Source organism: Oncorhynchus masou, chromosome 33 (genome assembly GCF_036934945.1).
Source record: "Oncorhynchus masou masou isolate Uvic2021 chromosome 33, UVic_Omas_1.1, whole genome shotgun sequence".
Classification (NCBI taxonomy): Eukaryota; Metazoa; Chordata; class Actinopteri; order Salmoniformes; family Salmonidae; genus Oncorhynchus; species Oncorhynchus masou.
This window is the reverse complement of record NC_088244.1, coordinates 2,261,988-2,406,166: the sequence shown is the minus strand read 5'-3', so window position 1 is coordinate 2,406,166 and position 144,179 is coordinate 2,261,988. Positions and strand designations below refer to the sequence as shown.

At 46.6% G+C, this 144,179-nt stretch overlaps 1 protein-coding gene across 1 annotated transcript; it reads left to right on the top strand.

The window, feature by feature from the left end:
- The first annotated feature begins 48,216 nt into the window (after positions 1 to 48,216).
- LOC135527629 (IQ motif and SEC7 domain-containing protein 1-like) lies at positions 48,217 to 135,573 on the top strand. The gene is made up of 14 exons (XM_064956118.1): positions 48,217 to 48,603; positions 86,663 to 86,954; positions 87,532 to 87,867; positions 95,370 to 96,529; positions 101,259 to 101,420; positions 104,489 to 104,611; positions 104,790 to 104,956; positions 105,234 to 105,373; positions 106,252 to 106,377; positions 107,030 to 107,129; positions 108,083 to 108,244; positions 109,466 to 109,654; positions 127,512 to 127,561; positions 130,158 to 135,573. Exons 1-14 carry the CDS (start codon positions 48,536 to 48,538, stop codon positions 131,457 to 131,459), a joined length of 4,377 nt encoding a protein of 1,458 aa, XP_064812190.1. The 5' UTR covers positions 48,217 to 48,535; the 3' UTR covers positions 131,460 to 135,573.
- Positions 135,574 to 144,179: the final 8,606 nt, after the last annotated feature.

Sequence of the window (144,179 nt, the reverse complement as noted above, 5' to 3'; positions counted from 1 at the left end):
GGTCCCCTATACCTGGTCTGGCTGGTCCCCTATACCTGGTCTGGCTGGTCCCCTATACCTGGTCTGGCTGGTCCCCTATACCTGGTCTGACTGGTCACTTATACCTGGTCTGACTGGTCTCCTATACCTGGTCTGACTGGTCTCCTATACCTGGTCTGACTGGTCCCTTTTACCTGGTCTGGCTGGTCCCCTATACCTGGTCCCCTATACCTGGTCTGACCGGTCCCTTATACCTGGTCCCCTATACCTGGTCTGGCTGCTCCCCTATACCTGGACTGGCTGGTCCCCTATACCTGGTCCCCTATACCTGGTCTGGCTGGTCCCCTATACCTGGTCCCCTATATCTGGTCTGACTGGTCCCCTATACCTTGTCCCCTATACCTGGTCTGGCTGGTCCCCTATACCTGGTCTGACTGGTCCCCTATACCTGGTCTGACTGGTCCCCTATACCTGGTCCCCTATACCTGGTCTGGCTGGTCCCCTATGCCTGGTCCCCTATACCTGGTCTGGCTGGTCCCCTATACCTTGTCCCCTATACCTGGTCTGCCTGGTCCCCTATACCTGGTCTTTCTGGTCCCCTATACCTTGTCCCCTATACCTGGTCTGCCTGGTCCCCTATACCTGGTCTGGCTGGTCCCCTATACCTTGTCCCCTATACCTGGTCTGCCTGGTCCCCTATACCTGGTCTGACTGGTCCCCTATACCTGGTCTGACTGGTCCCCTATACCTGTTCTGACTGGTCCCCTATACCTGGTCCCCTATACCTGGTCTGGCTGGTCCCCTATGCCTGGTCCCCTATACCTGGTCTGCCTGGTCCCCTATACCTGGTCTGACTGGTCACTTATACCTGGTCTGACTGGTCCCCTATACCTGGTCTGACTGGTCCCCTATACCTGGTCTGACTTGTCCCCTATACCTGGTCTGACTGGTCCCTTTTACCTGGTCTGACTGGTCCCCTATACCTGGTCTGACTGGTCCCCTATACCTGGTCCCTTTTACCTGGTCTGACTGGTCCCTTTTACATGGTCTGACTGGTCCCCTATACCTGGTCTGACTGGTCCCCTATACCTGGTCTGACTGGTCCCTTTTACCTGGTCTGACTGGTCCCCTATACCTGGTCCCCTATACCTGGTCTGACTGGTCCCTTTTACCTGGTCTGACTGGTCCCATATACCTGGTCCCCTATACCTGGTCTGACTGGTCCCCTATACCTGGTCTGACTGGTCCCATATACCTGGTCTGACTGGTCCCTTTTACCTGGTCTGATTGGTCCCCTATACCTGGTCTGACTGGTCCCCTATACCTGGTCTGGCTGGTCCCCTATACCTGGTCTGACTGGTCCCATATACCTGGTCTGACTGGTCCCCTATACCTGGTCTGACTTGTCCCTTTTACCTGGTCTGACTGGTCCCCTATACCTGGTCAGACTGGTCCCTTATACCTGGTCTGACTGGTCCCTTATACCTGGTCTGACTGGTCCCTTTTACCTGGTCTGGCTTGTCCCCTATACCTGGTCCCCTATAGCTGGTCTGACCGGTCCCCTATACCTGGTCTGGCTGGTCCCCTATACCTGGTCTGACTGGTCGCTTATACCTGGTCTGACTGGTCTCCTATACCTGGTCTGGCTGGTCCCCTATACCTGGTCCCCTATACCTGGACTGGCTGGTCCCCTATACCTGGTCCCCTATACCTGGTCTGGCTGGTCCCTTATACCTGGTCCCCTATACCTGGTCTGACTGGTCCCCTATACCTTGTCCCCTATACCTGGTCTGGCTGGTCCCCTATACCTGGTCCCCTATACCTGGTCTGGCTGGTCCCCTATGCCTGGTCCCCTATACCTGGTCTGGCTGGTCCCCTATACCTGGTCTGACTGGTCACTTATACCTGGTCTGGCTGGTCCCCTATACCTGGTCTGACTGGTCCCTTTTACCTGGTCTGGCTGGTCCCCTATACCTGGTCTGACCGGTCCCCTATACCTGGTCCCCTATACCTGGTCTGGCTGCTCCCCTATACCTGGTCTGGCTGGTCCCCTATACCTTGTCCCCTATACCTGGTCTGACTGGTCCCCTATACCTGGTCTGACTGGTCCCCTATACCTGGTCTGACTGGTCCCCTATACCTGGTCCCCTATACCTGGTCTGGCTGGTCCCCTATACCTGGTCCCCTATACCTGGTCTGGCTGGTCCCCTATACCTTGTCCCCTATACCTGGTCTGACTGGTCCCCTATACCTGGTCTGACTGGTCCCCTATACCTGGTCTGACTGGTCCCCTATACCTGTTCTGGCTTGTCCCATATAGCTGGTCCCCTATACCTGGTCTGGCTGGTCCCCTATTCCTGGTCTGACTGGTCCCCTATACCTGGTCTGACTGGTCCCCAATATCTGGTCTGGCTGGTCCCCTATACCTGGTCTGACTGGTCCCCTATACCTGGTCTGGCTGGTCCCCTATACCTGGTCTGACTAGTCCCCTATACCTGGTCCCCTATACCTGGTCTGGCTGGTCCCCTATACCTGGTCCCCTATACCTGGTCTGGCTTGTCCCCTATACCTGGTCTGGCTGGTCCCCTATACCTAGTCCCCTATACCTGGTCTGGCTGGTCCCCTATACCTGGTCCCATATACCTGGTCTGGCTGGTCCCCTATACCTGGTCTGGCAGGTCCCCTATACTTGGTCTGACTGGTCCCCTATACCTGGTCTGGCTGGTCCCCTATACCTGGTCTGGCTGGTCCCCTATACCTGGTCTGACTGGTCCCCTATTCCTGGTCTGGCTGGTCCCCTATACCTGGTCTTACTGGTCCACTGTACCTGGTCCCCTATACCTGGTCTGGCTGGTCCCATATACCTGGTCTGACTTGTCCCCTATACCTGGTCTGGCTGGTCCCCTATACCTGGTCTGACTGGTCCCCTGTACCTGGTCCCCTATACCTGGTCTGGCTGGTCCCATATACCTGGTCTGACTGGTCCCCTATACCTGGTCTGGCTGGTCCCATATACCTGGTCTGACTGGTCCCCTATACCTGGTCTGGCAGGTCCCCTATACCTGGTCCCCTATACCTGGTCTGGCAGGTCCCCTATACTTGGTCTGACTGGTCCCCTATATCTGGTCTGACTGGTCCCCTATACCTTGTCCCCTATACCTGGTCTGGCTGGTCCCCTATACCTGGTCTGACTGGTCCCCTATACCTGGTCTGACTGGTCCCCTATACCTGGTCTGACTGGTCCCCTATACCTGTTCTGACTGGTCCCCTATACCTGGTCCCCTATACCTGGTCTGGCTGGTCCCCTATGCCTGGTCCCCTATACCTGGTCTGGCTGGTCCCCTATACCTTGTCCCCTATACCTGGTCTGCCTGGTCCCCTATACCTGGTCTGACTGGTCCCCTATACCTTGTCCCCTATACCTGGTCTGCCTGGTCCCCTATAACTGGTCTGACTGGTCCCCTATACCTGGTCTGACTGGTCCCCTATACCTGTTCTGACTGGTCCCCTATACCTGGTCTGGCAGGTCCCCTATACCTGGTCCCCTATACCTGGTCTGGCAGGTCCCCTATACTTGGTCTGACTGGTCCCCTATATCTGGTCTGACTGGTCCCCTATACCTTGTCCCCTATACCTGGTCTGGCTGGTCCCCTATACCTGGTCTGACTGGTCCCCTATACCTGGTCTGACTGGTCCCCTATACCTGGTCTGACTGGTCCCCTATACCTGTTCTGACTGGTCCCCTATACCTGGTCCCCTATACCTGGTCTGGCTGGTCCCCTATGCCTGGTCCCCTATACCTGGTCTGGCTGGTCCCCTATACCTTGTCCCCTATACCTGGTCTGCCTGGTCCCCTATACCTGGTCTGACTGGTCCCCTATACCTTGTCCCCTATACCTGGTCTGCCTGGTCCCCTATAACTGGTCTGACTGGTCCCCTATACCTGGTCTGACTGGTCCCCTATACCTGTTCTGACTGGTCCCCTATACCTGGTCCCCTATACCTGGTCTGGCTGGTCCCCTATGCCTGGTCCCCTATACCTGGTCTGCCTGGTCCCCTATACCTGGTCTGACTGGTCACTTATACCTGGTCTGACTGGTCCCCTATACCTGGTCTGATTGGTCCCCTATACCTGGTCTGACTGGTCCCCTATACCTGGTCTGACTTGTCCCCTATACCTGGTCTGACTGGTCCCTTTTACCTGGTCTGACTGGTCCCCTATACCTGGTCTGACTGGTCCCCTATACCTGGTCCCTTTTACCTGGTCTGACTGGTCCCTTTTACATGGTCTGACTGGTCCCCTATACCTGGTCTGACTGGTCCCCTATACCTGGTCTGACTGGTCCCTTTTACCTGGTCTGACTGGTCCCCTATACCTGGTCCCCTATACCTGGTCTGACTGGTCCCTTTTACCTGGTCTGACTGGTCCCATATACCTGGTCCCCTATACCTGGTCTGACTGGTCCCCTATACCTGGTCTGACTGGTCCCATATACCTGGTCTGACTGGTCCCTTTTACCTGGTCTGACTGGTCCCCTATACCTGGTCTGACTGGTCCCCTATACCTGGTCTGGCTGGTCCCCTATACCTGGTCTGACTGGTCCCATATACCTGGTCTGACTGGTCCCCTATACCTGGTCTGACTTGTCCCTTTTACCTGGTCTGACTGGTCCCCTATACCTGGTCTGACTGGTCCCCTATACCTGGTCCCCTATACCTGGTCTGACTGGTCCCTTTTACCTGGTCTGACTGGTCCCATATACCTGGTCCCCTATACCTGGTCTGACTGGTCCCCTATACCTGGTCTGACTGGTCCCATATACCTGGTCTGACTGGTCCCTTTTACCTGGTCTGACTGGTCCCCTATACCTGGTCTGACTGGTCCCCTATACCTGGTCTGGCTGGTCCCCTATACCTGGTCTGACTGGTCCCATATACCTGGTCTGACTGGTCCCCTATACCTGGTCTGACTTGTCCCTTTTACCTGGTCTGACTGGTCCCCTATACCTGGTCTGACTGGTCCCTTATACCTGGTCTGACTGGTCCCTTATACCTGGTCTGACTGGTCCCTTTTACCTGGTCTGGCTTGTCCCCTATACCTGGTCCCCTATAGCTGGTCTGACCGGTCCCCTATACCTGGTCTGGCTGGTCCCCTATACCTGGTCTGACTGGTCCCATATACCTGGTCTGACTGGTCCCCTATACCTGGTCTGACTTGTCCCTTTTACCTGGTCTGACTGGTCCCCTATACCTGGTCTGACTGGTCCCTTATACCTGGTCTGACTGGTCCCTTATACCTGGTCTGACTGGTCCCTTTTACCTGGTCTGGCTTGTCCCCTATACCTGGTCCCCTATAGCTGGTCTGACCGGTCCCCTATACCTGGTCTGGCTGGTCCCCTATACCTGGTCTGACTGGTCACTTATACCTGGTCTGACTGGTCTCCTATACCTGGTCTGGCTGGTCCCCTATACCTGGACTGGCTGGTCCCCTATACCTGGTCCCCTATACCTGGTCTGGCTGGTCCCCTATACCTGGTCCCCTATACCTGGTCTGACTGGTCCCCTATACCTTGTCCCCTATACCTGGACTGGCTGGTCCCCTATACCTGGTCCCCTATACCTGGTCTGGCTGGTCCCCTATACCTGGTCCCCTATACCTGGTCCCCTATACCTGGTCTGGCTGGTCCCCTATACCTGGTCCCCTATACCTGGTCTGACTGGTCCCCTATACCTGGTCTGACTGGTCCCCTATACCTGTTCTGACTGGTCCCCTATACCTGGTCCCCTATACCTGGTCTGGCTGGTCCCCTATGCCTGGTCCCCTATACCTGGTCTGGCTGGTCCCCTATACCTGGTCTGACTGGTCACTTATACCTGGTCTGGCTGGTCCCCTATACCTGGTCTGACTGGTCCCTTTTACCTGGTCTGGCTGGTCCCCTATACCTGGTCTGACCGGTCCCCTATACCTGGTCCCCTATACCTGGTCTGGCTGCTCCCCTATACCTGGTCTGGCTGGTCCCCTATACCTTGTCCCCTATACCTGGTCTGACTGGTCCCCTATACCTGGTCTGACTGGTCCCCTATACCTGGTCCCCTATACCTGTTCTGACTGGTCCCCTATACCTTGTCCCCTATACCTGGTCTGGCTGGTCCCCTATACCTGGTCCCCTATACCTTGTCCCCTATACCTGGTCTGACTGGTCCCCTATACCTGGTCCCCTATACCTGTTCTGACTGGTCCCCTATACCTTGTCCCCTATACCTGGTCTGACTGGTCCCCTATAGCTGGTCTGACTGGTCCCCTATACCTGGTCTGGCTTGTCCCATATAGCTGGTCCCCTATACCTGGTCTGGCTGGTCCACTATACCTGGTCTGACTGGTCCCCTATACCTGGTCTGGCTGGTCCCCTATACCTGGTCTGACTAGTCCCCTATACCTGGTCCCCTATACCTGGTCTGGCTGGTCCCCTATACCTGGTCCCCTATACCTGGTCTGGCTGGTCCCCTATACCTGGTCCCCTATACCTGGTCTGGCTGGTCCCATATACCTGGTCTGACTGGTCCCCTATACCTGGTCTGACTGGTCCCCTATACCTAGTCTGGCTGGTCCCCTATACCTGGTCCCCTATACCTGGTCTGGCTGGTCCCCTATACCTGGTCCCCTATACCTGTTCCCCTATACCTGGTCTGGCTGGTCCCCTATACCTGTTCCCCTATACCTGGTCTGGCTGGTCCCCTATACCTGGTCCCCTATACCTGGTCTGGCTGGTCCCCTATACCTGTTCCCCTATACCTGGTCTGGCTGGTCCCCTATACCTGTTCCCCTATACCTGGTCTGGCTGGTCCCCTATACCTGGTCCCCTCTACCTGTTCCCCTATACCTGGTCTGACTGGTCCCCTATACCTGGTCCCCTATACCTGGTCCCCTATACCTGGTCTGGCTGGTCCCCTATACCTGGTCCCCTATACCTGGTCTGGTAGGAGAATGTAGATTAGGGGTGGACCACTCCCGTCCTCGGAGGCCTGATTGGTGTCACACTTTTGCCCCAGAACACCTGATTAAACTAATTTGCATTCCAAACTGAAGCCCATGATGAGTTGATTATTACAGTCAGGTGTGTTCGCTGGGGCTGGAGTGTGTCACCAATCTGAGGACTGGAGCTCCTGCTCCAGTGGAACATGAGTTTTGTGTTCTCTATTGACATGTCATTATATTGTACTTTTATTTAAGTCGGTCGTCAACATGGTCTCTTTCACAAGCCCTGCATCTACAATTTCATAGAAAATAAAAATATATATAATACAATATAAAACCAGTGAAATACAGCACAACACAAATACTCAAGAAAAACAATCAAATTCCTCAATAAAAAGGTGCCAGAATATCCAAGTGTAATGTATTGTGTAGTTGGGTCCAGCAACGAGGTGCTTTAAAACCCCAGGAACCTCCACGAACCTCCAAAAGTTAAGCAACCTTGTGAACGGGTTTGCTTTCAGGTTTTTAAAAATATTTTAACAGCAACGTTAGGTTACGTCAGAAGCTTGTGTAGTAGTGCTTTGCAAATAAAGGGGAGTAATGAGGTGATATTCTGGGCTTTAATGAGGACCAACCTTTTGATACAGGATGCAGTAGTGAGTATTAAAACTGTCCCCTGTGATAAAGCGATGGGCGTGATGGTCGACGGCATCCAAAGGTTAAAGAGTAGTGGCTGATGCATTCTGGTAAATGGTGTCACCGTAGCCAAGAACTGGCAGGAAAGTTGACTGTACAATCTGCTTCCTGAGGCAAGATCTATTTTTTTTTTTAAAGAAAAGCCCACTTTATATCTGAGCTCTTTAACCGGCTCATCTGTATGTTTTTAACCGGCTCATCTGTAAGTCTGTCAATCCAAATGCCCAGATATTTATAGGTGGGAACCCGATCGATACGAGAACCAGACAATTATTAAATATGTAGTCCAATTGATTTTTTTCTTATTGCGAGAATTAGAGAACAACGTAAATATAGTTTTGCTTTAAGTATGTTATGGTAACCATTGCATCATTCTTCTGTTGCCAAGGGGATGAATGTGATGTGAAGGGCATGTAAAAAAAAAAAAAAAAATCACTGCAGTTGCGGAAGTGAGACATCGGCAGATGTGTGGTGGATTGAGACGCACTTCTGGTTGCAGAGCTACAGCTGTGTTTGTAAATCGGTTGCAGAGCTACAGCTGTGTTTGTAAATCGGTTGCAGAGCTACAGCTGTGTTTGTAAATCGGTTGCAGAGCTACAGCTGTGTTTGTAAATCGGTTGCAGAGCTACAGCTGTGTTTGTAAATCGGTTGCAGAGCTACAGCTGTGTTTGTAAATCGGTTGCAGAGCTACAGCTGTGTTTGTAAATCGGTTGCAGAGCTACAGCTGTGTTTGTAAATCGGTCCCCAGTCTTTTCACGAAAATGCCGAACGGTTTGGCCTACAAAACTATTATGATCAGATTCTCACAAACACATTTGGTGTTCTCCGTTTTGCTCTACGGCCCCCAAAAGAGTCTTGGGACTCTGAAGTAGGTACATCTGATCTACCAACTTCTGTCTGTAGCGTCTGTGGGGCTGTGTTGACATGAGAGAGAGACGTTGTCTATCTAGCGCTGTAGTGGGGCTGTGTTGACGTGAGAGAAAGAGAGAGAGACGTTGTCTATCTAGCGCTGTAGTGGGGCTGTGTTGACATGAGAGAGAGACGTTGTCTATCTAGCGATGTAGTGGGGCTGTGTTGACGTGAGAGAAAGAGAGAGAGACGTTGTCTATCTAGCGCTGTAGTGGGGCTGTGTTGACATGAGAGAGACGTTGTCTATCTAGCGTTGTAGTGGGGCTGTGTTGACATGAGAGAGACGTTGTCTATCTAGCGCTGTAGTGGGGCTGTGTTGACGTGAGAGAAAGAGAGAGAGACGTTGTCTATCTAGCGCTGTAGTGGGGCTGTGTTGACGTGAGAGAAAGAGAGAGAGACGTTGTCTATCTAGCGCTGTAGTGGGGCTGTGTTGACGTGAGAGAAAGAGAGAGAGACGTTGTCTATCTAGCGCTGTAGTGGGGCTGTGTTGACATGAGAGAGAGACGTTGTCTATCTAGCGCTGTAGTGGGGCTGTGTTGACATGAGAGAGAGACGTTGTCTATCTAGCGCTGTAGTGGGGCTGTGTTGACATGAGAGAGACGTTGTCTATCTAGCGCTGTAGTGGGGCTGTGTTGACATGAGAGAGAGACGTTGTCTATCTAGCGCTGTAGTGGGGCTGTGTTGACATGAGAGAGACGTTGTCTATCTAGCGCTGTAGTGGGGCTGTGTTGACATGAGAGAGAGACGTTGTCTATCTAGCGCTGTAGTGGGGTTGTGTTGACATGAGAGAGAGACGTTGTCTATCTAGTGATGTAGTGGGGCTGTGTTGACATGAGAGAGAGACGTTGTCTATCTAGCGCTGTAGTGGGGCTGTGTTGACATGAGAGAGAGACGTTGTCTATCTAGCGCTGTAGTGGGGTTGTGTTGACATGAGAGAGAGACGTTGTCTATCTAGTGATGTAGTGGGGCTGTGTTGACATGAGAGAGAGACGTTGTCTATCTAGCGTTGTAGTGGGGCTGTGTTGACATGAGAGAGAGACGTTGTCTATCTAGCGCTGTAGTGGGGCTGTGTTGACGTGAGAGAAAGAGAGAGAGACGTTGTCTATCTAGCGCTGTAGTGGGGCTGTGTTGACATGAGAGAGAGACGTTGTCTATCTAGCGCTGTAGTGGGGCTGTGTTGACATGAGAGAGAGACGTTGTCTATCTAGCGTTGTAGTGGGGCTGTGTTGACATGAGAGAGAGACGTTGTCTATCTAGCGCTGTAGTGGGGCTGTGTTGACGTGAGAGAAAGAGAGAGACGTTGTCTATCTAGCGCTGTAGTGGGGCTGTGTTGACATGAGAGAGAGACGTTGTCTATCTAGCGCTGTAGTGGGGCTGTGTTGACGTGAGAGAAAGAGAGAGAGACGTTGTCTATCTAGCGCTGTAGTGGGGTTGTGTTGACATGAGAGAGAGACGTTGTCTATCTAGCGTTGTAGTGGGGCTGTGTTGACATGAGAGAGAGACGTTGTCTATCTAGCGCTGTAGTGGGGCTGTGTTGACGTGAGAGAAAGAGAGAGAGACGTTGTCTATCTAGCGCTGTAGTGGGGCTGTGTTGACATGAGAGAGAGACGTTGTCTATCTAGCGCTGTAGTGGGGCTGTGTTGACGTGAGAGAAAGAGAGAGAGACGTTGTCTATCTAGCGCTGTAGTGGGGCTGTGTTGACATGAGAGAGAGAGAGATGTTGTCTATCTAGCGCTGTAGTGGGGCTGTGTTGACGTGAGAGAGAAAGAGACGTTGTCTATCTAGCGTTGTAGTGGGGCTGTGTTGATGTGAGAGAGAGAGAAAGAGACGTTGTCTATCTAGCGATGTAGTGGGGCTGTGTTGACGTGAGAGAGTGACGTTGTCTATCTAGCGCTGTAGTGGGGCTGTGTTGTCATAGGATTAAAACTAGATCTAGGTGGCAGGTAGCCTAGTGGTTAGAGTGTAGAGGTGGCAGGTAGCCTAGTGGTTAGAGTGTAGAGGTGGCAGGTAACCTAGTGGTTAGAGTGTAGGGGCGGCAGTTAGCCTAGTGGTTAGAGTGTAGAGGTGGCAGGTGGCCTAGTGGTTAGAGTGTAGAGGTGGCAGGTGGCCTAGTGGTTAGAGTGTAGAGGTGGCAGTTAGCCTAGTGGTTAGAGTGTAGAGGTGGCAGGTGGCCTAGTGGTTAGAGTGTAGGGGCGGCAGGTAGCCTATTGGTTAGAGTGTAGAGGAGGCAGGTGGCCTAGTGTTTAGAGTGTAGAGGCGGCAGGTAGCCTAGTGGTTAGAGTGTAGAGGTGGCAGGTAACCTAGTGGTTAGAGTGTAGAGGCGGCAGGTAACCTAGTGGTTAGAGTGTGGAGGTGGCAGGTAGCCTAGTGGTTAGAGTGTAGAGGTGGCAGGTAACCTAGTGGTTAGAGTGTAGAGGTGGCAGGTAGCCTAGTGGTTAGGGTGTAGAGGCGGCAGGTAGCCTAGTGTTTAGAGTGTAGAGGCGGCAGGTAGCCTAGTGTTTAGAGTGTAGAGGTGGCAGGTAGCCTAGTGTTTAGAGTGTAGAGGCGGCAGGTAGCCTAGTGTTTAGAGTGTAGAGGTGGCAGGTAGCCTAGTGTTTAGAGTGTAGAGGTGGCAGGTAGCCTAGTGGTTAGAGTGTAGAGGCGGCAGGTAGCCTAGTGTTTAGAGTGTAGAGGTGGCAGGTAGCCTAGTGGTTAGAGCATTGGACTAGTAACTGGAAGGTTGCAAGATCAAACCCCCGAGCTGACAAGGTACAAATCTGTCGTTCTGCCCCTGAACAAGGCAGTTAACCCACTGTTTCCTGGTAGGCCGTCATTGTAAATAAGAATTTGTTCTCAACTGACTTGCCTCGTAAAATTAAAAAGCATTCGTCATACAATAGTTAGAACATGTTTCTATCTTTTCAACAACTGTCTTTCTTTACACACATTTCTGATGGCGGACTGAAGCAGGAGGTACAGCACACCCTGTCTTTTCAAACGTCCAGACGATGTGTTGTGTCGAAGCTGAGACAGAATCAGAACGCCAGCTGCTCTGACAGAGGGCCAGGCAGTCGTTTGGTGTTCAACATCAAACCGATCCTGTCAGGCCTGGTGTTCAACATCAAACCGATCCTGTCAGGCCTGGTGTTCAACATCAAACCGATCCTGTCAGGCCTGGTGTTCAACATCAAACCGATCCTGTCAGGCCTGGTGTTCAACATCAAACCGATCCTGTCAGGCCTGGTGTTCAACATCAAACCGATCCTGTCAGGCCAGGTGTTCAACATCAAACCGATCCTGTCAGGCCAGGTGTTCCTGTCAGGCCTGGTGTTCAACATCAAACCGATCCTGTCAGGCCTGGTGTTCAACATCAAACCGATCCTGTCAGGCCAGGTGTTCCTGTCAGGCCAGGTGTTCCTGTCAGGCCAGGTGTTCCTGTCAGGCCAGGTGTTCCTGTCAGGCCTGGTGTTCAACATCAAACCGATCCTGTCAGGCCTGGTGTTCAACATCAAACCGATCCTGTCAGGCCTGGTGTTCAACATCAAACCGATCCTGTCAGGCCAGGTGTTCCTGTCAGGCCAGGTGTTCCTGTCAGGCCAGGTGTTCCTGTCAGGCCAGGTGTTCCTGTCAGGCCTGGTGTTCAACATCAAACCGATCCTGTCAGGCCAGGTGTTCCTGTCAGGCCAGGTGTTCCTGTCAGGCCAGGTGTTCCTGTCAGGCCAGGTGTTCCTGTCAGGCCAGGTGTTCCTGTCAGGCCAGGTGTTCCTGTCAGGCCAGGTGTTCCTGTCAGGCCTGGTGTTCAACATCAAACCGATCCTGTCAGGCCAGGTGTTCCTGTCAGGCCAGGTGTTCCTGTCAGGCCAGGTGTTCCTGTCAGGCCAGGTGTTCAACATCAAACTGTTCCTGTCAGTGGGAATAAGGTGCTATTTGTACCACTACATACAGTTCAATGGGAATCTGACTACCCCGTGTTATATACGTGTGGGAATCTGACTACCCCCGTGGGAATCTGACTACCCCCGTATTGTCCGTGTGGGGAATCTTATGTGAAGCTCCCACCTGTAACATTAAAAAGAGGCTTTGTTACAACATGATAATTCAAGATGAAATGGCAATTCTTCTGATGCAGTTGGTGTTTTCATTCCCCAGGCTACTATTATGTCTGTCTCTCTGCATGCAGTACAATCCACCCAACCTGGAGAAGAACCAGCTTCCTGGGGTTTCGTTGTCTCTCTCAATATGCTTGTTTTCCAAAGCCACTTACAGTCATGTATGCATACATTTACGTAGGGGTGGTCCCGGGAATCAAACCCACTACCCTGCTGTTACACATGCCATGCTCTACCAACTGAGCTACAAAGTTCACTGCACTCTCGCTCTCCATCATCATCATCACCACCACCTCTCTCGCTCTCTCCATCATCATCATCATCACCACCTCTGTCGCTCTCTCCATCATCATCATCATCATCACCACCTCTCTCGCTCTCTCCATCATCATCATCATCACCACCTCTCTCGCTCTCTCCATCATCATCATCATCACCACCACCTCTCTCGCTCTCTCCATCATCATCATCATCACCACCTCTCTCGCTCTCTCCATCATCATCATCACCACCTCTCTCGCTCTCTCCATCATCATCATCATCATCATCACCACCTCTCTCGCTCTCTCCATCATCATCATCACCACCTCTCTCGCTTTCTCCATCATCATCATCATCACCACCTCTCTCGATCTCTCCATCATCATCATCATCATCACCTCTCTCGCTCTCTCCATCATCATCATCATCACCACCTCTCTCGCTCTCTCCATCATCATCATCATCACCACCTCTCTCGCTCTCTCCATCATCATCATCACCACCCTCTCGCTCTCTCCATTATCATCATCATCACCACCTCTCTCGCTCTCTCCATCATCATCATCATCACCACCTCTCTCGCTCTCTCCATCATCATCATCATCACCACCTCTCTCGCTCTCTCCATCATCATCATCATCACCACCTCTCTCGCTCTCTCCATCATCATCATCACCACCTCTCTCGCTTTCTCCATCATCATCATCATCACCACCTCTCTCGCTCTCTCCATCATCATCATCACCAACTCTCTCGCTCTCTCCATCATCATCATCATCACCACCTCTCTCGCTCTCTCCATCATCATCATCACCAGCTCTCTCGCTCTCTCCATCATCATCATCATCACCACCTCTCTCGCTCTCTCCATCATCATCATCACCAACTCTCTCGCTCTCTCCATCATCATCATCATCACCACCTCTCTCGCTCTCTCCATCATCATCATCATCACCACCTCTCTCGCTCTCTCCATCATCATCATCATCACCACCTCTCTCGCTCTCTCCATCATCATCATCACCAGCTCTCTCGCTCTCTCCATCATCATCATCATCACCACCTCTCTCGCTCTCTCCATCATCATCATCACCAACTCTCTCGCTCTCTCCATCATCATCATCATCACCACCTCTCTCGCTCTCTCCATCATCATCATCATCACCACCTCTCTCGCTCTCTCCATCATCATCATCACCACCTCTCTCGCTCTCTCCATCATCATCATCATCACCACCTCTCTCGCTCTCTCCATCATCATCATCACCAGCTCTCTCGCTCTCTCCATCCTCATCATCATCACCACCTCTCTCGCTCTCTCCATCATCATCATCACCACCTCTCTCACTCTCTCCATCATCATCATCACCACCACCTCTCTCGCTCTCTCCATCATCATCATCATCACCACCTCTCTCGCTCTCTCCATCATCATCATCATCACCACCTCTCTCGCTCTCTCCATCATCATCATCACCACCTCTCTCGCTCTCTCCATCATCATCATCACCACCTCTCTCGCTTTCTCCATCATCATCATCACCACCTCTCTCGCTTTCTCCATCATCATCATCATCACCACCTCTCTCGCTCTCTCCATCATCATCATCACCAACTCTCTCGCTCTCTCCATCATCATCATCATCACCACCTCTCTCGCTTTCTCCATCATCATCATCATCACCACCTCTCTCGCTCTCTCCATCATCATCATCACCAACTCTCTCGCTCTCTCCATCATCATCATCACCACCACCCTCTCGCTCTCTCCATCATCATCATCATCACCACCTCTCTCGCTCTCTCCATCATCATCATCATCACCACCTCTCTCGCTCTCTCCATCATCATCATCACCAGCTCTCTCGCTCTCTCCATCCTCATCATCATCACCACCTCTCTCGCTCTCTCCATCATCATCATCATCACCACCTCTCTCGCTCTCTCCATCATCATCATCACCACCACCTCTCTCGCTCTCTCCATCATCATCATCACCACCTCTCTCGCTCTCTCCATCATCATCATCATCATCATCACCACCTCTCTCGCTCTCTCCATCATCATCATCATCACCACCTCTCTCGCTCTCTCCATCATCATCATCACCACCTCTCTCGCTTTCTCCATCATCATCATCATCACCACCTCTCTCGCTCTCTCCATCATCATCATCACCAACTCTCTCGCTCTCTCCATCATCATCATCATCATCACCACCTCTCTCGCTCTCTCCATCATCATCATCACCACCTCTCTCGCTTTCTCCATCATCATCATCATCACCACCTCTCTCGCTCTCTCCATCATCATCATCATCACCACCTCTCTCGCTCTCTCCATCATCATCATCATCATCACCACCTCTCTCGCTCTCTCCATCATCATCATCATCACCACCTCTCTCGCTCTCTCCATCATCATCATCACCACCTCTCTCGCTCTCTCCATCATCATCATCATCACCACCTCTCTCGCTCTCTCCATCATCATCATCATCACCACCTCTCTCGCTCTCTCCATCATCATCATCACCAGCTCTCTCGCTCTCTCCATCATCATCATCATCACCACCTCTCTCGCTCTCTCCATCATCATCATCATCACCACCTCTCTCGCTCTCTCCATCATCATCATCATCACCACCTCTCTCGCTCTCTCCATCATCATCATCACCACCTCTCTCGCTTTCTCCATCATCATCATCATCACCACCTCTCTCGCTCTCTCCATCATCATCATCACCAACTCTCTCGCTCTCTCCATCATCATCATCATCACCACCTCTCTCGCTCTCTCCATCATCATCATCATCACCACCTCTCTCGCTCTCTCCATCATCTTCATCATCACCACCTCTCTCGCTCTCTCCATCATCATCATCATCACCACCTCTCTCGCTCGCTCCATCATCATCATCATCACCACCTCTCTCGCTCTCTCCATCATCATCATCATCATCACCACCTCTCTCGCTCTCTCCATCATCATCATCATCACCACCTCTCTCGCTCTCTCCATCATCATCATCATCACCACCTCTCTCGCTCTCTCCATCATCATCATCATCACCACCTCTCTCGCTCTCTCCATCATCATCATCATCACCACCTCCCTCGCTCTCTCCATCATCATCACCACCTCCCTCGCTCTCTCCATCATCATCATCATCACCACCTCTCTCACTCTCTCCATCATCATCATCATCACCACCTCTCTCGCTCTCCCCATCATCATCATCATCACCACCTCTCTCGCTCTCTCCATCATCATCATCATCACCACCTCTCTCGCTCTCTCCATCATCATCATCACCACCTCTCTCGCTCTCTCCATCATCATCATCATCACCACCTCTCTCGCTCTCTCCATCATCATCATCATCACCACCTCTCTCGCTCTCTCCATCATCATCATCACCACCTCTCTCGCTTTCTCTCCATCATCATCATCACCACCTCTCTCGCTTTCTCTCCATCATCATCATCACCACCTCTCTCGCTCTCTCCATCATCATCATCACCACCTCTCTCGCTTTCTCTCCATCATCATCATCATCATCACCACCTCTCTCGCTTTCTCTCCATCATCATCATCACCTCTCTCGCTCTCTCCATCATCATCATCATCACCACCTCTCTCCATCATCATCATCATCATCACCACCTCTTTCTTTCTGTCTCTCCCAGTCTGATGCTGTTAATTCTTCTTCTAAACTTTATTCTTTATTTATTCTAAACTTTATTCTTTATTTATTCTAAACTTTATTCTTATGTAAAAAACATTGAAATGGATGATACATGTTATAAAAAAAGAAAATAAATGCTATACAAGTATTTAATAAACAGAAACGATGAGAATGTAACTGATGATGATGAAGACTGTGATTGATATCGCTAATGATGAAGATGATGATGATTGTGATGAAGATGATGATGATTGTGATAATGATGAAGATGATGATGATGATTGTGATAATGATGAAGATGATGATTGTGATTATGATGAAGATGATGATGATTGTGATGATGATGAAGATGATGAAGATGATTGTGATGATGATGATGATGATGATAATGATGGTGATGAACATGATGATTGTGATGATGATGATATTGATGGTAATAATGAAGATTAAAACTCCTATGATTCTAATGAACCATCGTTGTATATTTGTTCTAACTGTATCCAAACATTCTTGTTTGTCTGATGTACCTTTCTACTCCAAGATCCGTTTGTTTACCTCAGTGCTATGAGAAACAGATTCGTTTGGAGCATCAGTAGAGAGAGAGAGAGGGAGAGGGGGAGAGAGAGAGACAGAGAGAGAGTGTAACGGCGTTCTTCGTTTGTTGGAAGAGAGTCGGACCGAAATGCAGCGTGGTGGTTACTCATGTCTTTAATGAATGAATCGCGGTACATGAAATAACTGATACAAAATACAAAAACAACAAAACGGAACGTGAAACCTAATTACAGCCTATCTGGTGAAACTACACAGAGACAGGAACAATCACCCACGAAATACACAGTGAAACCCAGGCTACCTAAATACGGTTCCCCATCAGAGACAACAAGAATCACCTGACTCTGATTGAGAACCGCCTCAGGCAGCCAAACCTAAACTAAACACACCCCTAATCAACCACAATCCCAATGCCTACAAAAACCCTAATACGACAACACAATAACATAAACCCGTGTCACACCCTGGCCTGAACAACTAATTAACTAAAAACACAAAATACTAAGACCAAGGCGTGACAGAGAGAGAGAGAGGGAGAGAGAGAGGGGGGGAGAGACAGAGAGAGAGAGGGAGAGGGGGAGAAAGAGAGACAGAGAGAGAGACAGAGAGAGAGAGGGAGAGAGAGAGGGGGAGAGAGAGAGACAGAGAGAGAGAGAGAGAGAGAGAGACAGAGAGAGAGAGAGAGAGAGAGACAGAGAGACAGGGGATGAGAGGGAGAGAGAGAGAGAGACGGGATGGGATAGAGAGAGAGAGAGAGAGAGAGAGAGAGACGGGATGGGATAGAGAGAGAGAGAGAGAGAGAGAGAGAGAGAGAGAGAGAGAGAGAGAGAGAGACAGGGGATGGGATAGAGAGAGAGTGAGAGACAGGGGATGGGATAGAGAGAGAGTTAACCACCTAGTTCTATAACCACCTAAAAGGAAGCGATTCCCAAACCTTCCATAACAAAGCCATCACCTACAGAGAGATGAACCTGGAGAAGAGTCCCCTAAGCAAGCTGGTCCTGGGGCTCTGTTCACAAACACACCCTACAGAGCCCCAGGACGGCAGCACAATTAGACCCAACCAAATCATGAGAAAACAAAAAGGTAATTACTTGACACATTGAAAAGAATTAACAAAAAAACAGAGCAAACTAGAATGCTATTTGGCCCTACACAGAGAGTACACAGCGGCAGAATACCTGACCACTGTGACTGACCCAAAATTAAGGAAAGCTTTGACTATGTACAGACTCAGTGAGCATAGCCTTGCTATTGAGAAAGGCCGCCATAGGCAGACATGGCTCTCAAGAGAAGACAGGCTATGTGCTCACTGCCCACAAAATGAGGTGGAAACTGAGCTGCACTTCCTAACCTCCTGCCCAATGTATGACCATATTAGAGAGACATATTTCCCTCAGATTACACAGATCCACAAAGAATTTGAAAACAAATCCAATTTTGAAGAACTCCCATATCTACTGGGTGAAATTCCACAGTGTGCATCACAGCAGCAAGATTTGTGACCTGTTGCCACAAGAAAAGGGCAACCAGTGAAGAACAAACACCATTGTAAATACAACCCATATTTATGCTTATTTATTTTTATCTTGTGTCCTTTAACCATTTGCACATTGTTAAAACACTGTATATATATAATATGACATTTGTAATGTCTTTACTGTTTTGAAACTTCTGTATGTGTAATGTTTACTGCTAATTTTGATTGTTTTTCACTTTATATATTCACTTTATATATTATCTACCTCACTTGCTTTGGCAATGTTAACACATGTTTCAATTCAAAGCCCTTGAATTGAATTGAATTGAATTGAGAGAGAGGAAGAGAGAGAGAGAGAGAGAGCGAGAGAGAGGGAGGGAGAGAGAGGGGGATGAGAGTTCAAAAGATGGACATGGGATGTGGAAAACAACGACAGAACTTCTGACCACGACTCCATTTTGCTCCTCCCATCCTATAGGCAGAAACTCAAACAGGTTGTACCTGTGACAAGGACATTTAAATGCTGGTATGACCAATCGAAATCCATGCTTCAAGATTGTTTGATCACGCAGACTGGGACATAGACTAGATAGAATTATAGAAATTTAGATGCTGATTCCAGGAGTGACTTTATCAGGAAGTGCTGATGTTGTAGGAGGAGATGTTGTATCCACTGTGACTATTAAATCCTAACCAGAAACTGTGGCTAGATGGCAGCATTCGCGCAAAACTGAAAGCGGGAACTACCGCATTTAACCATGGAAAGATGACTGGGAAGATGGCTGAATATCCCTCCGCAAAATGTAAGTAAAGACACAAAGTGGAGACACAATTCAACGGCTCAGACACAAGGCGTATGTAGCAGTATCTACAGACAATCACGGACTTCAAAAAGAAAACCAGCCACGTCACAGACACCGAGGTCTTGCTTCCAGACAAACTAAACACCTTCTTTTCCCGCTTTGAGGTGCTACCGATGCGGTCTGCGACCAAGGACTGTGAGCTCCCCTCCTCCGTGGCCGAGTAAGACATTTAAACGTGTTAACCCTCGCAAGGCTGCCGGCCCAGATGGCATCCCTAGCCGCGTCCTCAGAGCAGGCTAGGGCTGTGCCGGGTGGAGATTATAACAGAACATGGCCAAGATGTTCAAACGTTCATAGATGACCAGCAGGGTCAAATAATAATAATCACAGTGGTTGTAGAGGGTGCAACAAGTCAGCACCTCAGGAGTAAATGTCAGTTGGCTTTTCATAGCCGATCATTGAGAGTATCTCTACCGCTCCTGCGGTGAACAGGTCAGGATTCCATAGCTGCAGGCAGAACAGTTGAAACTGGAGCAGCAGCACGGCCAGGTGGACTGGGGACAGCAAGGAGTCATCAGGTCAGGTAGTCCTGAGGCATGATCCTAGGGCTCAGGTTCTCCGAGAGAGAGAGAGAATTAGACGGAGCATATTTAAATTCATACAGGACACCCGATAAGACAGAAGAAGTACTCCAGATATAACAGACTGACCCTAGCCTCCCGACACATAAATTATTGCAGCATAAATACTGGAGGCTGAGACAGGAGGGGTCAGGAGACACTGTGGCCCCATCTGAGGACACCCCCAGACAGGGCCAACCAGGCAGTATATAACCCCGCCCACTTTGCCAAAGCACAGCCCCCACACAACTAGAGGGATATCTTCAACCACCAATTTACTACCCTGAGACAAGGCCGAGTATAGCCCACGAAGATCTTCCCCACGGCACGAACCTGAGGGGGGCGCCAACCTGGAATGAAAATCACGTCAGAGACTCAACCCACTCAAGTGATGCACCCCTCATAAGGACGGCATGGAAGAGCACCTGTAAGCCAGTGACTCAGCACCCTATAATAGTGTTAAAGTTCCTCAGCATACACATCACTGACATCTGAAATGGTCCCCCCACACAGACAGTGTGGTGAAGAATGCGTAACAGCCCTACTTCAACCTCAGAAGGCTGAAGAAATTTGTTTTTGGCCCCTAAAACCCTCACAAACTTTTACAGATGTGCAATTGAGAACACCCTGTTGGGCTGTATCACCGCCTGGCACTCCAACTGCACCGCCCGGAACCGCAGGGCTCTCCAACGCATCACTGGGGGCACACTGCCTTCCCTCCAGGACACCTACAGCACCCGATGTCACAGGAAGGCCATAAAGATCATCAAGGACAACAACCACCCGAGCCACTGCCTGTTCACCCTGCTATCATCCAGAAGGTGAGGTCAGTACAGGTACATCAAAGCTGGGACCGTGCTGTGTCTTTGACCCTTTTTAGAGCCTTCCTCTGACACCGAGGCCATGGCTCCATCCATCACGAGGCCATGGCTCTATCCAGGATAACAGTGGGTTAACTGGGGGTAGGATAACAGTGGGTTAACTGAGGGTAGGATAACAGTGGGTTAACTGAGGGTAGGATAACAGTGGGTTAACTGAGGGTAGGATAACAGTGGGTTAACTGGGGGTAGGATAACAGTGGGTTAACTGAGGGGAGGATAACAGTGGGTTAACTGGGGGTAGGATAACAGTGGGTTAACTGGGGGTAGGATAACAGTGGGTTAACTGGGGGTAGGATAACAGTGGGTTAACTGGGGGTAGGATAACAGTGGGTTAACTGGGGGTAGGATAACAGTGGGTTAACTGGGGGTAGGATAACAGTGGGTTAACTGGGGGTAGGATAACAGTGGGTTAACTGGGGGTAGGATAACAGTGGGTTAACTGGAGGTAGGATAACAGTGGGTTAAATGGGGGTAGGATAACAGTGGGTTAACTGGGGGTAGGATAACAGTGGGTTAACTGGGGGTAGGATAACAGTGGGTTAACTGGGGGTAGGATAACAGTGGGTTAACTGGGGGTAGGATAACAGTGGGTTAACTGGAGGTAGGATAACAGTGGGTTAACTGAGGGTAGGATAACAAATCAAATTTTATTTGTCACATACACATGGTTAGCAGATGTTAATGCGAGTGTAGCGAAATGCTTGTGCTTCTAGTTCCGACAATGCATTAATAACCAACAAGTAATCTAACTAACAATTCCTAAACTACTGTCTTATACACAGTGTAAGGGGATAAAGAATATGTACATAAGGATATATGAATGATTGATGGTTCAGAGCAGCACACGCAAGATACAGTAGATGGTATCGAGTACAGTATATACATATGAGATGAGTATGTAAACAAAGTGGCATAATTAAAGTGGCTAGTGATACATGTATTACATAAGGATGCAGTCGATGATATAGAGTACAGTATATACGTATGCATATGAGATGAATAATGTAGGGTAAGTAACATTACATAAGGTAGCATTGTTTAAAGTGGCTAGTGATATATTTACATAATTTCCCATCAATTCCCATTATTAAAGTGGCTGGAGTTGAGTCAGTGTCAGTGTGTTGGCAGCAGCCACTCAATGTTAGTGGTGGCTGTTTAACAGTCTGATGGCCTTGAGATAGAAGCTGTTTTTCAGTCTCTCGGTCCCAGCTTTGATGCACCTGTACTGACCTCGCCTTCTGGGTGATAGCGGGGTGAACAGGCAGTGGCTCGGGTGGTTGATGTCCTTGATGATCTTTATGGCCTTCCTGTAACATCGGGTGGTGTAGGTGTCCTGGATGGCAGGTAGTTTGCCCCCGGTGATGCGTTGTGCAGACCTCACTACCCTCTGGAGAGCCTTACGGTTGAGGGCGGAGCAGTTGCCGTACCAGGCGGTGATACAGCCCGCCAGGATGCTCTCGATTGTGCATCTGTAGAGGTTTGTGAGTGCTTTTGGTGACAAGCTGAATTTCTTCAGCCTCCTGAGGTTGAAGAGGCGCTGCTGCTCCTTCTTCACGATGCTGTCTGTGTGAGTGGACCAATTCAGTTTGTCTGTGATGTGTATGCCGAGGAACTTAAAACTTGCTACTCTCTCCACTACTGTTCCATCGATGTGGATAGGGGGTGTTCCCTCTGCTGTTTCCTGAAGTCCACAATCATCTCCTTAGTTTTGTTGACGTTGAGTGTGAGGTTATTTTCCTGACACCACACTCCGAGGGCCCTCACCTCCTCCCTGTAGGCCGTCTCGTCGTTGTTGGTAATCAAGCCTACCACTGTTGTGTCGTCCGCAAACTTGATGATTGAGTTGGAGGCGTGCGTGGCCACGCAGTCGTGGGTGAACAGGGAGTACAGGAGAGGGCTCAGAACGCACCCTTGTGGGGCCCCAGTGTTGAGGATCAGCGGGGAGGAGATGTTGTTACCTACCCTCACCACCTGGGGCGGCCCGTCAGGAAGTCCAGTACCCAGTTGCACAGGGCGGGGTCGAGACCCAGGGTCTCGAGCTTGATGACGAGCTTGGAGGGCACTATGGTGTTGAATGCCGAGCTGTAGTCGATGAACAGCATTCTCACATAGGTATTCCTCTTGTCCAGATGGGTTAGGGCAGTGTGCAGTGTGGTTGAGATTGCATCGTCTGTGGACCTATTTGAGCGGTAAGCAAATTGGAGTGGGTCTAGGGTGTCAGGTAGGGTGGAGGTGATATGGTCCTTGACTAGTCTCTCAAAGCACTTCATGATGACGGAAGTGAGTGCTACGGGGCGGTAGTCGTTTAGCTCAGTTACCTTAGCTTTCTTGGGAACAGGAACAATGGTGGCCCTCTTGAAGCATGTGGGAACAGCAGACTGGTATAGGGATTGATTGAATATGTCCGTAAACACACCAGCCAGCTGGTCTGCGCATGCTCTGAGGGCGCGGCTGGGGATGCCGTCTGGGCCTGCAGCCTTGCGAGGGTTAACACGTTTAAATGTTTTACTCACCTCGGCTGCAGTGAAGGAGAGACCGCATTTTTCCGTTGCAGGCAGTGTCAGTGGCACTGTATTGTCCTCAAAGCGGGCAAAAAAGTTATTTAGTCTGCCTGGGAGCAAGACATCCTGGTCCGTGACTGGGCTGGATTTCTTCCTGTAGTCCGTGATTGACTGTAGACCCTGCCACATGCCTCTTGTGTCTGAGCCGTTGAATTGGGATTCTACTTTGTCTCTGTACTGACGCTTAGCTTGTTTGATAGCCTTACAGAGGGAATAGCTGCATTGTTTGTATTCAGTCATGTTACCAGACACCTTGCCTTGATTGAAAGCAGTGGTTCGCGCTTTCAGTTTCACGCGAATGCTGCCATCAATCCAAGGTTTCTGGTTAGGGAATGTTTTAATCGTTGCTACGGGAACGACATCTTCAACGCACGTTCTAATGAACTCGCACACCGAATCAGCATATTCGTCAATGTTGTTATTTGACGCAATACGAAACATGTCCCAGTCCACGTGATGGAAGCAGTCTTGGAGTGTGGAGTCAGCTTGGTCGGACCAGCGTTGGACAGACCTCAGCGTGGGAGCTTTTTTTTAGCTTTTGTCTGTAGGCAGGTATCAGCAAAATGGAGTCGTGGTCAGCTTTTCCGAAAGGGGGGCGGGGCAGGGCCTTATATGCGTCGCGGAAGTTAGAGTAACAGTGATCCAAGGTTTTTCCGCCCCTGGTTGCGCAATCGATATACTGATAAAATTTAGGGAGTCTTGTTTTCAGATTAGCCTTGTTAAAATCCCCAACAACAATGAGTGCAGCCTCCGGATAAATGGTTTCCAGTTTGCAAAGAGTTAAATAAAGTTTGTTCAGAGCCATCGATGTGTCTGCTTGGGGGGGGGATATATACGGCTGTGATTATAATCGAAGAGAATTCTCTTGGTAGATAATGCGGTCTACATTTGATTGTGAGGAATTCTAAATCAGGTGAACAGAAGGATTTGAGTTCCTGTATGTTTCTTTCATCGCACCATGCCTCGTTAGCCATAAGGCATACACTGGAGGTAGGATAACAGTGGGTTAACTGGGGGTAGGATAACAGTGGGTTAACTGGGGGTAGGATAACAGTGGGTTAACTGGGGGTAGGATAACAGTGGGTTAACTGGGTGTAGGATAACAGTGGGTTAACTGGGGGTAGGATAACAGTGGGTTAACTGGAGGTAGGATAACAGTGGGTTAACTGAGGGTAGGATAACAGTGGGTTAACTGGGGGTAGGATAACAGTGGGTTAACTGGGGGTAGGATAACAGTGGGTTAACTGAGGGTAGGATAACAGTGGGTTAACTGGAGGTAGGATAACAGTGGGTTAACTGAGGGTAGGATAACAGTGGGTTAACTGGGGGTAGGATAACAGTGGGTTAACTGGGGGTAGGATAACAGTGGGTTAACTGAGGGGAGGATAACAGTGGGTTAACTGGGGGTAGGATAACAGTGGGTTAACTGGGGGTAGGATAACAGTGGGTTAACTGGGGGTAGGATAACCGTGGGTTAACTTGGGTTAGGATAACCTTTCGGTTAATGCTTGGATTCCGACGTAGAGAGAGATATAGACAGAGAGACGTAGACATAGGGAGACATAGACAGAGAGACATAGACATAGGAAGACATAGACATAGGGAGACAGATATAAAGAGACATAGACAGAGAGACATAGACATAGACAGAGATATAGACATAGGGAGACATAGAGACATAGACATAGAGAGACAGAGATTTAGACAGAGATGCATAGACATAGAGAGAGACAGAGAAACATAGACATAGGGAGACATAGAGACATAGACCTAGAGAGACAGAGATACATAGACATAGAGAGTGATAGAGACAGAGAGACATAGAGACATAGACATAGAGATACAGAGATATAGACATAGAGAGAGTTAGAGACATACAGAGACAGAGAGACATAGAGATATAGACAGAGATACATAGAGAGACATAGAGAGAGACAGAGAGAGACAGAGACATAGAGAGAGACAGAGACATAGAGAGAGACAGAGACATAGAGAGAGACATAGAGAGAGACAGAGATATAGACAGAGATACATAGAGAGACATAGACATAGAGAGAGACATAGAGATATAGACAGAGACATGGACATAGGGAGACGTAGACAGAGATATAGACAGAGAGACATAGACATAGGGAGACATAGACATAGGGAGACATAGACATAGGGAGACATAGACATAGGAAGACATAGACATAGGGAGACATAGACATAGGAAGACATAGACATAGGGAGACATAGACATAGGAAGACATAGACATAGGGAGACATAGACATAGGGAGACATAGACATAGGAAGACATAGACATAGGGAGACATAGACATAGGAAGACATAGACATAGGGAGACATAGACATAGGGAGACATAGACATAGGGAGACATAGACATAGGGAGACATAGACATAGGGAGACATAGACATAGGAAGACATAGACATAGGGAGACATAGACATAGGAAGACATAGACATAGGGAGACATAGACATAGGAAGACATAGACATAGGGAGACATAGACATAGGGAGACATAGACATAGGAAGACATAGACATAGGGAGACATAGACATAGGAAGACATAGACATAGGGAGACATAGACATAGGAAGACATAGACATAGGAGACATAGACATAGGGAGACATAGACATAGGGAGACATAGACATAGGGAGACATAGACATAGGGAGACATAGACATAGGAAGACATAGACATAGGGAGACATAGACATAGGGAGACATAGACATAGGGAGACATAGACATAGGGAGACATAGACATAGGAAGACATAGACATAGGGAGACATAGACATAGGAAGACATAGACATAGGGAGACATAGACATAGGAAGACATAGACATAGGGAGACATAGACATAGGAAGACATAGACATAGGGAGACATAGACATAGGGAGACATAGAGACATAGACATAGAGACATAGACATAGGGAGACATAGACAGAGATATAGACAGAGATACATAGACATAGAGAGTGATAGAGACATACAGAGACAGAGAGACATAGAGATATAGACAGATATACATAGAGAGACATAGAGAGAGACAGAGAGAGACAGAGACATAGAGAGACAGAGATACATAGAGAGAGACAGAGACATAGAGAGAGACAGAGATATAGACAGAGATACATAGACATAGAGATATAGACAGAGACATGGACATAGGGAGACATAGACAGAGATATAGACAGAGAGACATAGACATAGGGAGACATAGACATAGGGAGACATAGACATAGGAAAACATAGACATAGGGAGACATAGACAAAAGGAGACATAGAGACATAGACATAGAGACATAGACATAGGGAGACGTAGACATAGAGAGACATAGACATAGGGAGACATAGCGACAGAGAGACATAGACATAGGGAGACATAGAGACATAGACATAGAGAGACAGAGATATAGACAGAGATACATAGACATTGAGAGAGATAGAGACAGAGAGACATAGACATAGGGAGACATAGACATAGAGAGACAGAGATACATAGACATAGAGAGTGATAGAGACAGAGAGACATAGGGAGACATAGAGACATAGACATAGAGAGACAGAGATATAGACAGAGATACATAGACATAGGGAGACGTAGACATAGAGAGACATAGAGACATAGACATAGAGAGACAGAGATACATAGACATAGAGAGTGATAGAGACAGAGAGACATAGGGAGACATAGAGACATAGACATAGAGAGACAGAGATATAGACAGAGATACATAGACATAGGGAGACGTAGACATAGAGAGACATAGAGACATAGACATAGAGAGACATAGAGACATAGACATAGAGAGACAGAGATACATAGACATAGAGAGTGATAGAGACATACAGAGACAGAGAGACATAGAGATATAGACAGATATACATAGAGAGAGACGGAGAGAGACAGAGACATAGAGAGACAGAGATACAGAGAGAGAGACAGAGACATAGAGAGAGACAGAGATATAGACAGAGATACATAGAGAGACATAGACATAGAGATATAGACAGAGACATGGACATAGGGAGACATAGACAGAGATATAGACAGAGAGACATAGACATAGGGAGACATAGACATAGAGAGACATAGACATAGGGAGACATAGACATAGGGAGACATAGACATAGGAAAACATAGACATAGGGAGACATAGATAAAAGGAGACATAGAGATAGAGACATAGACATAGGGAGACATAGACAGAGATACATAGACATAGGGAGACATAGCGACAGAGAGACATAGACATAGGGAGACATAGAGACATAGACATAGAGAGACAGAGATACATAGACATTGAGAGAGATAGAGACAGAGAGACATAGACATAGGGAGGCATAGACATAGAGAGACAGAGATACATAGACATAGAGAGTGATAGAGACAGAGAGACATAGGGAGACATAGAGACATAGACATAGAGAGACAGAGATATAGACATAGAGAGAGTTAGAGACATAGAGAGACAGAGACAGAGATATAGACAGAGATATAGACAGAGATACATAGAGAGGCATAGAGAGAGACAGAGACATAGAGAGAGACAGAGACATAGAGATATAGACATAGAGAGAGTTAGACATAGAGAGACAGAGACAGAGATATAGAGAGAGACATAGAGAGACAGAGATATAGACATAGAGAGAGTTAGACATAGAGAGACAGAGACAGAGATATAGACAGAGACATAGAGAGAGACAGAGACATAGAGAGAGACAGAGACATAGAGAGAGACAGAGACATAGAGAGAGACATAGACATAGAGAGAGACATAGACATAGACATAGGGAGACATAGAGACATAGACATAGACATAGACATAGGGAGACATAGACAGAGATATAGACAGAGATACATAGACATAGGGAGACGTAGACATAGAGAGACATAGACGTAGGGAGACATAGCGACAGAGAGACATAGACATAGAGAGACATAGAGACATAGACATAGAGAGACAGAGATATAGACAGAGATACATAGACATTGAGAGAGATAGAGACAGAGAGACATAGACATAGGGAGACATAGACATAGAGAGACAGAGATACATAGACATAGAGAGTGATAGAGACAGAGAGACATAGGGAGACATAGAGACATAGACATAGAGAGACAGAGATATAGACATAGAGAGAGTTAGAGACATAGAGAGACAGAGAGACAGAGATATAGAGAGAGACAGAGACATAGAGAGAGACAGAGACATAGAGAGAGACAGAGACATAGAGATATAGACAGAGATACATAGAGAGACATAGACATAGAGAGAGACATAGACATAGAGATATAGACAGAGATATAGACAGAGATACATAGACATAGGGAGACATAGAGACATAGACATAGAGAGACAGAGATATAGACAGAGATACATAGACATAGAGAGAGATAGAGACAGAGAGACATAGACATAGGGAGACATAGAGACATAGACATAGAGAGACAGAGATACATAGACATAGAGAGTGATAGAGACAGAGAGACATAGGGAGACATAGAGACATAGACATAGAGAGACAGAGATATAGACATAGAGAGAGTTAGAGACAGAGAGACAGAGATATAGACAGAGATACATAGAGAGACATAGAGAGAGACATAGACTTAGAGAGAGACATAGACATAGAGATATAGACAGAGACATAGACATAGAGAGAGACAGAGACATTAGAGGTTGACCGATTAATCTGAACTGATTAATTAGGGCCGATTTTGAGTTTTCATAACAATCGGAAATCTGTATTTTTGGCCGGCGATTTGTCAATTATTTTTTTTATACCTTTATTTAACTAGGCAAGTCCGTTAAGAACACTTTCTTATTTTCAATGACGACCTAGAAACGGTGGGTTAACTGCCTTGTTCAGGGGCAGACCCTGCCGCCACTGAGTGGTTTCTATAAGATCTGAAGGGACTATCACTGAGTGGTTTCTATAAGATCTGAAGAGACTATCACTGAGTGGTTTCTATAAGATCTGAAGAGACTATCACTGAGTGGTTTCTATAAGATCTGAAGAGACTATCACTGAGTGGTTTCTATAAGATCTGAAGAGACTATCACTGAGTGGTTTCTATAAGATCTGAAGAGACTATCACTGAGTGGTTTCTATAAGATCTGAAGAGACTATCACTGAGTGGTTTCTATAAGACCTGAAGAGACTATCACTGAGTGGTTTCTATAAGATCTGAAGAGACTATCACTGAGTGGTTTCTATAAGATCTGACCCTGAAGAGACTATCACTGAGTGGTTTCTATAAGATCTGAAGAGACTATCACTGAGTGGTTTCTATAAGATCTGAAGAGACTATCACTGAGTGGTTTCTATAAGATCTGAAGAGACTATCACTGAGTGGTTTCTACAAGATCTGAAGAGACTATCACTGAGTGGTTTCTATAAGATCTGAAGAGACTATCACTGAGTGGTTTCTATAAGACCTGAAGAGACTATCACTGAGTGGTTTCTATAAGATCTGACCCTGAAGAGACTATCACTGAGTGGTTTCTACAAGATCTGAAGAGACTATCACTGAGTGGTTTCTATAAGATCTGAAGAGACTATCACTGAGTGGTTTCTACAAGATCTGAAGAGACTATCACTGAGTGGTTTCTATAAGATCTGAAGAGACTATCACTGAGTGGTTTCTACAAGATCTGAAGAGACTATCACTGAGTGGTTTCTACAAGATCTGAAGAGACTATCACTGAGTGATTTCTACAAGATCTGAAGAGACTATCACTGAGTGATTTCTACAAGATCTGAAGAGACTATCACTGAGTGATTTCTACAAGATCTGAAGAGACTATCACTGAGTGATTTCTACAAGATCTGAAGAGACTATCACTGAGTGATTTCTATAAGATCTGAAGAGACTATCACTGAGTGGTTTCTATAAGATCTGAAGAGACTATCACTGAGTGGTTTCTATAAGACCTGAAGAGACTATCACTGAGTGGTTTCTATAAGATCTGACCCTGAAGAGACTATCACTGAGTGATTTCTACAAGATCTGAAGAGACTATCACTGAGTGGTTTCTATAAGATCTGAAGAGACTATCACTGAGTGGTTTCTATAAGATCTGAAGAGACTATCACTGAGTGGTTTCTATAAGATCTGAAGAGACTATCACTGAGTGGTTTCTATAAGATCTGAAGAGACTATCACTGAGTGGTTTCTATAAGATCTGATCCTGAAGAGACTATCACTGAGTGGTTTCTATAAAATCTGAAGAGACTATCACTGAGTGGTTTCTATAAAATCTGAAGAGACTATCACTGAGTGGTTTCTATAAGATCTGAAGAGACTATCACTGAGTGGTTTCTATAAGATCTGAAGAGACTATCACTGAGTGGTTTCTATAAGATCTGATCCTGAGCATTGTGTTACAGAGTCTGTGTGTAAGTGCGTGTGTGTGCACTAGAGAGGGAAGAGTCATACACAGCATGCTCTCCCTCACAGATAACTGCTAATATAAAGGAAACACCAATATAAACAGTAGTTGTGGCAGTTACCTGTACACACACACTCACACGGATAGGGTTTGTCAAGAATGCAGTAATGCATCTCCTTCGAGGCCTCACTTACAGAGTGAGAGAGAGAGAGAGACAGAAAAAGGGATAGAGAAATGGAGAGAAAGAGAGAATGAGAGAGAAAGAGGGAGGGAGTGAGAAAGAGAGAAAGACTGAGATGGAGTGAGAGAGAGGGAGACTGGGGAAAGGAGGGAGAGAGGGAGTGGGAGAGAGGGAGGGAGTGAGAGTGAGAGGGGGGTGAGAGAGAGGGAAAAGGAGGGGGAGAGAGAGGAAAGGAGAGGAAAGGAGGGAGTGAGAGGGAGCTAGAGAGAGAGAGTGGGGAAAGGGGGGGAGAGAGAGAGGGAGTTAGGGAGAGGGGAACGAGGGAGAGAGAGAGAGGAAAGGAGAGGAAAGGAGGGGGGAGAGAGAGGGGGAGCTAGAGAGAGAGAGGGAAAGGATGGAGAGTGACAGATTTAGAGCGGGAGAGAGGTGCGGAGGTAGAGAAAGAAGGGGATTGGTTGTATCAGGGTGTTCATATTACCCTGCCTTCCCAGTCTGAATGGGACTCTTCATTTTCTGCAAAATGGTAAGATCCTAATTTCATCTTGTACTGGTACTCTCCCTAAGAATGAAGACCTGCATTTTCTGTTATTTCTGTCATCTGTCCTTTATAGCCAAGATGGTGTGTGATTTTCCTACTTTAATATGCTGTATATTAGTCTGGGTTTAACTGTAGTTAATATAGTACTGTATATAAGTGGGTTTAACTGTTGTTAATATAGTACTGTATGTAGGTCTGTGTTTAACTGTAGTTAATATAGTACTGTACATAAGTGGGTTTAACTTTTTTATTTTACCTTTATTTTACTAGGCAAGTCAGTTAAGAACAAACTCTTATTTTCAATGACGGCCTAGGAACAGTGGGTTAACGGCAGATTTGTACCTTGTCAGCTCGGGGATTTGAACTTGCAACCTTTCGGTTACTAGTCCAACACTCTAACCACTAGGCCACCCTGCCGCCCCAGTTAATATAGTACTGTATATGTTGTATACACTTTCACTGTCTGGGTTTACCTGTAGTTAATATAGAACTGTATGTAAGTCTGTGTTTAACTGTAGTTTTTATGGCTTAGATCCCGTTAACGGGATCGATATGACAACAGCCAGTGAAATTGCAGGGTGCCAAATTCAAAACAACAGAAATCTCATAAGTAAAATTCCTCAAAGATAGAAGTATTTTACACCATTTTAAAGATAAACTTGTTGTTAATCCCAGCACAGTGTCCGATTTCAAAAAGGCTTTACAGCGAAAGCACACCAAACGATTATGTTACGTCACCACCAAGTCACAGAAAAACACAGCCATTCTTCCAGCCAAAGAGAGGAGTCACAAAAAGCAGAAAGAAAGATAGAAATAATCACTAACCTTTGATGATCTTCATCAGATGACACTCATAGGACTCGAAAATCTGAGTTTACATTGCCGCGTTTTGTTTAGTAGTTCTAAAACATCCGATGATTTTTGCAGAGAGCCACATCAATTTACAGAAATTCTCATCATAAACTTTAATATAAGATACAAGTGTTATGCACAGAATTAGAGATATACTTCTCCTTAATGCAACCGCTGTGTCAGATTTCAAAAAAACTTTACGGAAAAAGCAAACCATGCAATAATCTGAATATGGCGCTCAGACAACAAATCAACCAAACAGATATCCGCCATGTTGGGTAGTCAACAGAAGTCAGAAATAGCATTATAAATATTCACTTACCTTTGATGATCTTCATCAGAATGCACTCCCAGGAATCCCAGTTCCACAATAAATGTTTGATTTGTTCGATAAAGTCCATAATTTATGTCCAAATACCTCCTTTTTTTTCACGTGTTTAGCCCAGTAATCCGAATGCTCAATGCGCGAGCAATTAGTTCAGACGAAAAGTCAAAGTTATGTTACAGTTTGTAGAAACATGTCAAACGAAGTATAGAATCAATCTTTAGGATGTTTTTATCATAAATCTTCAATACTGTTCCAACCGGACAATTCCTTTGTCTTTAGAAATGCAATGGAACAGAGCTACCTCTCACGTGAATGCTCATGACCAGCTCGTGGCACTCTGACAGACCACTGACTCAATCCCCTCTCATTCCCCCCTCCTTCACAGTAGAAGCATCAAACAAGGTTCTAAAGACTGTTGATATCTAGTGGAAGCCTTATGAAGTTCAATTTGACCCCATAGACACTGTATATTCGATAGGCAAAGAGTTGAAAAACTACAAACCTCAGATTTCCCACTTCCTGGTTGGATTTCTTCTCAGGTTTTTGCCTGCCATATGAGTTATGTTATACTCACAGACATCATTCAAACAGTTTTAGAAACTTCAGAGTGTTTTCTATCCACATCTACTAAAAATATATTATCTTATTAGTAGATTTGGATAGCAACTGGGCATATATTAGCAACTGGGCATGAGTAGAAGGTAGTTTACTCTGGGCACCTTTTTCATCAGCTACTCAATACTGCCCCAGCCATAAGAAGTTAACTAATAAAGTACTGTATGTGTGTATTCCGGATGTCTGTTGAAGTGTAGGACAGGACAGGACAGGACAGGGAACAGGGTAGCTACTGTTGAAGTGTAGGACAGGACAGGGTAGCTACTGTTGAAGTGTAGGACAGGACAGGACAGGGTAGCTACTGTTGAAGTGTAGGACAGGACAGGACAGGGTAACTACTGTTGAAGTGTAGAACAGGACAGGACAGAACAGGGTAGCTACTGTTGAAGTGTAGGACAGGACAGGACAGGGTAACTACTGTTGAAGTGTAGAACAGGACAGGACAGAACAGGGTAGCTACTGTTGAAGTGTAGGACAGGACAGGACAGGGTAGCTACTGTTGAAGTGTAGAACAAGACAGGACAGGGTAGCTACTGTTGAAGTGTAGGACAGGACAGGGAACATTGCGACTCAGTGCTTCTATTGGACAACAGCAGTAGATTGAAGAAAATTCATTTTTTATTTCACCTTTATTTAACCAGGTAGGCCAGTTGATAACAAGTTCTCATTCACAACTGCGACCTGGCCAAGATAAAGCGTAGCAATTCGACACATACAACGACTGTTACGATAACTAGGAGTGGTGGGTGGAATCAGGCGCAGAGAGCAGGGTTCAGTCGTTTTGTCAAATTTATTCCCCAGCGCAACAAAAACGGTCACGCCAACACACAGGGCGTATATAAGTTGCCAGTCCAAACAACAGGACAGAAATAGTCCGGCGAATAAGGATAAGAACAAAATAACACCATCCAACACAGAGTAACAAAAAAACAAGCCCGCACAAATACCCAGCGGGCCTAGTGCCCTTAAATAACCTACAAACAAACCCTAATACAAAACAGTTGTACCCAATTACCCAATGACCAAAAACAAACGGAAAGGGAATCGATGGCAGCTAATAGGCCGGCGACGACGACCGCCGAGCCCCGCCCGAACAGAAAGAGGCACCATCCTCGGCGAGGTTCGTGACAACGACACAGCGTTATACATGGAATAAAGAAAACATACAGTCAATAATGCAGTAGTACTTCAACAGTTAAGATAAGAGAGGTAAGGCAATACAATAGGCCATAGTGGCGAGGTAATTACAATATAGCAATTAAACACTGGAGTGATAGATGTTCAGAAGATGAATGTGCAAGTAAAGATACTGACGTGCAAAGGAGCAAATTAAATACATAAATAACAGTATGGGGATGAGGTAGATTGGATGGGCTATTTTCAGATGGGCTATGTACAGGTGCAATGATCTGTGAGCTGCTCTGACAGCTGGTGCTTGAAGTTAGAGAGGGAGATAAGAGTCTCCAGCTTCTGAGATTTTTGCAGTTTCATTTATCATTCATTTAAGTCATTTAGCAGACGCTTTGTTCCAGTCATTGGCAGCAGAGAATTGGATGGAGAGGCGGCCAAACAGGATTTGGCTTTGGTGGTGACCAGTGAAATATACCTGCTGGAGCGCGTGCTACAGGTGGGGACTGCTATGGTGACCAGTGAGCTGAGATAAGGCGGGGCTTTACCTAGCAGAGACTTGTAGATGACCTGGAGCCAGTGGGTTTGGCGACGAGTATGAAGCGAGGGCCAGTCAACGAGAGCATACAGGTCGCAGTGGTGCGTAGTATATAACGGGCTTTGGTGACGAAACGGATGGCTTCTTCTTCTCTCTCTCTCTCTATGGGCTGTTGCTGCTGTGAGCCCACCGCCACACCACATCTGCTCTGCCCTACATCACATTACATAAAGGCTACTTGAACCTGCGTAACGACACAGTGCTTCTATTGGACAGCAGCAGTTGATTGAAGCAACTTCTCCTCCTCTACTCTCTCTCTCTCTGTGTTTGTGCTGATGTGAGCTCACCACATCTAATGCACTGCATCCCAACACGCTAAATAATTGAGTAATGAGTTCAGTTGAGCATCTTACACTTCCGCCTCCCCTGGCCACAGTGGACCAACATGTATTTTAAGCTATTGTACACGTACGTACTGTACATAAAGCTGAATACAGGCTACATGAGGTTATAAAGGTGTTTTAGGCTAATGTACAACGACATAAGGACTGGTTTTACAACTCAGCATCCATTAACAGGAAAACAACTAACATGCCTGTTATACTGATTCAGAAGGGGGTTGGGTTAAAAGCAGAATTAGCATTTTTTTTGAACGCATTCAGTTCTGCAATTGACTAGGTTTACCTACACTTCAACAGTTACCCACCCCGTACCCTGTCCTGTCCTGTCCTATACTTCAACAGATAGCTCTACAGTAGCTACCCCGTACCCCGTACCCTGTCCTGTCCTATACTTCAACAGATACCCACCCCGTACCCTGTACTGTCCTGTCCTGTCCTATACTTCAACAGTAGCTACCCCGTACCTCGTACCCTGTCCTGTCCTATACTTCAACAGTAGCTACCCCGTACCTCGTACCCTGTCCATTCCTATACTTCAACAGATAGCTACCCCGTACCCCTTACCCTGTCCATTCCTATACTTCAACAGATAGCTACCCCGTACCCCTTACCCTGTCCATTCCTATTCTTCAACAGATAGCTCTACAGTAGCTACCCCGTACCCCTTACCCTGTCCATTCCTATACTTCAACAGATAGCTACCCCGTACCCCTTACCCTGTCCATTCCTATACTTCAACAGATAGCTACCCCGTACCCCGTACCCTGTCCATTCCTATACTTCAACAGATAGCTACCCCGTACCCCGTACCCTGCCCATTCCTATACTTCAACAGATAGCTACCCCGTACCCCTTACCCTGTCCATTCCTATACTTCAACAGATAGCTACCCCGTACCCGTACCCTGTCCATTCCTATACTTCAACAGATAGCTACCCCGCACCCGTACCCTGCCCATTCCTATACTTCAACAGATAGCTACCCCGTACCCCTTACCCTGTCCATTCCTATACTTCAACAGATAGCTACCCCGTACCTCGTACCCTGTCCTGTCCTATACTTCAACAGATAGCTACCCCGTACCCCGTACCCTGTCCATTCCTATACTTCAACAGATAGCTACCCCGTACCCCGTACCCTGCCCATTCCTATACTTCAACAGATAGCTACCCCGTACCCCTTACCCTGTCCATTCCTATTCTTCAACAGATAGCTCTACAGTAGCTACCCCGTACCCCTTACCCTGTCCATTCCTATACTTCAACAGATAGCTACCCCGTACCCCTTACCCTGTCCATTCCTATACTTCAACAGATAGCTACCCCGTACCCCGTACCCTGCCCTGTCCTGTCCTACACTTCAACAGATAGCTACCCCGTACCCCGTACCCCTTACCCTGTCCATTCCTATACTTCAACAGATAGCCATACAGTAGCTACCCCGTACCCTGTCCTTTCCCATACCTCAACAGATAGCTACCCTGTTCCCTGTCCTATCCTGTCCTACACTTCAAGAGTAGCTACCCTCTCCTGTCCTACACTTCAACAGTATCTACCCTGACCTGTCCTGTCCTGTCCTACACTTCAACAGTAGCTACCCTGTCCTGTCCCGCACTTCAACAGTAGCTACCCTGTCCTGTCCTGTCCTGCACTTCAACAGTAGATACCCTGTCCTGTCCTTTCCTAAACTTCAACAGTAGCTACCCTTTCCTGTCCTGTCCTACACATCAACAGTAGCCACCCTTTCCTGTCCTGTCCTACACTTCAACAGTTCAACAGTAGCTACCCTGTCCTGTCCTGTCCTACACTTCAACAGTAGCTACCCTGTCCTGTCCTGCACTTCAACAGTAGCCACCCTGTCCTGTCCTGTCCTACACTTCAACAGTTCAACAGTAGCCACCCTGTCCTGTCCTGTTCTACACTTCAACAGTAGCTACCCTGTCCTGTCCTGTCCAGTTCTACACTTCAACAGTAGCTACCCTGTCCTGTCCTGTCCAGTTCTACACTTCAACAGTAGCTACCCTGTCCTGTCCTGTCCTGTCCTACACTTCAACAGTAGCTACCCTGTCCTGTCCTGTCCTGTCCTACACTTCAACAGTAGCTACCCTGTCCTGTCCTGTCCTGTCCTACACTTCAACAGTAGCTACCCTGTCCTGTCCTGTCCTACACTTCAACAGTAGCTACCCTGTCCTGTCCTGTCCTGTCCTACACTTCAACAGTAGCTACCCTGTCCTGTCCTGTCCTGTCCTACACTTCAACAGTAGCTACCCTGTCCTGTCCTGTCCTGTCCTACACTTCAACAGTAGCTACCCTGTCCTGTCCTGTCCTGTCCTACACTTCAACAGTAGCTACCCTGTCCTGTCCTGTCCTGTTCTACACTTCAACAGTAGCTACCCTGTCCTGTCCTGTCCTGTTCTACACTTCAACAGTAGCTACCCTGTCCTGTCCTGTTCTACACTTCAACAGTAGCTACCCTGTCCTGTCCTGTCCTGTCTTGTTCTACACTTCAACAGTAGCTACCCTGTCCTGTCCTGTCCTGTCCTGTTCTACACTTCAACAGTAGCTACCCTGTCCTGTCCTGTCCTGTCCTGTTCTACACTTCAACAGTAGCTACCCTCTCCTGTCCTGTCCTGTCCTGTCCTGTCCTACACATCAACAGTAGCCACCCTTTCCTGTCCTGTCCTACACTTCAACAGTTCAACAGTAGCTACCCTGTCCTGTCCTGTCCTACACTTCAACAGTAGCTACCCTGTCCTGTCCTGCACTTCAACAGTAGCCACCCTGTCCTGTCCTGTCCTACACTTCAACAGTTCAACAGTAGCTACCCTGTCCTGTCCTGTCCTACACTTCAACAGTAGCTACCCTGTCCTGTCCTGCACTTCAACAGTAGCCACCCTGTCCTGTCCTGTCCTACACTTCAACAGTTCAACAGTAGCTACCCTGTCCTGTTCTACACTTCAACAGTAGCTACCCTGTTCCCTGTCCTGTCCAGTTCTACACTTCAACAGTAGCTACCCTGTCCTGTCCTGTCCTGTTCTACACTTCAACAGTAGCTACCCTGTCCTGTCCAGTTCTACACTTCAACAGTAGCTACCCTGTCCTGTCCTGTCCTGTTCTACACTTCAACAGTAGCTACCCTGTCCTGTCCTGTCCTACACTTCAACAGTAGCTACCCTGTCCTGTCCTGTCCTGTTCTACACTTCAACAGTAGCTACCCTGTCCTGTCCTGTCCAGTTCTACACTTCAACAGTAGCTACCCTGTCCTGTCCTGTCCTGTCCTACACTTCAACAGTAGCTACCCTGTCCTGTCCTGTCCAGTTCTACACTTCAACAGTAGCTACCCTGTCCTGTCCTGTCCTGTTCTACACTTCAACAGTAGCTACCCTGTCCAGTTCTACACTTCAACAGTAGCTACCCTGTCCTGTCCTGTCCTGTTCTACACTTCAACAGTAGCTACCCTGTCCTGTCCTGTCCTGTTCTACACTTCAACAGTAGCTACCCTGTCCTGTCCTGTCCTGTCCTACACTTCAACAGTAGCTACCCTGTCCTGTCCTGTCCTGTCCTACACTTCAACAGTAGCTACCCTGTCCTGTCCTGTCCTGTTCTACACTTCAACAGTAGCTACCCTGTCCTGTCCTGTCCAGTTCTACACTTCAACAGTAGCTACCCTGTCCTGTCCTGTCCTGTCCTGTCCTACACTTCAACAGTAGCTACCCTGTCCTGTCCAGTTCTACACTTCAACAGTAGCTACCCTGTCCTGTCCTGTCCAGTTCTACACTTCAACAGTAGCTACCCTGTCCTGTCCTGCCCTGTCCTGTCCTGTCCTGTCCTACACTTCAACAGTAGCTACCCTGTCCTGTCCTGTCCTGTTCTACACTTCAACAGTAGCTACCCTGTCCTGTCCTGTCCTGTTCTACACTTCAACAGTAGCTACCCTGTCCTGTCCTGTCCTGTTCTACACTTCAACAGTAGCTACCCTGTCCTGTCCTGTCCTGTCCTACACTTCATACAGTAGCTACCCTGTCCTGTTCTACACTTCAACAGTAGCTACCCTGTCCTGTCCTGTCCTGTCCTGTCCTGTTCTACACTTCAACAGTAGCTACCCTGTCCTGTCCTGTCCTGTCCTGTCCTGTCCTGTCCTACACTTCATACAGTTGCAGAGCATTCGGAAAGTATTCAGACCCTTTGACTCTTTCCAGATTTTGACACGTTACAGTCTTATTATAAAATGTATTAAATTATATATTTTCTTCATCAATCTACACACAATACCCCATAATGACATCACAATACCCCATAAAGACATCACAATACCCCATAATGACATAGTGAAAACATGTTTTTAGAAAAGTTATTAAAAATTAAAAACAGAAATACCTTATTTACATAATTATTCAGACCCTTTGCCATGAGACTCGAAATTGAGCTCAGGTGCATCCTGTTTCCATTGATCATCCTTAATGTGTTTCTACAACTTGATAGGAGTCCACCTGTGGTAAATTCAATTGATTGGACATAATTTGGAAAACAGACCTGTCTTTATAAGGTCCCAAGGTTGACAGTGCATGTCAGAGCAAGTCATGAGGTCGAAGGAATTGTCCATAGAGATCCGAGACAGGATTGTGTCGTGGCACAGATCTGGTGAAGGGTACCAAAACATTTCTGCAGTATTGAAGGTCCCCAAGAACACAATGACCTCCATCATTCTTAAATGGAAGAAATGTGGAACCACCAAGACTCTTCCTTGAGCTGGCCGTCTGGCCAAACTGAGCAATCGGGTGAGAAGGGCCTTGGTCAGGGAGGTGACCAAGAACCCGATGGTCACTCTGACAGAGCTCCAGAGTTACTCTGTGGAGATGGGGGAACCTTTCAGAAAGACAGCCATCTCTGCAGCACTCCACCAATCAGGCCTTTATGGTAGAGTGGCCAGACGGAAGCCACTCCTCAGTAAAAGGCACATGACAGCCCACTTGGAGTTTTGCCAAAAGGCACCTAAAGGACCCTCAGACCATGAGAAACAAGATTCTCTGGAATCTCTGAAACCAAGATCCAACTATTTGGCCTGAATGCCAATCGTCATGTCTGGGGGACACCTGGCACTTTCCCTACGGGGAAGCAGAGTACTGAGTAAATGGTCTGAATACTGAATGTGATTTTTCAGTTGTTGTTTTTTTACAGAGAGATCTGGGACCAGGCTATCAACAATAGGATTTGGCAAGATCTGAGACCAAGCTATCGACAAGATGTGGGTGTAGTTAGAGTCTCTTTTTTCTTCTCTCTCCAAATCCTCCATGGTCTGGACCGAGGGGACATGAAAAGCAATTACAAAAGTTTCTGTGCAGTGATAGGTAGAACAAGAGAAAGGAGAGAAAAATCCATGCGCGAGATAATAGATGGGGGTTTTCTAAGAACGAGAGAGTGTGAGAGAGGAGGGGAAAGAGATGGATGGAGTGACAGAATGCAGTAGTGCAGTGACAGAGAACGAGATGAACAGACTGGGAGAAAAAGAGTGGAGATTGACAGACCTGCACTCCAATCTCATTATAGTGAGTGAGGTGAAGGGAGGGTGTGATGGAGAGAATACGGGAGGAAGGGAAGGAGGGAAGGAGGAGAGAGATGTGAGAACACGAGACACGTGTGAGAGAGAACACATGTGCACAGTATAGTATTTGAAAGGGCATGTAAAAGACAGAGGGTGAGCAAAGTGAAAGAGATTGGAAGTGAAAAGAGAGTGAGAGATCAAGGTGAAAAGAGTGAGAGAGGTGAAAAGAGTGAGAGAGAGAGAGGTGAAAAGAGTGAGAGAGAGGTGAAAAGAGTGAGAGAGAGAGAAAGGTGAAAAGAGTGAGAGAGGTGAAAAGAGTGAGAGAGAGTTGAAAAGAGTGAGAGAGAGAGGTGAAAGGAGTGAGAGAGAGAGAAAGGTGAAAAGAGTGAGAGAGGTGAAAAGAGTGAGAGAGAGTTGAAAAGAGTGAGAGAGAGAGGTGAAAGGAGTGAGAGAGAGAGAGAGGTGAAAAGAGTGAGAGAGAGAGGTGAAAGGAGTGAGAGAGAGAGAAAGAGAGAGAGGTGAAAAGAGTGAGGGAGAGAGAGGTGAAAAGAGTGAGAGAGAGAGGTGAAAAGAGTGAGAGAGAGAGGTGAAAAGAGTGAGAGAGAGGTGAAAGGAGTGTGAGAGAGAGAGAGAGAGAGAGAGAGAGAGAGAGAGAGAGAGAGAGAGAGGTGAAAGGAGTGTGAGAGAGAGAGAGAGAGAGAGAGAGGTGAAAAGAGAGTGGGTTATAGAGGTGAAAAAAGTGAGAGATGGGGGGTCAGCTATACAAATTGATGGAAAGCGGTGTTGGGGGAAAAACATACAACATTATAAAATCAATGTACACAAACAGCAACTACGATTAAAATGGGCAAAAATACAGACATTTCTTTCACAGAGTCGTGGGGTGAGACAGGGATGCAGCTTGAGCCCCACCCTCTTCAACAAATACAGTGGGGCAAAAAAGTGTTTAGTCAGCCACCAATTGTGCAAGTTCTCCCACTTAAAAAGATGAGAGAGGCCTGTAATTTTTATCATAGGTACACTTCAACTATGACAGACAAAATGAGAAAAAAAATCAAGAAAATCACATTGTAGGATTTTTTATGAATTTATTTGCAAATTATGGTGGAAAATAAGTATTTGGTCACCTACAAACAAGCAAGATTTCTGGCTCTCACAGACCTGTAACTTCTTCTTTAAGAGGCTTCTCTGTCCTCCACTCGTTACCTGTATTAATGGCACCTGTTTGAACTTGTTATCAGTATAAAAGACACCTGTCCACAACCTCAAACAGTCACACTCCAAACTCCACTATAGCCAAGACCAAAGAGCTGCCTCACCCTGCTAGAGTTTGCTGATGATCGGGTGCTTCTGTCACCAACCAAGGAGGGCCGACAGCAGCACCTAGATCTTCTGGACAGATTCTGTCAGACCTGGGCCCTGACAGATCTGGACCCTGACAGACCTGTGCCCTGACAGACCTGGGCCCTGACAGACCTGGGCCCTGACAGACCTGGGCCCTGACAGTAAATGAGATAATGGTGCTCCAAAAAAGGTCCAGGACCACAAATACAAATTCCATCTAGACACCGTTACCCTGGAGCACACAAAAAAACTATACATTCCTCAGCCTAAACAATTTGTAAGTCGCTCTGGATAAGAGCGTCTGCTAAATGACTTAAATGTAATGTAAATGTAACATCAGTGCCACAGGTAACTTCCACAATCTACACCATCAAAAGGAACATAAAATTCTACATACCAGCTATTTTCTGGCTAAAACTACTTGAATCAGAAATAGAACCCATCACCAACTATGAATTCACAAAAATGGGACCAACACCGAATTGAGACTCTGCATGCCGAATTCTGCAAAAATATCCCCCGTGTACAACGTAAAACACCAAATAATTAGACCGATACCCACAAATTAATTAATGATCAACATCCAGAAAAAGAGATGTAAAAATTCTACAACCACCTAAAAGGAAGTGATTAGCCTTCTAAAACAAAGCCATCACCTACAGAGAAATTAACTTGGAGAAGCGTCCCCTAAGTAAGATGGTTCAGGGGCTCTGTTCACAGTCAGAACCCCACAGAGCCCCAATGCATCAACACAATTAGACCCAACCAAATCATGAGAAAACAAAAAGATAATTACTTAACATAAAGGAAGAAATTTACAAAAAACAGAGCAAGCTGTAATGCGAATTTGCCCTAAACAGGTCAATCAAATCAATCAAATGTATTTATAAAGCCCATTTTACATCAGCTGATATCTCAAAGTGCTGTACAGAAACCCATCCTAAAACCCCAAACAGCAAACAATGCAGGTGTAGAAGCACATTGGCTAGACAAAACTCCCTAGAAAGGCCAGAACCTAGGAAGAAACCTAGAGAGGAACCAGGCTATGAGGTTGTGGCCAGTCTTCTTCTGGCTGTGCCGGGTGGAGATTATAACAGAACATGGCCAAGATGTTCAAATGTTCATAGATGACCAGCAGGGTCAAATAATAATAATCACGGTGGTTGTCGAGGGTGCAACAAGTCAGCACCTCAGGAGTAAATGTCGGTTGGCTTTTCATAGCCGATCATTCAGAGTATATCTACCGCTCCTGGTATCTCTAGATAGTTGAAAACAGCAGGTCTGGGACAGGTAGCATGTCCGGTGAACAGGTCAGGGTTCCATAGCCGCAGGCAGAACAGTTGAAACTGGAGCAGCAGCACGACCAGGTGGACTGGGGACAGCAAGGAGTCATCAGGCCAGGTAGTCCTGAGGCATGGTCCTTGGGCTCAGGTCCTCTGAGAGAGAGACAGAAGGAAAAAGAGAGAGAATTAGAGAGAGCATACTTACAGATGGCACAAGGTGTCAGAATACCTGACCACTGTGATTGATCCAAACTTAACCTCTCTGGGATATGTGGGATGTCCCACCTGGAAAAAAAAGCCAGTAAAAATGCAGAGCGCCAAATTCAAATAAATTACTATAAAAAATCAAACCTTCATGAAATCACACATGCAAGATAGCAAATTATAGCTACACTTGTGAATCCAGCCAACATGTCAGATTTCAAAAAGGCTTTTCCGCGAAAGCAAACGATGCTATTATCTGAGGATAGCACCATAGTAAACAAAGAGAGAGAAGCATATTTCAACCCTGCAGGCACGACACAAATGCAGAAGTAAAAAAAATATATATATATAATTCATGCCTTTTTTTCCCCGATTAATTCCGTTGATATATAATGTTCATTTATTTGGCGCGTTTGATCCAGATCCGGTTCCAACTTGAGCAACGTGAAAAACAAAATACTGTATCTCAAAAGTAAACTTTGCCAAAATATTTCAAACTACTTTTGTAATACAAGGTATTTTTTTACGTAAATAATCGATCAAATTGAAGACGGGATGATCTGTGTTCAATACAGGAGTACAACTAACTGTAGCATGCTTTCTGGTCACGCGCCTCTATCTAACAGTACACTTCAAGTGACCCTCGTTCAAGATGGCCGTACTTCTTCATTACGCAAAGGAAAAACCTCAACCAATTTCTAAAGACTATTGACCTCCAGTGGAAGCGATAGGAACTGCAAGAAGGTCCCTTAGAAATCGGGATTCCCAATGAAAACGCATTGAAAAGAGAGTGACCTCAACATAAAGAAAAATCTGAATGGTTTGTCCTTGGGGTTTCGCCTTCTAAATAAGTTCTGTTATACTCATACATGATCCTGTACATCCTGCTCACCCATGACTGACTGACTGACTGACTGACTGACTGACTGACTGACAGACTGACTGACTGACTGACTGACTGACTGACAGACTGACTGACTGACTAGCTGACTGACTGACTGACTGACTGACTGACAGACTGACTGACTGACTGACTGACTGACTGACTGACTGACAGACTGACTGACTGACTGACTGACTGACTAGCTGACTGACTGACTGACTGACTGACTGACTGACTAGCTGACTGACTGACAGACAGACTGACTGACTGACTGACTGACTAGCTGACTGACTGACAGACTGACTGACTGACTGACTGACTAGCTGACTGACTGACTGACTGACTGACTGACTGACTGACAGACTGACTGACTGACTGACAGACTGACTGACTGACTGACTGACTGACTGACTGACTGACTGACTAGCTGACTGACTGACTGACTGACTGACTGACTGACTAGCTGACTGACTGACTGACTGACTGACTGACTGACTGACTGACTAGCTGACTGACTGACTGACTGACTGACTGACTGACTGACTGACTGATGATTGGCCAAGCACAACTCATCACCATCACTAAGTTAGCTGACGACACAACAGTGGAAGGGCCTGATCACCGACAACGATGAGACAGCCTATAGGGAGGAGGTCAGAGACCTGGCCGTTTGGTGCCAGGATAACAACCCCCCCCCTCAATGTGATCAAGACAAAGGAGATGATTGTGGACTACAGGAAAAGGAAGACCGAGCAGGCCCCCATTCTCATCGACAGTGCTGTAGTGGAGCAAGTTCAGAGCTTCAAGTTCCTTGGTATCCACATCACCAACAAACTATCATGGTCCAAGCACACCAAGACAGTCACGAAGAGTGCACAAAAATGCCTATCTGAAAAGATTTGGCATAGGTCTTCAGATCCTCAAAAGTTATTCAGCTGCACCATCGAGAGCATCATGACTGGTTGCATCACTGCCTGGTATGGCAATTGACTCTGTACCGTAACACCCTGTATATAGCCTCCACATTGACTCTGTACCTGTACCCCCTGTATATAGCCTCCACATTGACTCTGTACCGTAACACCCTGTATATAGCCTCCACATTGACTCTGTACCGTAACATCCTGTATATAGCCTCCACATTGACTCTGTACCGTAATACCCTGTATATAGCCTCCACATTGACTCTGTACCGTAACACCCTGTATATAGCCGCCACATTGACTCTGTACCGGTACCCCGATGTATATAGTCTCCACATTGATTCTGTACCGGTACCCCCTGTATATAGTCTCCACATTGATTCTGTACCGGTACCCCCTGTATATAGTCTCCACATTGATTCTGTACCGGTACCCCCTGTATATAGTCTCCACATTGACTCTGTACCGGTACCCCCATGTACAGTGCCTTGCGAAAGTATTCGCCCCCCTTGAACTTTGCGACCTTTTGCCACATTTCAGGCATCAAACAAGATATAAAACTGTATTTTTTTGTGAAGAATCAACAACAAGTGGGACACAATCATGAAGTGGAACGACATTTATTGGATATTTCAAACTTTTTTAACAAATCAAAAACTGAAAAATTGGGCGTGCAAAATTATTCAGCCCCCTTAAGTTAATACATTGTAGCGCCACCTTTTGCTGCGATTACAGCTGTAAGTCGCTTGGGGTATGTCTCTATCAGTTTTGCACATCGAGAGACTGAAATTTTTTCCCATTCCTCCTTGCAAAACAGCTCGAGCTTAGTGAGGTTGGATGGAGAGCATTTGTGAACAGCAGTTTTCAGTTCTTTCCACAGATTCTCGATTGGATTCAGGTCTGGACTTTGACTTGGCCATTCTAACACCTGGATATGTTTATTTTTGAACCATTCCATTGTAGATTTTGCTTTATGTTTTGGATCATTGTCTTGTTGGAAGACAAATCTCCATCCCAGTCTCAGGTCTTTTGCAGACTCCATCAGGTTTTCTTCCAGAATGGTCCTGTATTTGGCTCCATCCAGGGTCTCCACATGGACTCTGTACCGGTACCCCCATGTGTACAGTCTCCACATTGACTCTGTACCGTAACACCCTGTATATAGCCTCCACATTGACTCTGTACCGTAACACCCTGTATATAGCCTCCACATTGAATCTGTACCCTAACACCCTATATATAGCCTCCACATTGACTCTGTACCGTAACACCCTGTATATAGCCTCCACATTGACTCTGTACCGTAACACCCTGTATATAGCCTCCACATTGACTCTGTACCGTAACACCCTGTATATAGCCTCCACATTGACTCTGTACCGTAATACCCTGTATATAGCCTCCACATTGACTCTGTACCGTAACACCCTGTATATAGCCTCCACATTGACTCTGTACCGTAATACCCTGTATATAGCCTCCACATTGACTCTGTACCGTAACACCCTGTATATAGCCTCCACATTGACTCTGTACCGTAACACCCTGTATATAGCCTCCACATTGAATCTGTACCCTAACACCCTATATATAGCCTCCACATTGACTCTGTACCGTAACACCCTGTATATAGCCTCCACATTGACTCTGTACCGTAATACCCTGTATATAGCCTCCACATTGACTCTGTACCGTAACACCCTATATATAGCCTCCACATTGACTCTGTACCGGTACCCCCTGTATATGGCCTCCACATTGACTCTGTACCGTAACACCCTGTATATAGCCTCCACATTGACTCTGTACCGTAACACCCTGTATATAGCCTCCACATTGACTCTGTACCGTAACACCCTGTATATAGCCTCCACATTGAATCTGTACCCTAACACCCTATATATAGCCTCCACATTGACTCTGTACCGTAACACCCTGTATATAGCCTCCACATTGACTCTGTACCGTAATACCCTGTATATAGCCTCCACATTGACTCTGTACCGTAACACCCTATATATAGCCTCCACATTGACTCTGTACCGGTACCCCCTGTATATGGCCTCCACATTGACTCTGTACCGTAACACCCTGTATATAGCCTCCACATTGACTCTGTACCGTAACACCCTGTATAGAGCCTCGTTATTGTTTTTTTGTTTTATATATATATATATTTTTTTTTTAAAACTTATGTATGTTTTAATAAATATTTTCTTAACAGTCATTTCTCTTAAAACTGCATTGTTGGGCTTGTAAGTAAGCATTTCATAGTAAGGTCTACACCTGTTGTGTTTATTGCATGTGACAAATACATTTGGATTTGATTTGACTATAATATTTGTCTTTGTCTTTTTATCTATTAAATGGAAGAATGATAAAAATCACTTGGATTGTATAGAAAGAATGCACCCTCACTTGCTGCGCGTGTGGACTGGAGACAGGAATTGTTCACCCAATCAGACGAGCTGTAGTCGTGTTGTTGCCGTGACTGCTGTGTCACGCTGCTCCGCTCTAGCAGATAGCAGCCCGAAGCGACCAGAGAGAGATAAAAACTGCCGCGTTGGAGAGTGAACGCAATGAGGGAGGAGAGGGAAGAGGGAGATTAAGAATTAGAGTTGGGGATAGATGGAGAATTAGAGGTGGGGCTAGATGAAGAGATTGAGGTCCGTGTAAAAGGATAAGATAGAGCTGAGGATCCTCGACATTTCTCCTCTTCTCTCTCAACAACGTTCTCTACCTGAAATAACAGAAGCATGCGTATGAGAACGAATCCCCGGAGCGCGTCTCTCCAGGAGCAGATATTGAGCCAAATTAATGACAGGAAGGAATAACGGTTTTACACACCAGGACCGACGTGGGTTCGTTAGCAACAATGTGGTGCATCAACTGCGCCTCCGACAAGACTCCTGTTTTTCTAAATAACAACAAGCTGATATACTGGTAAGGTCGCGTTTGAGTTGTATTATAGATTGTTGTTTATCAAAGATTATGCGGCAATAATTGTTATTCGCCAGGGAAAAAAACAGATTGTTACATTCCATGGCATTGCGTATATTTGTATTTTCCAACCGCATATATGATTGTTATATGCTTAATAAATGAATGGTTTAACGTAAAGGATAGTATTGCCAGTTAGTTGGTCAATATGGTTTTTGTGGACTGCAACAGAAAACGGCTTTGTTATTGAACTGCTGTTTGATGTGATGCCTCAAATGTCGACCCATGTTCTGTACAGCATCAGCCAGCAGCAGAGCCCATTCTGTACAGTAACATCAGCCAGCAGCAGAGCCCATTCTGTACAGTAACATCAGCCTACAGCAGAGCCCATTCTGTACAGTAACATCAGCCAGCAGCAGAGCCCATTCTGTACAGTAACATCAGCCAGCAGCAGAGCCCATTCTGTACAGTAACATCAGCCAGCAGCAGAGCCCATTCTGTACAGTAACATCAGCCAGCAGCAGAGCCCATTCTGTACAGTAACATCAGCCAGCAGCAGAGCCCATTCTGTACAGTAACATCAGCCAGCAGCAGAGCCCATTCTGTAGAGTGACATCAGCCAGCAGCAGAGCCCATTCTGTACAGTAACATCAGCCTGCAGCAGAGCCCATTCTGTACAGTAACATCAGCCAGCAGCAGAGCCCATTCTGTACAGTAACATCAGCCAGCAGCAGAGCCCATTCTGTACAGTAACATCAGCCAGCAGCAGAGCCCATTCTGTACAGTAACATCAGCCTACAGCAGAGCCCATTCTGTAGAGTGACATCAGCCAGCAGCAGAGCCCATTCTGTAGAGTGACAGCCTACTGTGTGTGTGTGTGTGTGTGTGTGTGTGTGTGTGTGTGTGTGTGTGTGTGTGTGTGTGTGTGTGTGTGTGTGTGTGTGTGTGTGTGTGTGTGTGTGTGTGTGTGAAGAGAGGGTGAACTCATGAAGAGGTGCCAAGTCTATTCTATAAGCAGTAGTGAGTTACGGCCATGTGCTCACTCTTTAACTATACCAGCGAGCCCAGACCTCAAACACCCTTTTAAAGTGTGTCTGTGTGTTGGGTTGTGATGTCTCTCTTACTTAAATAATTGGTTTATAGATTTGCACTGACCTATCAGAGAGAGTCAATCCTTTAAAAACAGACCTTGGATCAACGATCCTCTCTCTTTCTCACCTCGCCTGCCTCGCCTCAAAAAAAGGCTGGTTACGGGGTCCAAGTCACTAAGGACTTGAAATAGTCCACAGAAAGGCTCTACAGCGTCTCTTCCCCCTCAGGAGGCTGAAGAGTTTGGCATCGGCCCTCAAATCCTCGAAAATTTCTCCAGCTACTCCTCTGAGACGGTCTTGATTGGCTGCATCACTGCTTGGTATTGTAACAGGAACGCACTCGATCGCAGGGCGGTACAGAGGGTGGTGATGACAGCCCAGTACATCACTGGGGCCCAGCTCCCTGCCATCCAAGACCTCTATATCAGAGGGTGGTGAGGACAGCCCAGTACATCACTGGGGCCCAGCTCCCTGTCATCCAGGACCTCTATATCAGAGGGTGGTGAGGACAGCCCAGTACATCACTGGGGCCCAGCTCCCTACCATCCAGGACCTCTATACCAGAGGGTGGTGAGGACAGCCCAGTACATCACTGGGGCCCAGCTCCCTGTCATCCAGGACCTCTATATCAGAGGGTGGTGAGGACAGCCCAGTACATCACTGGGGCTCAGCTCCCTGCCATCCAGGACCTCTATATCAGAGGGTGGTGAGGACAGCCCAGTACATCACTGGGGCTCAGCTCCCTGCCATCCAGGACCTCTATATCAGAGGGTAGTGAGGACAGCCCAGTACATCACTGGGGCCCAGCTCCCTACCATCCAGGACCTCTATATCAGAGGGTGGTGAGGACAGCCCAGTACATCACTGGGGCCCAGCTCCCTACCATCCAGGACCTCTATATCAGAGGGTGGTGAGGACAGCCCAGTACATCACTGGGGCCCAGCTCCCTGCCATCCAGGACCTCTATATCAGAGGGTGGTGAGGACAGCCCAGTACATCACTGGGGCCCAGCTCCCTGCCATCCAGGACCTCTATATCAGAGGGTGGTGAGGACAGCCCAGTACATCACTGGGGCCCAGCTCCCTGCCATCCAGGACCTCTATACCAGAGGGTGGTGAGGACAGTCCAGTACATCACTGGGGCCCAGCTCCCTGCCATCCAGGACCTCTATATCAGAGGGTAGTGAGGACAGTCCAGTACATCACTGGGGCCCAGCTCCCTGCCATCCAGGACCTCTATATCAGAGGGTAGTGAGGACAGTCCAGTACATCACTGGGGCCCAGCTCCCTACCATCCAGGACCTCTATATCAGAGGGTAGTGAGGACAGCCCAGTACATCACTGGGGCCCAGCTCCCTGCCATCCAGGACCTCTATATCAGAGGGTAGTGAGGACAGCCCAGTACATCACTGGGGCCCAGCTCCCTGCCATCCAGGACCTCTATATCAGAGGGTAGTGAGGACAGTCCAGTACATCACTGGGGCTAAGCTTCCTGCCATCCAGGACCTCTATATCAGAGGGTAGTGAGGACAGCCCAGTACATCACTGGGGCCCAGCTCCCTGCCATCCAGGACCTCTATATCAGAGGGTAGTGAGGACAGCCCAGTACATCACTGGGGCCCAGCTCCCTGCCATCCAGGACCTCTATATCAGAGGGTAGTGAGGACAGCCCAGTACATCACTGGGGCCCAGCTCCCTGCCATCCAGGACCTCTATATCAGAGGGTAGTGAGGACAGCCCAGTACATCACTGGGGCCCAGCTCCCTGCCATCCAGGACCTCTATATCAGAGGGTAGTGAGGACAGTCCAGTACATCACTGGGGCCCAGCTCCCTGCCATCCAGGACCTCTATACCAGAGGGTGGTGAGGACAGCCCAGTACATCACTGGGGCCCAGCTCCCTGCCATCCAGGACCTCTATATCAGAGGGTAGTGAGGACAGTCCAGTACATCACTGGGGCTAAGCTTCCTGCCATCCAGGACCTCTATATCAGAGGGTAGTGAGGACAGCCCAGTACATCACTGGGGCCCAGCTCCCTGCCATCCAGGACCTCTATATCAGAGGGTAGTGAGGACAGCCCAGTACATCACTGGGGCCCAGCTCCCTGCCATCCAGGACCTCTATATCAGAGGGTAGTGAGGACAGCCCAGTACATCACTGGGGCCCAGCTCCCTGCCATCCAGGACCTCTATATCAGAGGGTAGTGAGGACAGCCCAGTACATCACTGGGGCCCAGCTCCCTGCCATCCAGGACCTCTATATCAGAGGGTAGTGAGGACAGCCCAGTACATCACTGGGGCCCAGCTCCCTGCCATCCAGGACCTCTATATCAGAGGGTAGTGAGGACAGTCCAGTACATCACTGGGGCCCAGCTCCCTGCCATCCAGGACCTCTATACCAGAGGGTGGTGAGGACAGCCCAGTACATCACTGGGGCCCAGCTCCCTGCCATCCAGGACCTCTATATCAGAGGGTGGTGATGACAGCCCAGTACATCACTGGGGCCCAGCTCCCTGCCATCCAGGACCTCTATATCAGAGGGTGGTGATGACAGCCCAGTACATCACTGGGGCCCAGGTTCCTGCCATCCAGGACCTCTATATCAGAGGGTAGTGAGGACAGACCAGTACATCACCGGGGCCCAGCTCCCTGCCATCCAGGACCTCTATATCAGAGGGTAGTGAGGACAGACCAGTACATCACTGGGGCCCAGCTCCCTGCCATCCAGGACCTCTATATCAGAGGGTGGTGAGGACAGCCCAGTACATCACTGGGGCCCAGCTCCCTGCCATCCAGGACCTCTATATCAGAGGGTGGTGATGACAGCCCAGTACATCACTGGGGCCCAGCTCCCTGCCATCCAGGACCTCTATATCAGAGGGTAGTGAGGACAGACCAGTACATCACTGGGGCCCAGCTCCCTGCCATCCAGGACCTCTATATCAGAAGGTGGTGAGGACAGCCCAGTACATCACTGGGGCCCAGCTCCCTGCCATCCAGGACCTCTATATCAGAGGGTAGTGAGGACAGCCCAGTACATCACTGGGGCCCAGCTCCCTGCCATCCAGGACCTCTATATCAGAGGGTGGTGAGGACAGCCCAGTACATCACTGGGGCCCAGCTCCCTGCCATCCAGGACCTCTATATCAGAGGGTGGTGAGGACAGCCCAGTACATCACTGGGGCCAAGCTCCCTGCCATCCAGGACCTCTATATCAGAGGGTAGTGAGGACAGCCCAGTACATCACTGGGGCCCAGCTCCCTGCCATCCAGGACCTCTATATCAGAGGGTAGTGAGGACAGCCCAGTACATCACTGGGGCCCAGCTCCCTGCCATCCAGGACCTCTATATCAGAGGGTAGTGAGGACAGCCCAGTACATCACTGGGGCCCAGCTCCCTGCCATCCAGGACCTCTATATCAGAGGGTAGTGAGGACAGCCCAGTACATCACTGTGGCCCAGCTCCCTGCCATCCAGGACCTCTATACCAGAGGGTGGTGAGGACAGCCCAGTACATCACTGGGGCCCAGCTCCCTGCCATCCAGGACCTCTATATCAGAGGGTGGTGAGGACAGCCCAGTACATCACTGGGGCCCAGCTCCCTGCCATCCAGGACCTCTATATCAGAGGGTGGTGAGGACAGCCCAGTACATCACTGGGGCCCAGCTCATCCAGGACCTCTATATCAGAGGGTGGTGAGGACAGCCCAGTACATCACTGGGGCCCAGCTCCCTGCCATACAGGACCTCTATACCAGAGGGTAGTGAGGACAGCCCAGTACATCACTGGGGCCCAGCTCCCTGCCATCCAGGACCTCTATATCAGAGGGTAGTGAGGACAGCCCAGTACATCACTGGGGCCCAGCTCCCTGTCTCTCTCTGTCTCTCTCTCTCTCTCTCTCTCTCTCTCTCTCTCTCTCTCTCTCTCTCTATTTCATTCTCTCCTCCCTCCAGCCCTGGCCACCTGTCCTCCCTCCCTCTGTTGTCCAATAGCAGAGATCTGTCCTTCCTCCCTCTGTTGTCCAATAGCAGAGATCTGTCCTCCCTCCCTCTGTTGTGCAATAGCAGAGATCTGTCCTTCCTCCCTCTGTTGTCCAATAGCAGAGATCTGTCCTTCCTCCCTCTGTTGTCCAATAGCAGAGATCTGTCCTCCCTCCCTCTGTTGTCCAATAGCAGAGATCTGTCCTCCCTCCCTCTGTTGTCCAATAGCAGAGATCTGTCCTTCCTCCCTCTGTTGTCCAATAGCAGAGATCAGAGATGTACAAACTATGACATAAGGGGACAACAAGTGGACAAGAGACAATCTGCAATTTCGATTAAGACATTAAGGAGCGAGCTAGGATGGATGTAGTCAATATAACTATTTGTTCAGCACTTTTGAAATGTACAGCGACAGAATTCAGAACATGGGCCATTCTTACCGTGTTCTCCCTGTACACCAAGTCAAAACCATAGGATAGATGGAGGGGGCATATAATGCATACAATGAAAGCTCTTGCAATATTCAATGATTACATTTCTCTAAAGCAGGTTATAGGCTACATGTGCATCACCAAGTCAGAACAGTAGGTGAAATTAAGAGTTGAAAATCTACCAAATTATTCAGCTGAGGAACATGGGCTACGATCACCTTACTACACAACATATTTCTTTCTAAGTTACAGTATAACATACACTTAGTATTTCTTTCTTAGTTACAGTACACATATCTCCCTGGTATACTACATCATTTATGCAGCAGCATACAATACATTTTTGGACTCACCTTGTTGTGCTGTGCTCACTTAAACAGGAAGGTGGCACGGCAGTCCTTCGTGGGCAAATTTTATCATCAAACGTTGTCATCAAAGTCTGGCATTCTCCGGATTTATGGTACTTTCAAGACGACTGGGAACTCTGGGAAGAAAGAAATCATGATGACGTCAGCTCTGGAAAGGGACCAGAGTTCCGGATTTACAATTCAGAGTTGAAAGTTCAAAACTTATTTTCCCGGACGGAGCTTGTTTTTTCCCCGAGTTCCCAGTTGTCTGGCAGCGAAACAGATAATTCAGCCTCATTTACTGCCTTTTAAAAAACATGGCTGACTTGCTTAAACAAATGTGGTTTTTTACTGACAGTTGAGACGTACAAACTAGGTCAAATCATGACGTCAGTGATCTTCAAGTTGGAGCTTCAGAAAGAGGCCCGAGTTCCCGACTTGGAATTCAGAGTTGGATGACCTTTCAAAGCGTATTTTCCGAGTCGGAGCTCGTTCTTTTCAGAGTTCCCAGTTGTCTTGAACTCACTGAAGTCTGACATTTCCCAGTTCCGAGTTTCCAGTTGTTTTGAACGCGGCAGAAGTCATGCTGGATGGACAGCATGGCCAATGTTGAATGTTTATCCTTTGAAGTTTGGAAAAGAGACCTTTAAACACAGACTTGTCCCACACACCCACTCCACTGAATAGCAGGTTAGTGATTGCTTTGCAATGCTTGCAGTTAGTCACTGATTCCTTCCACTTATTGTTGAATTTGCGATTTCCAACTTGTTGTGTAATGTTTATGTCGAATGGCCGATGAGCAACGATACTTTTTATCTATAATAGAATATATAATATATTTAATATAATATAATATAATAATATAATATCTCTTCATTGTTTCTCTTCATATGACAAGGATTAAAAGGATTTGCCAGTAGATTGTCAACTTGATTCATGATGATGACTGCTTGCTAATATTTTGAAAGTATGATGTTGACATGATCAGTCCAATCAAAGCTACTGTAGATATAACGTGATTTGACGTTATTTTATCTGTGGACAATGACCTAGAGCCTTCTTGGATGGGCACTTCTAATTGTAATTATATGACAGCACACCAGGTGCTTGAATTGTCAAGCTCTACACTCAGATTAGGCGGTGACGTAGTGTCCCCATGAGTGACAGAGCACTGAGCCAATCCCAGCACAACTAGAGAACATTACCAACCCCTATGCTCCGTATTATCTGCAGGCTGCCCCACCACCACAGAAAGCACTGAGCGAGGCTGAAACACATGCATTTTGGAGCTGCCTTACATGCTGACCCGCGTCATCGCGCGCATGTTGATTTTGTCCACCCACTCCAAACGTGGTCAGGACACGCAGGTTGATATATCAAAACAAACTCCAAACCAACTAAATTCATTTGAGGACAGGTTCAAAAGTATTAAACATTCACGGTAATACCTAGCTAGCTTGCTGTTGCTAGCTAATGTGTCCTGGGATATAAACATTGGGTTGTAATTTTTCCTGAAATGCACAAGGTCCTCTACCCCGACAATTAATCCACAGATTAAAGGGTAACTATTTTAGTGCCTGGCTATGTAAACGCTGATCGTGAAAAGGTTTAATAACATGTATGTTTATTTTGCAACACAGCAGAGTAGCTGCTGCCTTGGCAAAAACTAATTGGGATCCATAATAAACCTCAGGAAGAGTAGCTGCTGCCTTGGCAGGAACTAATGGGGATCCATAATAAACCCCAGGAAGAGTAGCTGCTGCCTTGGCAGGAACTAATGGGGATCCATAATAAACCCCAGGAAGAGTAGCTGCTGCCTTGGCAGGAACTAATGGGGATCCATAATAAACCCCAGGAAGAGTAGCTGCTGCCTTGGCAGGAACTAATGGGGATCCATAATAAACCCCAGGAAGAGTAGCTGCTGCCTTGACAAGAACTAATGGGGATCCATAATAAACCCCAGGAAGAGTAGCTGCTGCCTTGGCAGGAACTAATGGGGATCCATAATAAACCCCAGGAAGAGTAGCTGCTGCCTTGGCAGGAACTAATGGGGATCCATAATAAACCCCAGGAAGAGTAGCTGCTGCCTTGGCAGGAACTAATGGGGATCCATAATAAACCCCAGGAAGAGAAGCTGCTGCCTTGACAGGAACTAATGGGGATCCATAATAAACCCCAGGAAGAGTAGCTGCTGCCTTGACAAGAACTAATGGGGATCCATAATAAACCACAGGAAGAGTAGCTACTGCCTTGACAAGAACTAATGGGTATCCATAATAAACCCCAGGAAGAGTAGCTGCTGCCTTGACAGGAACTAATGGAGATCCATAATAAACCCCAGGAAGAGTAGCTGCTGCCTTGGCAGGAACTCATGGGGATCCATAATAAACCCCAGGAAGAGTATCTGCTGCCTTGGCAGGAACTAATGTGGAACCATAGTAAATCCAGATATCATGGGTGTGAGACTGAGCATATTTTATAACTAGTCTGTTAATTTAAACATGCATCTTATTAGCAAGATGTACATTTTTTAAAGAACTCAGTGGCGTCACAGTACCAAAATAAACGCTCTGTGTCTAGTCTGGCACCACCACCTCACGTGTGTATAACATCACAGGATTCAACATCTCACTGATTTGGGAGCTTCCGACCAAAACAAGAACAGACAGTGAAGGTTTGTTGTTCTCTCAAGCAAAACATTATAATCACATAAGAAACAGAGAAATACTGCACTCTGCAGAGTGCAAGGAAGCAAGGAAGACCTAAATACGTTCTCACTCTCAATTACACCTGATTCAGTGTCTGTTCTATTCAATTACACCTGATTCAGTGTCTGAGCTGTTCAATTCGGTCTGATTCAGTGTATGAGCTGTTCAATTCGGTCTGATTCAGTGTCTGAGCTGTTCAATTAGACCTGATTCAGTGTCTGTTCTGTTCAATTCGGTCTGATTCAGAGTCTGTTCTGTTCAATTAGACCTGATTCAGTGTCTGAGATGTTCAATTAGACCTGATTCAGTGTCTGAGCTGTTTAATTAGACCTGATTCAGTGTCTGTTCTGTTCAATTAGACCTGATTCAGTGTCTGTTCTGTTCAATTAGACCTGATTCAGTGTCTGTTCTGTTCAATTAGACCTGATTCAGAGTCTGTTCTGTTCAATTCGGTCTGATTCAGTGTCTGAGCTGTTCAATTAGACCTGATTCAGTGTCTGTTCTGTTCAATTAGACCTGATTCAGAGTCTGTTCTGTTCAATTCGGTCTGATTCAGTGTCTGAGCTGTTCAATTAGACCTGATTCAGTGTCTGTTCTGTTCAATTAGACCTGATTTAGTGCCTGTTCTGTTCAATTCGGTCTGATTCAGAGTCTGTTCTGTTCAATTCGGTCTGATTCAGTGTATGAGCTGTTCAATTAGACCTGATTCAGTGTATGTTCTGTTCAATTAGACCTGATTCAGAGTCTGTTCTATTCAATTAGGTCTGATTCAATGTCTGTTCTCTTCAATTAGACCTGATTCAGTGTCTGCTCTCTTCAATTAGACCTGATTTAGTGCCTGTTCTGTTCAATTAGACCTGATTCAGAGTCTGTTCTGTTCAATTAGACCTGATTCAGAGTCTGTTCTGTTCAATTAGACCTGATTCAGAGTCTGTTCTATTCAATTACACCTGTGTCAGTGTTCGTGACTCACAGCGCAGGGAGCAGAGGGCAGTGTGGACTCAGATCGCTAATTAAATTGATTTTCAGTTTTATTTTCATTGTATTACTTTAAAAAAATGTTTTACCATTCATCAGCTTTATGTTTTGGGGCTGTTGTAGTTTAAAGAATATTATTCACTATTGTAATGCCCTTGAAGCTTAGATCCGCAAAAAAACAGCCACACTGGTCACTCCAGGCACATGAGTTATTGGTTTCGTTCTGTTGTTAAACGGGGGTTGAGGAGCGTCCTGATGGGGGTTGAGGAGCGTCTTGACGGGGGTTGAGGAGCGTCCTAACAGGGGTTGAGGAGCGTCCTGATGGGGGTTGAGGAGCGTCCTAACGGAGGTTGAGGAGCGTCCTAACGGAGGTTGAGGAGCGTCCTAACGGGGGTTGAGGAGCGTCCTGATGGGGGTTGAGGAGCGTCCTAACGGGGGTTGAGGAGCGTCCTAACGGAGGTTGAGGAGCGTCCTAACGGGGGTTGAGGAGCGTCCTGATGGGGGTTGAGGAGCGTCCTAACGGAGGTTGAGGAGCGTCCCTAACGGAGGTTGAGGAGCGTCCTAACGGGGGTTGAGGAGCGTCCTAACAGGGGTTGAGGAGCGTCCTGATGGGGGTTGAGGAGCGTCCTAACGGGGGTTGAGGAGCGTCTTGACGGGGTTGAGGAGCGTCCTAACAGGGGTTGAGGAGCGTCCTGATGGGGGTTGAGGAGCGTCCTAACGGAGGTTGAGGAGCGTCCTAACGGAGGTTGAGGAGCGTCCTAACGGGGGTTGAGGAGCGTCCTGATGGGGGTTGAGGAGCGTCCTAACGGAGGTTGAGGAGCGTCCTAACGGGGTTGAGGAGCGTCCTGATGGGGGTTGAGGAGCGTCCTAACGGAGGTTGAGGAGCGTCCTAACGGAGGTTGAGGAGCGTCCTAACGGGGGTTGAGGAGCGTCCTAACAGGGGTTGAGGAGCGTCCTGATGGGGGTTGAGGAGCGTCCTAACGGGGGTTGAGGAGCGTCTTGACGGGGGTTGAGGAGCGTCCTAACAGGGGTTGAGGAGCGTCCTGATGGGGGTTGAGGAGCGTCCTAACGGAGGTTGAGGAGCGTCCTAACGGAGGTTGAGGAGCGTCCTAACGGAGGTTGAGGAGCGTCCTAACGGGGGTTGAGGAGCGTCCTGATGGGGGTTGAGGAGCGTCCTAACGGAGGTTGAGGAGCGCCCTAACGGGGGTTGAGAGGAGCGTCCTGATGGGGGTTGAGGAGCGCCCTAACGGGGTTGAGGAGCGTCCTGATGGGGGTTGAGGAGCGTCCTAACGGGGTTGAGGAGCGTCCTGATGGGGGTTGAGGAGCGTCCTAACGGGGTTGAGGAGCGTCCTAACGGGGTTGAGGAGCGTCCTGATGGGGGTTGAGGAGCGTCCTAACGGGGGTTGAGGAGCGTCCTAACGGGGGTTGAGGAGCGTCCTGACGGAGGTTGAGGAGCATCCTAACGGGGGTTGAGGAGCGTCCTGACGGGGGTTGAGGAGCGTCCTGACGGGGGTTGAGGAGCGTCCTAACGGGGGTTGAGGAGCGTCCTAACGGGGGTTGAGGAGCGTCCTGATGGGGGTTGAGGAGCGTCCTAACGGGGGTTGAGGAGCGTCCTGACGGAGGTTGAGGAGCGTCCTAACGGGGTTGAGGAGCGTCCTAACGGGGGTTGAGGAGCGTCCTAACGGGGTTGAGGAGCGTCCTGACAGAGGTTGAGGAGCGTCCTGATGGGGGTTGAGGAGCGTCCTAACGGAGGTTGAGGAGCGTCCTAACGGGGGTTGAGGAGCGTCCTAACGGGGGTTGAGGAGCGTCCTAACGGAGGTTGAGGAGCGTCCTGACAGAGGTTGAGGAGCGTCCTGATGGGGGTTGAGGAGCGTCCTGACGGGGGTTGAGGAGCGTCCTAATGGGGGTTGAGGAGCGTCCTGACGGAGGTTGAGGAGCGTCCTAACGGGGGTTGAGGAGCGTCCTGATGGGGGTTGAGGAGCGTCCTAACGGAGGTTGAGGAGCGTCCTGACAGAGGTTGAGGAGCGTCCTGATGGGGGTTGAGGAGCGTCCTGACGGGGGTTGAGGAGCGTCCTAACGGGGTTTGAGGAGCGTCCTAATGGAGGTTGAGGAGCGTCCTGATGGGGGTTGAGGAGCGTCCTAACGGGGTTGAGGAGCGCCCTAACGGGGGTTGAGGAGCGTCCTAACGGGGTTGAGGAGCGTCCTAACGGGGTTGAGGAGCGTCCTGATGGGGGTTGAGGAGCGCCCTGACGGGGGTTGAGGAGCGTCCCTAACGGGGTTGAGGAGCGTCCTAACGGGGTTGAGGAGCGTCCTAACGGGGGTTGAGGAGCGTCCTAGTGGACGTTGAGGAGCGTCCTGACGGGGTTGAGGAGCGTCCTAACGGGGGTTGAGGAGCGTCCTAACGGGGGTTGAGGAGCGTCCTAACGGGGGTTGAGGAGCGTCCTGATGGGGGTTGAGGAGCGTCCTGACGGGGGTTGAGGAGCGTCCTGACGGGGGTTGAGGAGAGCGTCCCTAACGGGGGTTGAGGAGCGTCCTGACGGGGGTTGAGGAGCGTCCTAACGGGGGTTGAGGAGCGTCCTGACGGGGGTTGAGGAGCGTCCTAACAGGGGTTGAGGAGCGTCCTGATGGGGGTTGAGGAGCGTCCTAACGGGGGTTGAGGAGCGTCCTGACGGGGGTTGAGGAGCGTCCTAACAGGGGTTGAGGAGCGTCCTAACGGGGGTTGAGGAGCGTCCTGATGGGGGTTGAGGAGCGTCCTGACGGGGGTTGAGGAGCGTCCTAACGGGGGTTGAGGAGCGTCCTGATGGGGGTTGAGGAGCGTCCTAACGGAGGTTGAGGAGCGTCCTAACGGGGGTTGAGGAGCGTCCTGATGGGGGTTGAGGAGCGTCCTAACGGGGGTTGAGGAGCGTCCTGACGGGGGTTGAGGAGCGTCCTAACGGGGGTTGAGGAGCATCCTGATGGGGGTTGAGGAGCGTCCTGACGGGGTTGAGGAGCGTCCTGACGGGGGTTGAGGAGCGTCCTAACGGAGGTTGAGGAGCGTCCTAACGGGGGTTGAGGAGCGTCCTGACGGGGGTTGAGGAGCGTCCTAACGGAGGTTGAGGAGCGTCCTAACGGAGGTTGAGGAGCATCCTAGTGGACGTTGAGGAGCATCCTGACGGGGGTTGAGGAGCGTCCAATGATGTCTGAGAGAAAACAAACTATGTTGGTTGTTTGCAGTGGCTCTTTGTTGTTGTAATATCCCAAATAGACATGGACGTTTGATTGTTAAGGATTCCAGCTGTAATCAGAAAACAAATACTTTTGTTGACTTAGTATGTAGTATGGTACACACTGTTAAAGAGGATTTCAATTATTTGTTTGTTTTAGTGTTTCTTGATTTCTGTGTGATAATGAATTGTCTGGGCTATTCCCTATATACCTATGGGCCGGGCCCCTAATCAAAAGTAGTGTACTACTTTTATGGTCCTGGTCTAAAGTAGTGCACTACATAGGGAATAGGGTACCATTTGTGAGGCAGCCCTGGTTTGTTCTTTAGGGAGGGCAAGCAGGCTCCTTCTGGAGAGCGGTTTAACTCTAGTGTTAGAAAAGGGGTGTCTTCTACCTAGGGAGTTGCCTGTTCCTCGTGACTGTGAAGCAACACGAACATTGGCATAGACACACACACACACACACACACACAAACACACACACATGAGTCTGAAGACACTGGCCGTCTCTCCATGAGCCTGAAGACACTGGCCGTCTCTCCAGGTTCCATCACATGAGCCTGAAGACACTGGCCGTCTCTGCAGGTACCATCACATGAGTCTGAAGACACTGGCCATCTCTCCATGAGTCTGAAGACACTGGCCGTCTCTCCAGGTACCATCACATGAGTCTGAAGACACTGGCCATCTCTCCATGAGTCTGAAGACACTGGCCATCTCTCCATGAGTCTGAAGACACTGGCCGTCTCTCCAGGTTCCATCACATGAGCCTGAAGACACTGGCCGTCTCTCCAGGTACCATCACATGAGTCTGAAGACACTGGCAAGTCTCTCCATGAGCCTGAAGACACTGGCCGTCTCTCCAGGTACCATCACATGAGTCTGAAGACACTGGCCATCTCTCCATGAGTCTGAAGACACTGGCCGTCTCTCCAGGTTCCATCACATGAGCCTGAAGACACTGGCTGTCTCTCCAGGTACCATCACATGAGCCTGAAGACACTGGCCGTCTCTCCAGGTACCATCACATGAGTCTGAAGACACTGGCCGTCTCTCCATGAGCCTGAAGACACTGGCCGTCTCTCCATGAGCCTGAAGACACTGGCCGTGTCTCCAGGTACCATCACATGAGTCTGAAGACACTGGCCATCTCTCCATGAGTCTGAAGACACTGGCCGTCTCTCCAGGTTCCATCACATGAGTCTGAAGACACTGGCCGTCTCTCCATGAGTCTGAAGACACTGGCCGTCTCTCCAGGTTCCATCACATGAGCCTGAAGACACTGGCCATCTCTCCAGGTACCATCACATGAGCCTGAAGACACTGGCCGTCTCTCCAGGTACCATCACATGAGTCTGAAGACACTGGCCGTCTCTTCATGAGCCTGAAGACACTGGCCGTCTCTCCATGAGCCTGAAGACACTGGCCGTGTTTCCAGGTACCATCACATGAGTCTGAAGACACTGGCCATCTCTCCATGAGTCTGAAGACACTGGCCGTCTCTCCAGGTTCCATCACATGAGTCTGAAGACACTGGCCATCTCTCCATGACCCTGAAGACACTGGCCCGTCTCTCCATGAGTCTGAAGACACTGGCCGTCTCTGCAGGTACCATCACATGAGTCTGAAGACACTGGCCGTCTCTCCAGGTACCATCACATGAGCCTGAAGACACTGGCCGTCTCTCCAGGTACCATCACATGAGTCTGAAGACACTGGCCGTCTCTCCATGAGCCTGAAGACACTGGCCGTCTCTCCATGAGCCTGAAGACACTGGCCGTGTCTCCAGGTACCATCACATGAGTCTGAAGACACTGGCCGTCTCTCCAGGTACCATCACATGAGTCTGAAGACACTGGCCGTCTCTCCATGAGCCTGAAGACACTGGCCGTCTCTCCAGGTACCATCACATGAGCCTGAAGACACTGGCCGTCTCTCCAAGTACCATCACATGAGTCTGAAGACACTGGCCGTCTCTCCAGGTACCATCACATGAGTCTGAAGACACTGGCCGTCTCTCCATGAGCCTGAAGACACTGGCCGTCTCTCCAGGTACCATCACATGAGTCTGAAGACACTGGCCGTCTCTCCATGAGCCTGAAGACACTGGCCGTCTCTCCAGGTACCATCACATGAGCCTGAAGACACTGGCCGTCTCTCCAGGTACCATCACATGAGTCTGAAGACACTGGCCGTCTCTCCAGGTACCATCACATGAGTCTGAAGACACTGGCCGTCTCTCCAGGTACCATCACATGAGTCTGAAGACACTGGCCGTCTCTCCAGGTACCATCACATGAGCCTGAAGACACTGGCCGTCTCTCCAGGTACCATCACATGAGTCTGAAGACACTGGCCGTCTCTCCATGAGCCTGAAGACACTGGCCGTCTCTCCATGAGCCTGAAGACACTGGCCGTGTCTCCAGGTACCATCACATGAGTCTGAAGACACTGGCCGTCTCTCCAGGTTCCATCACATGAGTCTGAAGCTCCAGACAGGCCAAACTCCTGTTTCTAAAAATGCATTCCAAAATTGAATTCAAAAGGCACTAATAAGGCCTTTTTTATTTAATTTGGATTTAATTATATGTAAATCACAGCCTATATGTACAATGTACTGACTATAATGATTTAATCCAACAAAATGTTTTTTAAATGCTGAGTGTTTTATGTCCCTACCAGCCTATTGTGTCTCAGTCCCTAAATTTTCACAATATATTTCTTTGTCGACTATAGCCTTGAAATATAGCCTAAATAATATATAATATAGCCTAAATAATTAATTTAATTATTTCTTAGACTCCCTGTCTGGCTCCTGACCTATTCAGAGTGTTAGTACACTGTTTAATGTGACATGTAGCCTATTCAGAGTGTTTAATGTGACATGTAGTCTATTCAGAGTGTTTAATATGACATGTAGTCTATTCAGAGTGTTTAATATGACATGTAGCCTATTCAGAGTGTTTATATGCTGTTTAATATGACATGTAGCCTATTCAGAGTGTTTAATATGACATGTAGCCTATTCAGAGTGTTTAATATAACATGTAGTCTATTCAGAGTGTTTAATGTGACATGTAGCCTATTCAGAGTGTTTAATATGACATGTAGTCTATTCAGAGTGTTAATATACTGTTTAATATGACATGTAGTCTATTCAGAGTGTTTAATATGACATGTAGCCTATTCAGAGTGTTTAATATGACATGTAGTCTATTCAGAGTGTTTAATATGACATGTAGTCTATTCAGAGTGTTTAATATGACATGTAGCCTATTCAGAGTGTTTCATATAACATGTAGTCTATTCAGAGTGTTAATATGACATGTAGTCTATTCAGAGTGTTAATATGACATGTAGTCTATTCAGAGTGTTAATATGACATGTAGTCTATTCAGAGTGTTAATATGACATGTAGTCTATTCAGAGTGTTAATATGCTGTTTAATATGACATGTAGCCTATTCAGAGTGTTTAATATGACATGTGGTCTATTCAGAGTGTTAATATGCTGTTTAATATGACATGTAGTCTATTCAGAGTGTTAATATGACATGTAGCCTATTCAGAGTGTTTAATATGACATGTAGCCTATTCAGAGTGTTAATATGCTGTTTAATATGACATGTAGTCTATTCAGAGTGTTAATATGACATGTAGCCTATTCAGAGTGTTAATATGACATGTAGCCTATTCAGAGTGTTTAATATGACATGTAGCCTATTCAGAGTGTTAATATGACATGTTGTCTATTCAGAGTGTTAATATACTGTTTAATATGACATGTAGTCTATTCAGAGTGTTTAATATGACATGTAGCCTATTCAGAGTGTTGATATACTGTTTAATATAACATGTAGCCTATTCAGAGTGTTTAATATGACATGTAGCCTATTCAGAGTGTTTAATATGACATGTTGTCTATTCAGAGTGTTAATATACTGTTTAATATAACATGTAGCCTATTCAGAGTGTTTAATATGACATGTAGTCTATTCAGAGTGTTTAATATGACATGTGGTCTATTCAGAGTGTTTAATATGACATGTAGTCTATTCAGAGTGTTAATATGACATGTTGTCTATTCAGAGTGTTAATATACTGTTTAATATGACATGTAGTCTATTCAGAGTGTTTAATATGACATGTAGCCTATTCAGAGTGTTTAATATGACATGTAGTCTATTCAGAGTGTTAATATACTGTTTAATATGACATGTAGTCTATTCAGAGTGTTTAATATGACATGTAGCCTATTCAGAGTGTTTAATATGACATGTAGTCTATTCAGAGTGTTTAATATGACATGTAGTCTATTCAGAGTGTTTAATATGACATGTAGCCTATTCAGAGTGTTTCATATAACATGTAGTCTATTCAGAGTGTTAATATGACATGTAGTCTATTCAGAGTGTTAATATGACATGTAGTCTATTCAGAGTGTTAATATGACATGTAGTCTATTCAGAGTGTTAATATGACATGTAGTCTATTCAGAGTGTTAATATGCTGTTTAATATGACATGTAGCCTATTCAGAGTGTTTAATATGACATGTGGTCTATTCAGAGTGTTAATATGCTGTTTAATATGACATGTAGTCTATTCAGAGTGTTAATATGACATGTAGCCTATTCAGAGTGTTTAATATGACATGTAGCCTATTCAGAGTGTTAATATGCTGTTTAATATGACATGTAGTCTATTCAGAGTGTTAATATGACATGTAGCCTATTCAGAGTGTTAATATGACATGTAGCCTATTCAGAGTGTTTAATATGACATGTAGCCTATTCAGAGTGTTAATATGACATGTTGTCTATTCAGAGTGTTAATATACTGTTTAATATGACATGTAGTCTATTCAGAGTGTTTAATATGACATGTAGCCTATTCAGAGTGTTGATATACTGTTTAATATAACATGTAGCCTATTCAGAGTGTTTAATATGACATGTAGCCTATTCAGAGTGTTTAATATGACATGTTGTCTATTCAGAGTGTTAATATACTGTTTAATATAACATGTAGCCTATTCAGAGTGTTTAATATGACATGTAGTCTATTCAGAGTGTTTAATATGACATGTGGTCTATTCAGAGTGTTTAATATGACATGTAGTCTATTCAGAGTGTTAATATGACATGTTGTCTATTCAGAGTGTTAATATACTGTTTAATATGACATGTAGTCTATTCAGAGTGTTTAATATGACATGTAGCCTATTCAGAGTGTTTAATATGACATGTAGTCTATTCAGAGTGTTAATATGACATGTTGTCTATTCAGAGTGTTAATATACTGTTTAATATAACATGTAGCCTATTCAGAGTGTTTAATATGACATGTAGTCTATTCAGAGTGTTTAATATGACATGTGGTCTATTCAGAGTGTTAATATACTGTTTAATATGACATGTAGTCTATTCAGAGTGTTAATATGACATGTAGCCTATTCAGAGTGTTTAATATTTCATGTAGCCTATTCAGAGTGTTAATATACTGTTTAATATGACATGTAGTCTATTCAGAGTGTTAATATACTGTTTAATATGACATGTAGCCTATTCAGAGTGTTTAATATGACATGTAGCCTATTCAGAGTGTTTAATATCTCACAGCAAGAACTGGCAAATCTGGTGCAGTCTATGAGGAGGAGATGCACTGCAGTACTTAATACAGCTGGTGGCCACACCAGATACTGACTGTTACTTTTGATTTTGACCCCCCTTTGTTCAGGGACACATTATTCCATTTCTGCTAGTCACATGTCTGTGGAGCTTGTTCAGTTTATGTCTCAGTTGTTGAATCAAGTTCTCTCACGTCACCCCGCTCCTCCGCTCTCTCCACTGGCTTCCAGTTGAAGCTCGCATCCGCTACAAGACCATGGTGCTTGCCTACGGAGCTGTGAGGGGAACGGCACCGCAGTACCTCCAGGCTCTGATCAGGCCCTACACCCAAGCAAGGGCACTGCGTTCATCCACCTCTGGCCTGCTCGCCTCCCTACCATTGAGGAAGTACAGTTCCCGCTCAGCCCAGTCAAAACTGTTCGCTGCTCTGGCCCCCCAATGGTGGAACAAACTCCCTCACGACGCCAGGACAGCGGAGTCAATCACCACCTTCCGGAGACACCTGAAACCCCACCTCTTCAAGGAATACCTAGGATAGGATAAGTAATCCTTCTCACCACCCCCCCTTAATGATTTAGATGCACTATTGTAAAGTGGCTGTTCCACTGGATGTCAGAAGGTGAATTCACCAATTTGTAAGTCGCTCTGGATAAGAGCGTCTGCTAAATGACTTAAATGTAATGTAAATGTAATGTTATATTCATACAAATATTTACACATGTTAATTAAGTTTGCTGAAAATAAACACAGTTGACAGTGAGAGGACATTTCTTTTTTTTTGCTGAGGTTTAGGTTAGAGTCAAAGTGAAAGAGACAGTTGTACTTGTGAAGGTCTGTTTTTTTGTGTTGTGTGGTGTTGTTGAGCACTTGTTTGCGAGTTTTATTGTCAATAAGTCAACCATAACTTTCAAATGAATTGAAGTGTGTTGAACTTGGAGAGTGTTAACTTGGCTTTCACACTGCACATATCAGTCCTCACTCCTCTTCTTCTCTCTTCCCTCCTCTCCTCTTCTTCTCTTCCCTCCTCTCCTCTTCTTGTCTCTTCCCTCCTCTCCTCTTCTTCTCTCTTCCCTCCTCTCCTCTTCTTCTCTTCCCTCCTCTCCTCTTCTTGTCTCTTCCCTCCTCTCCTCTTCTTCTCTCTTCCCTCCTCTCCTCTTCTTGTCTCTTCCCTCCTCTCCTCTTCATCTCTCTTCCTTCCTCTCTTCTTCTCTCTTCCCTCCTCTCCTCTTCTTCTCTCTTCCCTCCTCTCTTCTTCTCTCTTCCCTCCTCTCCTCTTCATCTCTCTTCCCTCCTCTCTTCTTCTCTCTTCCCTCCTCTCCTCTTCTTCTCTCTTCCCTCCTCCTCCTTTATTTTCTTGAAGAGTTTATGTTTTTACATGTCAATTAAGCCCTTTTGAATTGAATTGAGAGAGAGAGCAGCTCTCCAGTTGAATGAAATGTAGCCTGTGGCTATAACAGAGAGTGTTTCAGAGGAATCTCTCCCTTTCTTATCACAGACTGTAGTGTACCAACCAGCAGCATTGGTGTGTGTGTGTGTGTGTGTGTGTGTGTGTGTGTGTGTGTGTGTGTGTGTGTGTGTGTGTGTGCGTGCGTGCGTGCGTGCGTGCGTGCGTGCGTGTGTGCGTGCGTGCGTGTGTGCATGCGTGCGTGCATGCACATGCGTGTGTGTGTGTGCGTGCGTGTCTGTGCGTGCGTGCGTGTGTGTTTGTCCACTGACTGACAGTGTTTCTCAAAAAGCTTCTCTCTCCTCTATAGTAGTCTGGGCTTGACTCCTCTTGACCTCTACCTTACTGTAGGGGGAGTTCTCTCTTACACAGCCAGATACACGACGGTACCCAACAACCACTATCTCTCTGGGTAACTTACAGTTAGATTCTAACTGATAGAGCAAATGTCCTCGTGAATCTGGTTCCACTCAAGGTTTCTTCCTTTTAGGGACTGTTTCCTTTCCGCTGCTGCCTGCTCATTGGAGGACGACAGTAGGCTGTGGGTTACTGCAGCGCATTTTGTTATGAAATATTATGTAATTGATGAATTGATTGATCAAAGTCAAGAACATTTTCCCCCGCACCCAGGTGTAGAGTGATATGTTAGCATTACAGTGTAGAGTGATTAGGATATGTTACCATTACAGAGTGATTAGGATATGTTACCATTACAGAGTGATTAGGATATGTTACCATTACAGAGTGATTAGGATATGTTACCATTACAGAGTGATTAGGATATGTTACCATTACAGAGTGATTAGGATATGTTAGCATTACAGAGTGATTAGGATATGTAACCATTACAGAGTGATTAGGATATGTAACCATTACAGAGTGATTAGGATATGTTAAGATTACAGCGGGCATTTATCTCCTAAGCTGTCTCTGTGATGGAATATGTGCTGGACTATGCCGTGTCGTGATTGTCCAGCATGCTTAGGCAGCGTTTAAACAGGCAAACCAATTCTGATCTTTTTCAACTAATTGACCTTTTGACAGAATTGAGCTGCTTGTGTAAACACAGCCTCAGAGGATGATTTGATGGTGTAGTTATTTCAGTTTGTGAAGTATGGGTGTGTCTCTCTCGCTCTCCTTTCTCTCACCCTTTCTCTCTCGCTCTCCTTTCTCTCACCCTTTCTCTCTCGCTCTCCTTTCTCTCACCCTTTCTCTCTCGCTCTCCTTTCTCTCACCCTTTCTCTCTCGCTCTCCTTTCGCTCACCCTTTCTCTCTCGCTCTCCTTTCTCTCACCCTTTCTCTCTCGCTCTCCTTTCTCTCACCCTTTCTCTCTCGCGCTGTGCCCCTCTCTTTCGTTTTCTATCTTTCTCTCAATTCAGTACAATTTAATTTTAAGGGGCTTTACAAGCATTTCGCTACACCCGCAATAACGTGCTAAATATGTGTTTGTGACCAATACAAATTTTGGGGGGGGATTTATTGGCTTGGGAAACATATGTTTACATTGCAAAAGCAAGAAATAGATAATAAACAAAAGTGAAATAAATAACACAAATGAACAGTAAACATTATACTCACAAAAGTTCCAAAAAAATAAAGACATTTCAAAGGTCATATTATGTCTATATACAGTGTTGTAATGATGTGTGTGTGTATATACAGTGTTGTAACGATGTGCAAATAGTTAAAGTACAAAAGGGAAAATAAATAAACTTAACTATGGGTTGTATTTACAATGGTGTTTGTTCTTCACTGGTTGCCCTTTTCTTGTGGCAACAGGTCACAAATCTTGCTGCTGGGATTGCACACTGTGGTATTTCACCCAGTAGATAGCAGAGTTAATTCATATATAATTTGCTTTAACATTTGTATAAATATTCAGACCCTTTACTTTGTTGAAGCACCTTTGGCAGTGATTACAGTCTTGAGTCTTCTTAGGTATGACGCTACAAGTTTGGCACACCTGTATTTGGGGAGTTCTTCCCATTCTTTTCCATACTTTGCTCCGTTCATCTTTCCCTCAATCCTGACTAGTCTCCCTGCCACTGAAAAACATCCTCACAGCATGATTCTGCCCTCCACTATACTTCACCGTAGGGATGGTGCCAGGTTTCCTCCAGATGTGACGCTTGGCATTCAGGCCAAAGTGTTCAATCTTGGTTTCATCGGACCAGAGAACCTTGTTTCTCATGATCTGAGAGTCCTTTAGGTGCCTTTTGGAAAAATCCAAATGGGCTGTCATGTGCCTTTTACTGAGGACTGGCTTAATTCTGGCCACACAACCATAAAGTCCTGATTGGTGGAGTGCAGTAGAGATGGTTGTCCTTCTGGAAGGTTCTCCCATCTCCACAGAGGAACTGGACCTCTGTCAGACCTCTGTCAGGGTGACCATCGGTTTCTTGGCCACCTCCCTGACCAAGGCTCTTCTTCCCCGACTGCTCAGTTTGGCCGAGTGGCCAGCTCTAGGATGAGTCTTGGTGGTTCCAAACTTCTTCCATTTATTAAGAATGATGGAGGTCACTGTGTTCTTGGGGACCTTCAATGCTGCATAAATGTTTTGGTGCCCTTCCCCAGATCTGTGCCTCAACACAATCCTGTCTCAGAGCTCTACAGACAATGCCTTTGACCTCATGGCTTGGTTTTTCCTCTGACATGCACTGTGAACTGTGGGACCTTATATAGACAGGTGTGTGCTTTTCCAAATCATGTCCAATCAATTGAATTTTGTAAGATGGAGCCGACAGATATGGCAGCTCTGCTTCTGGCGTTTCTCTATTTTTTTTGTTTGTTATTTCTTACATTATTGGCCCAGAATTATTTTGTATTTTGTGTTTACAGCCGGAAGGAACTTTTGGATATCAGAGAAGCATTACACCCAGGAATACGTCTTTCCCAAATTGGATCCGTTGTTCACACGAGTATATTACTTGCTAATGTTCAGTCTCTGGATAATAAAGTAGACAAGTTCGGGACGAGGATCTACTGTCCCTATCCATACAGCCAAATGGGTTCTCAGTACATCGCACAGACAGGAATAAAATAACTTTCCCGAGAAGAAGAAAGGTGGGGTGTATTTTTTCATAATTAACTACTCACGGTGTGATTGTGATAACATACAGAAATGCAAGTCCCCAACCGAAAACCGTGGATAGATGGCAGCATTCGCATAAAACTGAAAGGGCACACCACCACATTTAACCATGGCACGGTGACTGGGAATATGGTCGAATACAAACAATGTAGATATTCCCTCCATAAGGCAAGAAAACAGGCAAAATGTCAGTACAGAGACAAAATGGAGTCGCAATTCAACGGCTCAGACACCAGACGTATGTGGCTACACACGGACTACAAAGGTGAAAACCAGCGACGTTGCGCACACCAACGTCTTGCTTCAAGCTAAACACCTTCTTCGCCCGCAATCAAGAGCATCCTGTCGGGCTGTATCACTTCCTGGTACTTCAACTGCACCGCATGCAACCACAGGGCTCTCCAGAGGGTGGTGCGGTCTGCCCAACGCATCACTGGGGGAAAACTACCTGCCCTCCAGGACACCTACGGCACCGGATGTCACAGGAAGCCCAAAAAGATCATCAAGGACATCAATTATCCGAGCCACGGCCTGTTCACCCGGCTAGCCTCTAGAAGGCGAGGTCAGTACAGGTGCATCAAAGCTGGGACCGAGAGACTGAAAAACAGCTTATACTGTAATTTCCCTTCCTCATGAAGCTATCTATTTTGTGAAGTGCACCAGTCCCTCCTGCAGCAAATCACCCCCACAACATGATGCTACCACCCCTTGCTTCATGGATGGGATGGTGTTTTTCGGCTTGCAAGCCTCCCCCTTTTTCCTACAGACATAACGATTGTCATTATGGCCAAACAGTTCTCTTTTGTTTCATCAGACCAGAGGACATTTCTCCAAAAAGTACGATCTTTGTCCCCATGTGCAGTTGCAAACCGTAGTCTGGCTTTTTAATGGCGGTTTTGGAGCAGTAGCTTCTTCCTTGCTGAGCGGCCTTTCAGGTTATGTCGATATAGGACTCGTTTTACTGTGGATATAGATACTTTTGTACCTGTTTCCTCCTGCATCTTCACAAGGTCCTTTGCTGTTGTTCTGAGATTGATTTGCACTTTTAACACCACAGTACATTCATCTCTAGGAGACAGAACGCGTCTCCTTCCTGAGCGGTATGACGGCTGTGTGGTCCCATGGTGTTTATACTTGCATACTAATGTTTGTACAGATGAATGTGGTACCTTCAGGCGTTTGGAAATTGCTCCCAAGGATGAACCAGACTTGGGGAGGTCTACAATTATTTTTCTGAGGTCTTGGCTGATTTCTTTTGATTTTCCCATGATGTCAAGCAAAGAGGAACTGAGTTTGAAGGTAGGCCTTGAAATACACCCACAGGTACACCTCCAATTGACTCAAATTATGTCAATTAGCCTATCAGAAACTTCTAAAGCCATGACACCATTTTCTGGAATTTTCCAAGCTGTTTAAAGGCACAGTCAACTTAGTGTATGTAAATTTCTGACCCACTGGAATTGTGATACAGTGAATAAGTCCGTAAACAATTGTTGGAAAACTTACTTGTGTCATGCACAAAGTAGATGTCCTAACAGACTTGCCAAAACTATAGTTTGTTAACAAGAATTTTGTGGAGTGGTTGACTCCAACCTAAGTTACATTTACATTTACATTTAAGTCATTTAGCAGACGCTCTTATCCAGAGCGACTTACAAATTGGTGAATTCACCTTCTGACATCCAGTGGAACAGCCACTTTACAATAGTGCATCTAAGTTATTAGGGGGGGGGGGGTGAGAAGGATTACTTATCCTATCCGAGGTATTCCTTGAAGAGGTGGGGTTTCAGGTGTCTCCGGAAGGTGGTGATTGACTCCGCTGTCCTGGCGTCGTGAGGGAGTTTGTTCCACCATTGGGGGGCCAGAGCAGCGAACAGTTTTGACTGGGCTGAGCGGGAACTGTACTTCCTCAATGGTAGGGAGGCGAGCAGGCCAGAGGAGGATGAACGCAGTGCCCTTGCTTGGGTGTAGGGCCTGATCAGAGCCTGGAGGTACTGCGGTGCCGTTCCCCTCACAGCTCCGTAGGCAAGCACCATGGTCTTGTAGCGGATGCGAGCTTCAACTGGAAGCCAGTGGAGAGAGCGGAGGAGCGGGGTGACGTGAGAGAACTTGGGAAGGTTGAACACCAGACGGGCTGCGGCGTTCTGGATGAGTTGTAGGGGTTTAATGGCACAGGCAGGGAGCCCAGCCAACAGCGAGTTGCAGTAATCCAGACGGGAGATGACAAGTGCCTGGATTAGGACCTGCGCCGCTTCCTGGGTGAGGCAGGGTCGTACTCTGCGGATGTTGTAGAGCATGAACCTACAGGAACGGGCCACCGCCATGATGTTGGTTGAGAACGACAGGGTGTTGTCCAGGATCACGCCAAGGTTCTTAGCGCTCTGGGAGGAGGACACAATGGAGTTGTCAACCGTGATGGCGAGATCATGGAACGGGCAGTCCTTCCCCGGGAGGAAGAGCAGCTCCGTCTTGCCGAGGTTCAGCTTGAGGTGGTGATCCGTCATCCACACTGATATGTCTGCCAGACATGCAGAGATGCGATTCGCCACCTGGTCATCAGAAGGGGGAAAGGAGAAGATTAATTGTGTGTCGTCTGCATAGCAATGATAGGAGAGACCATGTGAGGTTATGACAGAGCCAAGTGACTTGGTGTATAGCGAGAATAGGAGAGGGCCTAGAACAGAGCCCTGGGGGACACCAGTGGTGAGAGCGCGTGGCGAGGAGACAGATTCTCGCCACGCCACCTGGTAGGAGCGACCTGTCAGGTAGGACGCAATCCAAGCGTGGGCCGCGCCGGAGATGCCCAACTCGGAGAGGGTGGAGAGGAGGATCTGATGGTTCACAGTATCGAAGGCAGCCGATAGGTCTAGAAGGATGAGAGCAGAGGAGAGAGAGTTAGCTTTAGCAGTGCGGAGCGCCTCCGTGATGCAGAGAAGAGCAGTCTCAGTTGAATGACTAGTCTTGAAACCTGACTGATTTGGATCAAGAAGGTCATTCTGAGAGAGATAGAGGGAGAGCTGGCCAAGGACGGCACGTTCAAGAGTTTTGGAGAGAAAAGAAAGAAGGGATACTGGTCTGTAGTTGTTGACATCGGAGGGATCGAGTGTAGGTTTCTTCAGGAGGGGTGCAACTCTCGCTCTCTTGAAGACGGAAGGGACGTAGCCAGCGGTCAGGGATGAGTTGATGAGCGAGGTGAGGTAAGGGAGAAGGTCCCCGGAAATGGTCTGGAGGAGAGAGGAGGGGATAGGGTCGAGCGGGCAGGTTGTTGGGCGGCCGGCCGTCACAAGAAGCGAGATTTCATCTGGAGAGAGAGGGGAGAAAGAGGTCAGAGCACAGGGTAGGGCAGTGTGAGCAGAACCAGCGGTGTCGTTTGACTTAGCAAACGAGGATCGGATGTCGTCGACCTTCTTTTCAAAATGGTTGACGAAGTCATCTGCAGAGAGGGAGGAGGGGGGAGGGGAGGAGGATTCAGAAGGGAGGAGAAGGTGGCAAAGAGCTTCCTAGGGTTAGAGGCAGATGCTTGGAATTTAGAGTGGTAGAAAGTGGCTTTAGCAGCAGAGACAGAGGAGGAAAATGTAGAGAGGAGGGAGTGAAAGGATGCCAGGTCCGCAGGGAGGCGGGTTTTCCTCCATTTCCGCTCGGCTGCCCGGAGCTCTGTTCTGTGAGCTCGCAATGAGTCATCGAGCCACGGAGCGGGAGGGGAGGACCGAGCCGGCCTGGAGGATAGGGGACATAGAGAGTCAAAGGATGCAGAAAGGGAAGAGAGGAGGGTTGAGGAGGCAGAGTCAGGAGAAAGGTTGGAGAAGGTATGAGCAGAGGGAAGAGATGAAAGGATGGAAGAGGAAAGAGTAGCGGGGGAGAGAGAGCGAAGGTTGGGACGGCGCGATACCATCCGAGTAGGGGCAGTGTGGGAAGTGTTGGATGAGAGCGAGAGGGAAAAGGATACAAGGTAGTGGTCGGAGACTTGGAGGGGAGTTGCAGTGAGGTTAGTGGAAGAACAGCATCTAGTAAAGATGAGGTCGAGCGTATTGCCTGCCTTGTGAGTAGGGGGAAGGTGAGAGGGTGAGGTCAAAAGAGGAGAGGAGTGGAAAGAAGGAGGCAGAGAGGAATGAGTCAAAGGTAGACGTGGGGAGGTTAAAGTCGCCCAGGACTGTGAGAGGTGAGCCGTCCTCAGGAAAGGAGCTTATCAAGGCATCAAGCTCATTGATGAACTCTCCGAGGGAACCTGGAGGGCGATAAATGATAAGAATGTTAAGCTTGAAAGGGCTGGTAACTGTGACAGCATGGAATTCAAAGGAGGCGATAGATAGATGGGTAAGGGGAGAGAGAGAGAATGACCACTTGGGAGAGATGAGGATCCCGGTGCCACCACCCCGCTGACCAGAAGCTCTCGGGGTGTGCGAGAACACGTGGGTGGACGAAGAGAGAGCAGTAGGAGTAGCAGTGTTATCTGTGGTGATCCATGTTTCCGTCAGTGCCAGGAAGTCGAGGGACTGGAGGGAGGCATAGGCTGAGATGAACTCTGCCTTGTTGGCCGCAGATCGGCAGTTCCAGAGGCTACCGGAGACCAGGAACTCCACGTGGGTCGTGCGCGCTGGGACCACCAGATTAGGGTGGCCGCGGCCACGCGGTGTGGAGCGTTTGTATGGTCTGTGCAGAGAGGAGAGAACAGGGATAGATAGACACATAGTTAACAGGGTACAGAAGAGGCTACGCTAATGCAAAGGAGATTGGAATGACAAGTGGACTACACGTCTCGAATGTTCAGAAAGTTAAGCTTACGTAGCAAGAATCTTATTGACTAAAGTGTAAGTGTACGTAAACTTTCGACTTCAACTGTACCTGTACTCTCAGCTCTGTCGTTTCTCAGAGTCCCGAGCAGCCTTGCAAGCAGGCACAGATGCGAGCAATTAATTTATGATTTAGTGAAGTCCTCCTTGACAAGCTGTTCCACATCTTCACCACTGTATCTTATGTCATTGAATCAATGAACAGCCGTGGGTTGTGATGAGTTAAAACAGGCTACTGTTTCTATAGCAAACGATGTTTACAGAGAAGTGTTGTGCCCAATAATATATGGCTGTGATGAATTCCTTGGTTTCAGTAATGGACCACAATGCTGCTGTTGAAAGCAGCTGATTCCAGACCGTGCTGCTGTTGAAAGCAGCTGATTCCAGACCGTGCTGCTGTTGATTCCAGACCTGCTACTGTTGAAAGCAGCTGATTCCAGACCGTGCTACTGTTGAAACCAAGCAGCTGATTCCAGACCTGCTACTGTTGAAAGCAGCTGATTCCAGACTGTGCTGCTGTTGAAACCAAGCAGCTGATTCCAGAACGTGCTGCTGTTGAAAACAAGCAGCTGATTCCAGACCGTGCTGCTGTTGAAACCAAGCAGCTGATTCCAGACCGTGCTGCTGTTGAAACCAAGCAGCTGATTCCAGACCGTGCTGCTGTTGAAACCAAGCAGCTGATTCCAGACCGTGCTGCTGTTGAAAGCAGCTGATTCCAGACCGTGCTACTGTTGAAAGCAGCTGATTCCAGACCGTGCTACTGTTGAAAGCAGCTGATTCCAGACCGTGCTACTGTTGAAAGCAGCTGATTCCAGACCGTGCTACTGTTGAAAACAAGCAGCTGATTCCAGACCTGTTGCTGTTTCAGTCAGACCAGACAGTGGTGTTGACAGAGAGACGTTGGAGTTAGAGGAGGGATGTGATATTGTATGGCAGCACCAGTCTGTTATGGATAAACCATGCAGCTGTTTCCAGAACGTGTTGACAGAGAGACGTTGGAGTTAGAGGAGGGATGTGATATTGTATGGCAGCACCAGTCTGTTATGGATAAACCATGCAGCTGTTTCCAGAACGTGTTGACAGAGAGACGTTGGAGTTAGAGGAGGGATGTGATATTGTATGGCAGCACCAGTCTGTTATGGATAAACCATGCAGCTGTTTCCAGAACGTGTTGACAGAGAGAAAGAGGAGGCCTGCTGCCCACTAATCCTGATGAGCCTTTAATTAAACAAACCAGACGTTCAATTATTTATTAATCAGATCCCATGCTGAGCCTGATAGACAGACAGACAGACAGACAGACAGACAGACAGACAGGCAGGCAGACAGACAGACAGACAGACAGACAGACAGACAGACAGGCAGGCAGGCAGGCAGGCAGGCAGGCAGACAGACAGACAGACATACAGACAGGCAGGCAGGCAGGCAGGCAGGCAGACAGACAGACAGACAGACAGACAGACAGACAGGCAGGCAGGCAGGCAGACAGGCAGGCAGGCAGACAGACAGACAGACAGACAGACAGACAGACAGACAGACAGACAGGCAGGCAGGCAGGCAGGCAGACAGGCAGACAGACAGACAGACAGACAGACAGGCAGGCAGGCAGGCAGGCAGGCAGGCAGGCAGGCAGGCAGGCAGGCAGGCAGACAGACAGGCAGGCAGGCAGGCAGGCAGGCAGGCAGGCAGGCAGACAGACAGACAGACAGACAGACAGGCAGGCAGACAGGCAGACAGACAGACAGACAGACAGACAGACAGGCTGGCTGTGGTACAGACTGACTTCTGACTAGCACTGATTCAGACTTTTTCTACACTTCATGTACTGTCAGAGGGAGAATAAAGGATTTGTCATTAGGGAATACTGTACTGTCAGAGAAGGGAGTATAAAGGATTTGTCATTAGGGAATACTGTACTGTCAGAGGGAGCATAAAGGATTTGTCATTAGGGAATACTGTACTGTCAGAGAAGGGAGCATAAAGGATTTGTCATTAGGGAATACTGTACTGTCAGAAAAGGGAGCATAAAGGATTTGTCATTAGGGAATACTGTACTGTCAGAGGGAGCATAAAGGATTTGTCATTAGGGAATACTGTACTGTCAGAGAAGGGAGCATAAAGGATTTGTCATTAGGGAATACTGTACTGTCAGAAAAGGGAGCATAAAGGATTTGTCATTAGGGAATACTGTACTGTCAGAGGGAGCATAAAGGATTTGTCATTAGGGAATACTGTACTGTCAGAGGGAGCATAAAGGATTTGTCATTAGGGAATACTGTACTGTCAGAGGGAGCATAAAGGATTTGTCATTAGGGAATACTGTACTGTCAGAGGGAGCATAAAGGATTTGTCATTAGGGAATACTGTACTGTCAGAGAAGGGAGCATAAAGGATTTGTCATTAGGGAATACTGTACTGTCAGAAAAGGGAGCATAAAGGATTTGTCATTAGGGAATACTGTACTGTCAGAGGGAGCATAAAGGATTTGTCATTAGGGAATACTGTACTGTCAGAGGGAGCATAAAGGATTTGTCATTAGGGAATACTGTACTGTCAGAGAAGGGAGTATAAAGGATTTGTCATTAGGGAATACTGTACTGTCAGAGAAGGGAGCATAAAGGATTTGTCATTAGGGAATACTGTACTGTCAGAGGGAGCATAAAGGATTTGTCATTAGGGAATACTGTACTGTCAGAGAAGGGAGCATAAAGGATTTGTCATTAGGGAATACTGTACTGTCAGAGAAGGGAGCATAAAGGATTTGTCATTAGGGAATACTGTACTGTCAGAGGGAGCATAAAGGATTTGTCATTAGGGAATACTGTACTGTCAGAGAAGGGAGCATAAAGGATTTGTCATTAGGGAATACTGTACTGTCAGAGAAGGGAGCATAAAGGATTTGTCATTAGGGAATACTGTACTGTCAGAGAAGGGAGAATAGAGGATTTGTCATGTGTATTTAACTAGGAAAGTCAGTTAAGAACAAATTCTAATTTACAATTTAAATTTCCAATGACGACCTACCAAAAGGCCTCAATATAAATACATGGTAGCAACTCAACATGGCACAACTGCCACAACGGTCAGTAAGGTAGAGACAACAATACATCACACAAAGCAGCCACAACGGTCAGTAAGGTAGAGACAACAATACATCACACAAAGCAGCCACAACTGTCAGTAAGGTAGAGACAACAATACATCACACAAAGCAGCCACAACGGTCAGTAAGGTAGAGACAACAATACATCACACAAAGCAGCCACAACGGTCAGTAAGGTAGAGACAACAATACATCACACAAAGCAGCCACAACTGCCAGTAAGAGTGTCCATGATACTCTGCTCAGAGACAGAGACGAATGATCAGGGAAAAAAACTCCTGGTCTTATAGTGATGAAGCAGGTTGTATTGATGAAGCAGGTTGTATTGATGAAGCAGGTTGGATTGATGAAGCAGGTCGGATTGATGAAGCAGTTTGGATTGATGAAGCAGGTCGGAGTGATGAAGCAGGTTGGATTGATGAAGCAGGTTGGAGTGATGAAGCAGGTCGGAGTGATGAAGCAGGTCGGAGTGATGAAGCAGGATGGAGTGGAGAAGCAGGTTGGAGTGATGAAGCAGGTTAGAGTGATGAAGCAGGTTGGATTGATGAAGCAGGTTGGATTGATGAAGCAGGTCGGATTGATGAAGCAGTTTGGATTGATGAAGCAGGTCGGAGTGATGAAGCAGGTTGGATTGATGAAGCAGGTTGGAGTGATGAAGCAGGTCGGAGTGATGAAGCAGGTCGGAGTGATGAAGCAGGATGGAGTGGAGAAGCAGGTTGGATTTGGTGTTCAGGGTTTTTTGGAAATGCTCTCTGCTGTTATCTCCAACTCATATTAGACATCACAGAACCAAATGAATGTTCCACGGTTATGTTTTGCTACCGACCTCATCTGTCATCATGACTCACAGTTATTAACTGGCTCCGGAAGCTTACACCTGAAGCATTCTGTTTGCATCCCAAATGGCACCCTATTCCCTATATAGTGCACTACTTTAGACCAGACCATATGGAACCCTATTCCCTATATAGTGCACTACTTTAGACCAGACCATATGGAACCCTATTCCCTATATAGTGCACTACTTTAGACCAGAGCCCTATGGCACCCTATTCCCTATATAGTGCACTACTTTAGACCAGACCATATGGAACCCTATTCCCTATATAGTGCACTACTTTAGACCAGACCATATGGAACCCTATTCCCTATATAGTGCACTACTTTAGACCAGAGCCCTATAGAACCCTATTCCCTATATAGTGCACTACTTTAGACCAGAGCCCTATGGAACCCTATTCCCTATATAGTGCACTACTTTAGACCAGACCATATGGAACCCTATTCCCTATATATAGTGCACTACTTTAACCAGAGCCCTAAGCAGATAGTGCACTATATAAGAAATAGGGTGCTATTTGAGACATACCCACTGTAATATTTCACATCGCTGAACACACCCCTACTTCCACAATGCTTCATGTTGATTGGCTCTCCCTCTCTGAGTGGGCGTGTCTCTGTCATAGCAACTGGTTTGATGTAACTCCGCTGTCTAAATCAAAACAGAGTTGAGCCTGAAACTAATACCTGTTGTAATATGCTGCTCTCTCCTGATGCTATTACTGAAGAGAAGAATGCCAGTTAAATGTGTGATGGCTTCTATCGGTGGGGAGAAGGCAACGAGAGAGTGAAGGGGAGAGAATCTGTGGTGTGTGGTTGTGATGTGTTGATAATGTGTGAGTGTAAAGTTGTGATGTGTCTATAGTATGTGAGTGTGTTGTTGTACTTTTCAAGCTCATTAGATGAATCTCACTGGGACCCAACTTGTCTCCTCTCACACATACAGTAGGTTGTAGCCATGTTGTTGTAGTACAGTAGCCATGTTGTTGTAGTACAGTAGCCATGTTGTTGTAGTACAGTAGCCATGTTGTACAGTAGCCATGTTGTTGTAGTACAGTAGCCATGTTGTTGTAGTACAGTAGCCATGTTGTTGTAGTACAGTAGCCATGTTGTTGTAGTACAGTAGCCATGTAGTACAGTAGCCATGTTGTTGTTGTACAGTAGCCATGTTTTAGTACAGTAGCCATGTTGTTGTAGTACAGTAGCCATGTTGTAATACAGTAGCCATGTTGTTGTAGTACAGTAGCCATATTGTTGTAATACAGTAGCCATGTTGTTGTAGTACAGTAGCCATGTTGTAGTACTGTAGCCATGTTGTAGTAGAGTAGCCATGTTGTAGTACAGTAGCCATGTTGTTGTAGTACAGTAGCCATGTTGTTGTAGTACAGTAGCCATGTTGTTGTAGTACAGTAGCCATGTTGTTGTTGTACAGTTGCCATGTTGTTGTAGTACAGTAGCCATGTTGTTATAGTACAGTAGCCATGTTGTAGTACAGTAGCCATGTTGTTGTGGTACAGTAGCCATGTTGTTGTAATACAGTAGCCATGTTGTTGTAGTACAGTAGCCATGTTGTGGTACATTTACATTTACATTTAAGTCATTTGGCAGACGCTCTTACAGTAGCCATGTTGTTGTAATACAGTAGCCATGTTGTTGTAGTACAGTAGCCATGTTGTTGTAATACAGTAGCCATGTTGTAGTACAGTAGCCATGTTGTAGTACAGTAGCCATGTTGTTGTAGTACAGTAGCCATGTTGTAGTACAGTAGCCATGTTGTTGTAGTACAGTAGCCATGTTGTTGTAGTACAGTAGCCATGTTGTAGTACAGTAGCCATGTTGTTGTAATACAGTAGCCATGTTGTTGTAGTACAGTAGCCATGTTGTAGTACAGTAGCCATGTTGTAGTACAGTAGCCATGTTTTGAGTGTGTGTAGTGCTGTGTCATAGTGGAATGGCTAGTAGTGTCACTTCAACCTGTTTACTAAAGTTGAATGGCTAGTTGTGTCACTTCAACCTCTTTACTATATTGGATGGCTCGTTGTGTCACTTCAACCTGTTAACTATTGTGGAATGGCTAGTAGTGTCACTTCAACCTGTTAACTATTGTGGATGGCTAGTAGTGTCACTTCAACCTTTTTACTATAGTGGATGGCTTGTTGTGTCACTTCAACCTGTTAACTATTGTGGATGGCTAGTAGTGTCACTTCAACCTGTTTACTATAGCGGATGGCTAGTAGTGTCACTTTAGTATGTTTACTATAGAGGATGGCTGGTAGTGTCACTTCAACCTGTTTACTATAGTGGATGGCTAGTAGTGTCACTTTAGTATGTTTACTATAGTGGATGGCTAATATGTTCTTTGCTCCTGGCTCAGCTGTGGTTGTAGTTTCCACCAGCATGTTCTGTTGGTAGTTACCGACCGACATGCCCCATGTTGTGAATAGATCTGTTCTGCTGTCTTACACTGGGTGTGTATGTGCGAGGGAGAAGGAGAGAGAGAGGGAGAGAGGGAGGTGTAGAGAGAGATACAAAGAGAAGGGGGAGAGAGAGATACAAAGAGAGGGAGGAGAGATAGAGTGTGTGCAAGAGAGTGATTGACAGTAAACTGTTGTTGTCATGGGTGTCAACATTTCCTCAGTGTGTTGGGGGGGTGTACAGACTATGATTAACACACTGTGTGTGTGTGTGTGTGTGTGGCTCAGTGTGTGTGTGGCCCAGTGTGTGTGTGTGGAGAGTGGAGTCCATCTCTCTCATCCTCGTCCACACCACCTGCACCATGTGGTTTTTCTACAGGAAGAATAACAAGCTTCCGAAGCGGGCCCGGGCGTACATGTGAGTCTGAATACCAGTGTGTGTGTGTGTGTGTGTGTGTGTGTGTGTGTGTGTGTGTGTGTGTGTGTGTGTGTCTGGGACTACATGTGAGTCTGAATACCAGTGTGTGTGTGTGTGTGTGTGTGTGTGTGTGTGTGTGTGTGTGTGTGTGTGTGTGTGTGTGTGTGTGTGTGTGTGTGTGTGTGCGTGTGCGTGTGTGTGTGTGTGTGGCTGGATCTGTGTAAAATAGTTTTGGCTTCTACCCGCTCGCTCGCATGCACACCCACGTACACACACACAAACACACACACACACACACACACACCAATGGTGTCTCAGCCATAGCTTAACATGGACCCCGTCAGTACTAATCCGCGTCATATAAAGATCATGTGTAGATTCCACATCACCCTCGCCTCCTACTCTCTCTAGGTACGTCCTAGTCTAGATGGTTTATATTGTCTCTCTAGGTGTGTCCTAGTCTAGATGGTTTATATTGTGTCTCTAGGTACGTCCTAGTCTAGATGGTTGATAATGTGTCTCTAGGTGTCTCTAGGTATGTCCTAGTCTAGATGGTTTATATTGTGTCTCTAGGTATGTCCTAGTCTAGATGGTGGATGTTGTGTCTCTAGGTATGTCCTAGTCTAGATGGTTTATATTGTGTCTCTAGGTACGTCCTAGTCTAGATGGTTGATAATGTGTCTCTAGGTGTCTCTAGGTATGTCCTAGTCTAGATGGTTGATATTGTGTCTCTAGGTATGTCCTAGTCTAGATGGTGGATGTTGTGTCTCTAGGTATGTCCTAGTCTAGCTGGTTGATAATGTGTCTCTAGGTGTCTCTAGGTATGTCCTAGTCTAGATGGTTGATGTTGTGTCTCTAGGTATGTCCTAGTCTAGATGGTTGATGTTGTGTCTCTAGGTATGTCCTAGTCTAGATGGTGGATGCTGTGTCTCTAGGTACGTCCTAGTCTAGATGGTTGATAATGTGTCTCTAGGTGTCTCTAGGTATGTCCTAGTCTAGATGGTTTATATTGTGTCTCGAGGTATGTCCTAGTCTAGATGGTTTATATTGTGTCTCTAGGTACGTCCTAGTCTAGATGGTTGATAATGTGTCTCTAGGTGTCTCTAGGTATGTCCTAGTCTAGATGGTTTATATTGTGTCTCTAGGTACGTCCTAGTCTAGATGGTTGATAATGTGTCTCTAGGTGTCTCTAGGTATGTCCTAGTCTAGATGGTTTATATTGTGTCTCGAGGTATGTCCTAGTCTAGATGGTTGATAATGTGTCTCTAGGTGTCTCTAGGTATGTCCTAGTCTAGATGGTTTATATTGTGTCTCTAGGTACGTCCTAGTCTAGATGGTTGATAATGTGTCTCTAGGTGTCTCTAGGTATGTCCTAGTCTAGATGGTTTATATTGTGTCTCTAGGTATGTCCTAGTCTAGATGGTGGATGTTGTGTCTCTAGGTATGTCCTAGTCTAGATGGTTGATAATGTGTCTCTAGGTGTCTCTAGGTATGTCCTAGTCTAGATGGTTTATATTGTGTCTCTAGGTATGTCCTAGTCTAGATGGTTGATAATGTGTCTCTAGGTGTCTCTAGGTATGTCCTAGTCTAGATGGTTTATATTGTGTCTCTAGGTATGTCCTAGTGTAGATGGTGGATGTTGTGTCTCTAGGTATGTCCTAGTCTAGATGGTTGATGTTGTGTCTCTAGGTATGTCCTAGTGTAGATGGTGGATGTTGTGTCTCTAGGTACGTCCTAGTCTAGATGGTTGATATTGTGTCTCTAGGTATGTTCTAGTCTAGATGGTTGATAATGTGTCTCTAGGTGTCTCTAGGTATGTCCTAGTCTAGATGGTTGATATTGTGTCTCTAGCTATGTCCTAGTCTAGATGGTTGATATTGTGTCTCTAGGTATGTTCTAGTCTAGATGGTTGATATTGTGTCTCTAGGTGTCTCTAGGTATGTCCTAGTCTAGATGGTTGATATTGTGTCTCTAGCTATGTCCTAGTCTAGATGGTTGATATTGTGTCTCTAGGTATGTTCTAGTCTAGATGGTTGATATTGTGTCTCTAGGTGTCTCTAGGTATGTCCTAGTCTAGATGGTTGATATTGTGTCTCTAGCTATGTCCTAGTCTAGATGGTTGATATTGTGTCTCTAGGTATGTTCTAGTCTAGATGGTTGATATTGTGTCTCTAGGTGTCTCTAGGTATGTTCTAGTCTAGATGGTGGATGTTGTGTCTCTAGGTGTATGTAGGTGTCTCTAGGTATGTTCCATTCTAGATGGTTAATGTTTTGTCTCTTGGTGTCTCTAGGTATGTCCTAGTCTAGATGGTGGATGTTGTGTCTCTAGGTATGTCCTAGTCTAGATGGTTGATAATGTGTCTCTAGGTGTCTCTAGGTATGTCCTAGTCTAGATGGTTTATATTGTGTCTCTAGGTATGTCCTAGTCTAGATGGTTGATAATGTGTCTCTAGGTGTCTCTAGGTATGTCCTAGTCTAGATGGTTTATATTGTGTCTCTAGGTATGTCCTAGTGTAGATGGTGGATGTTGTGTCTCTAGGTATGTCCTAGTCTAGATGGTTGATGTTGTGTCTCTAGGTATGTCCTAGTGTAGATGGTGGATGTTGTGTCTCTAGGTACGTCCTAGTCTAGATGGTTGATATTGTGTCTCTAGGTATGTTCTAGTCTAGATGGTTGATAATGTGTCTCTAGGTGTCTCTAGGTATGTCCTAGTCTAGATGGTTGATATTGTGTCTCTAGCTATGTCCTAGTCTAGATGGTTGATATTGTGTCTCTAGGTATGTTCTAGTCTAGATGGTTGATATTGTGTCTCTAGGTGTCTCTAGGTATGTCCTAGTCTAGATGGTTGATATTGTGTCTCTAGCTATGTCCTAGTCTAGATGGTTGATATTGTGTCTCTAGGTATGTTCTAGTCTAGATGGTTGATATTGTGTCTCTAGGTGTCTCTAGGTATGTCCTAGTCTAGATGGTTGATATTGTGTCTCTAGCTATGTCCTAGTCTAGATGGTTGATATTGTGTCTCTAGGTATGTTCTAGTCTAGATGGTTGATATTGTGTCTCTAGGTGTCTCTAGGTATGTTCTAGTCTAGATGGTGGATGTTGTGTCTCTAGGTGTATGTAGGTGTCTCTAGGTATGTTCCATTCTAGATGGTTAATGTTTTGTCTCTTGGTGTCTCTAGGTATGTTCTAGTCTAGATGGTGGATGTTGTGTCTCTTGGTGTATGTAGGTGTCTCTAGGTGTCTCTAGGTCCGTCCTAGTCTAGATGGTTGATGTTTTGTCTCTAGGTGTCTCTAGGTATGTCCTAGTCTAGATGGTTGATGTTTTGTCTCTAGGTGTCTCTAGGTATGTCCTAGTCTAGATGTGGATATTGAGTATTCTGCCATATTAAATCCAATAAGGACGACTGAAAACACCTCTGCTGTCCTACCTATCCCCTCATTCATATTTAAACCAATTGTCCTCTACTCTCTCTCTCCCTCTGTCTATCTCCATCTCCCTCTCCCTCTCTGTCTATCTCCCTCTCCCTATCTCCCTCTCTCTCTCTCTCTCTCCCCCCCTCTCCCTCTCCCTCTCCCTCTCTCTCTCCCTCTCCTTCTAGTGTGGAAGAGCCTCACCGTGACGACACAGGCAGTTTCTCCGACAGCACCTGTAGACAGGGACCCTACCTAAGCAGCTCTGATCATCGCTACAACAGTGGCCCCGGCCCACTGGGCCACCACCCCCAGGGCCCCCCGGTGGCCCCTCCTAGCCCTGCCTCCCTGGCCTGGGCCCAGAGGACCTGGCACCAGCCTGCCAGCCTGGCGCTCCGGAAGCAGGAGGAGGAGGACAACAGGCGCTGCAAAGCCCTGTCCGACAGCTATGAGCTCTCCACAGACCTACAGGACAAGAAGGTGTTTTTTCCATTTTGTGACTTTTTTAAGGCCCAATATCAAGGTGCTTTAGTCCAAGACTAGGCTTAATCTGTGTCCTGAAGTTGTTGTTTTCTAATTTGTTATATTCTGAATGAATACGGTATGTGTAATATACTGATTCTGCTGATGTTGTATTCTATGTTGTTATGTATTTTGTTGCTGTGTGACATAATGAAGACAAATTACTGAACATAACCCTGGTTCAGGTCCTTTTCAACAGAAACTAAAGAACATCCTTTCAAAACAGAGGCTATAGAGATGTCCCTTATGACCAATTTGTATAGGGTTGCTATGGCAATATTCCCTTACAAAGCTCCCCTAATCTCCAGCTCTGTCATTGTTCCTTTCCACTTCCTTCTGCTCTCTCATTGGTCCTTTACACTTCCCCCTACACTCTGATTGGTCCTTTCCAATTCCCCCTACTCACTGATTGATCCGTTCCACTTCCTCATGCTCTCTCTCATTGGTCCTTTCCACTTTCCCCTGCTCTCTGATTGGTTCTCTCCACTTCCTCCCATCTTCTCATTGGTTCTGTCCACTTCCTGTTTCTTGTAAGGTGGAGATGCTGGAGAGGAAGTATGGAGGTTACTTGCTCAGTCGGCAGGCGGCACGCACCATCCAGACGGCGTTCCGTCAGTACCGCATGAACAAGAACTTTGAGCGGCTACGAAGCTCTGCCTCCGAGAGCCGGATGACTCAACGTATCATCCTGTCTGACATGAGACTGCAGTACTCGTTTGACGAGCCCCAGGGCCAAGGGGTTCAGCAGGGACAGAGGTATCCTCACCCTGGAGGCCACCCTGGGGATGAAGAGATGCAGGCTGGGTCTCCTCCACGCTGCGAGGGGGACAGAGAGGAGTACACATACCTGGACGAGACCTTCTCCAAACAGGTGAGAGTTAGTAACATACCTGGACGAGACCTTCTCCAAACAGGTGAGAGTTGGTAACACACCTGGACGAGACCTTCTCCAAACAGGTGAGAGTTAGTAACATACCTGGACGAGACCTTCTCCAAACAGGTGAGAGTTAGTAACATACCTGGACGAGACCTTCTCCAAACAGGTGAGAGTTGGTAACATACCTGGACGAGACCTTCTCCAAACAGGTGAGAGTTAGTAACATACCTGGACGAGACCTTCTCCAAACAGGTGAGAGTTAGTAACATACCTGGACGAGACCTTCTCCAAACAGGTGAGAGTTAGTAACACACCTGGACAAGACCTTCTCCAAACAGGTGAGAGTTGGTAACACACCTGGACGAGACCTTCTCCAAACAGGTGAGAGTTAGTAACATACCTGGACGAGACCTTCTCCAAACAGGTGAGAGTTGGTAACATACCTGGACGAGACCTTCTCCAAACAGGTGAGAGTTAGTAACATACCTGGACGAGACCTTCTCCAAACAGGTGAGAGTTAGTAACGCACCTGGACGAGACCTTCTCCAGAAGATCATTTCTCAGGTCACGGTGTCTTTATCCAACCTGTGTGACTCTCCGTTCTGTCTTTATCCAACCTGTGTGACTCTCCGTTCTGTCTTTATCCAACCTGTGTGACTGTCTTTATCCAACCTGTGTGACTCACCGTTCTGTCTTTATCCAACCTGTATGACTATCTTTATACAACCTGTGTGACTCACCGTTCTGTCTTTATCCAACCTGTGTGACTCACCGTTCTGTCTTTATCCAACCTGTGTGACTCTCTGTTCTGTCTTTATCCAACCTGTGTGACTGTCTTTATCCAACCTGTGTGACTCACCGTTCTGTCTTTATCCAAAATGTGTGACTCACCTTTCTGTCTTTATCCAACCTGTGTGACTCTCCGTTCTGTCTTTATCCAACCTGTGTGACTCACCGTTCTGTCTCTATCCAACCTGTGTGACTGTCTTTATCCAACCTGTGTGACTCACCCTTCTGTCTTTATCCAACCTGTGTGACTCACCGTTCTGTCTTTATTCAACCTGTGTGACTCACCGTTCTGTCTTTATCCAACCTGTGTGACTCTCCGTTCTGTCTTTATCCAACCTGTGTGACTGTCTTTATCCAACCTGTGTGACTCACCCTTCTGTCTTTATCCAACCTGTGTGACTCACCGTTCTGTCTTTATCCAACCTGTGTGACTCACCGTTCTGTCTCTATCCAACCTGTGTGACTGTCTTTATCCAACCTGTGTGACTCACCCTTCTGTCTTTATCCAACCTGTGTGACTCACCGTTCTGTCTTTATTCAACCTGTGTGACTCACCGTTCTGTCTTTATCCAACCTGTGTGACTCTCCGTTCTGTCTTTATCCAACCTGTGTGACTGTCTTTATCCAACCTGTGTGACTCACCCTTCTGTCTTTATCCAACCTGTGTGACTCACCGTTCTGTCTTTATCCAACCTGTGTGACTCACCGTTCTGTCTTTATCCAACCTGTGTGACTCTCCGTTCTGTCTTTATCCAACCTGTGTGACTCTCCGTTCTGTCTTTATCCAACCTGTGTGACTCACCGTTCTGTCTTTATCCAACCTGTGTGACTCACCCTTCTGTCTTTATCCAACCTGTGTGACTCTCTGTTCTGTCTTTATCCAACCTGTGTGACTGTCTTTATCCACCTGTGTGACTCACCAATCTGTCTTTATCCAACTTGTGTGACTCACCGTTCTGTCTTTATCCAACCTGTGTGACTCACCGTTCTGTCTTTTTCCAACTGTGTGACTCACCGTTCTGTCTTTATCCAACCTGTGTGACTCTCTGTTCTGTCTTTATCCAACCTGTGTGACTGTCTTTATCCAACCTGTGTGACTCACCGTTCTGTCTTTATCCAACCTGTGTGACTCACCGTTCTGTCTTTATCCAACCTGTGTGACTCACCGTTCTGTCTTTATCCAACCTGTGTGACTCTCTGTTCTGTCTTTATCCAACCTGTGTGACTGTCTTTATCCAACCTGTGTGACTCACCCTTCTGTCTTTATCCAACTTGTGTGACTCTCCGTTCTGTCTTTATCCAACCTGTGTGACTGTCTTTATCCAACCTGTGTGACTCACCGTTCTGTCTTTATCCAACCTGTATGACTATCTTTGTCCAACCTGTGTGACTCTCCGTTCTGTCTTTATCCAACCTGTGTGACTCACCCTTCTGTCTTTATCCAACCTGTGTGACTCACCGTTCTGTCTTTATCCAACCTGTGTGACTCACCGTTCTGTCTTTATCCAACCTGTGTGACTCTCCGTTCTGTCTTTATCCAACCTGTGTGACTCACCCTTCTGTCTTTATCCAACCTGTGTGACTCACCGTTCTGTCTTTATCCAACCTGTGTGACTCTCTGTTCTGTCCTTATCCAACCTGTGTGACTGTCTTTATCCAACCTGTGTGACTCACCGTTCTGTCTTTATCCAACCTGTGTGACTCTCCGTTCTGTCTTTATCCAACCTGTGTGACTCACCCTTCTGTCTTTATCCAACCTGTGTGACTCACCCTTCTGTCTTTATCCAACCTGTGTGACTCACCGTTCTGTCTTTATCCAACCTGTGTGACTCTCTGTTCTGTCCTTATCCAACCTGTGTGACTGTCTTTATCCAACCTGTGTGACTCTCTGTTCTGTCTTTATCCAACCTGTGTGACTGTCTTTATCCACCTGTGTGACTCACCAATCTGTCTTTATCCAACTTGTGTGACTCACCGTTCTGTCTTTATCCAACCTGTGTGACTCACCGTTCTGTCTTTTTCCAACTGTGTGACTCACCGTTCTGTCTTTATCCAACCTGTGTGACTCTCTGTTCTGTCTTTATCCAACCTGTGTGACTGTCTTTATCCAACCTGTGTGACTCACCGTTCTGTCTTTATCCAACCTGTGTGACTCACCGTTCTGTCTTTATCCAACCTGTGTGACTCACCGTTCTGTCTTTATCCAACCTATGTGACTCTCCCTTTTGTCTTTATCCAACCTGTGTGACTCACCGTTCTGTCTTTATCCAACCTATGTGACTCTCCCTTCTGTCTTTATCCAACCTGTGTGACTCACCGTTCTGTCTTTATCCAACCTGTGTGACTCACCCTTCTGTCTTTATCCAACCTGTGTGACTCTCCGTTCTGTCTTTATCCAACCTGTGTGACTGTCTTTATCCAACCTGTGTGACTCACCGTTCTGTCTTTATCCAACCTGTATGACTATCTTTATCCAACCTGTGTGACTCTCCGTTCTGTCTTTATCCAACCTGTGTGACTCACCCTTCTGTCTTTATCCAACCTGTGTGACTCACCGTTCTGTCTTTATCCAACCTGTGTGACTCACCGTTCTGTCTTTATCCAACCTGTGTGACTCTCCGTTCTGTCTTTATCCAACCTGTGTGACTCACCCTTCTGTCTTTATCCAACCTGTGTGACTCACCGTTCTGTCTTTATCCAACCTGTGTGACTCACCGTTCTGTCTTTATCCAACCTGTGTGACTCTCTGTTCTGTCCTTATCCAACCTGTGTGACTGTCTTTATCCAACCTGTGTGACTCACCGTTCTGTCTTTATCCAACCTGTGTGACTCTCCGTTCTGTCTTTATCCAACCTGTGTGACTCACCCTTCTGTCTTTATCCAACTTGTGTGACTCACCGTTCTGTCTTTATCCAACCTGTGTGACTCACCGTTCTGTCTTTATCCAACCTGTGTGACTCTCTGTTCTGTCCTTATCCAACCTGTGTGACTGTCTTTATCCAACCTGTGTGACTCACCGTTCTGTCTTTATCCAACCTGTGTGACTTACCGTTCTGTCTTTATCCAACCTATGTGACTCACCGTTCTGTCTTTATCCAACCTGTGTGACTCACCGTTCTGTCTTTATCCAACCTGTGTGACTCTCCGTTCTGTCTTTATCCAACCTGTGTGACTCACCGTTCTGTCTTTATCCAACCTGTGTGACTCACCCTTCTGTCTTTATCCAACCTGTGTGACTCTCTGTTCTGTCTTTATCCAACCTGTGTGACTGTCTTTATCCACCTGTGTGACTCACCAATCTGTCTTTATCCAACTTGTGTGACTCACCGTTCTGTCTTTATCCAACCTGTGTGACTCACCGTTCTGTCTTTTTCCAACTGTGTGACTCACCGTTCTGTCTTTATCCAACCTGTGTGACTCTCTGTTCTGTCTTTATCCAACCTGTGTGACTGTCTTTATCCAACCTGTGTGACTCACCGTTCTGTCTTTATCCAACCTGTGTGACTCACCGTTCTGTCTTTATCCAACCTGTGTGACTCACCGTTCTGTCTTTATCCAACCTATGTGACTCTCCCTTTTGTCTTTATCCAACCTGTGTGACTCACCGTTCTGTCTTTATCCAACCTATGTGACTCTCCCTTCTGTCTTTATCCAACCTGTGTGACTCACCGTTCTGTCTTTATCCAACCTGTGTGACTCACCCTTCTGTCTTTATCCAACTTGTGTGACTCTCCGTTCTGTCTTTATCCAACCTGTGTGACTGTCTTTATCCAACCTGTGTGACTCACCGTTCTGTCTTTATCCAACCTGTATGACTATCTTTGTCCAACCTGTGTGACTCTCCGTTCTGTCTTTATCCAACCTGTGTGACTCACCCTTCTGTCTTTATCCAACCTGTGTGACTCACCGTTCTGTCTTTATCCAACCTGTGTGACTCACCGTTCTGTCTTTATCCAACCTGTGTGACTCTCCGTTCTGTCTTTATCCAACCTGTGTGACTCACCCTTCTGTCTTTATCCAACCTGTGTGACTCACCGTTCTGTCTTTATCCAACCTGTGTGACTCTCTGTTCTGTCCTTATCCAACCTGTGTGACTGTCTTTATCCAACCTGTGTGACTCACCGTTCTGTCTTTATCCAACCTGTGTGACTCTCCGTTCTGTCTTTATCCAACCTGTGTGACTCACCCTTCTGTCTTTATCCAACTTGTGTGACTCACCGTTCTGTCTTTATCCAACCTGTGTGACTCACCGTTCTGTCTTTATCCAACCTGTGTGACTCTCTGTTCTGTCCTTATCCAACCTGTGTGACTGTCTTTATCCAACCTGTGTGACTCTCTGTTCTGTCTTTATCCAACCTGTGTGACTGTCTTTATCCACCTGTGTGACTCACCAATCTGTCTTTATCCAACTTGTGTGACTCACCGTTCTGTCTTTATCCAACCTGTGTGACTCACCGTTCTGTCTTTTTCCAACTGTGTGACTCACCGTTCTGTCTTTATCCAACCTGTGTGACTCTCTGTTCTGTCTTTATCCAACCTGTGTGACTGTCTTTATCCAACCTGTGTGACTCACCGTTCTGTCTTTATCCAACCTGTGTGACTCACCGTTCTGTCTTTATCCAACCTGTGTGACTCACCGTTCTGTCTTTATCCAACCTATGTGACTCTCCCTTTTGTCTTTATCCAACCTGTGTGACTCACCGTTCTGTCTTTATCCAACCTATGTGACTCTCCCTTCTGTCTTTATCCAACCTGTGTGACTCACCGTTCTGTCTTTATCCAACCTGTGTGACTCACCCTTCTGTCTTTATCCAACCTGTGTGACTGTCTTTATCCAACCTGTGTGACTCACCGTTCTGTCTTTATCCAACCTGTATGACTATCTTTATCCAACCTGTGTGACTCTCCGTTCTGTCTTTATCCAACCTGTGTGACTCACCCTTCTGTCTTTATCCAACCTGTGTGACTCACCGTTCTGTCTTTATCCAACCTGTGTGACTCACCGTTCTGTCTTTATCCAACCTGTGTGACTCTCCGTTCTGTCTTTATCCAACCTGTGTGACTCACCCTTCTGTCTTTATCCAACCTGTGTAACTCACCGTTCTGTCTTTATCCAACCTGTGTGACTCTCTGTTCTGTCCTTATCCAACCTGTGTGACTGTCTTTATCCAACCTGTGTGACTCACCGTTCTGTCTTTATCCAACCTGTGTGACTCTCCGTTCTGTCTTTATCCAACCTGTGTGACTCACCCTTCTGTCTTTATCCAACTTGTGTGACTCACCGTTCTGTCTTTATCCAACCTGTGTGACTCACCGTTCTGTCTTTATCCAACCTGTGTGACTCTCTGTTCTGTCCTTATCCAACCTGTGTGACTGTCTTTATCCAACCTGTGTGACTCACCGTTCTGTCTTTATCCAACCTGTGTGACTCACCGTTCTGTCTTTATCCAACCTATGTGACTCTCCCTTCTGTCTTTATCCAACCTGTGTGACTCACCGTTCTGTCTTTATCCAACCTGTGTGACTCACCGTTCTGTCTTTATCCAACCTGTGTGACTCACCGTTCTGTCTTTATCCAACTTGTGTGACTCACCGTTCTGTCTTTATCCAACCTGTGTGACTCACCGTTCTGTCTTTATCCAACCTGTGTGACTCTCTGTTCTGTCTTTATCCAACCTGTGTGACTGTCTTTATCCAACCTGTGTGACTCACCGTTCTGTCTTTATCCAACCTGTGTGACTCACCGTTCTGTCTTTATCCAACTTGTGTGACTCACCGTTCTGTCTTTATCCAACCTGTGTGACTCACCGTTCTGTCTTTATCCAACTTGTGTGACTCACCGTTCTGTCTTTATCCAACCTGTGTGACTGTCTTTATCCAACCTGTGTGACTATCTTTATCCAACCTGTGTGACTCTCCGTTCTGTCTTTATCCAACCTGTGTGACTGTCTTTATCCAACCTGTGTGACTCACCGTTCTGTCTTTATCCAACCTGTGTGACTATCTTTATCCAACCTGTGTGACTCTCCGTTCTGTCTTTATCCAACCTGTGTGACTATCTTTATCCAACCTGTGTGACTCTCCGTTCTGTCTTTATCCAACCTGTGTGACTATCTTTATCCAACCTGTGTGACTCTCCGTTCTGTCTTTATCCAACCTGTGTGACTCACCGTTCTGTCTTTATCCAACCTGTGTGACTCTCCGTTCTGTCTTTATCCAACCTGTGTGACTCACCGTTCTGTCTTTATCCAACCTGTGTGACTCTCCGTTCTGTCTTTATCCAACCTGTGTGACTCTCCGTTCTGTCTTTATCCAACCTGTGTGACTATCTTTATCCAACCTGTGTGACTCTCCGTTCTGTCTTTATCCAACCTGTGTGACTCTCCGTTCTGTCTTTATCCAACCTGTGTGACTCTCCGTTCTGTCTTTATCCAACCTGTGTGACTCTCCGTTCTGTCTTTATCCAACCTGTGTGACTCACCGTTCTGTCTTTATCCAACCTGTGTGACTCTCCGTTCTGTCCTTATCCAACCTGTGTGACTCTCCGTTCTGTCTTTATCCAACCTGTGTGACTCTCCGTTCTGTCTTTATCCAACCTGTGTGACTCTCCGTTCTGTCTTTATCCAACCTGTGTGACTCTCCGTTCTGTCTTTATCCAACCTGTGTGACTCTCCGTTCTGTCTTTATCCAACCTGTGTGTGTTGTAGGTGAAGTCCCTGGCTGACTCCATCGATGACACCCTGACCTGTCAGTCTGGTGTGGAAGACGGTCAGCAGGAGGAGGAGGAGGAAGAGGAGGAGGAAGGTGACGGAGACGAGACAGGGGTGGAGGTGGATGACTTTGGAGAGTGTGTTTGGAGGCCCAGGGAGGGAGACAGACAGAGGGATGGAGGAAGAGGAGGAGTGGGAGGAAGAATAGGAGGAGGAGGAGGAGAGAGACAGAGCATGCACGAAGACAGCACAGCCACCTCCTACAACGACGTGACCCTCTACATGGATGACAGGCTCTCCTCCTCTCCCCTGTCCTTGGACCGGGCCCCCAGCAGCCCAGACACAGAGTACTGGAGCCCTGGAGTGTGTGGCGGCAGGGTGGGGGGAGGGGACAACAGCCGGGACACAGAGGGAGGGGGCAGCAGTAACAGCCGACACAGCACCCCCTGTACAGAGTGTAGAGACTACAGCCTTAGAGAAGCTCACCTACCCCTGTTGACCCTCGAACTCCCGAGCGACAGCTCTGTTGATATGAGTGACCGCTCGGGCTCTATAGGCCAACGGGTCTACGAGACAGAACCAGGGGGAGGAGTTGGTGGAGGGGGGTCGCCTCAGGGCACTATTAAACATAACCCCCACCCAAAGCCTCACCCCAACCCCAACGGGCGTGCTGTCCCCATACCTCCCCAGGCCCAAGGCCAGACTCGTACTGTGCTTCCTCACCACCCCCACCCCTCGGCCATCCCCTCCCACCTGCCCTACCACACCATCCTACACCACCACCATCAGCTCCCATATTACCCTCTACACCCAAACCACCCGCACCCCAATACCCCCTCCTCCTCCTCTCAGTCCCCCCAGGGACCACCCCTCACCCCCCTAGTTTCCTCCTCATCAGCCACACTGCCCCCTGGTGGCCAGGAGCAGGTCTGCTGTTCTGACGGAGACAACGACTCTCTCAGCTCCACCACCAACTCTAACGACACCATCAACTGCTCCTCCGGGTCCTCATCGCGCGACAGCCTCCGGGAGCCCCTCCCACCGCTCGGGAAACAGACCTATCAGAGAGAAAGCAGACACAGCTGGGATAACCCCGCCTCTAACAACGACGTGGTGCAGAGACGACAGTACCGCATCGGACTCAACCTGTTCAACAAGTAGGTTAGACTGTACCGCATCGGACTCAATCTGTTCAACAAGTAGGTTAGACTGTACCGCATCGGACTCAATCTGTTCAACAAGTAGGTTAGACTGTACCGCATCGGACTCAACCTGTTCAACAAGTAGGTCAGACAGTACCGCATCGGACTCAATCTGTTCAACAAGTAGGTTAGACAGTACCGCATCGGACTCAACCTGTTCAACAAGTAGATTAGACAGTACCGCATCGGACTCAACCTGTTCAACAAGTAGGTTAGACTGTACCGCATCGGACTCAACCTGTTCAACAAGTAGGTTAGACAGTACCGCATCGGACTCAACCTGTTCAACAAGTAGGTTAGACTGTACCGCATCGGACTCAACCTGTTCAACAAGTAGATTAGACTGTACCACATCGGACTCAACCTGTTTAACAAGTAGGTCAGACAGTACCGCATCGGACTCAATCTGTTCAACAAGTAGGTTAGACAGTACCGCATCTGACTCAACCTGTTCAACAAGTAGGTTAGACAGTACCGCATCGGACTCAACCTGTTCAACAAGTAGGTCAGACAGTACCGCATCTGACTCAACCTGTTCAACAAGTAGGTTAGACAGTACCGCATCTGACTCAACCTGTTCAACAAGTAGGTTAGACTGTACCGCATCGGACTCAACCTGTTCATCAAGTAGGTTAGACTGTACCGCATCGGACTCAACCTGTTCAACAAGTAGGTTAGACTGTACCGCATCGGACTCAACCTGTTCAACAAGTAGGTTAGACAGTACCGCATCTGATTCAACCTGTTCAACAAGTAGGTTAGACTGTACCGCATCGGACTCAACCTGTTCAACAAGTAGGTTAGACAGTACCGCATCGGACTCAACCTGTTCAACAAGTAGGTTAGACAGTACCGCATCTGACTCAACCTGTTCAACAAGTAGGTTAGACAGTACCGCATCTGACTCAACCTGTTCAACAAGTAGGTTAGACTGTACCGCATCGGACTCAACCTGTTCAACAAGTAGGTTAGACTGTACCGCATCGGACTCAACCTGTTCAACAAGTAGGTTAGACTGTACCGCATCGGACTCAACCTGTTCAACAAGTAGGTTAGACAGTACCGCATCGGACTCAATCTGTTCAACAAGTAGGTTAGACTGTACCGCATCGGACTCAATCTGTTCAACAAGTAGGTTAGACTGTACCGCATCGGACTCAACCTGTTCAACAAGTAGGTTAGACTGTACCGCATCGGACTCAACCTGTTCAACAAGTAGGTTAGACAGTACCGCATCTGACTCAACCTGTTCAACAAGTAGGTTAGACTGTACCGCATCGGACTCAACCTGTTCAACAAGTAGGTTAGACAGTACCGCATCGGACTCAACCTGTTCAACAAGTAGGTTAGACAGTACCGCATCGGACTCAACCTGTTCAACAAGTAGGTCAGACAGTACCGCATCGGACTCAACCTGTTCAACAAGTAGGTTAGACAGTAGCGCATCGGACTCAACCTGTTCAACAAGTAGGTTAGACAGTACCGCATCTGACTCAACCTGTTCAACAAGTAGGTTAGACAGTACCGCATCTGACTCAACCTGTTCAACAAGTAGGTCAGACAGTACCACATCGGACTCAACCTGTTCAACAAGTAGGTTAGACAGTACCGCATCTGACTCAACCTGTTCAACAAGTAGGTTAGACAGTACCGCATCTGACTCAACCTGTTCAACAAGTAGGTTAGACAGTACCGCATCTGACTCAACCTGTTCAACAAGTAGGTCAGACAGTACCACATCGGACTCAACCTGTTCAACAAGTAGGTTAGACAGTACCGCATCTGACTCAACCTGTTCAACAAGTAGGTTAGACAGTACCGCATCTGACTCAACCTGTTCAACAAGTAGGTTAGACTGTACCGCATCGGACTCAACCTGTTCAACAAGTAGGTTAGACTGTACCGCATCGGACTCAACCTGTTCAACAAGTAGGTCAGACAGTACCGCATCGGACTCAACCTGTTCAACAAGTAGGTTAGACTGTACCGCATCGGACTCAACCTGTTCAACAAGTAGGTTAGACTGTACCGCATCGGACTCAACCTGTTCAACAAGTAGGTTAGACAGTACCGCATCGGACTCAATCTGTTCAACAAGTAGGTTAGACTGTACCGCATCGGACTCAATCTGTTCAACAAGTAGGTTAGACTGTACCGCATCGGACTCAACCTGTTCAACAAGTAGGTCAGACAGTACCGCATCGGACTCAATCTGTTCAACAAGTAGGTTAGACAGTACCGCATCGGACTCAACCTGTTCAACAAGTAGATTAGACAGTACCGCATCGGACTCAACCTGTTCAACAAGTAGGTTAGACTGTACCGCATCGGACTCAACCTGTTCAACAAGTAGATTAGACTGTACCACATCGGACTCAACCTGTTTAACAAGTAGGTCAGACAGTACCGCATCGGACTCAATCTGTTCAACAAGTAGGTTAGACAGTACCGCATCTGACTCAACCTGTTCAACAAGTAGGTTAGACAGTACCGCATCGGACTCAACCTGTTCAACAAGTAGGTCAGACAGTACCGAGGGAGACGCCCTTACAAACCAGCAGCGATAGACACGCCCTTACAAACCTGCAGCGATAGACACGCACTTACAAACCTGCAGCGATAGACACGCCCTTACATCCCTGCAGCGATAGACACGCCCTAACAAACCTGCAGCGATAGACACGCCCTTACAAACCTGCAGCGATAGACACGCCCTTACAAACCTGCAGCGATAGACACGCCCTTACAACCCTGCAGCTATAGGCTTTCACAAGGACCTCTGAGTTAGTTGAGTAGGTCAGTTCTTCAAGGCCAGTTCTTGATTCTCTGTGTTGTGTGTCATTCTACTTTAAAAGTCACTTTGGATAAAATCGTCTGTTCAGTGGCATATACAATATTTTATAATAACTCCTGTTTTTCTGTGTCTCTCTCTCTCTGTGTCTCTCTGTCTCTCCCTCTCTGTGGCTCTCACTCTCTCTCTGTCTCTCCCTCTCTGTGTCTCTCCCTCTCTCTGTGTCTCTCCCTCTCTCTGTGTCTCTCCCTCTCTGTGTCTCTCCCTCTCTGTGTCTCTCCATCTCTGTGTCTCTCCCTCTCTGTGTCTGTCCATCTCTGTGTCACTCCCTCTCTCTGTGTCTCTCTCTGTGTCTCTCCCTCTCTGTGTCTCTCCCTCTCTGTGTCTCTCCATCTCTGTGTCTCTCCCTCTCTGTGTCTCTCCCTCTCTGTGTCTCTCCCTCTCTGTGTCTCTCCCTCTCTGTGTCTCTCCCTCTCTCTGTGTCTCTCCCTCTCTGTGTCTCTCCCTCTCTGTGTCTCTCCATCTCTGTGTCTCTCCATCTCTGTGTCTCTCCATCTCTGTGTCTCTCCCTCTCTGTGTCTCTCCATCTCTGTGTCTCTCCCTCTCTCTGTGTCTCTCCATCTCTTTGTCTCTCCCTCTCTCTGTGTCTCTCCCTCTCTCTGTGTCTCTCCCTCTCTGTGTCTCTCCCTCTCTGTGTCTCTCCATCTCTCTGTCTCTCCCTCTCTGTGTCTCTCCCTCTCTGTCTCTCCCTCTCTGAGTCTCTCCCTCTCTGTGTCTCTCCCTCTCTCTGTGTCTCTCCCTCTCTCTGTGTCTCTCCCTCTCTGTGTCTCTCCCTCTCTGTGTCTCTCCCTCTCTGTGTCTCTCCATCTCTGTGTCTCTCCCTCTCTGTGTCTCTCCCTCTCTCTGTCTCTCCCTCTCTGTGTCTCTCCCTCTCTGTGTCTCTCCATCTCTGTGTCTCTCCATCTCTCTGTCTCTCCCTCTCTGTGTCTCTCCCTCTCTGTCTCTCCCTCTCTGTCTCTCCCTCTCTGAGTCTCTCCCTCTCTGTGTCTCTCCCTCTCTCTGTGTCTCTCCCTCTCTCTGTGTCTCTCCCTCTCTGTGTCTCTCCCTCTCTGTGTCTCTCCCTCTCTGTGTCTCTCCATCTCTGTGTCTCTCCCTCTCTGTGTCTCTCCCTCTCTGTGTCTCTCCCTCTCTGTGTCTCTCCATCTCTGTGTCTCTCCCTCTCTGTGTCTCTCCCTCTCTCTGTCTCTCCCTCTCTGTGTCTCTCCCTCTCTGTGTCTCTCCCTCTCTGTGTCTCTCCCTCTCTGTCTCTCCCTCTCTGTGTCTCTCCCTCTCTGTGTCTCTCCCTCTCTGTGTCTCTCCCTCTCTGTGTCTCTCCATCTCTGTGTCTCTCCCTCTCTCTGTCTCTCCCTCTCTCTGTCTCTCCCTCTCTGTGTCTCTCCCTCTCTGTGTCTCTCCCTCTCTGTGTCTCTCCCTCTCTGTCTCTCCCTCTCTGTGTCTCTCCCTCTCTGTGTCTCTCCCTCTCTCTGTCTCTCCCTCTCTGTGTCTCTCCCTCTCTGTGTCTCTCCCTCTCTGTGTCTCTCCCTCTCTGTGTCTCTCCCTCTCTGTGTCTCTCCCTCTCTCTGTCCCTCCCTCTCTGTGTCTCTCCCTCTCTGTGTCTCTCCCTCTCTCTGTCTCTCCCTCTCTGTGTCTCTCCCTCTCTGTGTCTCTCCCTCTCTGTCTCTCCCTCTCTGTGTCTCTCCCTCTCTCTGTCTCTCCCTCTCTGTGTCTCTCCCTCTCTGTGTCTCTCCCTCTCTGTGTCTCTCCCTCTCTCTGTCCCTCCCTCTCTGTGTCTCTCCCTCTCTGTGTCTCTCCCTCTCTCTGTCTCTCCCTCTCTGTGTCTCTCCCTCGATGCAGGAAGCCAGAGAAGGGTATACAGTACCTGATAGAGAGAGGCTTCGTATCGGACACACCGGTAGGCATCGCCCGCTTCATCCTGGAGAGGAAAGGACTGAGCAGACAGATGATAGGAGAGTTCCTGGGCTGCAGACAGAAACAGTTCAGCAAGGACGTACTGGAGTGAGTGGCGAACCAATCAACTGTTCTGACTACAGCCAATCAACTGTTCTGTCTGACTCTAACCAATCAACTGTTCTGACTGCAACCAATCAACTGTTCTGTCTGACTCTAACCAATCAACTGTTCTGTCTGACTCTAACCAATCAACTGTTCTGACTGACTCTAACCAATCAACTGTTCTGTCTGACTCTAACCAATCAACTATTCTGTCTGACTCTAACCAATCAACTGTTCTGACTGACTCTAACCAATCAACTGTTCTGTCTGACTCTAACCAATCAACTATTCTGTCTGACTCTAACCAATCAACTGTTTGTCTGACTCTAACCAATCAACTGTTCTGTCTGACTCTAACCAATCAACTGTTCTGACTGCAACCAATACTATACAGTATTGTGTTCTGTCTGACTCTAACCAGTCAACTCTGCACTATACAGTATTGCATTCTGTCTGACTCTAATCAGTCAGCTCTGCACTATACAGTATTGTGTTCTGTCTGACTCTAATCAGTCAGCTCTGCACTATACAGTGTTGTGTTCTGTCTGACTCTAACCAGTCAGCTCTGCACTATACAGTATTGTGTTCTGTCTGACTCTAACCAGTCAGCTCTGCACTATACAGTATTGTGTTCTGTCTGACTCTAACCAGTCAGCTCTGCACTATACAGTATTGTGTTCTGTCTGACTCTAATCAGTCAGCTCTGCACTATACAGTATTGTGTTCTGTCTGACTCTAACCAGTCAGCTCTGCACTATACAGTATTGTGTTCTGTCTGACTCTAATCAGTCAGCTCTGCACTATACAGTATTGTGTTCTGTCTGACTCTAACCAGTCAGCTCTGCACTATACAGTGTTGCATTCTGTCTGACTCTCACACTGTCCTTTAGTAGAAGGATACTTTATTGTCCATTTTTCTTACAGCCTGTGTTATCTATTTCCTCTGTGATGACTCTGTCCCTCTGTCCCTCTATCCCTCTCTTCATCCTCTCTCCCTCTCTTCCTGTCTTCCTCTTTCCTTCCTCCCTCTCTTCATCCTCTCTCCCTCTCTTCCTGTCTTCCTCTTTCCTTCCTCCCTCTCTTCATCCTCTCTCCCTCTCTTCCTGTCTTCCTCTTTCCTTCCTCCCTCTCTTCATCCTCTCTCCCTCTCTTCCTGTCTTCCTCTTTCCTTCCTCCCTCTCTTCATCCTCTCTCCCTCTCTTCCTGTCTTCCTCTTTCCTTCCTCCCTCTCTTCATCCTCTCTCCCTCTCTTCCTGTCTTCCTCTTTCCTACCTCCCTCTCTCCATCCTTCCCTCCCTCTATCCCTCTCTTCATCCTCTCTCCCTCTCTTCCTGTCTTCCTCTTTCCTACCTCCCTCCCTCTCTCCATCCTCTCTCCCTCTCTTCATCCTTCCTCCCTCTCTCCCTCTCTCCATCCTCTCTCCCTCTTCATCCTTCCTCCCTCTCTCCCTCTCTTCATCCTTCCCTCCCTCTCTCCCTCTCTCCATCCTCTCCCCCTCTTCATCCTTCCTCCCCCTCTCCCTCTCTTCATCATTCCCTCCCTCTCACCCTCTCTCCATCCTCTCTCCCTCTTCATCCTTCCTCCCTCTCTCCCTCTCTTCATCCTTCCCCCCTCTCTCCTCTCTCTTCATCCTTTCTCCCTCTCTCCTCTCTCTTCATCCTTCCTCCCTCTCTCCTCTCTCTTCATCCTTCCTCCCTCTCTCCTCACTCTTCATCCTTCCTCCCCTCTCTCTCTCTCTTCATCTTTCCCTCCCTCTCTCCTCTCTCCATCCTCTCTCCCTCTCTTCATCCTTCCTCCCTCTCTCCCTCTCTTCATCCTCTCTCCCTCTCTTCATCCTTCCCTCCCTCTCTCCTCTCTTCATCCTTCCTCTCTTTCTCCCTCTCTTCATCCTTCCCTCCCTCTCTCCCTCTCTTCATCCTTCCCTCCCTCTCTCCTCTCTCCATCCTTCCTCCCTCTCTTCATCCTTCCCTCCCTCTCTCCTCTCTCCATCCTTCCTCCCTCTCTTCATCCTTCCCTCCCTCTCTCCTCTCTCCATCCTTCCTCCCTCTCTTCATCCTTCCCTCCCTCTCTCCTCTCTTCATCCTTCCTCTCTTTCTCCCTCTCTTCATCCTTCCCTCCCTCTCTCCCTCTCTTCATCTTTCCCTCCCTCTCTCCTCTCTCCATCCTCTCTCCCTCTCTTCATCCTTCCCTCCCTCTCTCCCTCTCTTCATCCTTCCCTCCCTCTCTCCCTCTCTTCATCCTTCCTCTCTTTCTCCCTCTCTTCATCCTTCCCTCCCTCTCTCCCTCTCTTCATCTTTCCCTCCCTCTCTCCTCTCTCCATCCTTCCTCCCTTTCTTCATCCTTCCCTCCCTCTCTCCTCTCTCCATCCTCTCTCCCTCTCTTCATCCTTCCCTCCCTCTCTCTCCTCTCTTCATCCTTCCCTCCCTCTCTTCTCTCTCCATCCTTCCTCCCTCTCTTCATCCTTCCCTCCCTCTCTCCTCTCTTCATCCTTCCTCTCTTTCTCCCTCTCTTCATCCTTCCCTCCCTCTCTCCCTCTCTTCATCTTTCCCTCCCTCTCTCCTCTCTCATCCTCTCTCCCTCTCTTCATCCTTCCCTCCCTCTCTCCCTCTCTTCATCCTTCCCTCCCTCTCTCCCTCTCTTCATCCTTCCTCTCTTTCTCCCTCTCTTCATCCTTCCCTCCCTCTCTCCCTCTCTTCATCTTTCCCTCCCTCTCTCCTCTCTCCATCCTTCCTCCCTCTCTTCATCCTTCCCTCCCTCTCTCCTCTCTCCATCCTCTCTCCCTCTCTTCATCCTTCCCTCCCTCTCTCTCCTCTCTTCATCCTTCCCTCCCTCTCTCCTCTCTCCATCCTCTCTCCCTCTCTTCATCCTTCCCTCCCTCTCTCCCTCTCTTCATCCTTCCCTCCCTCTCTCCTCTCTCCATCCTCTCTCCCTCTCTTCATCCTTCCCTCCCTCTCTCCCTCTCTTCATCCTTCCCTCCCTCTCTCCTCTCTCCATCCTTCCTCCCTCTCTTCATCCTTCCCTCCCTCTCTCCTCTCTTCATCCTTCCCTCCCTCTCTCCTCTCCCTGTCCAGTTGTGTGGTAGATGAGTTGGACTTCTCAGGGATGGATCTCGACGATGCCCTCAGGAAGTTCCAGGCCCAGATTAAAGTCCAGGGGGAGGCCCAGAAGGTGGAGAGACTGATCGAGGCATTCAGGTAACAGCAGGATTATGGACTATAGCCTATAGACCTGTGGATTGATATACTTTTATGATTTTTTTGTTTGTTTGGGGAGTTTGTGTTGTGCACAAGAGTATTCATTTTGTATTGAATTATTATTATATATATATTTTTAATCTGCTTCATATCTAATCCCCCCCCCCCTCACCTCCAGTCAGCGGTACTGTGTGAGTAACCCGGTGCTGATCCGACAGTTCCGGAACCCCGACACCATCTTCATCCTGGCCTTCGCCATCATCCTCCTCAACACTGACATGTACTCTCCCAATGTCAAACCAGAGAGGAAGATGAAGTTGGAGGACTTCATCAAAAACCTCAGAGGTGAGGAAGATGCTGACTGTTTTTTTTTCTTCTTCAGAACCTGAGGTAAAAGAACCTGTTTTTACTTCTTCTCTCTTACTCCTCAAAACAGACAACCATAGTGTCTATGTCTATTTCTCTCACTTCATTGGCCAATCTCAGACTTTCCCCTTCTATCCTCCATCGTCATCTCTACCTCTTCTTCTACAGAACGTTAGGGAATGATTTATAGTATAATTTGTATACCACTTCCTTTTCTCTGTTTTGATCAAGTCCTCTGTGGGTGATGTTTCCTCAGGAGTGGACAATGGTCAGGACATTCCCAGAGACCTGCTAACGGGAATCTACCATCGGATAGAGAAGTGGGAGCTGCGCACCAACGATGACCACGTGTCTCAAGTACAGGCTGTGGAGAGGGTTTTGGTTGGCAAGAAGCCTGTAAGTCAACATACAGTACAAATGGGGTTGGATTCCTCTACTGACGTTATACTTTATATCCTAAAGTGATTATCTTATTTTTAGTATTTTATGAATGTACAGATTTATGAATGGTATATCACTGTAGTTAGTAAGAAACATGAGGATAGTGTGCTGCTTTAAATGTTTAATAAACGTGTTATCTTAAGAGACAAGTAGGAGAAAATGCCCTTTGAAAGACTGACGAGATTTTCACACTTTCCAGAGAGTTCTTGTTTTGTGTACGCCCATTCAGCGTTGGTAACGCCCTCTTAAGCCTTAGCCCCACCCACACGTGTAAACATGTGAGTCAGCCTGCTATTGTCCTCCAGGAAATAGTCTCTCTACTTAAACCCGGCTAAATTCAGGACAGCAATATTTTTGTTGAGAGCTGTAGCAACACTTTTGCATTTGTCCAAAAAAAAGCTACATTATATTAAATATATATTATATATTTATTATAATATAATATATATTTACAAAAAATCTGCAGTTGTAAAGATGATCTATGTGCTGACCAGGGACCAGCCCACGTTCTGTTATAGACCAATCGGGACTCATCTCTCGGCACTTTCAACCACACCATTATCTCGAGCCAATCATGACTAGCCAGGAAGCATCCTGTTTTCTCCCTGTATAGCTCTGTGCTTTCTCCTTCGCCAAACTCGGCACATCATTTTAAAATGTTTGTTCAGTTTGCTTTTAAGACACATGGCTAGTGGATAGTGGGGGAAAACTCCATACTGTAGGTAGACTCAAATTTTTCCTGATATGAAATCGGATTCTGTATACATTTATGCTTAATTGTATATTTGAGCTGGTAAGCCTGAATTGCAAACTAACCTTTCTGTGTTGTGTAGGTGCTCTCGCTGCCACACCGCAGATTGGTGTGTTGCTGTCAGCTGTACGAGGTGCCTGACCCTGACAGAAGCCAGAGGACTGGAGTCCACCAGAGAGAAGTCTTCCTCTTCAACGACCTGCTCGTGGTAAGACTCACCTGTGAGCCCTCGGATAGGTTACGTGTGAGGCAACACGCTTTACATGATAGAGGATAGAGAGAGTTTTGTTCAATGCTGAGAACAGAATGTACGCTATATGTTTTAAAAACATCTTAAAATGTTCTCTGAACGTTACTAATACTTTTTTTTGTGTGTGTTTCTTTTTTTATGGACTGTTTTCTTTTAACGTTCTCTGAAAACAATTTGAGAACATGACTTTAAATAGAACCATGAGGAAACCTGTAGGAAACCTTATGCTTAAAGTACTGAAAAATTCCCACGTTGTTTATTAATGTTCTCTGAACTATTAGAGAACATTCCCCAATTTCAAACCAGTTGGAGAACATCCCTAGAACATTATTCAAAATAGAAATTGTAACCATGTTTGAACTTTTTAGGAAACGTTTCGTTAAAGTAATGAAATACCAAAACAATAAATATCAAGCTCCTTAAACGCGCCGAGAATTTTCCCAAAAACCGAGCAACTATCCTGCACCATTCCCAGAACGTTGTGCGAAGGTTTGTTAACAAATTAACCATAGGACAACCACGCTCTTACCAAGCTCTAAGAAACGTCCGGTTCTCAGAACGGTGTGCGCTAGCTGGGATCATAAAGAGACGTCCCTCTTCTCCCCTCCAGGTAACCAAGATCTTCCAGAAGAGGAAGACTTCTGTGACATACAGCTTCAGACAGTCCTTCCCCCTGGTCGAGATGCACGTTCACATTTTCCAGAAACAATGTAAGTGTGTGTGTGTGTGTGTGTGTGTGTGTGTGTGTGTGTGTGTGTGTGTGTGTGTGTGTGTGTGTGTGTGTGTGTGTGTGTGTGTGTGTGTGTGTGTGTGTGTACTCCTGTAAGTACTGCTCTATATCCAGATTCTCCACCCTCCTCCCAGCGTATGCACTTCACTGTGTGTCATGGATTTTAAATCATAGGATTGGTGTAAACATTAGCTGGAGGGAATTTCACCATTGTTAATAGCCATGACAGAAAGTGTTCAAGTGCACACTATGGGAGAAGGGTGCAGAATGGGGAGGCAGTGTGTGTCTCTCCGGCCATCTGTCCCTCCATCTGTCCCTCTCTAAACCCTGTCTGTCTGTCTGTCTGTCTGTCTGTCTGTCTGTCTGTCTGTCTGTCTACCTGTCTGTCTGTCTGTCTGTCTGTCTGTCTGTCTGTCTGTCTGTCTGTCTGTCTGTCTGTCTGTCTGTCTGTGTCTCTCTGTGTCTGACTGTCTGTCTGTGTCTCTCTCTTTCTCTCAATTCAAGGGGCTTTATTGGCATGGGAAACATGTGTTAATTGCCAAAGCAATCTCTGCTATAAATACATCACCGTATCTATTCTCTGATCACAGCACAGAGGAGGCCATTTTAAACCTTCGTCCTGTTTAATGATAATTCACCCTCGATAATTCGATTTATGTCTATTTCTTTCATTTTTGTACATGACATGACATTTATTTTTTGAGACAACTATAATTGCATTCTCACCACTATAACATAACTACATTATAGTTTGTAAATTACAACCATGTGGTATTGGATGGTTAGTTGTATGTGGGTGTTTGTGTGAAGACACCTCCTCCCTGGTGAAGACTGTGATTCAGTTCCTTGGCGGTACCTCTGACCAGAACCCTATGAGAAGTCCACTGCGTCTGTACGACTGTACAATATGTGTTAAACACGTCTCCCCTGCAGACTATCCCCACGGTATCCGTCTGGCATCAGCCAACCCTGGCGGGGACAGAAAGGTTCTGATCGTGTTTAACGCTCCGAGTCAGCAGGACAGAACGCGTTTCACCTCCGACCTGAGAGAGAGCATCGCTGAGGTGCAGGAGATGGAGAAATACAGGGTGGAGTGTGAGTAGGACTCTACAGTGCTTTATAGAATACTGTATCATTCTGTAGGGGAATACAACAGAATAGTAGAATATACAACTAATGTGATCATCGCACATCTTTAAAAGCAAAGTCATCCCTAATGTGATTAGATATACCTTTTAAAGCAAAGTCATCCCTAATGTGATTAGATATACCTTTTAAAGCAAAGTCATCCCTAATGTGATTACATACACCTTTTAAAGCAAAGTCATCCCTAATGTGATTACATACACCTTTTAAAGCAAAGTCATCCCTAATGTGATTAGATATACCTTTTAAAGCAGTCATCCCTAATGTGATTACATACACCTTTTAAAGCAAAGTCATCCCTAATGTGATTAGATATACCTTTTAAAGCAAAGTCATCCCTAATGTGATTAGATATACCTTTTAAAGCAAAGTCATCCCTAATGTGATTACATACACCTTTTAAAGCAAAGTCATCCCTAATGTGATTACATACACCTTTTAAAGCAAAGTCATCCCTAATGTGATTAGATATACCTTTTAAAGCAGTCATCCCTAATGTGATTACATACACCTTTTAAAGCAAAGTCATCCCTAATGTGATTAGATATACCTTTTAAAGCAGTCATCCCTAATGTGATTACATACACCTTTTAAAGCAAAGTCATCCCTAATGTGATTAGATATACCTTTTAAAGCAAAGTCATCCCTAATGTGATTAGATATACCTTTTAAAGCAAAGTCATCCCTAATGTGATTAGATATACCTTTTAAAGCAAAGTCATCCCTAATGTGATTAGATATACCTTTTAAAGCAAAGTCATCCCTAATGTGATTAGATATACCTTTTAAAATAATCCTTTCCCACTCTTATTCTCTACTCTCTTCTTGCTCTCTTCTCTCGGTCACCCTCTTCCTCACCCTCCTCCTCTCTTTCTCTCTCTCGCCCTCTTCCTCACCCTCCTCCTCTCTCTTCCTCACCCTCCTCCTCTCTTTCTCTTCTCTCTTTCTCTCTCTCACCCTCTTCCTCACCCTCCTCCTCTCTTTCTCTCTCTCGCCCTCTTCCTCACCCTCCTCCTCTCTCTTTCTCTCTCTCGCCCTCTTCCTCACCCTCCTCCTCTCTTTCTCTCCTCTCATTCTCTCCTCTCTCTTGCTCCTCCTCTCTCTTTCTCTTTCTCCACTTTGCTCCCCCCGTACTCCCCTCTTTCCACCTCTCCTCCTCCTTCTCTACAGCGGAGTTGGAGAAGCAGAGAGGAGTGATGAGGCCTGTTGTGGCCGGGTCTGACGGTGGTGGTCCCAGCGGCGGCGTGAAGGAGGTGAACGGCATTCTGGGTAGGCCCAGTCTGGACGACAGCTATGCCTCTGCAGATGGACTCAAACGTACCGCGCTCAGCTCATCACTGAGAGACCTAGCAGACACAGGTATGTGCACACACACACACACACACACACACACACACACACACACACACACACACACACACACACACACACACACACACACATCCTGGACACTTGGGCGAAATACTTTATAATATGTATACCACTAGGTAGCCTAGTGGTTAGAGCGTTGGACTAGTAACTGAAAGGTTGCTAGATCGGATCCCCGAGCTGATGAGGTAAAAATCTGTCGCTCTGCCCCTGAACAAGGCAGTTAACCCACTGTTCCTAGGCAAGTCATTGAAAATAAGAATTTGTTCTTAACTGACATGCCTAGTTTTTAAAAAGTTCAATACCATTTTTATAAATATAACCGTATCAAAAACAACCTTTTGAATAGCTTTTCACTGACAGTTTGTGTAATTGCTCACTTAAATATATCTAGACATCTACAATGTTGAATATCTTGTCTGTCATACAGACAGATAAAATGTTGAATATCTTGTCTGTCATACAGACAACTAAAGTGTTGAATATCTTGTCTGTCATGCAGAAAGCTAAAATGTTGAATATCTTGTCTGTCATACAGACAGCTAAAGTGTTGAATATCTTGTCTGTCATACAGACAGCTAAAGTGTTGAATATCTTGTCTGTCATACATTCAGAGAAGAAATCAATAGAGTCCTCGACATGTGAAAACAAAGTGATTTGAAACAAACTGTTTGCATCAGAACTGTCATTTGGCAGGACACTACAGACGTTCTGCCTGAAGGTCAGAGCCAAGGCCTGCTGAGTTGTGAGGGAGTGAATTGTTAATTATAGATCAGGTCGTGCTCCACAGAAAGAGAGAGATGGCACAGTGCTAAGGAGCTGTTGTTGCAGCAGGTTGACGTTTATAAATGGACTGAGTCTGGTCCTTGAGGCAGAACTGAGCGAATTTCCGTTAGATGGGCCCAGTTGTTAAGTCAAAATTGCCTATATGAATGATGAATGGCATTTTATTTTCGTGACAAATCGCCATTTGGCAACCCAACCCTTATGGGATTAACTGACACAAGCAAACATTAGAATAATTCACTGTGGTAATTAAATTATCATTCTTCCTGTGTTTCTGCAGTGAACATCAGAAAGATTGAAAAGAAAATATATATATTGTCACGTCCTTCCTTTTTTGTGTCTCTATTCTAGTTTGGTCAGGGCGTGAGTTGGGGTGGGCATTCTATGTTTTGTGTTCTGTGTTTTCTATTTCTATGTGTTTGGCCTGGTATGGTTCCCAATCAGAGGCAGCTGGCAATCGTTGTCTCTGATTGAGAACCATACTTAGGCAGCCTGTTTTCCCACTATGAGTTGTGGGTAGTTGTTTTCTGTTTTGTGTGAGTACCTGACAGAACTGTTGCGTTTTGTTCTACTTTTGTTTTTGTTTCAGTGTTCCGGTTATAATAAACAACATGGACACTTACGACGCTGTACATTGGTCTGATATTTCCTACTCCTCAGAAGAGGAGGAGAATCGTGATATATATATAAAGACACAATAAATTGTATTTTCTTTTTCAATAACCTTAATGAAAGAATAATTATATCCCTAGAGAATTAAAAAATACTCATATATAGATTAAAATAAAATTAACAGAAGTCACTTGAATAGAGTCTGGCACAAAGAGAACATTCATGTGGGAGACAAGCCGACACACACTCTATATTCACACATTTAACACACAGAAGATGAATGTAATTTAATTATAGGTCGTCCTTATTCTTTTATTCCAGGCTTTATCAAAATATTTAGCAAATGGAAATACACAATTGACAAGAAAACATTTCAGTTTCCCCTCATGACTACATAATACCAGGGTATATCTGGTGGTCTGTTTCCATAATACCAGGGTATATCTGGTCTGTCTCCTCATCACTACATAATACCAGGGTATATCTGGTGGTCTGTCTCCTCATGACTACATAATACCAGGGTATATCTGGTGGTCTGTCTCCTCATCACTACATAATACCAGGGTATATCTGGTGGTCTGTCTCCATAATACCAGGGTATATCTAGTGGTCTGTCTCCATAATACCAGGGTATATCTGGTGGTCTGTCTCCTCATGACTACATAATACCAGGGTATATCTGGTCTGTTTCCTCATGACTACATAATACCAGGGTATATCTGGTCTGTTTCCTCATGACTACATAATACCAGGGTATATCTGGTGGTCTGTCTCCATAATACCAGGGTATATCTGGTGGTCTGTCTCCTCATGACTACATAATACCAGGGTATATCTGGTCTGTCTCCACAGCTACATAATACCAGGGTATATCTGGTGGTCTGTCTCCTCATGACTACATAATACCAGGGTATATCTGGTGGTCTGTCTCCATAATAGCAGGGGATATCTGGTGGTCTGATTCCATAATACCAGGGTATATCTGGTGGTCTGTCTCCTCAGCTACATAATACCAGGGTATATCTGGTGGTCTGTCTCCTCATGACTACATAATACCAGGGTATATCTGGTGGTCTGTCTCCATAATAGCAGGGTATATCTGGTGGTCTGTCTCCATAATACCAGGGTATATCTGGTGGTCTGTCTCCTCATGACTACATAATACCAGGGTATATCTGGTGGTCTGTCTCCTCATGACTACATAATACCAGGGTATATCTGGTGGTCTGTCTCCTCATGACTACATAATACCAGGGTATATCTGGTGGTCTGTCTCCTCATGACTACATAATACCAGGTTATATCTGGTGGTCTGTCTCCTCATGACTACATAATACCAGGGTATATCTGGTGGTCTGTCTCCATAATACCAGGGTATATCTGGTCTGTCTCCTCATGACTACATAATACCAGGGTATATCTGGTGGTCTGTCTCCTCATCACTACATAATACCAGGGTATATCTGGTGGTCTGTCTCCTCATGACTACATAATACCAGGGTATGTCTGGTGGTCTGTCTCCTCATGACTACATAATACCAGGGTATATCTGGTGGTCTGTCTCCTCATGACTCCATAATACCAGGGTATGTCTGGTGGTCTGTCTCCTCATGACTACATAATACCAGGGTATATCTGGTGGTCTGTCTCCATAATACCAGGGTATATCTGGTGGTCTGTCTCCTCATGGCTCAGCTACATAATACCAGGGTATATCTGGTGGTCTGTCTCCATAATACCAGGGTATATCTGGTGGTCTGTCTCCTCATGGCTCAGCTACATAATACCAGGGTATATCTGGTGGTCTGTCTCCTCATGACTACATAATACCAGGGTATATCTGGTGGTCTGTCTCCATAATACCAGGGTATATCTGGTGGTCTGTCTCCATAATACCAGGGTATATCTGGTGGTCTGTCTCCATTATACCAGGGTATATCTGGTGGTCTGTCTCCATAATACCAGGGTATATCTGGTGGTCTGTCTCCTCATGGCTCAGCTACATAATACCAGGGTATATCTGGTTTGTCTCCTCATGACTACATAATACCAGGGTATATCTGGTGGTCTGTCTCCATAATACCAGGGTATATCTGGTTTGTCTCCTCATGCCTACATAATACCAGGGTATATCTGGTGGTCTGTCTCCATAATACCAGGGTATATCTGGTCTGTCTCCTCATGGCTACATAATACCAGGGTATATCTGGTGGTCTGTCTCCTCATGACTACATAATACCAGGGTGTATCTGGTAGTCTGTCTCTTCATGACTACATAATACCAGGGTATATCTGGTGGTCTGTCTCCATAATACCAGGGTATATCTGGTGGTCTGTCTCCTCATGACTACATAATACCAGGGTATATCTGGTGGTCTGTCTCCTCATGACTACATAATACCAGGGTATATCTGGTGGTCTGTCTCCTCATGACTACATAATACCAGGGTATATCTGGTGGTCTGTCTCCTATTGACTATATAATACCAGGGTATATCTGGTCTGTCTCCACAGCTACATAATACCAGGGTATATCTGGTGGTCTGTCTCCTCATGACTACATAATACCCGGGTATATCTGGTGGTCTGTCTCCATAATACCAGGGTATATCTGGTGGTCTGTCTCCTCATGACTACATAATACCAGGGTATATCTGGTGGTCTGTCTCCTCATGACTACATAATACCAGGGTATATCTGGTGGTCTGTCTCCATAATACCAGGGTATATCTGGTGGTCTGTCTCCTCATGACTACATAATACCAGGGTATATCTGGTGGTCTGTCTCCATAATACCAGGGTATATCTGGGGGTCTGTCTCCATAATACCAGGGTATATCTGGTGGTCTGTCTCCATAATACCAGGGTATATCTGGTGGTCTGTCTCCTCAGCTACATAATACCAGGGTATATCTGGTCTGTCTCCTCATGACTACATAATACCAGGGTATATCTGCTGGTCTGTCTCCTCATGACTACATAATACCAGGGTATATCTGGTGGTCTGTCTCCATAATAGCAGGGTATATCTGGTGGTCTGTCTCCATAATACCAGGGTATATCTGGTGGTCTGTCTCCTCAGCTACATAATACCAGGGTATATCTGGTCTGTCTCCTCATGACTACATAATACCAGGGTATATCTGCTGGTCTGTCTCCTCATGACTACATAATACCAGGGTATATCTGGTGGTCTGTCTCCATAATAGCAGGGTATATCTGGTGGTCTGTCTCCATAATACCAGGGTATATCTGGTGGTCTGTCTCCTCATGACTACATAATACCAGGGTATATCTGGTGGTCTGTCTCCTCATGACTACATAATACCAGGGTATATCTGGTGGTCTGTCTCCTCATGAATACATAATACCAGGGTATATCTGGTGGTCTGTCTCCTCATGACTACATAATACCAGGTTATATCTGGTGGTCTGTCTCCTCATGACTACATAATACCAGGGTATATCTGGTCTGTCTCCTCATGACTACATAATACCAGGGTATATCTGGTGGTCTGTCTCCTCATCACTACATAATACCAGGGTATATCTGGTGGTCTGTCTCCATAATACCAGGGTATATCTGGTCTGTCTCCTCATGACTACATAATACCAGGGTATATCTGGTGGTCTGTCTCCTCATGACTACATAATACCAGGGTATATCTGGTGGTCTGTCTCCATAATACCAGGGTATATCTGGTTTGTCTCCTCATGCCTACATAATACCAGGGTATATCTGGTGGTCTGTCTCCTCATGACTACATAATACCAGGGTGTATCTGGTAGTCTGTCTCTTCATGACTACATAATACCAGGGTATATCTGGTGGTCTGTCTCCATAATACCAGGGTATATCTGGTGGTCTGTCTCCTCATGACTACATAATACCAGGGTATATCTGGTGGTCTGTCTCCTCATGACTACATAATACCAGGGTATATCTGGTGGTCTGTCTCCTCATGACTACATAATACCAGGGTATATCTGGTGGTCTGTCTCCTATTGACTACATAATACCAGGGTATATCTGGTCTGTCTCCACAGCTACATAATACCAGGGTATATCTGGTGGTCTGTCTCCTCATGACTACATAATACCCGGGTATATCTGGTGGTCTGTCTCCATAATACCAGGGTATATCTGGTGGTCTGTCTCCTCATGACTACATAATACCAGGGTATATCTGGTGGTCTGTCTCCTCATGACTACATAATACCAGGGTATATCTGGTGGTCTGTCTCCATAATACCAGGGTATATCTGGTGGTCTGTCTCCTCATGACTACATAATACCAGGGTATATCTGGTGGTCTGTCTCCATAATACCAGGGTATATCTGGGGGTCTGTCTCCATAATACCAGGGTATATCTGGTGGTCTGTCTCCATAATACCAGGGTATATCTGGTGGTCTGTCTCCTCAGCTACATAATACCAGGGTATATCTGGTCTGTCTCCTCATGACTACATAATACCAGGGTATATCTGGTGGTCTGTCTCCTCATGACTACATAATACCAGGGTATATCTGGTGGTCTGTCTCCATAATAGCAGGGTATATCTGGTGGTCTGTCTCCATAATACCAGGGTATATCTGGTGGTCTGTCTCCTCAGCTACATAATACCAGGGTATATCTGGTCTGTCTCCTCATGACTACATAATACCAGGGTATATCTGCTGGTCTGTCTCCTCATGACTACATAATACCAGGGTATATCTGGTGGTCTGTCTCCATAATAGCAGGGTATATCTGGTGGTCTGTCTCCATAATACCAGGGTATATCTGGTGGTCTGTCTCCTCATGACTACATAATACCAGGGTATATCTGGTGGTCTGTCTCCTCATGACTACATAATACCAGGGTATATCTGGTGGTCTGTCTCCTCATGAATACATAATACCAGGGTATATCTGGTGGTCTGTCTCCTCATGACTACATAATACCAGGTTATATCTGGTGGTCTGTCTCCTCATGACTACATAATACCAGGGTATATCTGGTCTGTCTCCTCATGACTACATAATACCAGGGTATATCTGGTGGTCTGTCTCCTCATCACTACATAATACCAGGGTATATCTGGTGGTCTGTCTCCATAATACCAGGGTATATCTGGTCTGTCTCCTCATGACTACATAATACCAGGGTATATCTGGTGGTCTGTCTCCTCATGACTACATAATACCAGGGTATATCTGGTGGTCTGTCTCCATAATACCAGGGTATATCTGGTTTGTCTCCTCATGCCTACATAATACCAGGGTATATCTGGTGGTCTGTCTCCATAATACCAGGGTATATCTGGTCTGTCTCCTCATGGCTACATAATACCAGGGTATATCTGGTGGTCTGTCTCCTCATGACTACATAATACCAGGGTGTATCTGGTAGTCTGTCTCTTCATGACTACATAATACCAGGGTATATCTGGTGGTCTGTCTCCATAATACCAGGGTATATCTGGTGGTCTGTCTCCTCATGACTACATAATACCAGGGTATATCTGGTGGTCTGTCTCCATAATAGCAGGGTATATCTGGTGGTCTGTCTCCATAATACCAGGGTATATCTGGTGGTCTGTCTCCTCATGACTACATAATACCAGGGTATATCTGGTGGTCTGTCTCCTCATGACTACATAATACCAGGGTATATCTGGTGGTCTGTTTCCATAATACCAGGGTATATCTGGTCTGTCTCCTCATCACTACATAATACCAGGGTATATCTGGTGGTCTGTCTCCTCATGACTACATAATACCAGGGTATATCTGGTGGTCTGTCTCCTCATCACTACATAATACCAGGGTATATCTGGTGGTCTGTCTCCATAATACCAGGGTATATCTAGTGGTCTGTCTCCATAATACCAGGGTATATCTGGTGGTCTGTCTCCTCATGACTACATAATACCAGGGTATATCTGGTCTGTTTCCTCATGACTACATAATACCAGGGTATATCTGGTCTGTTTCCTCATGACTACATAATACCAGGGTATATCTGGTGGTCTGTCTCCATAATACCAGGGTATATCTGGTGGTCTGTCTCCTCATGACTACATAATACCAGGGTATATCTGGTCTGTCTCCACAGCTACATAATACCAGGGTATATCTGGTGGTCTGTCTCCTCATGACTACATAATACCAGGGTATATCTGGTGGTCTGTCTCCATAATAGCAGGGGATATCTGGTGGTCTGATTCCATAATACCAGGGTATATCTGGTGGTCTGTCTCCTCAGCTACATAATACCAGGGTATATCTGGTGGTCTGTCTCCTCATGACTACATAATACCAGGGTATATCTGGTGGTCTGTCTCCATAATAGCAGGGTATATCTGGTGGTCTGTCTCCATAATACCAAGGTATATCTGGTGGTCTGTCTCCTCATGACTACATAATACCAGGGTATATCTGGTGGTCTGTCTCCTCATCACTACATAATACCAGGGTATATCTGGTGGTCTGTCTCCTCATGACTACATAATACCAGGGTATGTCTGGTGGTCTGTCTCCTCATGACTACATAATACCAGGGTATATCTGGTGGTCTGTCTCCTCATGACTCCATAATACCAGGGTATGTCTGGTGGTCTGTCTCCTCATGACTACATAATACCAGGGTATATCTGGTGGTCTGTCTCCATAATACCAGGGTATATCTGGTGGTCTGTCTCCTCATGGCTCAGCTACATAATACCAGGGTATATCTGGTGGTCTGTCTCCTCATGGCTCAGCTACATAATACCAGGGTATATCTTGTGGTCTGTCTCCTCATGACTACATAATACCAGGGTATATCTGGTGGTCTGTCTCCATAATACCAGGGTATATCTGGTGGTCTGTCTCCATAATACCAGGGTATATCTGGTGGTCTGTCTCCATTATACCAGGGTATATCTGGTGGTCTGTCTCCATAATACCAGGGTATATCTGGTGGTCTGTCTCCTCATGGCTCAGCTACATAATACCAGGGTATATCTGGTTTGTCTCCTCATGACTACATAATACCAGGGTATATCTGGTGGTCTGTCTCCATAATACCAGGGTATATCTGGTTTGTCTCCTCATGCCTACATAATACCAGGGTATATCTGGTGGTCTGTCTCCATAATACCAGGGTATATCTGGTCTGTCTCCTCATGGCTACATAATACCAGGGTATATCTGGTGGTCTGTCTCCTCATGACTACATAATACCAGGGTGTATCTGGTAGTCTGTCTCTTCATGACTACATAATACCAGGGTATATCTGGTGGTCTGTCTCCATAATACCAGGGTATATCTGGTGGTCTGTCTCCTCATGACTACATAATACCAGGGTATATATGGTGGTCTGTCTCCTCATGACTACACAATACCAGGGTATATCTGGTGGTCTGTCTCCATAATACCAGGGTATATCTGATGGTCTGTCTCCTCATGACTACATAATACCAGGGTGTATCTGGTGGTCTGTCTCCTCATGACTACATAATACCAGGGTATATCTGCTGGTCTGTCTCCTCATGACTCCATAATACCAGGGTATATCTGGTGGTCTGTCTCCTCATGACTACATAATACCAGGGTATATCTGGTGGTCTGTCTCCTCATGACTACATAATAGCAGGGTATATCTGGTGGTCTGTCTCCTCATGACTACATAATACCAGGGTATATCTGGTCTGTCTCCTCAGCTACATAATACCAGGGTATATCTGGTGGTCTGTCTCCTCATGACTACATAATACCAGGGTATATCTGGTGGTCTGTCTCCTCATGACTACATAATACCAGGGTATATCTGGTTTGTCTCCTCATGACTACATAATACCAGGGTATATCTGGTGGTCTGTCTCCATAATACCAGGGTATATCTGGTTTGTCTCCTCATGCCTACATAATACCAGGGTATATCTGGTGGTCTGTCTCCATAATACCAGGGTATATCTGGTCTGTCTCCTCATGGCTACATAATACCAGGGTATATCTGGTGGTCTGTCTCCTCATGACTACATAATACCAGGGTGTATCTGGTAGTCTGTCTCTTCATGACTACATAATACCAGGGTATATCTGGTGGTCTGTCTCCATAATACCAGGGTATATCTGGTGGTCTGTCTCCTCATGACTACATAATACCAGGGTATATCTGGTGGTCTGTCTCCTCATGACTACATAATACCAGGGTATATCTGGTGGTCTGTCTCCTCATGACTACATAATACCAGGGTATATCTGGTGGTCTGTCTCCTATTGACTACATAATACCAGGGTATATCTGGTCTGTCTCCACAGCTACATAATACCAGGGTATATCTGGTGGTCTGTCTCCTCATGACTACATAATACCCGGGTATATCTGGTGGTCTGTCTCCATAATACCAGGGTATATCTGGTGGTCTGTCTCCTCATGACTACATAATACCAGGGTATATCTGGTGGTCTGTCTCCTCATGACTACATAATACCAGGGTATATCTGGTGGTCTGTCTCCTCATGACTACATAATACCAGGGTATATCTGGTGGTCTGTCTCCTCATGACTACATAATACCAGGGTATATCTGGTGGTCTGTCTCCATAATACCAGGGTATATCTGGGGGTCTGTCTCCATAATACCAGGGTATATCTGGTGGTCTGTCTCCATAATACCAGGGTATATCTGGTGGTCTGTCTCCTCAGCTACATAATACCAGGGTATATCTGGTCTGTCTCCTCATGACTACATAATACCAGGGTATATCTGCTGGTCTGTCTCCTCATGACTACATAATACCAGGGTATATCTGGTGGTCTGTCTCCATAATAGCAGGGTATATCTGGTGGTCTGTCTCCATAATACCAGGGTATATCTGGTGGTCTGTCTCCTCAGCTACATAATACCAGGGTATATCTGGTCTGTCTCCTCATGACTACATAATACCAGGGTATATCTGCTGGTCTGTCTCCTCATGACTACATAATACCAGGGTATATCTGGTGGTCTGTCTCCATAATAGCAGGGTATATCTGGTGGTCTGTCTCCATAATACCAGGGTATATCTGGTGGTCTGTCTCCTCATGACTACATAATACCAGGGTATATCTGGTGGTCTGTCTCCTCATGACTACATAATACCAGGGTATATCTGGTGGTCTGTCTCCTCATGAATACATAATACCAGGGTATATCTGGTGGTCTGTCTCCTCATGACTACATAATACCAGGTTATATCTGGTGGTCTGTCTCCTCATGACTACATAATACCAGGGTATATCTGGTCTGTCTCCTCATGACTACATAATACCAGGGTATATCTGGTGGTCTGTCTCCTCATCACTACATAATACCAGGGTATATCTGGTGGTCTGTCTCCATAATACCAGGGTATATCTGGTCTGTCTCCTCATGACTACATAATACCAGGGTATATCTGGTGGTCTGTCTCCTCATGACTACATAATACCAGGGTATATCTGGTGGTCTGTCTCCATAATACCAGGGTATATCTGGTTTGTCTCCTCATGCCTACATAATACCAGGGTATATCTGGTGGTCTGTCTCCTCATGACTACATAATACCAGGGTGTATCTGGTAGTCTGTCTCTTCATGACTACATAATACCAGGGTATATCTGGTGGTCTGTCTCCATAATACCAGGGTATATCTGGTGGTCTGTCTCCTCATGACTACATAATACCAGGGTATATCTGGTGGTCTGTCTCCTCATGACTACATAATACCAGGGTATATCTGGTGGTCTGTCTCCTCATGACTACATAATACCAGGGTTTATCTGGTGGTCTGTCTCCTATTGACTACATAATACCAGGGTATATCTGGTCTGTCTCCACAGCTACATAATACCAGGGTATATCTGGTGGTCTGTCTCCTCATGACTACATAATACCCGGGTATATCTGGTGGTCTGTCTCCATAATACCAGGGTATATCTGGTGGTCTGTCTCCTCATGACTACATAATACCAGGGTATATCTGGTGGTCTGTCTCCTCATGACTACATAATACCAGGGTATATCTGGTGGTCTGTCTCCATAATACCAGGGTATATCTGGTGGTCTGTCTCCTCATGACTACATAATACCAGGGTATATCTGGTGGTCTGTCTCCATAATACCAGGGTATATCTGGGGGTCTGTCTCCATAATACCAGGGTATATCTGGTGGTCTGTCTCCATAATACCAGGGTATATCTGGTGGTCTGTCTCCTCAGCTACATAATACCAGGGTATATCTGGTGGTCTGTCTCCTCAGCTACATAATACCAGGGTATATCTGGTCTGTCTCCTCATGACTACATAATACCAGGGTATATCTGCTGGTCTGTCTCCTCATGACTACATAATACCAGGGTATATCTGGTGGTCTGTCTCCATAATAGCAGGGTATATCTGGTGGTCTGTCTCCATAATACCAGGGTATATCTGGTGGTCTGTCTCCTCATGACTCCATAATACCAGGGTATATCTGGTGGTCTGTCTCCTCATGAATACATAATACCAGGGTATATCTGGTGGTCTGTCTCCTCATGACTACATAATACCAGGTTATATCTGGTGGTCTGTCTCCTCATGACTACATAATACCAGGGTATATCTGGTCTGTCTCCTCATGACTACATAATACCAGGGTATATCTGGTGGTCTGTCTCCTCATCACTACATAATACCAGGGTATATCTGGTGGTCTGTCTCCATAATACCAGGGTATATCTGGTCTGTCTCCTCATGACTACATAATACCAGGGTATATCTGGTGGTCTGTCTCCTCATGACTACATAATACCAGGGTATATCTGGTGGTCTGTCTCCATAATACCAGGGTATATCTGGTTTGTCTCCTCATGCCTACATAATACCAGGGTATATCTGGTGGTCTGTCTCCATAATACCAGGGTATATCTGGTCTGTCTCCTCATGGCTACATAATACCAGGGTATATCTGGTGGTCTGTCTCCTCATGACTACATAATACCAGGGTGTATCTGGTAGTCTGTCTCTTCATGACTACATAATACCAGGGTATATCTGGTGGTCTGTCTCCATAATACCAGGGTATATCTGGTGGTCTGTCTCCTCATGACTACATAATACCAGGGTATATCTGGTGGTCTGTCTCCATAATAGCAGGGTATATCTGGTGGTCTGTCTCCATAATACCAGGGTATATCTGGTGGTCTGTCTCCTCATGACTACATAATACCAGGGTATATCTGGTGGTCTGTCTCCTCATGACTACATAATACCAGGGTATATCTGGTGGTCTGTTTCCATAATACCAGGGTATATCTGGTCTGTCTCCTCATCACTACATAATACCAGGGTATATCTGGTGGTCTGTCTCCTCATGACTACATAATACCAGGGTATATCTGGTGGTCTGTCTCCTCATCACTACATAATACCAGGGTATATCTGGTGGTCTGTCTCCATAATACCAGGGTATATCTAGTGGTCTGTCTCCATAATACCAGGGTATATCTGGTGGTCTGTCTCCTCATGACTACATAATACCAGGGTATATCTGGTCTGTTTCCTCATGACTACATAATACCAGGGTATATCTGGTCTGTTTCCTCATGACTACATAATACCAGGGTATATCTGGTGGTCTGTCTCCATAATACCAGGGTATATCTGGTGGTCTGTCTCCTCATGACTACATAATACCAGGGTATATCTGGTCTGTCTCCACAGCTACATAATACCAGGGTATATCTGGTGGTCTGTCTCCTCATGACTACATAATACCAGGGTATATCTGGTGGTCTGTCTCCATAATAGCAGGGGATATCTGGTGGTCTGATTCCATAATACCAGGGTATATCTGGTGGTCTGTCTCCTCAGCTACATAATACCAGGGTATATCTGGTGGTCTGTCTCCTCATGACTACATAATACCAGGGTATATCTGGTGGTCTGTCTCCATAATAGCAGGGTATATCTGGTGGTCTGTCTCCATAATACCAAGGTATATCTGGTGGTCTGTCTCCTCATGACTACATAATACCAGGGTATATCTGGTGGTCTGTCTCCTCATCACTACATAATACCAGGGTATATCTGGTGGTCTGTCTCCTCATGACTACATAATACCAGGGTATGTCTGGTGGTCTGTCTCCTCATGACTACATAATACCAGGGTATATCTGGTGGTCTGTCTCCTCATGACTCCATAATACCAGGGTATGTCTGGTGGTCTGTCTCCTCATGACTACATAATACCAGGGTATATCTGGTGGTCTGTCTCCATAATACCAGGGTATATCTGGTGGTCTGTCTCCTCATGGCTCAGCTACATAATACCAGGGTATATCTGGTGGTCTGTCTCCATAATACCAGGGTATATCTGGTGGTCTGTCTCCTCATGGCTCAGCTACATAATACCAGGGTATATCTTGTGGTCTGTCTCCTCATGACTACATAATACCAGGGTATATCTGGTGGTCTGTCTCCATAATACCAGGGTATATCTGGTGGTCTGTCTCCATAATACCAGGGTATATCTGGTGGTCTGTCTCCATTATACCAGGGTATATCTGGTGGTCTGTCTCCATAATACCAGGGTATATCTGGTGGTCTGTCTCCTCATGGCTCAGCTACATAATACCAGGGTATATCTGGTTTGTCTCCTCATGACTACATAATACCAGGGTATATCTGGTGGTCTGTCTCCATAATACCAGGGTATATCTGGTTTGTCTCCTCATGCCTACATAATACCAGGGTATATCTGGTGGTCTGTCTCCATAATACCAGGGTATATCTGGTCTGTCTCCTCATGGCTACATAATACCAGGGTATATCTGGTGGTCTGTCTCCTCATGACTACATAATACCAGGGTGTATCTGGTAGTCTGTCTCTTCATGACTACATAATACCAGGGTATATCTGGTGGTCTGTCTCCATAATACCAGGGTATATCTGGTGGTCTGTCTCCTCATGACTACATAATACCAGGGTATATATGGTGGTCTGTCTCCTCATGACTACACAATACCAGGGTATATCTGGTGGTCTGTCTCCATAATACCAGGGTATATCTGATGGTCTGTCTCCTCATGACTACATAATACCAGGGTGTATCTGGTGGTCTGTCTCCTCATGACTACATAATACCAGGGTATATCTGCTGGTCTGTCTCCTCATGACTCCATAATACCAGGGTATATCTGGTCTGTCTCCTCAGCTACATAATACCAGGGTATATCTGGTGGTCTGTCTCCTCATGACTACATAATACCAGGGTATATCTGGTGGTCTGTCTCCTCATGACTACATAATACCAGGGTATATCTGGTCTGTCTCCTCATGACTACATAATACCAGGGTATATCTGGTGGTCTGTCTCCTCAGCTACATAATACCAGGGTATATCTGGTGGTCTGTCTCCTCATGACTACATAATACCAGGGTATATCTGGTCTGTCTCCTCATGACTACATAATACCAGGGTATATCTGGTGGTCTGTCTCCTCATGACTACATAATACCAGGGTATATCTGGTGGTCTGTCTCCTCATGACTACATAATACCAGGGTATATCTGGTGGTCTGTTTCCTCATGACTACATAATACCAGGGTATATCTGGTGGTCTGTCTCCATAATAGCAGGGTATATCTGGTGGTCTGTCTCCTCATGACTACATACTACCAGGGTATATCTGGGGGTCTGTCTCCATAATACCAGGGTATATCTGGTCTGTTTCCTCATGACTACATAATACCAGGGTATATCTGGTGGTCTGTCTCCTCATGACTACATAATACCAGGGTATATCTGGTCTGTCTCCTCATGACTACATAATACCAGGGTATATCTGGTGGTCTGTCTCCTCATGACTACATAATACCAGGGTATATCTGGTGGTCTGTCTCCATAATAGCAGGGTATATCTGGTGGTCTGTCTCCTCATGACTACATAATACCAGGGTATATCTGGTGGTCTGTCTCCTCATGACTACATAATACCAGGGTATATCTGGTGGTCTGTCTCCTCATGACTACATAATACCAGGGTATATATGGTCTGTCTCCTCAGCTACATAATACCAGGGTATATCTGGTGGTCTGTCTCCTCATGACTACATAATACCAGGGTATATCTGCTGGTCTGTCTCCTCATGACTACATAATACCAGGGTATATCTGGTGGTCTGTCTCCTCATGACTCCATAATACCAGGGTATATCTGCTGGTCTGTCTCCTCATGACTACATAATACCAGGGTATATCTGCTGGTCTGTCTCCTCATGACTCCATAATACCAGGGTATATCTGGTGGTCTGTCTCCTCATGACTCCATAATACCAGGGTATATCTGGTGGTCTGTCTCCTCATGACTCCATAATACCAGGGTATATCTGCTGGTCTGTCTCCTCATGACTACATAATACCAGGGTATATCTGGTCTGTCTCCTCAGCTACATAATACCAGGGTATATCTGGTGGTCTGTCTCCTCATGACTACATAATACCAGGGTATATCTGGTGGTCTGTCTCCTCATGACTACATAATACCAGGGTATATCTGGTGGTCTGTCTCCTCATGACTACATAATACCAGGGTATATCTGGTGGTCTGTCTCCATAATACATAATAGCAGGGTATATCTGGTGGTCTGTCTCCTCATGACTACATACTACCAGGGTATATCTGGTGGTCTGTCTCCATAATACCAGGGTATATCTGGTGGTCTGTCTCCTCATGACTACATCATACCAGGGTATATCTGGTGGTCTGTCTCCTCATGACTACATAATACCAGGGTATATCTGGTGGTCTGTCTCCATAATACCAGGGTATATCTGGTGGTCTGTCTCCATAATACCAGGGTATATCTGGTGGTCTGTCTCCTCAGCTACATAATACCAGGGTATATATCTGGTGGTAGTATCTATGTCTCTGTTAATTTGGTTTTCGTACCGATGTTGACAGTCAGACTGTTGAAAAAGGTCAGATATTCCAGTTGCCCAGGCTGCTATGAATAGATCCCATTGAAAAGCTACACTGATCATGAGTCTCCATCTTTTACAGCAAGTAATTTTCTGTGTTTTAGTCTGGTTAATGAGTCTCATGATCAGTATCCACCTGCTGTCCCTACAGGAGAACTGTAGTTACCCACCTGCTGTCCTACAGGAGAACTGTAGTTATCCACCTGCTGTCCTACAGGAGTACTGTAGTTATCCACCTGCTGTCCCAACAGGAGAACTGTAGTTATCCACCTGCTGTCCCTACAGGAGAACTGTAGTTACCCACCTGCTGTCCTACAGGAGAACTGTAGTTACCCACCTGCTGTCCCTACAGGAGAACTGTAGTTACCCACCTGCTGTCCCTACAGGAGAACTGTAGTTATCCACCTGCTGTCCTACAGGAGAACTGTAGTTACCCACCTGCTGTCCTCCAGGAGAACTGTAGTTACCCACCTGCTGTCCCTACAGGAGAACTGTAGTTATCCACCTGCTGTCCTACAGGAGAACTGTAGTTATCCACCTGCTGTCCTACAGGAGAACTGTAGTTACCCACCTGCTGTCCCTACAGGAGAACTGTAGTTATCCACCTGCTGTCCCTACAGGAGAACTGTAGTTATCCACCTGCTGTCCCTACAGGAGAACTGTAGTTATCCACATGCTGTCCCTACAGGAGAACTGTAGTTACCCACCTGCTGTCCTCCAGGAGAACTGTAGTTACCCACCTGCTGTCCCTACAGGAGAACTGTAGTTATCCACCTGCTGTCCTACAGGAGAACTGTAGTTATCCACCTGCTGTCCTACAGGAGAACTGTAGTTACCCACCTGCTGTCCCTACAGGAGAACTGTAGTTATCCACCTGCTGTCCTACAGGAGAACTGTAGTTACCCACCTGCTGTCCTCCAGGAGAACTGTAGTTACCCACCTGCTGTCCCTACAGGAGAACTGTAGTTACCCACCTGCTGTCCTCCAGGAGAACTGTAGTTACCCACCTGCTGTCCTACAGGAGAACTGTAGTTATCCACCTGCTGTCCCTACAGGAGAACTGTAGTTACCCACCTGCTGTCCCTACAGGAGAACTGTAGTTACCCACCTGCTGTCCTCCAGGAGAACTGTAGTTACCCACCTGCTGTCCCTACAGGAGAACTGTAGTTATCCACCTGCTGTCCCTACAGGAGAACTGTAGTTATCCACCTGCTGTCCTACAGGAGAACTGTAGTTATCCACCTGCTGTCCTACAGGAGAACTGTAGTTACCCACCTGCTGTCCCTACAGGAGAACTGTAGTTATCCACCTGCTGTCCCTACAGGAGAACTGTAGTTATCCACCTGCTGTCCCTACAGGAGAACTGTAGTTATCCACATGCTGTCCCAACAGGAGAACTGTAGTTACCCACCTGCTGTTCCTGTGTTCACTGATACAGCAACAATGTCGTCTCCATGACACCACAACATATGACTTTTGTTATTCCTTGGTGCAGGAAAGCGGGGCCGCCGGAACAGTGCTGGCTCCCTGGACAGCACTATGGAAGTAAGTCTGCTAGTCTGGGGGGGAGGGGGTCAGTGTTGGTCTGCTAGTCTGGGGGGAAGGGGGTCAGTGTTGGTCTGCTAGTCTGGGGGGAGGGGGTCAGTGTTGGTCTGCTAGTCTGGGGGGAAGGGGTCAGTGTTGGTCTGCTAGTCTGGGGGTGAAGGGGGTCAGTGTTGGTCTGCTAGTCTGGGGGGAGGGGGTCAGTGTTGGTCTGCTAGTCTGGTGGGGAAGGGGGTCAGTGTTGGTCTGCTAGTCTGGGGGGAAGGGGGTCAGTGTTGGTCTGCTAGTCTGGGGGGAAGGGGGTCAGTGTTGGTCTGCTAGTCTGGGGGGGGGGGGTCAGTGTTGGTCTGCTAGTCTGGTGGGGAAGGGGGTCAGTGTTGGTCTGCTAGTCTGGGGGAAGGGGGTCAGTGTTGGTCTGCTAGTCTGGGGGTGAAGGGGGTCAGTGTTGGTCTGCTAGTCTGGGGGGAAGGGGGTCAGTGTTGGTCTGCTAGTCTGGGGGGAGGGGGTCAGTGTTGGTCTGCTAGTCTGGGTGGGAAGGGGGTCAGTGTTGGTCTGCTAGTCTGGTGGGGAAGGGGGTCAGTGTTGGTCTGCTAGTCTGGTGGGGAAGGGGGTCAGTGTTGGTCTGCTAGTCTGGGGGGAAGGGGGTCAGTGTTGGTCTGCTAGTCTGGGGGAAGTGGGTCAGTGTTGGTCTGCTAGTCTGGGGGGAGGGGGTCAGTGTTGGTCTGCTAGTCTGGGGGGAAGGGGGTCAGTGTTGGTCTGCTAGTCTGGGGGGAGGGGGTCAGTGTTGGTCTGCTAGTCTGGGGGGAAGGGGGTCAGTGTTGGTCTGCTAGTCTGGGGGTGAAGGGGGTCAGTGTTGGTCTGCTAGTCTGGGGGAAGGGGGTCAGTGTTGGTCTGCTAGTCTGGGGGGGAAGGGGGTCAGTGTTGGTCTGCTAGTCTGGGGGGGAGGGGGTCAGTGTTGGTCTGCTAGTCTGGGGGGAGGGGTCAGTGTTGGTCTGCTAGTCTGGGGGGAAGGGGGTCAGTGTTGGTCTGCTAGTCTGGGGGAAGGGGGTCAGTGTTGGTCTGCTAGTCTGGGGGGAAGGGGGTCAGTGTTGGTCTGCTAGTCTGGGGGGAAGGGGGTCAGTGTTGGTCTGCTAGTCTGGGGGGGGAGGGGGTCAGTGTTGGTCTGCTAGTCTGGGGGGAAGGGGGTCAGTGTTGGTCTGCTAGTCTGGGGGGAAGGGGGTCAGTGTTGGTCTGCTAGTCTGGGGGGAAGGGGGTCAGTGTTGGTCTGCTAGTCTGGGGGGAAGGGGGTCAGTGTTGGTCTGCTAGTCTGGGGGGAGGGGGTCAGTGTTGGTCTGCTAGTCTGGGGGGAAGGGGGTCAGTGTTGGTCTGCTAGTCTGGGGGGAGGGGGTCAGTGTTGGTCTGCTAGTCTGGGGGAAGGGGGTCAGTGTTGGTCTGCTAGTCTGGGGGAAGGGGGTCAGTGTTGGTCTGCTAGTCTGGGGGGAAGGGGGTCAGTGTTGGTCTGCTAGTCTGGGGGGAAGGGGGTCAGTGTTGGTCTGCTAGTCTGGGGGGGAGGGGGTCAGTGTTGGTCTGCTAGTCTGGGGGAAGGGGGTCAGTGTTGGTCTGCTAGTCTGGGGGGAGGGGGTCAGTGTTGGTCTGCTAGTCTGGGGGGAAGGGGGTCAGTGTTGGTCTGCTAGTCTGGGGGGAGGGGGTCAGTGTTGGTCTGCTAGTCTGGGGGAAGGGGGTCAGTGTTGGTCTGCTAGTCTGGGGGGAAGGGGGTCAGTGTTGGTCTGCTAGTCTGGGGGGAAGGGGGTCAGTGTTGGTCTGCTAGTCTGGGGGGAAGGGGGTCAGTGTTGGTCTGCTAGTCTGGGGGGAAGGGGGTCAGTGTTGGTCTGCTAGTCTGGGGGAAGGGGGTCAGTGTTGGTCTGCTAGTCTGGGGGGAAGGGGTCAGTGTTGGTCTGCTAGTCTGGGGGGAAGGGGGTCAGTGTTGGTCTGCTAGTCTGGGGGAAGGGGGTCAGTGTTGGTCTGCTAGTCTGGGGGGAAGGGGGTCAGTGTTGGTCTGCTAGTCTGGGGGGAAGGGGGTCAGTGTTGGTCTGCTAGTCTGGGGGGGAGGGGGGTCAGTGTTGGTCTGCTAGTCTGATATTGAAGGGACAGGGGTGGGGGGGGGTTTCCTCCCCAGTCAAAATACCACTGCAATATGGCATGATGCTTCTGGATGTTTTCAATACCCTGCATGGTACTCTTCACTACTGCTTGATATCGTGGTGGATTGAAAGGGCCTTACATGCATGTGTTTGCCTCACCAGTTGCTGATGGGATGGCAGTAACATAGATATGGCACGTCCTTTTAAGATGTTAACTTTATTGGTGTTATTTAACATCTGTCGTCAGTGTCGGAGGTGTGTGTTCAGTCCTTATAATGATTCAATAAAAACAGCACTTTACTGACCCTCCTCCCCTCGCCTCTGTCTCTCTCTCCTCTCTCTCCTCTCTCCCTCCTGCCCTCCGTCCCTCTCTCCTCTCTCCCTCCTCCCCTCCGTCTCTTTCTCCTCTCTCCCTCCTCCCCTCTGTCTCCTCTCTCTCCTCTCTCCTCTCCTCTCCTCTCCTATCCTTCTCTGGTCAGGGCTCCATCATTAACAGTCCCAGGCCTCATCAGCGCCCCCACATGGCTGGGGGTGTAATGCCACCCGGTTGCTATGACATCCAAGACTACCGGCCTCACCACCCCATCCTGAGCCCCGGGACGGGAGTGGGGGGTGGGCCGGGGCTAAATCACAATACCGCTACTGGGACGACGGCACTGGGTCCCAGCAGCGGAGACCGAGGGGTGACAGGATCCCAGGGGAGCGGGTCTGGAGGGGGAGGGGGAGGGGGCAGTGGAGGCTCCTTCCTGGGTTCCCTGTTTGGGAGCAAGCGCTCCAACACCAAGCCCCCTGGTCCTCTCCCCTCTCTCCCCCCTCTCCTCCCACCTGGGCTGCCACACTACCCTGCACCTGTCCCCCCGCCCATCACCGGCGGCCCGCCCCCACACTCCCCCTCCGCCCTCAGCAACTCCGACCCAGGAGGGCCCTCCAAGATCCAGGCTCTGCACGCCCAGTACTGCCACAACAGTACCGCAGGGCAGCAGCCTCCTCCATCCTACTACCATCACCACCACCGCTACCACGCCCAGACAGGGCCCGCTCCCAGCCAGCCCTCCTCCACCGCCCAGGGGGCCCCTGGGCCTCATACCATCCACAGGGGCCCCCTGGTTGGGGTTCCCAAGCGGCCGGGCCCCGGTCCTGCTCCCTCTCAGCTGCAGCAGCATGGTGTACAGGGTCAGGGGGGGTTCTATACCAACATGGGGGTTTCTATGGGGGTAGGCTGCCCCCCTCCGCCCCTTTCTCCACATTCTCCTCACTCCCCGGGGCCCCCGATCCTCTACCACACACACTCCACTCACGGTCAAGGAGGAGGAGTAGGCGCCAAGCTCCCTCTTACTCTCTCACGCTCGCAGCCCCACCCTCACGCCCACACCCATGTCCCTCATCTTACCGCTCATTCCCACAGCCACAGCCCCCATCCCGGCCTTTCCTACAGCCCCCATCTCGCCCAACACCCTCAGCACCAGACTCACTTCATCTTTGCCGCCCCGCCCCCACAGACCCCTTCCGCCCGGTACGTTCCACAGGCCGACGCCCACAGCCACGCCCAGTACCTCCCGCTCTCCTCCATACCCCCTCCCCCTCCTCACTCCCCTTTACCCCCCCCTTCCTCCCCTCACACCCCGCTTACCCCTCTCTCCCCCTACACCCTCCAGCTCCAGGCGCCCAGCCATCCGCCCAGCCACCCACCCCAGCTCCAGGGAGTGCAGCAGGGGTCTGGCGGGGGCAGCACCACCAGCTCCAAGTCAAAGCCTATCAACCGCATCAGCACGGTGGTGTGAGTGTCAGGAGACGCAACAACCCTCCCAGACACCAGGGGGCACCGCTCGTCAGACTGAGGTCGTCAGACCAGGACAACTACAGGTTTAAGAGGGGCAACATCCAGGTCATCCAATATGGCCGCCGGCGCTCTGGGAGAGGCAGGTGGAGGTGGGACTTGCTCAGGCTGTGTTACTTCCACCTCCGGTTTCCTCACAGATTCACATTCAGGTAGAGAGGAAGAGGAAGATACTAACTCACTGAAGAGGAAGATACTAACTCACTGAAGAGGAAGATACTAACTCACTGAAGAGGAAGATACTAACTCACTGAAGAGGAAGATACTAACTCACTGGAGAGGAAGAGAGGAAGAGGAAGATACTAACTCACTGAAGAGGAAGATACTAACTCACTGAAGAGGAAGATACTAACTCACTGAAGAGGAAGATACTAACTCACTGAAGAGGAAGATACTAACTCACTGGAGAGGAAGAGAGGAAGAGGAAGATACTAACTCACTGAAGAGGAAGATACTAACTCACTGAAGAGGAAGATACTAACTCACTGAAGAGGAAGATACTAACTCACTGAAGAGGAAGATACTAACTCACTGGAGAGGAAGAGAGGAAGAGGAAGATACTAACTCACTGAAGAGGAAGATACTAACTCACTGAAAGTCTGACTCGCTCTCCAGACTCAGAGACTAGAGGAAGAAGAAAACACACACAAAAAAATTATATTCAATGACTCATGGACAGTATAGAGGTTGATAGTTATAAAGACATTCAATGACTCATGGACAGTATAGAGGTTGATAGTTATAAAGACATTCAATGACTCATGGACAGTATAGAGGTTGATAGTTAGAAAGACATTCAGTGACTCATGGACAGTATAGAGGTTGATAGTTATAAAGACATTCAATGACTCATGGACAGTATAGAGGTTGATAGTTAGAAAGACATTCAGTGACTCATGGACAGTATAGAGGTTGATAGTTATAAAGACATTCAATGACTCATGGACAGTATAGAGGTTGATAGTTATAAAGACATTCAATGACTCATGGACAGTATAGAGGTTGATAGTTAGAAAGACATTCAATGACTCATGGACAGTATAGAGGTTGATAGTTATAAAGACATTCAATGACTCATGGACAGTATAGAGGTTGATAGTTATAAAGACATTCACTGACTCATGGACAGTATAGAGGTTGATAGTTATAAAGACATTCAATGACTCATGGACAGTATAGAGGTTGATAGTTAGAAAGACATTCAATGACTCATGGACAGTATAGAGGTTGATAGTTATAAAGACATTCAATGACTCATGGACAGTATAGAGGTTGATAGTTATAAAGACATTCACTGACTCATGGACAGTATAGAGGTTGATAGTTATAAAGACATTCAATGACTCATGGACAGTATAGAGGTTGATAGTTGACATGAGAAGAAGGAACGAGAGATAGTGAGTTGAGTGTGCTGCTGAAGAGGAAGTGCTTTTCTGTGTCTTTGTGTGGCATGTACGTACGTGTGACCTCATGTTACAGTGAGCTCCCAAAAAGTATTGGGACAGTGACACATGTGTAGTTTTTTTTGGGGGGGGGGGCTCTTTTGTACTCCAGCAGGTTTTGAAATGATACATGTGACTGTGAGGTTAATATGCAGACTGTCGGCTTTAATTGGAGTGTATTCTCAATCATATCGGGTGAACCGTTTAAAAATGACAGCAATTTGTGTATGTAGTCTCCACATTTTAAGAGTATTGGGACAAATTCTCTCTTATGTGTACTGAAGTTTACTATTTGGTCCTATATTTCTAGCACGCATTGATTACATCAAGCATGTGACTTTACAAACTTATTGGATGCATCTGCTGTTTGTTTTGGTTGTGTTTCAGATTATTTTGTGACCAATAGAAATGAATTGTAAATAATGTATTGTGTCATTATGGAGTCACTTTTATTGTAAATAAGAATAGAATATGTTTCTAAACACTTCTACATTCATGTGGATGATTTCCATGGTTACGGCTGGTCCTGAATGAATCGGGAATAACGATGAGTGTGAAAGTTACAAACGCACGATTATCATACCCCCAAGACATGCTAACCTCTCACCATTACAATAACAGGGGAGGTTAGCATTTTATATCATACCCCCAAGACATGCTAACCTCTCACCATTACAATAACAGGAGAGGTTAGCATTTTATATCATAACTCCAAGACATGCTAACCTCTCACCATTACAATAACATGGGAGGTTAGCATTTTATATCATAACTCCAAGACATGCTAACCTCTCACCATTACAATAACAGGGGAGGTTAGCATTTTATATCATACCCCCAAGACATGCTAACCTCTCCCCATTACAATAACAGGGGAGGTTAGCATTTTATATCATACCCTCAAGACATGCTAACCACTCACCATTACAATAACAGGGGAGGTTAGCATTTTATATCATAACTCCAAGACATGCTAACCTCTCACCATTACAATAACAGGGGAGGTTAGCATTTTATATCATACCCCCAAGACATGCTAACCTCTCACCATTACAATAACAGGGGAGGTTAGCATTTTATATCATAACTCCAAGACATGCTAACCTCTCACCATTACAATAACAGGGGAGGTTAGCATTTTATATCATATCTCCAAGACATGCTAACCTCTCACCATTACTATAACAGGGGAGGTTAGCATTTTATATCATACCTCCAAGACATGCTAACCTCTCCCCATTACAATAACAGGGAAGGTTAACATTTTATATCATACTCCCAAGACATGCTAACCTCTCACCATTACAATAACAGGGGAGGTTAGCATGTTTTAGGGGTATGATCTTTGTGGGTCTGTAACTTTCTTACTCATCATTATTCATGATTAATTCAGGCTTATCCGTAATCATGGTAGCATCCACATGAATGAAATAGTGTTTGGAAACATTGCACTTTGACCTCATAGTGACTGTATGATTTCAAATCCAAAGTGCTGGGGGACTATAAGTGTTACATCATAAACACTCCCCAATCACTTGGGACAACAACAGGTGAAATGTCTTGTAGTCCTATCAAATATTTGTCAATGATTTTCTTTGAATATACTGTATATTTGGTACAGTGGAATGAGCCAACCATACCAGTACAGAATATGAAAATATATTGGGGCTTCTGTCCCAACCATTCCAGTATAGAATATGAAAATATCTTGGGGCTTCTGTCCCAACCATTCCAGTATAGAATATGAAAATATATTGGGGCTTCTGTCCCAACCATTCCAGTATAGAATATGAAAATATCTTGGGGCTTCTGTCCCAACCATTCCAGTATAGAATATGAAAATATCTTGGGGCTTCTGTCCCAACCATTCCAGTATAGAATATGAAAATATATTGGGGCTTCTGTCCCAACCATTCCAGTATAGAATATGAAAATATCTTGGGGCTTCTGTCCCAACCATTCCAGTATAGAATATGAAAATATCTTGGGGCTTTAAACACCCATGATTAGCATTAGGTTTACACTCCCACGATTAGCATTAGGTTTACACTCCCACGATTAGCATTAGGTTTACACTCCCACGATTAGCATTAGGTTTACACTCCCACGATTAGCATTAGGTTTACACACCCACGATTAGCATTAGGTTTACACTCCCTCGATTAGCATTAGGTTTACACTCCCTCGATTAGCATTAGGTTTACACACCCACGGTTAGCATTAGGTTTACACACCCACGATTAGCATTAGGTTTGCACACCCACGATTAGCATTAGGTTTACACACCCACTATTAGCATTAGGTTTACACTCCCACGATTAGCATTAGGTTTACACTCCCATGATTAGCATTAGGTTTACATTCCCTCGATTAGCATTAGGTTTACACTCCCTCGATTAGCATTAGGTTTACACACCCACGATTAGCATTATGTTTACACTCCCACGATTAGCATTAGGTTTACACACCCACTATTAGCATTAGGTTTACACTCCCATGATTAGCATTAGGTTTACACACCCACAATTAGCATTAGGTTTACACTCCCTCGATTAGCATTAGGTTTACACTCCCTCGATTAGCATTGGGTTTACACACCCACGATTAGCATTATGTTTACACTAGCATTAGGTTTACACTCCCACGATTAGCATTAGGTTTACACAGCCATTAGGTTTACACACTATTAGCATTAGGTTTACACTCCCACGATTAGCATTAGGTTTACACACCCACTATTAGCATTAGGTTTACACTCCCACGATTAGCATTAGGTTTACACACCCACGATTAGCATTAGGTTTACACTCCCACGATTAGCATTAGGTTTACACACCCACTATTAGCATTAGGTTTACACTCCCACGATTAGCATTAGGTTTACACACCCACTATTAGCATTAGGCATTAGGTTTACACTCCCGATTAGCATTAGGCATTAGCATTAGGTTTACACACCCACGATTAGCATTAGGTTTACACACCCACTATTAGCATTAGGTTTACACTCCCATGATTAGCATTAGGTTTACACACCCACAATTAGCATTAGGTTTACACTCGATTAGCATTAGGATCGATTAGCATTGGGTTTACACACCCACGATTAGCATTATGTTTACACTCCCACGATTAGCATTAGGTTTACACACCCACGATTAGCATTAGGTTTGCACACCCACGATTAGCATTAGGTTTACACACCCACTATTAGCATTAGGTTTACACTCCCACGATTAGCATTAGGTTTACACACCCACTATTAGCATTAGGTTTACACTCCCACGATTAGCATTAGGTTTACACACCCACGATTAGCATTAGGTTTGCACACCCACGATTAGCATTAGGTTTGCACACCCACGATTAGCATTAGGTTTACACTCCCACGATTAGCATTAGGTTTACACACCCACGATTAGCATTAGGTTTGCACACCCACGATTAGCATTAGGTTTGCACACCCACTATTAGCATTAGGTTTACACACCCACTATTAGCATTAGGTTTACACTCCCACGATTAGCATTAGGTTTACACACCCACGATTAGCATTAGGTTTGCACACCCACGATTAGCATTAGGTTTGCACACCCACGATTAGCATTAGGTTTACACACCCACTATTAGCATTAGGTTTACACACGATTTAGTAATGATAGAAAGCATGTTTCCCTATTTAGATTTCTTGTAGTTTACACACACAAAAAAACATGTGTACTGTAAAGTATACCAGCGCAACTCCCTCAATACTTTCAGGAATTCTAATAAAACAATTGATGCAGTCATTGAGCATTTTATACGTTCTTTCAAGTCATTATCACTTACTGCCACGAAAAAATGATTTTTTACAATTCACCCAAGATAAACTACAAAAATACTGCTATGCTTGAACTAACACTTTCTGGTCACTGTATGAAACGGGTACACTTACAAATATATATATATATTTGGATGGAGCAAAAAAAACATAACAAAATATAGGCGTTCTCAGGCCATCCTCTTAGACACATCAGCATTCCCAGGCCATCCTCTTAGACACATCAGCATTCCCAAGTCATCCTCTTAGACATATCTGATTTCCCAGGTCATCCTCTTAGACATATCAGCATTCCCAAGTCATCCTCTTAGACACATCAGCATTCCCAAGTCATCCTCTTAGACATATCTGATTTCCCAGGTCATCCTCTTAGACATATCAGCATTCCCAAGTCATCCTCTTAGACACATCAGCATTCCCAAGTCATCCTCTTAGACACATCAGCATTCCCAAGTCATCCTCTTAGACATATCAGCATTCCCAAGTCATCCTCTTAGACACATCAGCATTCCCAAGTCATCCTCTTAGACACATCAGCATTCCCAAGTCATCCTCTTAGACATATCTGATTTCCCAGGTCATCCTCTTAGACATATCAGCATTCCCAAGTCATCCTCTTAGACACATCAGCATTCCCAAGTCATCCTCTTAGACATATCAGCATTCCCAAGTCATCCTCTTAGACACATCAGCATTCCCAAGTCATCCTCTTAGACACATCAGCATTCCCAAGTCATCCTCTTAGACATATCAGCATCCCTAGGTCATCATCTTAGACATATCAGCATTCCCAAGTCATACACTTAAACAAATCAGCATTCCCAAGTCATCCTTTTAGACATATCTGATTTCCCAGGTCATCCTCGTAGACATATCAGCATTCCCATGTCATGTTCTTGGACATTTCAGCATTCCCAAGTCATCGTCATGTATATACAGTGCCTTGCGAAAGTATTCGGCCACCTTGAACTTTGCAACCTTTTGCCACATTTCAGGCATCAAACATAAAGATATAAAACTGTATTTTTTTGTGAAGAATCAACAACAAGTGGGACACAATCATGAAGTGGAACGACATTTATTGGATATTTCAAACTTTTTTAACAAATCAAAAACTGAAAAATTGGGCGTGCAAAATTATTCAGCCCCCTTAAGTTAATACTTTGTAGCGCCACCTTTTGCTGCGATTACAGCTGTAAGTCGCTTGGGGTATGTCTCTATCAGTTTTGCACATCGAGAGACTGAAATTTTTTCCCATTCCTCCTTGCAAAACAGCTCGAGCTCAGTGAGGTTGGATGGAGAGCATTTGTGAACAGCAGTTTTCAGTTCTTTCCACAGATTCTCGATTGGATTCAGGTCTGGACTTTGACTTGGCCATTCTAACACCTGGATATGTTTATTTTTGAACCATTCCATTGTAGATTTTGCTTTATGTTTTGAATCATTGTCTTGTTGGAAGACAAATCTCCGTCCCAGTCTCAGGTCTTTTGCAGACTCCATCAGGTTTTCTTCCAGAATGGTCCTGTATTTGGCTCCATCCATCTTCCCATCAATTTTAACCATCTTCCCTGTCCCTGCTGAAGAAAAGCAGGCCCAAAACATGATGCTGCCACCATCACTCATTCATATCTTTATGTACATATTCTTTATCCCCTTACGCTGTGTATAAGATATTAGTTTTGGAATTGTTAGTTAGATTACTTGTTGGTTATTACTGCATTGTCGGAACTGGAAGCACAAGCATTTCGCTACACTCGCATTAACATCTGCTAACCATGTGTATGTGACAAATAAAAGTTGATTTGATTTGATTTGACCATGTTTGACAGTGGGTATGGTGTGTTCAGGGTGATGAGCTGTGTTGCTTTTACGCCAAACATAACGTTTTGCATTGTTGCCAAAAAGTTCCATTTTGGTTTCATCTGACCAGAGCACCTTCTTCCACATGTTTGGTGTGTCTCCCAGGTGGCTTGTGGAAAACTTTAAACGACACTTTTTATGGATATCTTTAAGAAATGGCTTTCTTCTTGCCACTCTTCCATAAAGGCCAGATTTGTGCAATATACGACTGATTGTTGTCCTATGGACAGAGTCTCCCACCTCAGCTGTAGATCTCTGCAGTTCATCCAGAGTGATCATGGGCCTCTTGGCTGCATCTCTGATCAGTCTTCTCCTTGTATGAGCTGAAAGTTTAGAGGGACGGACAGGTCTTGGTAGATTTGCAGTGGTCTGATACTCCTTCCATTTCAATATTATCGCTTGCACAGTGCTCCTTGGGATGTTTAAAGCTTGGGAAATCTTTTTGTATCCAAATCCGGCTTTAAACTTCTTCACAACAGTATCTCGGACCTGCCTGGTGTGTTCCTTGTTCTTCATGATGCTCTCTGCGCTTTTAACGGACCTCTGAGACTATCACAGTGCAGGTGCATTTATACGGAGACTTGATTACACACAGGTGGATTGTATTTATCATCATTAGTCATTTAGGTCAACATTGGATCATTCAGAGATCCTCACTGAACTTCTGGAGAGAGTTTGCTGCACTGAAAGTAAAGGGACTGAATAATTTTGCACGCCCAATTTTTCAATTTTTGATTTGTTAAAAAAGTTTTGAAATATCCAATAAATGTCGTTCCACTTCATGATTGTGTCCCACTTGTTGTTGATTCTTCACAAAAAAATACAGTTTTATATCTTTATGTTTGAAGCCTGAAATGTGGCAAAAGGTCGCAAAGTTCAAGGGGGCCGAATACTTTCGCAAGGCACTGTATCTGCGTTCCCAGGTCATTTCCCTCTCAGACATTGATGGTACTTGAGAGGAATGAATTTACATGGTTGAGGACAGAATTGTTGGGATTAAATTACAATGACAATGAAGATTCCTACTGATGTTACTTTTGCTATTGTTGTTGTGGTGTAACAACTACTACTATTACTGTTAACAATTGTTTCGGGCTGTTTGTACTACTGTTTGAATCAAATCAAATGTATTTATATAGCCCTTCTTACATCAGCTGATATCTCAAAGTGCTGTACAGAAACCCAGCCTAAAACCCCAAACAGCAAGCAATGCAGGTGTAGAAGCATGGTGGCTAGGAAAAATTCCCTAGAAAGGCCAAAACCTAGGAAGAAACCTAGAGAGGAACCAGGCTATGATGGGTGGCCAGTCCTCTTCTGGCTGTGCCGGGTGGAGATATACCCTGATGAAGACAGCTTGGCTGTCGAAACGTTGGTATTACATTTTTGCATCTGAGCTCCTAGAGTGTGCGGCTCTCTTTTATTTTCAAGGAGATTATAACAGAACATGGCCAAGATGATCAAATGCGCCAAGATGATTGAAGATGCGACTGTTTGTTTATTTTATGTGGGGCGAGCCATGAGAACTGCAGTACTATGGACGTCTGGTTTGATCTAACAGTTACTAACTAGTCGCTAGCATACGGTTGGTCTTCAACCCAGGGCTGACGGACAGAGACTCAGCCTGTGTACTAGGTCATGTAATTCCCAATGCTCTGTGTGTTGCTTCGACCGGTTCTTTCTCTGATGCTCCATATTATCAGCCAGACTTAGCAGGGGCCATTTCCATTCTTACCCCTTTAATTCATCCGCCGTGTACCCTCTGTTCGGCAGATGTGGTCATGATCTGTGGGGGGGGGGGGGGGGCGTAGGTAAGATACAGGAAGGAGAAGTAGGCCGTTGTAAATGAAATGTCTTCATGACGTTATTGTGATCTCTGTTAGCATGTGTCAGCACTTTTATTGAATGGACTGTATTATAAACATGAATGTCTAGCGATGGTGGGGGAGGGAAAAGGTCATTGTAAAATTGTCAGGACATTAGGACGTGTACGTGTGCACCAGAGAAGGCGTTATTTTAACAAACATTTTATGGCTGTATATACATACTGTAGGTATTTTTGTTTAAATTAAAAAGCAGCGATATGAAACCGTGAATATTTAATTGCTCTTATAATATAAAACATGTTCTTGCTGTTGGAAAGATTGTGTGTTTTTATTCAGGTCTGAAACTGTGGGACAACTTAACCATAGAATCTATATTATGGGTGTGGAACAACTTAACCATAGAATCTATATTATGGGTGTGGAACAACTTAACCATAGAATCTATATTATGGGTGTGGAACAACTTAACCATAGAATCTATATTATGGGTGTGGAACAACTTAACCATAGAATCTATATTATGGGTGTGGAACAACTTAACCATAGAATCTATATTATGGGTGTGGAACAACTTAACCATAGAATCTATATTATGGGTGTGGAACAACTTAACCATAGAATCTATATTATGGGTGTGGAACAACTTAACCCTGGAATCCACATTGAACAAAAATATCAATGCAACATGTAAAATGTTGTTTACATGTTTCATGATCTGATATAAAATATCTTAGAAATGATCCATATTACAGTAGGGGCTCTAATCAATCTGGATCACTGAAGTGACCCTCGTTACAGTAGGGGCTCTAATCAATCTGGATCACTGAAGTGACCCTCGTTACAGTAGGGGCTCTAATCAATCTGGATCACTGAAGTGACACTCTTTACAGTAGGGGGCTCTCCCATAAGAACCCCATAAGTACCCAATCAGAACCCCATCAGAACCCCATCAGAACTGCATCAGAACCACATCAGAACCGCATCAGAACCACATCAGAACCACATCAGAACCACATCAGAACCACATCAGAACCGCATCAGAACCACATCAGAACCGCATCAGAACCACATCAGAACCACATCAGAACCACATCAGAACCACATCAGAACTGCATCAGAACCACATCAGAACCGCATCAGAACCACATCAGAACCCCATCATAAACCCCAAAAATGTACTCGTTCAACTCAATTGTTAGTAACAACGTAATTTTGAACAAACATTGTTTAGCACATTGTTTAGCCTCTGAATATGGTTAAAATGAGCATTTTCCTGTTTGCTTATGGCAGAATACAGCTCATTGAGTGTGGTTTTAGTGCCAGCCTTGGTCTGTGGTGGTATGTAGACAGCTATGAAAAATACAGATGAAATCTCTCTTGGTAAATAGTGTGGTCTACATCTTATCATGAGATACTCTACCTCAGACGAGCAAAACCTTGAGACTTCCTTAGATATCGTGCACCAGCTGTTTACAAATATGCATAGGCCCCGCCCCATGTCTGTCCAGAGGCTGCTGTTCTGTCCTGCTGATAGAGTGTATAACCCACCAGCTGTATGTTCTTAATTAATGTGGTTGTTCAGCCACAACTCGGCGAAACATAAAATATCACAGTTTCCACGTGTTATTTCATGATTCTGATGTCTTCACTATTCTACAATGTAGAAAATAGGAAAAATAAAGTAAAACCCTTGAATGACTAGGTGTGTCCAAACGTTTGACTGGTAGTGTATATATAATATACATTACCGTTCAAAAGTTTGGGGTCACTTCAAATGTCCTTGTTTTTTGAAAGAAAAGCAAATTTTTTTGTCCATTAAAATAAAATAAAATAGATCAGACATACAGTGTAGACATTGTTCATGTTGTAAATTACTATTGTAGCTGATTTTTTATGGAATATCTACATAGGCGTATAGAGGCCCATTATCAGCAACCATCACTCCTGTGTTCCAATGGCACGTTGTGTTAGCTAATCCAAGGTTATCATTTTAAAAGGCTAATTGATCATTAGAAAACCCTTTGTAATTATGTTAGCACAGATGAAAACTGTTGTCCTGATTAAAGAAGCAATAAACGGGCCTTATTTAGACTAGTTGAGTATCTGGAGCATCAGCATTTGTGGGTTCGATTACAGGCTCAAAATGGCCAGAAACAAAGATCTTTCTTCTGAAACTCGTCAGTCTATTTTTGTTCTGAGACATGAAGGATATTCCATGCGACAAATTGCCAAGAAACTGAAGATCTGGTACAACGCTGTGTACTACCCCCTTCACAGAACAGCGCAAACTGGCTCTAAACATTTTATTTTTTTCATTTATTTCACCTTTATTTAACCAGGTAGGCGAGTTGAGAACAAGTTCTCATTTACAACTGCGACCTGGCCAAGATAAAGCGAAGCAGTGTGACACAAACAACAACAAAGAGTTACACATGGAATAAACAAACAACCAGAATAGACAGAAGAGTGGGAGGCCCCGGTGCACAACTGAGCAAGAGGACAAGTACATTAGAGTGTCATACATTAGAGACACCTCACAAGTCCTAAACTGGCAGCTTCATTAAATAGTACCCGCAAAACACCAGTCTCAATGTCAACAGTGAAGAGACGACTCCGGGATGCTGGCCTTCTAGGCAGAGGTCCTCTGTCCAGTGTCTGTGTTCTTTTGCCCATCTTAATCTTTTATTTTTATTGGCCAGTCTGAGATATGGCTTTTTCTTTGCAACTCTGCCTAGAAGGGCCAGCATCCCGGAGCCACTGTTGATGCTGAGACTGGACAGAGGACCTCTGCCTAGAAGGGCCAGCATCCCGGAGCCATTGTTGATGCTGAGACTGGTGTATATATATACACTCCGGACTCCGACATTGCTCATCCTAATATTTATATATTTCTTCATTCTATTCTTTGACTTTTTAAATTTGTGTGGATATTGTTGTGTATTGTAAAATTTAATTTAATTTATAAGTGGTTTAGATTTGGTTCGGCCAAACCTGACCAAATCTGAACTGATCATAAACATCTATGTTTCATAAGTTTGGACAGCACAGTACATCACAATACTGTACTGTAGAGTACAGTAGAGCACTGTAGAGTACAGTAGAGTACAGTAGAGCACTGTAGAGTACAGTAGAGCACTGTAGAGTACAGTAGAGCACAGTAGAGCACAGTAGAGTACAGTAGAGCACTGTAGAGTACAGTAGAGCACTGTAGAGTACAGTAGAGTACAGTAGAGTACAGTAGAGTACAGTAGAGCACTGTAGAGTACAGTAGAGCACAGTAGAGCACTGTAGAGTACAGTAGAGCACAGTAGAGCACTGTAGAGTACAGTAGAGCACAGTAGAGCACTGTAGAGCACAGTAGAGCACTGTAGAGTACAGTAGAGTACAGTAGAGCACCGTAAAGTACAGTAGAGCACTGTAGAGTACAGTAGAGCACTGTAGAGTACAGTAGAGCACAGTAGAGCACTGTAGAGTACAGTAGAGCACAGTAGAGCACTGTAGAGTACAGTAGAGTACAGTAGAGCACTGTAGAGTACAGTAGAGTACAGTAGAGCACTGTAGAGTACAGTAGAGCACAGTAGAGCACTGTAGAGTACAGTAGAGCACAGTAGAGCACTGTAGAGTACAGTAGAGCACAGTAGAGCACTGTAGAGTACAGTAGAGCACTGTAGAGTACAGTAGAGTACAGTAGAGCACTGTAGAGTAAAGAACAGTTAAGT

Excerpts from the sequence above, each read along its gene's own strand:
- LOC135527629 (XM_064956118.1), top strand. The coding sequence starts at position 48,536 with ATGTGGTGCATCAACTGCGCCTCCGACAAGACTCCTGTTTTTCTAAAT. Across the intron at positions 48,604-86,662 it reads AACAACAAGCTGATATACTG|TGTGGAAGAGCCTCACCGTG; the intron begins GTAAGGTCGCGT and ends CTCTCCTTCTAG. Across the intron at positions 109,655-127,511 it reads GAGAGACCTAGCAGACACAG|GAAAGCGGGGCCGCCGGAAC; the intron begins GTATGTGCACAC and ends TCCTTGGTGCAG.